At 37.0% G+C, this 144179-nt stretch overlaps 1 protein-coding gene across 1 annotated transcript; it reads right to left on the bottom strand.

Annotated features, from left to right (window-relative positions):
• Positions 1–76603: 76603 nt before the first annotated feature.
• On the bottom strand, positions 76604–142816 carry INSC (INSC spindle orientation adaptor protein). The gene is given in 16 exon segments (XM_030451538.1): positions 76604–76732; positions 77971–78047; positions 78717–78872; positions 79748–79814; positions 85645–85823; positions 86166–86337; positions 104702–104827; positions 107379–107492; positions 109068–109191; positions 110818–110870; positions 111353–111698; positions 125261–125326; positions 125328–125346; positions 131281–131410; positions 133537–133641; positions 142811–142816. Coding segments are annotated over 16 exon segments (1869 nt in total).
• Between the last annotated feature and the right edge of the window lie 1363 nt (positions 142817–144179).

Genomic DNA, 144179 nt, shown 5'->3' with positions numbered 1-144179 from the left:
TGGAGACTGGCAAGTGCTCTTTAACTCTTCATAAAGGAGAAAAACAGCTGTGAATATCAAGCAGAACTCACTCATTGAAAATGCACCATAATTTACAGTTTACAGTAAAAAGTGCTGGGGGAGAGGTATAAGGTGGGGATGGGGAAATTACTCAAACACTGACCAAATCAAAAACCTGCTTTAGCATACTGCCATATCTTTGAACTCTGTCCACAGCACCGTTTAAAAAAAAAATGCTTTGTTTGAAGTATATAACACATATGAAGGGATTTAATCAGTGATCATGTGTTTTAATGTGTAAATAACATGTCCATGCATCATACACCCTTGCAATGTACCCACACTGAAGACACACAGGATTTGTGTTCTTAACCCTGTGATTTGAGAACAATAACTGTTCATGTAACTCACTTAACTGTATTGCTTTTAATTGAAGATAATCTTGATTACAGCCAAAGGCCACGATTAATACTCTGAAGAAATGACTAAGACTTTAGCATTTGAATGTTGTAGAAAAAATAGAGCTAATTAGCACTAATTTAATTCTAAGATTAAAGAAAATTCATTTTTTTAAATTTTTAATTTAAGATAAACTATTTTACTCCGAACAAAGAAAGAATAATAAGTACTTTTTCCTACTGAAAGGCAATTTTTTTACTTTTGCATTATTTCATTAATATGGGAATATGGGAATCATGACCCCATTAAAGATCAAATAATAAGCATTTAATTATTGACAGCAAATAAATTTTTAATAAAGATACAAGGGGTTTGCTATATAAAAGAAGGAAAACAAAGTACCTCTGACCCAGAAATTCATAGAGGATCTCACATCACTATATAATCTATAACCTAATTTTAAGAGGATAGGTTCACAAAGGGACATGTCATTTTTCTTTCTTCTGTACTACAGAATGAGTGAGGTACTGTAAGTATAACATTTGTGAAAATGCTCCCCAGAAGTACCCTGGTTCTATCTTAATCATGCACTTAAACTAAATAATACATTGAATATGTCATAACCAGGAGGACATTCATGATAAAAAGTGATTTAACCCCTTTTTACTCTACAAAATAATACTTTATTTTCTTTACCTTGGGACTAGTTGTCATTTATAATTTCTGACCAAGGGAAACATAATGGATTTACAATGAAACCCTGATGCTTTTCCAAGGAACACGAAGATGCAGAAAATAAGCACCCATTACATTAGCAGACAAAAAGATGTTTTCACAGGAACTCTAAGTCTCATTCTGATGCTGGCAAATAAATGGACTACTTGCAGGTTCTGAAAGCAAAGTTTCTGGCTAATCATGCTCGTTCAATGTAAAAATAAAATGGACTTTTTCTGAAGCTTTTGATGCAACACACAGGAAAAGATTCAACATGACTTTTCCAGCTCTGTGTTCATACTCAGAAGGGGCCCGAATCCACGAGGGTCAGAGCAGCCAGTCACTGCCAAATACTCACATTAACTTCCTAAAATAACAAGAATTATCTATATGATATAAAAAAAAAAACCAACAAAAAACTTCAAATAAAAAAGGTTTTGGGAACTTATTACTGTAAGAAGCTCCTCTCTTAACTCTTCCCAGATTACTTCTTTTGCCACCTCTAAGTCTCATCAGAATATGACATCAAGGAGGAAAAAAATTTCAAGGCTTAAAGCAGAAGAAAGAAGAGCTGACAGAAACCAAAATATTTACTAAATTATGAAATCTATTTAGTCTTTTCATAGTTTAAATGGAATAACATATTTCTGACAGATGAGCAAATTTCAAAAGATTCTATGTTGAGATTTGATTTGAATAACCTACGGACTAGCTGAGTTTCACCAATTTGCAGAAGTGGGTTGCAGTTCTCCCATGCACCACTTTTCTTCAAATTCTCCAGACTTTCCAAAGAGTTACAGACAGGGAGAAGTCACATGAACTGAGGCCTGGTTATTGAATAATCTGCTTCCATATGAAGTTTTTGCCAATAGGTAGATGAACTCTGATGGAAGGTGGGAACTTTGGAGGTGACATAGCCAAAATATTTTGAATATTCCTTAACATTAGCACACTGTTGGGTTTTTTTTTTTTTTTAAATATTTCTAAATTCTATAATTGAGCAGCACCTTTTAGCAAGGAATTCTACCATGGAACCAAGTAGAAGTACTTCTTCCTATAGGCTTTGAGTTTGCCTCCTTTTCATTCTTTTGCATATTGTCTATCTGTGTGAACAGCAATCCTGACCTACCTTCTCTATACCAGTCATTACTTCTCCTCTCTTTATCATATTTATTCTACTCTGAAATAAAAAGACTTAGTGTTTCAATATCTCTTCATATTGTTCTATCAGCTCTATTATTGTTTTCCCTCTCAACACCCTGTTGATTTTTTCTGTATCCTTTTGAAGCTACTGTGCAAGTAGAACCGAATATTTATTCTAGAAAAAAATAACAGATTTTACTTGAAGATATTAGACTAGTTTTCATATTCATCTCTAACCTATTCTTTACACAAGCTAATATATTCTGCTCCCTGGTGAACAGCATCCTTCAACAAGTGCTCTGCCTTCCAATACTGCCCTTCAAGAAACCATATAAGCCAACTTTTTACTGCACTCCAAGCCTTTATTTCTTGAAATGTTCAAATAATGACAAATTAAGAAGTTAATGACAGCAAGTAAAAATCTTGACCAGCACCTGTGGCAAACAACCAAGTTCCATTTGTTTTCACAGGCTAGAGTCTAAAGTATCAATGCCCAACTTTCATCGTAGTCCTCTGACTAACTTCACTTTTTTAAAATCGGTATTTAAGGGATTCTGCCTCAGACATGAATGGACCTTGCTCTTTCAAGTCAGCTGATGTCTACTTGATTTGAGGCAGGGGAGAGGACTCAAACTTTTATTTAGAAAGCAAAAGAATGATTATTAAAAATGTTAGTCTAATAACATGCTGCACCCCCTACTTCCGCCGATGGTTGAATCGTTAGTAACTCAGTGCAGTTCATTAGGGACCTAATGTGCTGCTGTTGGCAAAACAGAAATGTCACTGCATATTAAATAATTAAAAACAGTAAAACAAACATTTTCTTTTGAGTCCTGGATTTATAAATTGCTGTTAAGCATGTATACCTTTAATCAATAACTACTTATCTATTTTTTTTGTGAATAATGAGCTATGCCACTCTAATTATGATTTGATGTTGTCTCAATTCTTCCTACAGTAACTACAGATATTTTTTTTAACCTTTACAGCAGAGTAGAAAAGTGAGCAAAAGCTTAGGCACCCAACAAGTTCCCCAGCTGTAGTTGCCTATGTTTCCCCAACTTAATAAATACAATTTTTCCCTTTTCCAGAGAGTCAAGTGTTTCTGGGGCACGAGGCACCAAATCCTGCACTCCCAACTGAGGCAGAAGACCTGTCTGTGCCTTGGTCCTGCAGCATAGGAACTGGTTCAGACCTGGTCCTGAGGAAATTATAATGTTGTAAAAAGTTGAGGAAGAAACAGCAGCGAAAGGTTTTGTCAAGAAGTCTTGTCAGCCTCAGTCAGAAGCAGACAGAGTGCATAATGCAAACTAAAAAGCAGAGTACATGTAACTTTTAAAAATCTTTACCGCTGACATGAAAGAAATGTCAAGTGGAGAATAATGCCTCAGCTTCTGACTTTGTCACAATTTAGGAGAAACTTTCAGGACTATTAAGAGAGTCATTTCCGCATCACAATTTCAAAAAAGTTGGGCACCTGTGGTCTGGATTTTGAGAGGAAACCAAACCATTAAATCATCATCTACATTGATATTGCCATAATGGCAACACTCACATTTTAAAGCCAGACCTAAAGCACCACCTACCCTTTTCCTTCCCAACTGACTTTTCACTAATTAACCAAAGCAAGCAGAGTGTCACCATCCAACAGGTAATGCCAGTACAGAATAACTCTTCAAAGCCTTGGAAACAAGATTCTTTAATTAGCCTGAGGAGCATCTGCCTTACCTGTTGTGTCTTGTTATAGCAGTGTACAGAAAGCCCTTAAAATTCAGGTCCCTTTCAGCAGAGGGCAGGTTAACAGGGGTAAGAAAAGGCAGGTGTGATCACAGGGACACGGTAGGATAAACATGGGAAGAGAAAAAAAGCATTTCAGATGTAAATTTAAGAGCTAAGCAGTGCCTAATCTGACTTGCAAAGCACTTTCCAGAAGGGTTTAGAGGCAGAATGCAAGATCTGCAGAGGAAAGTGCAAACTGCCTGCACTTACTACTTTAGGGACAAAGTAATTTAATATATTGGAGTGACAAAAATATTTCTTTAAATAATCCACTGTAAACTAGCCATCACAGCTACTTCCACACTTCATGTTTCTTTGCTTTCTTCTACTAGACTTACAACTGTGACCTCTGGATTTCTGTTTTCTTTTTAGCAGACCCAAAGAGCCTTCCCTTCAGCCCAAAACAGAGTTGCCTGTGGGGTTTTTTGCTACGTAGATCCACAGGTCTACAGCACTTCAGATGACACCGAAGCCTCCAAACACTACCAGAAATCAAACAATAAATTTCAAAAAACAAACAGTAAATTGGAAAGCATGAAGATCACAGGGAGGACAGAATAAGTGGGATCACTCTTTCAGGACTCCAGATAAGAGTCAGAGATGAACAGTGGTTTATAGAGGTGGAGATGGGCAAAGAGAGGGAAAAAAAAGTCAGATTGAAAGTGTGTGTCAGCTCCAGAAACCTTACCAAGCAGTACTTAAAACTTTAGCAGAGAGTGAATTATATTAAAAGAAAATCATGTGCATAGGGACTTCATAATTTCTTCAGCATATTGGAGGCGTATGTTCTTCAGGGCTGGTGCAATCTGTGTGTATTTGCAATCTGAATGAACTATTTTTAGAAGACCAACAGGATTGCTATCTGCAGAGTAAACATTAGTTGGGGTCCAAGATCTAAACCAAAGCAATTCACACACTGTTTTCATGACAGAACACCACAGTACCAACACAATAATCTTCTCCTCCTATTCTTCATGTGGGAGCTATTGATTTTTCCTTTTTTAGCCAATCTTCTCTTTCAGAGGCACCAGCTGACAGTTCATTTCCTCCTCATCCCTTCCACTCCCTAGACCCAAACACGCTGTCTCCCTAGGTGCACATTATTCCCCACAAACTCCTCTGTTTGTCTTTGCAGAACCTTGAGCAAATTGGTTCTTTGCTTTCAGATATTTGCATTTTCAACATGTTTGGTTTGGTGCTGAAATAAGAAAAGAGCAACAGAGAGAAGAGAATCTGCAAAGAGACTGAAATAAACTTCTTAACAAGAAAACCAAGTACAGATCCTTGTGTGTTTTCAGACAAAAGCAGTTTCAAAGCAAAGTTAAGGGAGATGAAGTATTTGGAGAACTTTATCTATATATGTGTCTATGTGCATATTTATACATGTATTACTAAGCTAGAAAATTCAAATAATATATGAAATTCTCTCAAGTTTAAGAACCAAACAATATACTGCTCAGGTACCTAGGACACCTTAATTTACCCTAATGCCTTACCAAAAGTTTGATACATTCAAACATAAAACACACAATCAAAGACTAAATTAGACTGATCATTAAGATGATCACTATTTCCCTGATATTGACAATTACATACCACTAGAATTCCAAATTAACCAGGAAAACATATTCTACAATAAAAAAGACACAGAATATATCTACTGCTTAGTCGGTTGGGACATTAGTTACTTGAGATACATTTATTTCTTCCTTTCTGTTTTGTAGGATAGAAGCAGGATAGAAGGTCAGCTCTGCTAGATCAGTTCAGGAGATCTGGACAAGAAGGAGTTCTCATTTAATTAAGAAGTTATGCTTAAGATAAAACACAATTACATCTCCTTAAGAATTTTACAGAAAAACACCAGCAGGTTTCTCTGGAGCTTCATTAAGGGTTAACTAATATTGTAGTTAACAGATAGATACAATAAAGCAAAAAACTTATGATCAGAGCACAGATCAGTGGATATCTCTCCATAAGTGGATACTCCAAGCTAGTAATATATTTAAGCAGTGAAGAACAGAGCAAATGGATGAAAGTAAAGGAGCCCGTGCACAAAAAAATGCCTGTAAGGTTGTGCTAGACATAAGGCTATGTGAAAACTACTGGCACTATGTTATAACTTCTGGCACTAGTCTGTACCTTCAAATGGTATGTTCCTACTCTATTTTAAACAGCTAGGCATAAATATTCAACCCTCTGAGAGGCAAAGTAGAATATGCAACTCAAATTAACACTAATAGGAGCTGTATGTTTATTCAACTACACATGCTGCTAAAAATGTACTTCTTGGCCCATAGCTTTAAAGTAAGAAAACAATCCACATTCTAAATGTAAAGGGAAAGAGGTTCATGTTTCAGATACTTTTCGGAGTGAAATAAAAAAAATTATAGTGCAGTTGTTATAGGCAGCATAAACTGCTACATAAAGGCAAATCAGGCCTGCAGTAAAAGATCTGAACACCAAATAATCATTGATGTATTAAGCCTCTTACACTGATATATAAAGTAAATTGAGACACTTGCATGGATAGAATATAGTGGACATAACTCACAGCTAAACCTCAAACCTTGCACCCAGCAATTATTTTGAAAAGTTTCCAACTGCTCCATATTATCTGAAGGAACAGTATCACTCTGAAGAATCTGAAACCATCTGTGTTTGTTAATATGGCCTTAAGTGTTACATTTGCTGTTACTGTCTTGAGCTATGTCAAGGCTGTTTAAATAAAAACTGTGACTTGCTAAATCCTGTCCCTAGCTCATTAGAACCATGAGTTTGAAGTATGTTGCTTTACTCACTGTTCACTGTTGATACATTTACTAAAGAATTGCACAATACAGGACACATTCAGGGCTGCAAATGCAACAGAAAAAGAAATGAAAATGTGAATTTGAGAGAATTCTCAGAGTCAAAAAAAAAAAAAATCAAATGTACTGCTGTGATTAAAGCAAGGAGGGGCTTCATAAAAATGCAGAAAAATCCTTGTAAAGAAATATATATTTTTAAGCAGATAACACTTATAAATCAGACAAATGAGAGATATCAGCTGAGACAGATGCTTTATAAGAAATTGTTTTCAGTGTCAGAAGATAGACAAAATACGATTAAGAAAGAAATTCTATATTCTATTCCAGAAGGAATTCAAAGCACTATTTAAGCAAGGCACATAGCAGCTTCTTTGTAAAACAGATCTTTTCTCTTAATTAGGATTTGAGATAATCAAGAAACAGCTTTATGGCTGTGTATTTGCCTCCATTTTAGGCAGACACATTGTCACATCATTTTAGTTTTGGGCTGGTTGCACCGAGAAATTTTTTTGTACACCCAGTAAAACATTTTCCTTAAGTCAAATACATTCAAAAGGACCTGTTATTAGTGCAACCAGTGCTAGACACTGTCAATAGAGGGGATTTGCACAGAAAGCTCACGTACTAGAAACTTCTGTGCACTGATTAAAAGTTTTGGCACTGGAGCCAAACTTCATCAGTCTGGTTCTTCTCTGAGCATCAGTCAGGTTTTGTTGGTTTTTTTACGCAGCTGTAGCAAACTGCAGCTGCAAAAGCATTATCTGTCAGGTATTGAAGAAGGCCTAATGATTGTGCATCAGAGGAAAGCTCTGTAAGCCAAAAGTCATAAAACACATATTCTGGCTGGTGCTGGAGTACACAGCTCTTTGACAGTAGCTGCATAGATATATAACATGCAGATATATTGTGCAGAAGGGAAAGAAATATACTGGGTTACACCTATGTGAGCCAGGAACTTCTTAATGTGAAAATTTTTTACCTGCCCAGAGGCGATGAATTCTTGGCTTATACAAAATATCCAAGAAAATTATCAGTCACAATCCATGTCCCTGAAGCTTTTTCTTTAGCAAGCAGCAGCTTGTGCAACCAAGCAGCATTCTACTTTTGTAACAACTATAGTAATAAAAGAAATAGTTCTTACTGAACTTCATGCAACTTTATCCCCCATTTCCCTCAGGAGCTGCAGATGGATCTCATTGATTTGTGTGCTATCAGGTTCTTTAGATGGTCTTGAAGCTGCTCTTCTACTAGAAGGCTGCACCTTCCTTCTCCCAGTCCCTGCCTTTGCCATTTGCAACTTTGATGGTGTGGCTACAGCCCTTGCCTGTGACAACTGAGGCAAAAAAAGTAATTGGGTAGCTCAGCCTTCTCCATTTCTCCAAATCAGTACTCTTCAATCTGTGACCTGAAGAGACTATTCATTCATCCCACACAGGACATTAGGGAGCTCACCATTTCCACTGGACAGACACAAGGATTGCAGGGACACAGACTTCACTGCCGGTCATCCTTAAAAAACCCCACACTGTAAATGCAGATCAGCCACCCAGCAGTACACTGACACAAAGACCACTCTGTCCCCTTCACCAGAAGTACATACAGGCATGAAGAAAGTCTGTCTGAACATCTATAAGAAGAGGAAAAGTAGCGACACAGGAGAAGATACAAATGTCCCAGCCTAATTTTCATTTGAGACCTGGGAGATCTCAGGACATTTCCTGTTTGCAGTTTTTCCTACAGTCTCAGCAAACACCCAGGAAAAGCAGACAAGAATTCAGATATTCCAGGAGAGGTAAAAAAGAAAAAAAAACCCAAACAAAGAACAACAGCAAAGAAAAAAAAAAAAAAAAGAAAGACTTCATAAACTTAGAAAAATTATTTTTTACATAAGATCTCAATTCACTGTAAGTCTACTGGAATTACTTCAGCTTCACAGCTGTGAGATCAAGAGTAAGATATGAAGTGATGAAGTGTAGTTCAGTCTAACTGTATTTCTGAGCTTACTCTCAGTTTGAAATCCTCATACATTGGTGTGATACACAAAAACTTTCATGCAAAGCCTGCCCTTATTTTTTTCAGGACAGTTCCATGTCTATAATAGTCAACAACTTCATTAGCATGAATACATTTAATAAATATTTCAGCAAAGAATTAGAGCCAATTATGCTGCTTATTTATGACCTCTTAAGGAACTCAGTGCTGTACCTCAGCCTCACACAGCTTTAGGAAGGGGCATCTGAAGTAATTATTTGCAAACCAGATCATCAAATGTAACTTTAGTGAGACAATTCATGGAATCATAGAATAGACTCATAAAGGTTGGAAAAGACCTAAGATCATCAAGTCCAATCATCAAATTTCTGAAATAGTAAGACATTAAAGACTCAAAGAACAATCATTGCAACTTTTATATCATTGCAACTTTTATATGTACAGTGTTTCCTGGGACAAATTCAGCAGCAGTGTGCCTGCTTATCCATCCGCTAACACAAGTGGAATTACATCTCCTTGCAAAAGGGTTAAATTGGAACTCATGTACCATGATAAGTTAAGCATTGCTAGAGACTGGTTGTTCACAGGGGAAAGAACACAGCCCTTTACTAAGGCATAGATCTTCTGTAGTTTAATTATCATTAACAGGAAGTGCTTTATAGCACTGCACAGAGGTTGCCATAAAACAACATTTTAAGGCTCTCTCAACCATATTTCAGCCATAAATGTCCTATAGACATAGGAAGGAAAACTACCAAGGTTCAATATTATAATCTTTATTACAGATGACCTCACTATTGTGTTCTCTATAAAGAAAAAATATTAAACCATTAACATAATCTGAGTCTTAAATTAGTACAGGTTTACTACTCATACATAGATCTAAATAGCCTTACTTTCAATGTAATTATTTTTCCACAAAATTTTTGTTGACAGCACCATTAACTGTGATCACACCAGAATAAATGTTACCTCTTCTACTAAAAATGCAACTCCTGTGGCAGAGTGTGCCCTATATTAGTATATATCTATCAGCAAGTCAGTTTTCAATGAAGTTTTATAACGAATATTAAAAAACAAGGCACAGAGTAAGGAAAATTCAGTCATTTCATTTCATGTCACAAAGCTTAAACAGCTGAAACAACTATATGCTTTAATCCAGATATTTCTGTTCTCCTTATACACTACTTCTCGCTAGTCCTGGTTGTCAGGATGGTTCCATAATGCAAAGATATTATTACAAGCTGTATTATTTCAGCTCACAAAGATTCTTATAAAAATCCAAAGGAGACAGTAGAAAAAATAACATTACTTACATTTTCATTTAAAAAAAAAAAAAAAGATGCATATGGTTGGTGCCAAAATGTGTTTCTGGTTAACTTGCTGCTCTGTACATCCTAAATCTAAAAAAACCCAAAGCATGGCAACAGCAACAGTTCTCACTTTTGATCCTATTCTATTGCACTATTATACTGGAACTTCACAGATTTTGTCAGATATACTGAAACATTCTCAGATAACACATGAAGATGGTCAGTTTTACATGAACACAGCATATTTAAATCATTAAATTGCCTTTCTTACATCGGAAACAATTCTGTCTGCAAAAATCTTATTGCAGTACAAAGCAGTGTTGCTCTGAAAATGTCTTCCCATCATTCAGTGCTTTAGAAAGGACTTAATCAGATTTGCTGTGAAAAGCACATTTTGTCCTGTATAAATAATAATGATGGGAGCAGATTACAAAAAACCCACACCTGTCTGAAAATACCTCCTTATTCTTGTAATTCTTTTAATTATTATTTTTTTTAATTGATTCTTGGTACTCTGGAAGGTATACACAAAATTTCTTCTTCTAGTTTTATCTACAAAGTACTGCTGGAGCAAGACAGGACTTACAGTCACTGTGTGGTTGTACCACAGCAGAACTGTGCACTGCAACACCACCACATTGCTGTTAATCTTGGCAATAAGCTTTCAGCAATTTGCCTGAAAATCCAAACGTTTCTAGGTCTTACTGCTGTAATAGACACCAGATTATTCTTTTCTTTTTGTTTCTCAAAAGAATAACACAAAAATCAATTACAGAATGGTACATTCTTGGGTTTTTAGGCATGAAAGAGGGCCCAGAGAGACAGGCAATCTATGGTGACAGTATATTCTTATTATTCACCTTGATACAGCTTTTGTACATTGTGCTCATCATAGTTCAATAGTATCTGACAAAACTAATGCTGTTTTCATCTAACACTAGCTTGTGATGTTAAATAAGAAGCTGTGTGTGTGAACGTGCTTTTAAGCACTACAGCGCACCAAAGAATGAGCTGTTTTCAGCTAACATTGAGCCACTAATGATTTTAATGAGAGTGCCTTCTGGATTCATATTTTTTTCATAAAATACATCACACTAAAACAAAATCAATGAGAAACATTAATTAGGGCCTTTTTAGACGCCTTCTGTGGTGTTGTTTTTCTTTTGAGAAGCACCAGATGAAGAATGCTCTGCTTTATTTAAGCTAAGTTGTTTGACATTTAGATGAGAGAAAAAAGAGAAAAATACTAACAAACACAGGAACAATTTTTGACAGCTCTTTGTCATGCAAGAGAGAAAAAAGGGGACCGACTGTGAGATACTACTTTGAAGCCCTGGAAATTTGTAATGAAAAATTTAAGATACAAGAGAGGAAGAAAGATGAGCTATTCATTTGGTTCTGCATATATTAACACTTGTAATTCAAACTAAAGGTTTGCTATGTGTTTTCATAATTTTGACTCTAATAAATATCTTGGAGAATTGCTTTGATATTCTAAGATCATGCATGTAGCTTGCATCCATTAAGAAAAATGGGGAACAATCATCATCAGCCCTCTTGGCGCTAATGAGAAGGTCATTGCTCTTTAATTATCACAGACATGAAACTGAAATATTTCAAAGGGTTTGTGGAATACAGTGGCTATGGGCAAAGCTGTGTATCTGTTTATAAGTGTGTCTGTCACAGAGCAAATCAAGTAGGATGTGCACCTTCCATTCTGTAGCCTCTCTGCTTTTGTGTATATTTAATTTTCAGGTTTGTATCACTATTTCTTGCACATTGGATTAATCTGGGAAATTTAGACCAGCTATTAGCAGGGGCTGAGTAGGAGGGAGGAGGCCAGGGAGAGGACGAGAAACAGGGGTAGAGATGTGAGAATAGTAAAATGTTCCTCATCAGGAGGTATTGCAATATAAGTAGTAGTGTGTTGGGTGACCTTATTTCCCACAGTAGGGGTGTTATGAAGAAATAGAAATGATGAGGTGTTGCAGGAAAATATTAGCAAATTAAAATTTTGTGTTTGGCATTGGTTGTGATCTCACTCATATTTCCACCCTAGCAAAGGAAGTGAGTATGAGAGGAACAGATAAAAGTTGAAGAAACATATAAAGTGAAGCAAAGTACGGGGCTGAATCAAAAGTAAAAGTGAGCTTTTTCCTTTTGGTCCTGAATTCCCCAAAACAATTTCCTTCTACACTGGTATAGAACCGAAATAAATCATTACTCTCACACCTAATACGTTTACAGTAAATGCATTCAGTTTGAATTACTACTGCTGAACAGCTAACTCCTCTCTTTTTCTGTTTTTACCTTTGAGAGTAGTCACATTCCCAAAGGCAGGGTGTAAAAAACAAAAACAAAAGAAAGCATTAAAAATGCCAGCAATGAATCCTGATTTTCCCTCAGATACTTTGTTGTAATGGAAAGTTATGGCAAATATGAAAAATTAGCTTCTAAATCTAAAATTCAGAAAAATTTCTCACAATTAAGCCTCTTTATTTACCAGCTCTGGAAAACCAATACTGAATTTTATATATAGCACTGGACAGTGATAGATCCACTGAAACAAGGTAAAGTAGAATAAAGTCTCCAACTAAGTCACTCTGATAAAAAAGAAATTAAAAAACACTGCCCTATTAAAAACTAATGTAAACATTGTCAGTTTTCCCTTGAGATCTACATATATAATACTGTACAGGAAGATCAGACTGCCTTTTTTTCAAAGAAAAGCTCAAGTAATTATTTCCAGGGTGATTAAAGTGAGTAACTTGACATGGTCACAGCAGCACAGCTGATGGCTGAAACAAGATACACATCTGAACACCCAGATCCAGAAACATGTTCTGACCTTCCCACTCTCCCAAGAATCTGCTTTCCACAGTAAAGAAATTTGTTGCAAGAACTAGATGGGTAACACTGTACAGAAGTAATGCAGATGCAATAAATTACCTTCTGATCAGACTGCAAGGTGCTATTTTTTCACTGTATCTTAAAAATGGAGTTAAAGGGAAGCCATGCTAACTGTGTCAACTCACTCCCACAGCTGGACACCAGCTAATCCAGTGATTATGCTGGAGCCCTGTCAGTGCTATCTCACTTCCTTGCTACCATAAAACACTGAGTTTAAAGTGAGAGGAGCACAGAATCTCTGGTATTGCCTCAAAGTGTGTAACAATAGCTGGTATTCCTGTAACTGGTATTCATGACTGTTCATGCTCACCTGCACTTTTTACTGGAGCTTCTTTAAAGAACTTTTGGTAAGAGGAAAAACCCAACATTATTCAGTGTGTAAAATCCTGGAATGATCCATATATGTAGGAATATTGCCTGCGAGAGGGACGCAGAGGAGATTGCTTTCCAATGACAATCTTGCTTGGGAGGAAAGAGGGAAACTGGTTAGATTTCAAAAGTTGATATTCCTCAGTAGTGAGTGTCCAGAATTTCTCATAAGAAAATATCTACTGTCCATTTCAGGTAGACAGAAAAACTGTGTGAAAAGGCCCTAGTTTTTCCTCTTTCCTTCTGTAGAGAGAATGGCAGATTTTGCAAGCACAGCCAGGCAGAAGAATAGACTTTTTTTCTTCTAAACACATTAAAAATAGAAAAAGTTATTTTCTAAAGCTATGAAGAAATACAAAAGCAACCATTTCACCCTTTTTCTCTCTCTTCCACAAGCTTAAGGAGAAAAACACAGTGCAGTCACAAAACAAGTCAATGGGAAATGAAAGTGACTGCTTACACCTGAAGAGAATCAGGTTTCATCTGTTAATTACGCAGCACAGAGAGCAGCAGGGAGGAAGTTTCCTGTTTCAGAGTATTGTCCTGCTGAAAAAACTTAGCATGTTCCCAAATACTTCTTATTTACAGTACTTACTATCCTAAAGACACAAAACCAAGGTACAACTTCTGAGTACTGCATTTCTTTTATATATTTGTGCCTAGCTGTATAGAGCTCAATATCCAGAAATAAGTGACTTTCTATTTATGCAGCTAATTTATCCAAATCTTTCTTAAATATAATGCTCTCTTTATCTATTTTGACAAATCTTTGCTCTGTATCTTTGGCATCTTAAATCCTTTTGTTATGTTTTTTCCTCTTGAACATTAAGATACAAAGTAAATTGAATTAGTCCTAAAACAGATCCTTGTGGCATTTAATTTTTCTTCACAGCCTCATACCCCCAACTGACTGAACTCACAATTAACTTTCTGCCTTTGATGTCAAAGCACTTTAAAAAAAAGTTATTGTAGTACACCCTTACACAATACTTACAAAACTTCCACATAATTAGAGAAGCTCTTTGTGCAGAAAGGAAATGAAAACAGAAGAATGCTCACAACAATACAGGAGAAAAGATTATAAAGCAATTTTTTCCCAAGTTGCATGAACTTTTGAGCAACAATGAGCCATTTTTGCTATTATTTTAGTATCTCAGAAATAGAAATGCCACACCATGGTCAAACAACGTAGCTTGCTACTGAATTTTTATATTGCCTCAAAACACCTCCTTCTACCAGTTGTTACCACCTCTTCTTTCTTCTCCACCCTGGCATCGTGTACAACCTGAAAGCATAATCCACAATTGAAAAACAGTACTCTACCTTCTAAGCATTTTTTTTCTTTGTGGACTCCCCATTTCACTACAATTAATAGCACAGAGGATAAAAAAATTACCAGTGAAGGAATGGAAAGGTGACTGCTCAGTTCATCTCCATTACTTCCTTAAGAACCAAGTGTCTTGGCAGACATTCATGGAAGCACAGCATGCTTCCAGAACTGAGCTAGTAGATGAATACAGCTGGATAAAAATTAAATACAGAGAAACCAAAGCTACCTGGAAGTTCACAGAACTGTACAGAAAATGTACATTTAAAGGGCTCTGCTTAAGTGTGTCTGACAAGCCAAGCAATGAGATCTAACCTACCCTCTGGGAATAACTTGACAGTCTGAAGGTTGTTCTACAGTTACAGGGTTAACTAGTGTCTGAAGTAGACAACCATACTGGTTAAAGAAATTAATCTCTTACTCCATAGGTATCATTAAAAAAAAACTACACACACTTATTTAGAAATAGAAACACTGTGAAAGCTCATGAAAGTAAGACTGCTAGAGCTGTAAGGCAATGGAAAACCTGAGCATGAGGCAATGAATTCCTAGACGAACAGGGGCCTAAGGGGCCCAACCCTGCACCTATTAATTTCATGCCACTGGCTTCAGTAGGGCCATACCCAATAATGACGAGTGATACTCCTGGTGCGGTTGTTTTTATGTTGTGTTAATACAGTGTTAAGCCAGTTGTTTAAAACTGCTTTTCAGTAATTAAGTAATGGCAGTTACTGTTACATGTGTTTATTAGTAAAAAATAGTAAAAGAACTGTTGCTGTTCTGTTCTTTATACGTGGCCTTGGGGACTGTGGCTTTTGTACTCCCCAAAGTGCCCTCTCATTACTGAAGTAAACTTGCCAATAAAATACCACAGGGGATAAAGGAGTTTATTTTCCTTCAGTGGGGACAGCAGTTCAGCTGAACCTGAACATCACCAGAATGACAGCTGCTGATTTTTTGGAATGGGAAGTAAGCCACGCAGGGAGGGCTTTTTGTGCTACTCTCCTCCCTCCTTAATATTGCAGCAGCATCATGACACAAGAGGCATATAGGTGGATGCTGCAGTTTTATTATTTTATCTTCAAAAATAGTAAACAGGGCTTAAGCCAGTGTTAATAATTCGAATGAAATGTCAGAAATGTGTAACACAGAAAGCATAGAGCTTTTTTAAAAACACTCATAAGTATTATGAAACCGATCACAAATCCAAATCCGCTTTTCTGTATTTCTTAGAAAAGATAAAATCAGTCTGATTTTCCATTACCACATACCATATATACTCCTCAACAGGAGTATGAGACTGGCAACATGTAAAAGCTTTACTTTCATCATTTTGACATCTGTTCACTACACAAGGAAAATATGGAGAAACTGCATGAAACCCAAGGTTCAATGGAATAAACTGTTCACGGCATAACTTACGAGGACTGCGTCATAAAACCACCCCAGCAACTTATGACCCACAACAGATAACTGCATAGATTGCCATAAAATATTCAAGGATCTAGAGATCAAGTAACTCCACTTTTCCATTCAGAAAGGAAGCTCAGTCCTTTTATTTAATGACTTCTTCCAACTACTACGCAATAAAAGGTGAACTACCCCGTGTTTGTAGCCTACAGCTAAGACAATATGACATATATGGCCATCCCACGTCACAGGAATATTCCTTAAATTTACATTTATATTCCACATAATCTTTTAGTTTTCATATAAATGTTTTACATGCACCCCAGTTTTGACATATCTTGCCATGTAGAGAACTTCAGTAAGTTCTGAATAGAAGTCTTGCAAAGATGAGGTATTCCTGAAGGTAACATTTTCAACTAGCTGAGTAATATGTTAACAGTTGTAACACAGTGCAATGATTTCTCTGGTCAAAACCACATTTCAGCAAATAATTGTCCCACAGTACCACAGCCTCAGTACTTTAAAGGAAACTTTGTCATAATTTTTTGTTCAACTGCTGCCAATAAGTACACCCTATGCATGTCAGACTTTTAAAAATTCAGGACCCAGTAGTCTTGAAGATTCTTGTAAAACTGTTTTCTTTCTCCCTGACTCCTCATTTGAAGTATATTTTTAATTATGCATCATTGCCCACACATAAATTAATTTATGTGTATTAATTTTTGCTCCACTTAGCAGAATGGTCACTTAATTAAATGTCTTCAGTTGTTTTAATGAAAAGAAGAAAAAAAAAAAGAAAGAAACAGCAACAGCTTAGCAGAATGTTGTAACACTATATGTTTAAACATACAATTTGTTGCCTTTATTTCAGTCCATTTGTAACACAGGACATTTGTGGAACTGATATTAAAAAGTAATATACTTTTCTAAAGCCCCTGGACTGTTTAGCAGAGTTTTAAATTGAAATCAAAATTATACAGATTTTTCATTCTGATAATTTTACCAATTCACTAATTCTTTAATCTTTACAGGTCATTGAGCAGCTTCACATTAATGAGATGTAGTTAAGAACAAATTTTACAGTTTTTCTTTTTTCTCTCTTTTTTTTTTTTTTTTTGAAAAATGTTGCATATCATTTGCAAATTAGAAAGAACTTGTTTCATTTATGGTACATTTATTTAAAATAATCGAATGCATGAGAGCCAGCTGAACACTATGTGCAATGACGCTTTAAAACAAATTACCATTTATTTATAAGGAAGAAATAGAGTTTTAAAAAGCACACAGACTGCATTTCATTATTAATGGTGTTCTCCATGCAAAACCGATTTCTTTCAAGAAGATACAGAAACAAGAGAAAACTCAAAGAAAAACCTGGAAGAAAGCCTGTCCTGGGGACATGCATATTTTGCATATTAGAAATTCAGAAAACATAAACAAAACCTGATGGCACCTGAAACGCATGTATAAGGAATTTCAGTGGCAATTTCTCTGCAGCTGCTTGACAGTAGCTGAAACTCAACCTATACAGCAGATACTACATTTTAAAAGAAGCCAAATTACTCACCATAGGCATGTAAAAACTTCAGTTTCTTCCAGTATGCACAATGTATTCAAGAAACACTTCTAACATCAGTTGTCTGAAAGAAACAATATTTCAAAATTATTGTAGACTGTAATTTCATGCTGTGGAAACAGTGAAAGGTAATTACTTTGGCTCAAGTACATTAAATTACCATTATTCTTTTCTACATTGAATAGACTGTTTATCTTTCTAAATGGTAAGTTAACCACCTAGGGTTTCTTGGGCCAGGTTTGCTACATGGACGCATAGACACACCACCCATGAATGTCAGCACTGCTCTTCAGCCCAGAGGTTCATTGTTATACACTCAAGAAAAATTAACTTGCTGAAGATTAGTTACATGTTTTAGCTCAATATTTTGACTGCTGCTCAGCAATTCTCTAGGCTCATTTCTAAAGACCTTCAAACTGTGCATTTAACTTTCTCTAGAAGTTGAATAAAAAGCATTTTATACTGTTTATAAACAGCTACTTCATTACTGAAGAGCTGCAGTCAGGAACAAAGATATTTTAAAGCATTTTGAGTAGTGAACAGGTTTTTTGTTTGGTTGGGGGTTTTATTCCCTTTTTTTTTAATAATAATTATAACCTGTAATTCCACGAGTGTCTATTACAATTTCAGCATGCTCATTCCTTTGGTTTTTCCCCAGAGACTTGGGTGGCTGTCTAACTATAATGGGTTTATAACATACACCAGACCACCTCAGGTGACATCAGCCAGAAGGGTAAGACAGGAAAGCTTCTGCATTTCTAGCAATCAAGAGAAAGTACTTCAGTTTTATGTGCTTTAAGTGAAGTAGCCAAGAAAACTTGCTCCTCAAATTCTGCCAGAAAGTACTGCAGATTACATGGAGATTGTGGAATGCCTACCCCCTTTCCTGCCTGCTAATGAGCTGACCCATGCTGTTACACTGATGTTCTGCTGAGTCACAAATATCTTCATAGCACTCACTTTTGAAGGGTTAATCAGTGAGCAGAAGCAGGCAGCTGCTGTAGCAGAACCAATCAAAAGCTAAGGCTCAGCCTGTCCATTCAACCAATTTTGCCTACAAGAGAAATACATGCAGAACATTTTTCCTACAAGAGCAACACACAAAGCAGCCAGCTACAAGGTAAGCAGATGGATGAGAAAAGAGGATTATTTTTTTTAAGTTTTATATGGCAAAAAATGAAGGGATATATAAGCAATTTAACACCAGAAAAGAGGATTGAACATATTTTTTCAGAAGAGGATTAGGGACTGGTCATTGGACAAGACCAATGAAGACCAGAGAATTCAGGCAATGAACAGAACTCAAGTAAAAACTAGAATTCACTGACAAGCACTCAAGATGAGGATACTGTAGCGACCATAGCATATACTAAACAGGTACTTACAACAGAAAAAACGGTGTGAGAAAAGCATTTTCTTGCAACAGGAAAGCTGAAAAAATAGTTCAGTCTTCTCAAAACAAATAACCTATAGTAAAAAATAATCCAGCAGGGGCCTTTTATGCTGTGTCTTTCATTAATGTGCAAAATGCATTAATTTTTAAATCAGATTCCCATATTAAAGTTTACAGCTTACTGTAACTTTCTCCGTTTGTAGAAACTTCTACTAGTAGGCATTTGTAAAGGGATGTGAAAATGGATATGCAAGAGAAGCACACAGTAATTTAAGTTGGAAGAGAACTCTGGAAGTCATTCAGTCCAAAGATCCCGCTAACCACAGGGCCAGAGAGGTTAGAACTTGTTTCAAAAGCTCTACAAGGTTTCTCAAGGCCTTGTTCAGTTGCCCTCTGATAAACTCCAGATAGAAATTTCAGAGCCTCACTTGGTTTCTATACCAGTGTTTGAGAACATCCAGTGTGAAATTTACCCAATATCAAAACAGGATTTCACATGTTGTAACCTGTGTCCATTGCCCTTTTTCTTTTGCTGGGCAGATCTAAGGAACAGTCTGATTCCATCTTCCTCAGGACTTAAGACAGCAGAAGGCAGCTGAAATGCAGCCCTTCTAGGGCCATGCACCAGAGATGAGGGGCAGCAGGGACAATTTGCTACCTATGCAACTGCTTCTTGCACTGTCACTCCAGTCAGCACAGACACTTCTTGGTTGAACTTTCTGGCCAAACATTTCATAGCTATCACATGGAAAGTATATACATGTGAAACAAGTTCTTAAAAATTGCCAGCAAAGGTAAACATTAAAACTGTATTGTGTATAAATGTTTGTGGTTTTCTTTAAGCATGTTTAAATATAAATACATTCATATTTAGTTTATTTTTCAGATAAAAATAACAACAGTAGCTTCTTGTGACTTAACCACTTCAGTGAATGCTTAAATAACCAAAGCACTTGCATGTATTGACCCTCCCTTTATTCCCTACAGCTATAAGTGACTGCAGTGTTTTGGGACAACTGAAAATATGCTTCCAGATATTTTCCATTGAAAGCTTATGCTGCACTTCTTAAGACCCACACTAGTGCCTTTTTTCCTGTAAGAAAAAAAGCATTAGAGATCTTCAGTGTCCCCTTTGTGAAGTCTGTGTGTTTCTGCTTCACTTCTCACTTCTCTCTTCTTCACTTAACATGTACATTTGCCCTGTTCCAGCAGCTGGTAGCTTTACGAAACAAACACTAAGAGTGAAAAAGGGTACTTGGTTTTAAACTAACTTTAAGACATGAAAAAAATCCCTTCACTTCAGGGCTCAAAAGAGACTTTTTCATAACCACTCTTGACAGACTACAGGGGATGGTATCTAGAAATCTTTTAAAGAAGAGGTTGCAGAAGCCAACTTTATTTCTCAGGTGGCTCAACCAGATGTATTAACTCAAATAGAACAAGTAAGAAAGATGCCTTCCCCATCCCAAAAAACCTATTGCCATGAGAGTTGTGGATATTATGTGTTCAATGCTCTATGTGAAAGAATGAACAGTAAAAGCTTTCAAAATTAAATCAGCTGTGAACACATGCTTACTGTATTTTGAACTCAAGATGCAGATGTAGGCAAGAAGAATGAAGGCCATTTCCTGGGCTAGCAACAGCTTGCATGCCAAAGATGTCTGCTGTTAGAACAACTTGTCTGTTAAAGAACCTACTTTAGTTCTACAAGAACCTACTTTAGTTCTACAGTAATTCAAGCTGGTGACAGCAGTGCTAACTGTCCCTAGCAGGGGTATGAGGGTGGGTTAGAATACGTGTTCCTCCTCACTGGAGCAAGAACATTTGCTGCCCTCACCCTTCTCCTAGCAGAGCAGTGAGTCCAATATTGCAGTGCCCTTGGCCTCTTTCCCAGTCCCTCTCCTTCTGACAAGAGAACTGACTCTGGCCCCTGACCTGCACAGTGTCTAAATTTAAATTTTGGTTCATATTCTTGAGAAGCTATGAGCTGAAGCTAAGCACTATTCCCCATGTGTAAGTGGTTGCAGCTGACTATTCTGGGAAGTTATTGGGGAGCTGTGTAAGGAAAAACCAGGGAAACCTTTACATCAGGACTCTAGAACTAGTTCTGTCTTAGTGAGCATAACGTGTGAATTACTGCACTTTCCTCACTGAGGATAAATAATGCAGTTCTTCCTGAAGCAAAACATACCCCAGGTCAAGTTTTCCCTCCTCAGTTAAACTGGCAGCCTGGAGTACATGGAAATATGCCAGAGTCAAAGTGGACTGTAATAAAGTCAATGGCATTTTATCAGATAGCATAGCTAGGGGCAAAACATGATCCAATGTATACATTTTGAGCAGAATTCTTTTAGAAAGCACTTCAGAGAAATAAAACAAAACCAGTTTATTTTCCTTGATAATATTCAATCCATGCTGTACAACTCACAAGAGACCAGTAAATGATTGTTACTGGAAACTTTGAAAAAATCATTGCAAAAGAAAACATTTATGCAAGGTTATAAAGGCTTCTGAAGTATGGTTGATATGTCTGAGTCCAAAAGGACTGTAAAGTATCAGGATATTACATAAAGTAATACTGATGGTTCTTACTCTATTTTCATTGAGTACACTAGTTTGCTTTTTGCATATGGGAAAAGTTAATTCTATACTGAACAATGTTTTTATTCTACTCTAGTGAATTTCTTATAGAAACACAAAAGATTACTTGGATTAATAGCCAGAGTAATAAAAATAGCCCCCACTTTATAATGCAAAGATAAACATATGTCTTTTTAATGGAAAAATGTGTTTTGTTACAAAGATAAAAAAATCTGGTCTTGGCAAACAGGTTTGGAGAAAGTAAAAGTATGCTCATCCTACACTGGTTTTAGCCCCTATATTTGTTTAAAACAGAAGTACTTTTCTTGGTAATTTTTGGTTTAAGCTTGCTCCTGAAGATAAACAGATAAACTTAACAATTACAGTACGATTACAGCAAGATTTTAATCAAAACATGATGCATCTCAGGGCAGCATTTCATCAGTATTTGAGCCAAGATTGCTAGGTTCATGAACCTTTCAGTAAAGCTGAAAGGTCAAGAAAGAACTTGAATTAATTTCTGGCATTGTATTTAAAATAGAAGTATCTTGTTATCTTTAGGAAGTTGAAAAACTAAACACTAGCCTCAATATTATAAATTAATAGGATACCCATCATTTTATGTGTTCTGTCTATCCTACCTTGAAAAGAACATAAAGAAAGAAACAGGCAGCTGACAGGGTTCAAAACCAGGCAACAGTCATCATTGCAGTCACAGAAATACATCCAGAGAAGGAAAGCTGGAAACACTTGCAATTTTTTATTGCAGAGGAAACAAAGGGAGAAGAGGGAAGGAACATGCTTGAGTTACTGCATCGAACACATGATACGAGGGAATTCAGATGCTCCCATGTCCCCTACATGAGAATAAGGGAATTTTCAGTAAGACTGCAAAAACTAACTTGTGCTAAGTAATAAAGAAGTTGCTCGGTTTTATTTAAACCACAAATAGGTAGTCTGTAGAATTCATTGCTAAAATTAAAAAGCTTAGGTGGGTAGGGAAAATGCAGCAACTGCATAAAAAATCCAAGAACAGAAAACACTACACTTAGCATAAAACTGGTTTAAGAAGTTAACCTGATTCAAGACAAACTCCTTCTTGGACATGCTGCCATTTATATCAAATACTGACACTAGTGGTGATATTAAATATACCCATTATTAATCCAGTATTTATTATTTCCTGCTATTAATGCTATTAAATCTATTGTTTTTTTCCATTTAAGAGTGGTGTTAGTCTTTATTGCCAAATGATTGCTCTGAAATCAGTCATCTACAAAGATTGTGTCTTCCTCAATACAGAGGCTTCTGAGAGAGAAGCCAGCAAAACAGCAGAAGGCACTTCATTCAGGATTACTACTCGTATCTCCTTGCTTTTGATCTATCAATCTCCATAAAAACAAAGATACTATAGCCAGATAATTTACATCATTCTAGCAATAACAGATGTTTATCACTGCATTCCAGCAGAGCAGTCTGGATACCATCTAGGTGCTTCACTAAAATATTTGCATAAATCATCACCCTGGAGCCCCTCTAGGCATTTGTTGGGTCTGAAGTCATGAAGATGCAACAAATGCTCCTTGGCTAACAGTGAAACAACAGCAACTGATACCAACTGATGTTTGTAACCTGGAATCAGCCACCGAGGAGTGGCATAGAGAACATGAAAGAAAACTAAGGATATGTTGGCTGGTGATATTAGAAGTGGGTGTAAAATAAATGCAAGAATGCTGAAATAGTATGGATTAATCCCAGGAAGCCCATGGAAACCAGAATTCAGATTCTATGCTCTCAGAAAACACAGAATACTTTTTTTCCTAAACACACAGCTCAAGGTAGGAGAAGCAGTAAATTAAATGCTTCTGCTATTCAAGGAGTCACATTAAATCAAACCATTTCTCTTCTTAGATTCAAGATGTTAAATTACACGTTTTAGCCACTTCTATCTGCCTCATTCTCTCTGGGTCTGACATATCATCTGTTGGGTATGGAGAATGGGAGCACTCAGAGCTACAAGACATATTAAGGATTTGAATTTCCCCTTGCATGCATGTCCTTCCATTGGGAAGGACACTTGGCTTGAGTACTGTTGCAGTGTAAAAGCTCATATGGCTTAGGCTTAAGTATGAAGGTGAGAGCATTCACACTTACTAAGAACATACTTGAAGTAGGTACCCTGCATGATACTGGTTCCCTGCCAAATGGCTTAATGTTTATGGCAATCTTTCACAAATTAGATTGTGGCTGTTTCTCTAAAAGACATTGTCTCCAGATCATATAGTCTGTGAAACATTTTTTCACTCCTTCAAAGAAAACAGGTCTACTATAATCTGAGCTGTAAAAGGACTGGGGAAGTATTTTTGAGACCTTTTTCCTGAGCGCCCCATAAACAATTCCATTATAAGGACAGACATCACATTGGTAGATACAGTCAGTGTAGATGCTGACATGTTGTAGGATCATCCCTTCACACCGAAGGGATACTTAGCTCACAGCTTACTACCAAGATGTCTCTGGGGAAAGCAAAAGGACCTATCCCCTCTGCCTACTCACCATATTTCAAAGTGCCAGTACAGTCCACAGCATTTGCAAACATGACAAAACCAGTTCACATCCACTGAAGCAGAGATATTAAAAGAGTTGACTGAAGCCACTGACTACAAGTGCTGTGCTTTGACTTTGAAGTCTCTTCCTTTCCATCTGGCCTATGGTAGTATGTACTGCCAGAGGGAGAAGCCACTCCTTGAGAGCAGTTTCTGGTCTGCTCAAAGGAGCCACTGCAGTTCCTATGTGGCAGAGAAGCCAACTCAACTGGAACAACTGGGAACTGAAACATACCCAACAACTGAGCTCCACATCTCTGATGTGCAAGAACTCAGTAACCTGCTGAGCCTGACATGTCTTGTGGTTAACAGGGGGAAAGTACTTAATTTGCAAGCTTTTGCAGGAGGGAGTAAACATTTAAAAATTAAATAAAAACACAAACCACAGTACTTGTATAATCAGCTTCAGCTGACAAAGCTATTGTCACAACAAGAAAAGCTAGGAACTTACTTCCCTTCAAACTATTAAATTTATATGAACCTTGATGTTTCTAGGTGAGACACCAAAGTCTAGCTTGAGGTAACAGTATACGTGCTATGTATGTCACTTAGGAAATACACACAAAAACTAAGACATATTAGTTAAGAGAGGCCCATTAGTCATTTGTGTGTTTACAACACATTTCCTGCTGCTTGAACATAGCTTCCCTGCCTTGATCAAGTACATACAGAATACCATTGTGATTTTTCAATAGAACAGTAGCTGGTATCAAGAAAATGCAAATACTGCACTGTGCTATGAGATCCAGATTCAGAGTACAGTTGTTGCTGAATTGTTTGAAAAGACATATGGCATCCCAAGTGTAACAGATAGCTGAATCTCAAGGGGGAACCATTGTTCATTCATCTGGACCAAGTGACATTCTTTATGCAAGAATAATTCCTGATTAAAGGGTGAGTTTTAATGGAAACTAATTAGGCAACCTCTTTAGCCTGGGCATAACGATCAAATGAGCTGTCACACAGTACCTGATACAATGATCTCACTTGGTACAAGATTTTATTCCTTAGCAATTACACTCCCACGTTGCACTGCATGTGTTTATTGCCTGGAGCACACATGTCAAATTAAAGAGCAGCTTATGCACCTGATATTTAATTATTGCCTAGCACTACAGACAACCGGGAAATGTCAAAGCGAGCAGTCCTGCATTGGAGCAACTAAAACTGATATCTTCTTTGGCAAAGAAAAAAATAGAGATAAAATATGTATGGACAATTCAGTTGTCTTACAATTCGCAGTTACAAAAAATGGCCTCCCAAACCTTAAATAATTTACTATCACACTCAATGCAGAGAATTCTGTCAAAGCAGAATTGTATGTGAAATGGGTTCACCAGCTCACATAGTCATTTGTATTAGATGCATCTTTGCATGATTAAAAGTTTTTATAAGAAAATGGTGGGATTTTGGACTGGTTTATACCAACTTCAAATACCAAAGTAATCTTTTATTTATTCAGGTATGGACTAATTCACAGGTGTTAAAAGAAGTATTCATTTCTACAGCTCTGCTATCCTGCAGTTAACTTAATATCATCCTTAGCTTACTGGAAAATTTCCTAAATTCTTTCATAGTCAAATCACATCCTTAATCCTACTTGTAATAAGGTTGAAATGAAAAGCCAGCAATACTAAGAGAGATGTAACTAAAGTGTTTCCAGCAAATTGAGACATGCTAATCAAAAAAGGAAGTTTTATGGCTTAAACAGAGGTGCTGACAGTGAGGTGAGGAAAAATCTATATAGCCTCAAGTTTTGAGTGAGATTTTTAATAAAGAGAAAATGTGCACAATACAGAAGGGTTTCTCCCAGTCATTGATCTGTAATGGAACACCCAAATAGGAATCTGATGGTATCCTGTGGCTAGGAAAGTTGTGTGTGTGTGTCTTAGACCACTCTACTCCAAATAAAGGAATCTAATTACCCGTAATCTTAATTGCACAGTCTAATACTAAAAAGGCTTAATAAGAGTGCTTTTGTATTTACAAAACTGCACAGCTTGTGAAAGAACCCTCAAAACATTTGGCAGGAATCCCAGCCGAGGTATGACTGACTGGAACCTCTAATGACTACAACATGTAAACAAGTGTTTTGTTTCGACTGATAATCATTAACTTCCAGTGTCAGACTTATCCCACAAGGTTTTGTTCACTGCTTCACCAGCCTGCTTTACAAAGGCATCTGGTGCTAAGGGAAAGGGGGGGAGGGCGGGGGTGGAAAGTGCAGAGTGCTATACAGTGTTGTCACTCTTAAACTAAAGTGGCAGTAGGCAAATGAAAGGGTCATGAGGTAAATGCTTCTAACAAGGAGCAAGCTGCTGTGATAATTCCCACCATTCTTTGATGGTCCCTCTGACTGTGTGACTTAGTGACATAATGTGCTAGACCTCCTGGTTATTTTATTTTTTAATGAAGAAAGGTAATTTGAAACGCAGCCTCTCTCAATATTGTTTCATGCCTTGGTAGCTTTCAAAATTAAACACGTTCAAAAAAAAAAATAAAGAAAGGAAATTTGGTTTTCTTAACTGTGGTAGTAGAAAAAAGTGCATCTAAGAAGTGCATTAAAATGAAAGACAGAGGAGCAGTTGAATACACTCCTATGAGGACAAATCTGATATCTTCACAAAAGGGCAGCGTGTCAGAAATCATAAAATCTGCACTGGTTAGCTCAGTTTTGAAAGGGACCTGACCAACAGTCATTTTAAAAGTGAATTTCAAGGGGTCAGATTCTCAGCTAGAATAACTGCTAAAATTAGTTATTCTCACCATGGAGAAGCCTAATCAGATTTCTCATGATTCATTTACTTTAATAATAAAGGAGCTATTGTTTAAACAATTTATGTAGAAACAATGAAATTACAAACCATTATGTCTGTTATATAAAGTGTTTGTTAAAACCTTGAAGTTTATAAGCAAAAAATTGAATACCTCCTATTTACATTCTCAACCCTTTCTTAGCTTGAGAAGTGCAATTACTTCAGTAAATTTTTCATCTTGCAATTCTAGTAGCCAGAGTTTTCAGTTTTAGTAAAACAGCAGGAGTAGCTTAGAGATGGCAGATCTGCTACTTCTGTGGCTAATGGTAAATAAAAGGTCATTTGTAAACTCCATTTCACTATCTATACCAAGGAAGCTAGTTTCAAAGACTTACACATGTTTCATGCCCTGCTAGGATCTTGCTTGTGTAACAAGCATTTCCTGACCAGTCTTAGCAGAGGACTGAAAAGCATCCTGTGCACAGCTCTCAGGGCTACACGAAGGAATTTATGCATGCAACTCTCCAATAGCTTTGATATATAACCCTGCAGAATCAGGTAGGAGCTGTGAATCAGCCTGGTTAAATTTATTTAAAAAACACTTGGCAAAGCAAGTTTGCAATTGTTTAATTTTCATTATAACTGCTGCCTCACAAGATAATGAGCCCTCATAACAGTGTTTTATATAAAAGCACATTATGCCTTTACACAGCACACACAAATGGCCAGTGATTATTAACAATGTTAAAATGTCAGTAGAACCAAGCCAGCATAACGGCATACATTTAGATGCCATAAAAGCTGCAAATGACTGTTACATTGTTTTAAAGGAAGCTTCTGTAAAAGGCACTTACAAATAGAGGAAAAGAAATATTTGTTAGAAGGAATAGAAATTTATGATGAAATGTCAATCAAATTTTACTTCATGAAAGGCATTAGCCACAAGAATCAGCTAAGCTCATCATTGCTGCTACTAGTACTCTCAGTTTTAGTATTAGAGACAAAATGCTCCATAAATAATTCTTGCTTTTACCTTTGACTGGATTTTTTTTTCTTTGCCATTGCAGGATTTCAGTGTTTTGGAATGCTTTAAGAAAACATTCTCAAAGTAAGACTTCAGAGAGTCCAAATGTGCACATTTGCCACTGATTTATGGACTAAAAAAGTCCAACATTTAAATGAAAGTCTAGCAAAGAGTAAAAGGTCTAGACAGGTAATCACTATCTAAATCATTACAAATATTTTAGAAGCTTTTAGCCTCAAAATGTCACTTAGGGCGTCATCTTAGAAACAAGTGGGTCTTATTCCTGTTCACTGAGAGGAAAATTAATTCGGTAAGAAGTTTGAATCACAAAGGACTCGTATTTAGGCTGCTGCTGTTATTTACCCAATCCTCTAAAGATATTATTTTGAATTTTAATTTATTAAAATAATTTATTAGCCTATGTTTAGGTTAATTTTATTTTTAAATTACAAAGAAACAAGGACGGTGGGGTTAGTTGCTGGGCTTTTTTTTATTGTTGTTTTTCTTCAAGTTACCACTATCTGGTAAACAAAACAGTATCACCTAAAATTTGTCAGAAGAATAACTGGTTTGTTCCGTGTAATTCACAAGCTCTACAAACCCATACAAGTTAAATAATTTTTAATTTTAGCTCATTCAGTTGTGAGGCCACATTCTACATTTAATTTCATACATTAATAAAAGGTGTTCAAGAGCAAATGAGTTGTGAATGTTAATTTCCTCCCCCCCCCACAAGATATGTTTTTATAAAGCTAAAACTTCAACCTCTTTATTAAACATGAATATAAACAGAAATGCAAAATCAAGAATTTTAGTCTTAATCCACATAATCCACTGCCAAAAAGATATTCTTTTTTCATTTCCAACTATTAGTATTTTATTTTACACAGACAGTAGCTTATTCAAACACAATACTCAATAAACATTTGTGTATCACTCTCATTAATCACAGCTCTAATATTTCCCCTCAGTATTATAAGCCAAATACTTTGGAAACCAAGTTAGCTCAACAAATAAATTAGTACATCTATAACATTAACACAATACAGATTTCGAAGCAGGTAGGCAGGAAATATTTAGAACACAATTTTAAGATACTAATATTTCATTGCTCTCATTGAGAACTCAATTGTCAGCCACTTAAAGGCAGTAAATTAGTCTTCCTTAAACATGTATTCAATAGATATTGTTCCTCTAAAGCTGGCAAACTATAATTTCTCTACAGTCAGCTTTAACACTAACCAGGTTTGTAAAAACATACACATGCAAGCAACCAAAGCCTGAATATTAGTAGAGATGTTAAGAGGGCAATTAAGTAAGCCACATTAGTGTAACATGATCAAAACCAAGGCATTGGTATCCTTAGGGCACAAACCCATTTCAGGTCAAACTTTACACACATGTACACGTATACATTCATGCATATACTTATATACACACACAAACAGGCACACAAAGAAGCATTAGCAGACCCTTCCTTTATGATAAGTATATATATATATATAAAAGGTAACTATTTGCACTGGCTGCTTCGTTTATTTGCACTGTAAATTATTTGAGACCAGATTTTAGAGCTGGCTTGATTTTTGATATGCAGAAAAAGAAACCATTGTCTCGTACTGCATATACCGATTGCCTGGCACCACCCAATGGCAACCATCAGAAATGCAGATGGCTGTTCCAGATCAGAATGGGGGAGTTAAACACTTACACACATTAAAGAAAACAAGCAGTGGGTGTTTCTCAAGAAGAATAAACAAGTATTGCTTCAGAAACTAGGTAGCTTTTCTTAATCATATTTTAAATTGGCTCAAAAAGTGATTTTTGCAAGAAGTTTAGTGCTGCCCAAAATCCATAGCAAAGCAAACTGGTTCATCAGTGGATGCTTAAAAACAAACCATCCACACAAAACAATCAAGAACAAATAACAAGCAGACCAACAAAAAACCCCACAACATTAAATTCTCATTTCTTTTGACATCAATGCTCACTTACAGTGGGTAACTACACAGTAAAGGGTAAAAGTTAAACCAATTTCAGCAACCAGGAAAAGAGAAATAGATGGAGCCGAAGCAGAGAGTAAAAAAAGGCTTTAGTGATTTCTTATCCATTGCAGGTGTTATTTAAGCCTTACTTGGTCCATGATACATACTATAGATAATTTAGAAAAAGTAAATAAAATGCATGCACAAACATACATTCCACAATCAAATGTAGGAGAATAAAAAATTCCTGTGGTTCCTCCAGTCCTCAATAAGAATAAAAATAATTCTACAGGATCAGGAAAGCTGGCCACTCCCAAAGAGGCAAAGTCACAACTTAATCCTCAGATTATTTTTTTCACGCAGAGCTTTGGTGCAACTCCAAATTAGATTTCCAGCATACAACAAAATGTACAGGCAATAAAAGGAGCCTGAAACACTTGTTCGGAAATCTTTGGAAATAACTCAGCTTCTCTTTCTCAGAGAAAGTGCTAAAAGTGACTTGGTACTGCAACATGTTTGCATCACTCTTCTACTCTAAGCTGCCTTATGCTTCAGTGCAGAGTTTGCTCTTCACTGCCTTCCTTATGAAGTCTGAGCTTATCAAGTGTGATCATTTCCTGCTACTTGCAGAAAACAACAACAGACAGCATTTACATTTGTCCTTTTTTTGTTTAAACATACACATATGGTGAGGCATATTCTTTAATTGACAGATGGCTTACTATAGGCTTTGCATGGATCTGAACGTACTGAACATCTCAAAATTTAAGATCCTCCTAGATCTCAAGAGGTACAAACATATAGCACCTGCAGAATTCCACTGAAATGAGCAATGCTTTCACAGGAGAAATTACATTTAAAATGGAATGATGGACAAAAAACCCTGTGGCAGTTTTATTTAGTTTCAGATAAACTAGATCTTTCCACTGTAAAATGAACTGAGTAGAATTATAAACAATGTTTATTTGCTCCTGTTATCCAGTTCCATTTGAAGCTGAGATGTCTTGCATGTATACTTTCATTATTTACACATACTGCTATGGAGAATAATCTAAATATCCACAGCTACTAACACTTGATATTGCTAAGGACAGGAAGGAAGTGAGGACCAATGTATGTGTACATTGCAGATATTCCTGTGTTAATTATAAGTTTAAGTATGGCAAAACCCATGACCCCTTCATGTCAGGCTCAACGTTGCCAGCCAAATGGAGGCAAACCAGCCTATGTTTAAAGAGATTGTTCTAAACACTTGAGTGCTAGGAAAGTAAATATTTACACTTTCTTTTCTTCTTCAATCCAATATTGACAACTAAATCTGATTCTGGATCACAGCTCCTTTTAAAGACTATGATTCTGCAGCAGATATCACAACCAGAGAGCCACAAAACACCTAGAGTCATGAGGAGCACTTTCACTTCTATAAATGCTGCTCTAGGAGAGATTCAAAATCCTTCAACAAAATAAGCCACACACAACACTCCAGAGGTGAGCAGATATTACAGCATGTGCTTTATAGACAGGATGGAGATACACAGACATTTCATGTTTTTCTCTGCATCAGATCAAAAGTCTGAAGCAGTCTGAAGCTTACTCACTGAAACATCCTTCCTCTCTTCCTTATTCTCTAGGCAATAACCATCTAATGACAGAGGTTCATAGAATTCACCGAGAGAGTGGAAAAGGCCCAGACTATGTTATGGTGGAGGATTTTAACTCAGAAGGCATTATTTGTCAGATAAGCCAAGGCTTCAAAAAGAAAAGAAAACTAACAGCAAAGCTTGCAGCACTAAATATAATAGTATAATTTATGTTATTTTCACAAGGATAAGCTGTTTTCTAAGGACAAGACAAAATAATCAACCCTATAGAAGCAGCTTGCGTAGTCTAAATATGTCCCAGTTAAAATTGTTAATGAAGCTGCAGAGTGAATGCAAATCTACAAGTCCCAGAGCTGGTGTAGCACCACGTAATTTCTCAGTAACAGTGCCCAAGAAGTCCCCCAGCAGCTCACTGCAATCCCTACTAAAGCACACAATACCCTTGTAGCACATTAGTGGTCTACACAGCAGCATTCAATCAGTTCCTTTAATCCAAGGAGTGCCTTTTTACTTTGTGAGGAATCCCACCCTACTGGGGGGAGTTGAACAGGAGGCTCTTGGATCCAAAACAAGCAACATTACTAATGCAAGAGAAGGCAAATCTCCAGTGCCTTTTAGCTGGAGTCTCAAGGCCTGTAAAAACAGTGGGAGTCTCTCCCTTGCAGGGGTATGAGTTGGAAAGGTTAAACCATTCAGCCAGGTATAACAGAAACAAGTGGGGGTGAAGAAAAAGAAAAAAAAAAAACCAACAACACAAAGGAAAAAGGGATCCTAAATTATAGAGGAACAGTAGCATTTATGTTGTAGTCATTCCAGGTCAGAGTTCACAAAGAATTCAGTCCCAGTGGAATCCAAGTGATTTCAGCTACCATCAGACCAAATGCCCCATCCTTAATGTTTCCATATGAAGTAGCAAAACTGCCAGTGACCTCCCAGATTATTTTTCCCCACTTTGACCTGAAGTACTAAAACGAGGATACACAACAGCATTATTCTGGCTTACAGACAGAGGTTGCTCAGAACACCTAGCCATTAAAGAAGCCAAAAAATCAGATGCATCAGAGAACAAGAATTCATCATGAAAACTAGAGGCAAAAGATGACTGGTTTTCCAGCTCAGTAGTGGGACAGCTTCCCCCACTCCTGGAAGACTTGGAGAATTTGTAGGCTCCTTCCCCTGGATGCAGATGCCCTCCCAGCCCCCATCTCCTGCTGCTGCCCCATTCCAGGTGAGATCACCAGCTCTGAACTCCAGCACACCAGGGCTGACGGGAAAGCCAAAAGCCTTTCCTGGGGTTCTTGGCTCACAACCTCAAACTTCTTGGGATGATGCCAAAATACAACTCTTTCTGTGTTGTTGGCTCAGCAGCCCTAACAGACTGAACTAAAGTACAGGCCTCTAAAGGACAATTATCCATTTATGCACAATGAGCATGCAACCCCATAACAACCAGGACAAATACAGCACTTCAGGGTCAGACACTGCTTTTGCATGAAGTGAACATGGAGTGTACGTCATTTAAACACTTTTGAGCAGGTCAACAAGAAGCACATGGTTACACAAAAAGAAACTTTAGTCCCACTGCCATAACACAGCAACTACTGCTCAGTTGTGTTCAATTTCTGCATTGCATTTGTTATAACAAAAGGGAGAAATCTTCATTACCTTGTACAGCTCTCCAAGAGACAACTGGTTCAGAAAACTGAGTTCATACTCTGACAGACAGTGGGATGACTTCTCAAAACCCCTCCAAAAACGTTGCAGGATATATGGGCAGCACTTGGATCTACAAGTTATTTAAATCCATATTTATATAGTAATATAAAGTATTATAATTAATATAAGTCATTAACTCCAGCCCAGGTGCACAGCCTTTACCAAGCTTGATTGGTGTCAGGTTATTTCGGCAAAAATTTCAGTGGAAACTTGGGCAATTGAAAATAAAGTGTAAAAAACAATTACATAGACTATCATCTACCTGTAAGCCCTTGTGCAGCAGGAGAGTTTGATCAGGTAACTGCTATTCTAAAGGCAAGGAGGTATATTTAAAATTAGTATTAAAACTTTATAAAAAGTAAATACTGACTTAGAAGATATGAAAACTCACCTGGAAAAACATCTTACTCTAAAAAAACAACAGCAAAGAAGTGAAAAAAACCAATGAGCATGGGAAACCAAGGAAAAAAACCAAGCATAGGTGGTTGTTATTTCAGCTAATTTCTGTGTTAATTTGTTAAGTCTTTTGTCTACATCTACTGATAAAAGGCTTTAATCTCTACACTGCAAAGCCAAGTATCTATGAATGACAATTTAAGACATGTTATTTACCCCATATTTTTTAAAATGTGGTAATTAAAATAATCTGTTTTACACTTATTAAAAATAAATTATTGCATATTTTAATGTTTTTCCTCCTTGCAACTTTTTCTTAATTAGTTATTTAAACTGCATTGAAAATCCCAAGCCAATACATTTCAATATTCATTTTTCTTTTTCAATTTTTCAAACAAGAAGAAAAGTTCCCCTCTTTAAGCTCAAAAATTCAATTAAAAAAGCAGATTAAATACTCATTGGTGTTATTTTATATCGTTCACAGACAGCTTTTTTTCTTTTTCCTTCAATATTTATTAATGATGACAATCTTGCATGTACCCATTATCTTACATCTATTAGCATCTTTTCATATGAAAGATCTTTAAGAGCTCTAACAAATGGATGCTTTTGTAACTAAGATAAGGGATTGATCCACCACTCAAACCTCTCTGGAACAGAAATCCTTCAACTGTTTAAAGGTCCATAGCAATGCTATGAAAAGCACCCCAGACTGCCTTAGCAAACATCAGCAGAATGTAGCTCAACTGGTAGTTCCATTCCTTTTTGCTCCAACAGAACAACCAACAAACCAAACAAAATGTTGTTTTAGTCCTACATAGATGGCAAGGTGTCCAGGTAATTTGCCAGAAGTACACACTGCACAAAACTGAGATGACAGAGAAAATAAGAGAATTAAAAGTTTACTATATTGCCAAATAACCAGTAGTTTTCTCAGACTTCAGTCATTTTTCCTTTAAAAAGGCATCATTCACCTTCATTCCTGGAGGCTTTTTTCTTTTGTAGTTCATGTCTGATGGTCAGCACATAATGTAGATGTCAGAGCACAGGATAGCCACACAAAATACTCAAGCCCAACAGCATGCCCAAGCATGCCCAGTGGCTCTTATTTTATATGATCAAGATGTTATTCCTACTTTTAACTAAAAATGAAGTCCCAATAATTATGCAAATTTCTGTCTCAAATATAGTACACTAAAAAAAAGAATATGGTAGCTTAAAGAACTGCTGTGCATGAGGATTAGAACTTGACCCAATGTTTCAGCATAATGCAGGTTAGTACAGCTGAAGATCTGAATTTTCAGATTTTAATATCTGCACTGTGAGCAACTGTAGATGTTATTAATTCTGTAAATTGACAACAATGAATGGGAGCAGAGATCTGCAGATCTCAATGCCAAATCAAAGCCAAATATAGACTGTCATCATAATGTCTTTATTCAGGAAGAGTACACATGTACACATATTCTGTAACTCTATGCAAATTCTCATTCTATAGGAATTAGACTGTTGCAAAGCAGAGCTAGGAAAGCACTACACTAAGGCTACATCCCTGTGGAAATAGTGCAGGAAAAGGCTTTTTATTTTTAAAGATAAATTACACTTCTTGTATAATTGAGTCACACTTTTCATGTAGCACTCAGCCTAGGGATGTCTGCAGAAGAAAAGAACAATATCTTACTAAATCCCTTTTAGGATCATTAAATTTAGATCACAACATTCTCGCAGGCATGCAATTCCAAACATGTCACAGAAACAAAAGGAACCACAACAAAAAAATGACAAGCTTCCCTTACATTATTTTCCTTCTTTACAATCATGTTTAAGGTAGCAAAGCGTTAATGAATTCAGTACAATGCATCATGCATTGTGTTAGAACTTTTATATTGTTGAAAAATTGTCATATTTGGCTAGGCAGCTGCATGGAGAAAAAAGCTCTGACAATATCTAATTGAGTCTATTTTTACTGTCTTTCAGATAACATTGTTAGAATTATGTACTGTACATATTTCTTATTTTTAGTTTCACACTCCCTCCCCCCTCTTCAAAGCCCTTCACTGCAACAGTATTTTACTACTGCTGATATAAATCCAGGTCATTTTCACAAAAGAAGAGTGAGTCCTATTCTACAATATTGAAATGGGGCTACAAGCTGTTATGTAAATCACTATTAATAACAGAGCATTCAGGACATGTGCCTCCTAAAAGCTGGTAGTCCTTTAAAACACTGATTGGGCCTCAAGTTTTGTTCCTTACTTTATCATATGTTTCCTATACATTCTAGAGCTCAACATTTCACCTCTTTTGCTCCTTTCTATAAAACTGGAAGAGCAGAAATGTTTTCTTCTGCCTTTTGAAGCCATGGGTGCTTCAATGCAAAGACTTCTTTTTCTGTACAAATATCATGTCCATCATAACTGCTCCACCTTAAACACCCTCAACTCAGGTGTTGGCATGGGACACTTTTTAGGCTTTCACCACAACAACTTTATATTCTTCATCCTTACCCAATCAGTCTATTCATTCATGATTGTTTTGCAAGTTTACCAAGACTTAATTGTCTTGTAGGACATTCATGTAAGTCAATTGGTCAGACAGAACCATTACCTAGGAGGCTGGAGAAAGCACATCTTGTGCCTCATCCTTTACAGCAGTCTGGTTCCTTTCCTGATCTGGCCAGGTGAGTTGCATGACACTAGGTGAGACTGTCAGGGGCACAAAGTCCAGACTGACAGAAAGCCTTTTAAAAAGGAACCAGATTGCCTGGGGATGCACACACCAAGCAACACCTCCATTGCAAAAGCACCGGTGGAGAAAGTGACTCTTCTGCACAGCCAGCCAAGAGGACTGGACATTCACTTTGTACAAATGTAGGTGCCGGGGCCTTGCTTCCATGTAGCACACAAAACTAGATAAAGCAAAGCAGTCAGGTCAAATAATCTCTAGTCACCACACAGAAACACATCTAAAATTACTACTTCTCAAGATGAATATCTCAAATATCCTGAAATTAAAAAAAAAAATACAGACCACAACAAAATACAACACAAATAATGTAACACACCAACACAGATGTTTAAATACACTTTTTGTGCCCAAGGCTCATGGCATGGACTTTTGGAAGCATGATTCTCAGTGAAAATTTTAACCAGTCGTGACCTAAATAAGCATTTATATTTACAATACTAAGGACATTATCAATAACTGGGCTTCACAACACTTTGGAGGAAAACTTGGATTGAGAGGCACAGAAGTATTTCAGAGTCAAGATGCAGGAGAAGACAGTAAGTAAAGTGGAGTTTCAAGATGGAAAAACAAACCACCTCACAAAAATTGGAATTATCTCAGCTTGCTTACTTTGAGTTTGTGACTTCTCTGGTTAGCTCCTATTAGCAGGACCAAGACTATTTTTTTCCCCAGAAAGTACAGAAAAAAAATCTCCTCTTGCACTTTGATAAATATATATTCATGTGGGTAAATTGAAACACCAAGCAAGAAGTCAAAACTCCAGAAACTGAAACTAGTTTATTTAATGGGAAAAAAAAAGTTTTACCTTTTTTCCTCCCAACAAAAGAAGCATTGAGTTTAGAATGAAAAGCAAGATACCATTTAGGAGAAGACTAACAAAGTAAAATACAAATTCCCTTTACCTCCTCCTTGTCCCTTAACCTCCAATTCAGTCTTCTCCAAAAATGTATTTTATTGTTTTCTGCATGACACCCACATTCTCATCATAGAAAACTAATACTGAAACATTGCTCTGAGTGGCTCAAAATTGTGTAAGCTTTTAGGTGCCCATGGGGACACATTATTAGAGGAACAGGAGTGAAAAAAAGGAATGAAAATAGAACTTGGAAAGCATGGCAGTCTCAGGGAAGAATAGCTGGGATCTAATGAGGAGCTGTACCTGTGAAACCTAATAGCCAGAACAAAATTACCCATCCAGGGCGACTTGCTTAAAATAGTCCTTGCAGCAGTTTTCAACAGAACTAGTGCTCAAAATCATTATAAAGTGCAGCTGTAGATACAAGTAACAAATGCAGGAGTTAGTAGACCTCAGTTACAGATGCCCAGAGGCTATGGTCAGACATCCAGGATACAAAAATGGATACACCATATTATCAAGATCATAATGCCCATGGCATTCACTTCCATTTAGCCTGCAGGCTTCTGAAAGTACAGGGAAAAGTCTAGTCAATTGAGGGAACTAGCATTATGTATGTACTGCCAAAGAGAGCAGAATTCTTTAATATGGTAACACCCCTTTTCATTTTTCATGAGTTTCTCGATTTACAGTGCATAATATACTGGTCTGAACAGAAGGCTTTAGGAATCGATTGGCTCCTGTGCAAACTCTCTTCTGTTATTAAAAAAAAAAAAGTATGATTTTCATGTGTGGATCAACACAAAGACTAAAAATGGAATGTCACCAGTTTTGTAGACTGAACTGTAATAAGCTTAACATGGATTCTGCCCACACCTCTCTGCCTGTTCTCTTTATAAGCAAAGACTGGATGTCCCATGAAAAATTTCTTAAAAAATAAATTAAATCTGCTTCACTACTACCTCTTGGTATTATCTCACCACATATAAAAGAGTGACTGCTAATAAAAAAACAGAAATGCTTGGTAAAGGAGACGTCTACTTTCTGAACACAAGATGAGCTGTAGCTTCATAATGACTACTGTGACATTTATTATTAATAGTATATTTTTGGAAATAAAATTATATGTCAAGGTTTTCTTGTACAACATAGTCTGACCCTTAACTGTCAAGGGTCAGACACAACTCAAGATAATGGTTTAACATGGGATAATAAAGCACTGTACTATGGTGACTTTCTGTTCACTTCCAGACTACACACAGTATAAGTGTATCCACAAGCCTCCTGCAGAAATACCAAACATGACAGCACCACTTGGACTATCAGCTCCTGGCCCCAGAGATGCACAATTCATCTAAAACCTTTCATAAGAAGTTAAACATCCATCTTTGTCATTTTCCTCCATAGGGCTCATGGAAGACAGTTCCAGTCTCTTGCTGCTCTGATAGGTTTGCTCCTGATTTTCAGCCTCTATCTGTTCATGGTCAGCTCATGCCATTTGTTCCTGAGCATTAACTGGGTTTACATGTTTATTTCCTCTAGACAGGGAGAAAAACTGAACAAAGGAAGCAGACTGTCTCACCCTTCCTTCCTATCTCCCATGCTGTCCTTAAGCATTTCTTGGGTAAATTACTGTTTGCAAGGACCTATTTGGCAGCAAATTATTTATTTCCATTTTGCAGAATTATGGAAGCAATTCTTTAAGCATCCATATGTGTATAATGTGTGTAAATATAACACACACAATTGTTACTAGTAACTGAGTTATCAAACAGCTCAATGTGACACAAGCAAAACCAGAGATTTCATATTTGTGTCAGTAAGAAACCCTAAATGCTCGCTAAGGCAGAAATACATTTTTTGGCTCTTAGTTCTGTTTATAACCAAGCAAGTTTTCAGAGTGGTTCAGCAGGACATTTCCTACCACAGCAGAGTTGCAGAAGCAAGATTGTTTTCTCTGAAATGTCTCTGCTTCTGGCAAATGTCAGAGAAAACACTGGATATAGCACACCCTTCATTTCCTCCAGCATGTGTCACACCAGCAGCTCTTACAACCAAGTTGCTGTACTGGACCAATGCTCAGGGTTGTGAGCAAATTCCTGCCTTGAGTGTCAGTCTCACACCATCCTTCATTTGGAGAACTACCCTTAGTAAGATTAGCCAAGTGTGATTATACATTCTCTTAAGTAAACACTGAAAAATATTGCAATGAAAAAGGACATCCATAAAGGGTCAAAGCTTCGAAGCATAAGCAGGAGAATGTAACTCTCTCTCTATTGTGTCCCCTGCCTATAATCCAGGAAACTAAAAGGTAGGTAATCAAAGATGTCCTTGAAAGTAAACAGTTTTAAAACATCAGAAACAAAAGTTGAACTTGCAATAAGCAATGTACAATTCATCTTCAAAATATGGAAAAATTAAGCCTTGTGCATGGTTTGAGGCTTTATCAAATTTACACCCTTAATATTTAAAATTATGCAACTGCTGCAAGGCCTCCCTCTAACTCTTTTGAAAAGTCTAACACAAAACTTTCATTAAAAGGAGACTGTAATCTTGTCTGTGGAGCCAAAGCATTTCTTTGTTTCCCATTTAAGAAAGCTCTTATTTTATAGGTCAGCTTTGCTTGCAATACATGTCCATATTGTAAAGGGCTAGAACTCATGCCAGCTGGACTAGCAGATGAGCCACAGTAAAATACAGAGATTATCCTGGTGACTTGGGGAAAAGATTCCATCTGATTAATAAAACGTATTTTGCATTTTGAGACCAACTTCATGTCTTATCCCCTTTACATTACACAGCCCATTACAGTCAGATGCCCCATCTCTAGAAGTGTTCAAGGTCATGCTGGACAGGACTTTGAGTGTACTGGTCTAGTGGGAGGTGTCCCTGTCTATGCAGAGGGCTTGGTACAGCATCATCTTTGAAGTCCCTTCCAACCCAAACCATTCTATGATACCATAACATTGAACCACTGATGTCCAAAATCTGCACCCACTGAAGTCTAAATAGCCCTTAGGCTCAGGTCATCTGGTCTGAAGTCCTCAAAGGTCATTGACCAAATTCATATTGTGACTGTCTTATAATTCAATAATTCCTCCTCTGATATCCCCTCTTCTCAGCAGGAGACACCCTCTTTACTAGAGCCCCCAAAAATAAAACCCTTCTATGTTCTCTCTGTGTGCCTATAACCAGACTTTTGCATTGGTTTTGCATAGCAAAGGAGGACAGAGAATTTTCCCCATATATTGGTGTCAGAACCCTAGTAGTTTTCAATAATGTCTTTGCCTCTCAAACCAGAAAGGCTGGAGGAAACATTTTCAAAAGCATTCTGTCAGCAGTTCGCAACTGATCTGCAGGTTGTCTTCCATTTTTGTTTGCTTTTCACAGCCATTAAAGAAAGAAAGCTCTCTTCACATTCAAGTTCTGCCAGAGGGGTGGGAGACAGGGGCCTTGTAAACTGTACACACCCCAGCCTAGGCTGCTACCACACAGAAATAAGCAAAGGCCTGGCCAGAGGCTGGGCTAGAGACCTACCCTGCTTAAAGAAAAAAAAAAAAAAAAAAAAAAAGAGGTCATGTCCCTACCTCCCCTCTTTCAGACTTCAGAGAATTAGTTGCTCAGAGATCACTGCACACTGTGTTATGGAGAGTGGTGATCTTTTGCTAAACCTCTGCCCACCACTCAGTTACTCAGCAGCCAGAAACTACAGGGTAGCTTCCAAGCAATAACACTGCGAAGCAGTACAAGTTGTCACTGAGTCTGATCAGATATTGGGGAATTCCTGTAGGTCACAACCAGTTTTTCAGATAAGAAAAAAAGAGGGGAAGGCAGCTGACTCTTCCCTTACAACACCTATTGGTGTGTACTCGGTAATTCAAATATAAAAACACAAAAAAGCTCATCTGCCCCGAGGCAAGTAGGGGGATAACCATCTGTTTGACCTTTAATCAACACCAGCTCAAATTGCTTCATCGTGTCTGCAGCAAGGCACTGAACCACTTGCAGAAAGGAAGTTATTTATTCCAATAATCTCCTGTAAATTTCCCATTTTTTGTGTAATCTGAAAAGACTGCCAAAACACTATTTATTTCCTAACATTAAGACTGGTTTAATGCAAGTAAGTCTTCAAGTAAGACAAAATCCAAGCAAGAAACCCTCTGTCACAGAGTAGAGAGTTCCTTGCTGTTGACCTCAAACTTCTTTGGCTTATCTCTTGTACACTGACACAAAACAGGACAGGAAGGAATAGCTCTCTGACCTCTCCTTCTACTGACAATAAGCACAACAAACATATGGGATGTATCTCTGCAGCAAGAAGAGCAGACCAGTTCTTAATTTATTTAATGTTATTAGAGGCTGGTAGTATTCTATAACTTAGAAGGTCCCTTACAAAAGCAGGCTTTTGTGAACAGATTATTTTATCACTGTGGAAAAAACTTATTTAGAGATCTGTTGACCTAAGACATTAGAAGTACTGGGCTGCAAACATCTTCAGAAAGTTAGACTTGAAACAAAAGGAACTTGTGGTTTTAGAAGAGACTGAAAAGTCCAGTTTTTCAGAGTAAATTTCACTACTTTAAAGTTTTTTGAAGAAAAAACCCCAGCTTTTAATTTTTAAAAAATAAACATTTCTCTAAGAACTAGTCCAAGGCTCCATGGTAAGAATATTTCAGAGCACACTATAATCTTTGCTCTGACATGATTTTTATACCATCCCTATTGCACAGAGACCTTCACCCTAACAGCCACAATTCTGTTTCAGTAATCAGTACTGACCAGTTATCAGCCAATATGGGAAATTCTTTCCTGATCTCTAAGAGGTATAATGATGAGAGGCTACATCACTTTGTCTTTCAGTTCTACACATTCTGCTACATAATTTGTCCTCTAGTCTCTTGTAGTGTTTCTGAATGTGCTGCACAGACTTTATTCACCCCATTCACTACTTGGTATTTTTCTTTAATGTATGAAAAAAAAAAAAAAAGATCAAATTCTAGTTTTGCCATCTACTCACAAAGCTGCTCATTTTAATGAAAAACAAGTTGTCATTAAAATTCATTGCAACAACCTCAGAAACCATATCTTCCACAGAGCTTCAGGAGGTGCCATTTTACAGCAGAGCCAGACTTAGACCTAGCCTGTGTTAAGAGCTCTAGAAAAACAAAACCCAAACCACTTAAACACTCCAAGTCTAAGCTTTCTTCCTGACAAGTTCTGACTGTGCAGAAATTCTTTTTAATGCTTTAGTGCTACTGCCATAATTAAATATCACAGATACTCACAAAGAACTACAGCAAAACAAAATGTCATTTTCATCACAACAAAAATACAATTAAGACTGTACTTTCTACTCATCTCCTGGCTACAGCATGACCAAAAAAGGAAGAAAAAAAAATGTAGGAACTGCCACCTTGAGAAAAGGCTGGAATTTCAAGCTTTGGCACTATTTATGCATGCTGTGATTTCTTATGCACAGTCTCTATAGCATGAAAAAGTCTACATCAAATATGACCATCTTCTGAAGATTCTGTGTGGGTTTTGAAAAAATCACTTTGCACATTCCAGTGCTAGTAGGTACCCACACTGAGTTATGAATAACTCCTAACATGTCTCAAAGCCTGTAAGCCTCTGGCACTACTTCAGGTTATGCCTGGCAAGAGAAAGTTTTCCTACAACTGTCACATTAGGCTCAGGTAGCATTTTGGAAAAGGATATTATACTTACTGAGCAGTCTTTTTTTAAGAAGGGGTCACCCAGAGCTCTTAATACATAGATATTCCCTCAGAAAACAAAGCTGCTGAAATCTCACTTATCTTTTCTTCCCCAAAGCTTCCCATAAAAGCCACACTTGCAAGTAGAACTAATATAAAAGATTTTATATAGAGTGACAACAGGACATCAATAAAAGGAAAAGCTGCAAGCTGGCCTTGTACACTTACTGCTCCCTAGAGAAGTTTGCACTGGGGACACCAAAATAGTTTTCTGCTTTTGAAAACCCAGGATGATAATGTTAGGGTAAAAACAGGAGATTCTTCCAAGCCATGGCAAAATACCAGATTTCACTGCTAAGCATTATATGCAGTTCCACAAAAAACCAGTCCACAGCAGCTCCTGGAATTACTTGCTTTTACCTTTCATTTTGCTCTGAGTACTCATGTAGGTCAGCAACATTAGAACTCAGAGTTATTCTGTTCTGGTTTCATTTGTGCATGTCTGTTCACTATCAAAGTTTCTTCACTGCTTTTTTCATTCCCGTTTGGAAAGGAAACCTGCACCAGATTCAACAAAAAGCCAGCTGGACAGTCAGGTCCCATACATCACCCATTCACTACAGCCCTCTTGGAAAGAGACTGCATCTTCTACTACCTTTATACATACCATTTCTGAAGACATTTATACACACACATATATATATATATAAACATAATTCAGTGACACTAAGAGCATGAACCCTTCTAAGTTTTTGTTCTCCAAGTCTTAAAATCAGTATGATTTGACCCACAGAAGCAAGGCCCAACCCCAAATTTTTCATACCACAAAGAATCCAGAGCTTTATTTCCCTCTTAAATCTAGTTCAGAGCTCTGAACGAATCCCTATATTTGCACTGTGTTCTCATTTGGCAAATAAGTGATAAAATCACTCAGTTTTCTTGAGTGCTTTCAGCTGATGGTAGGCAGATTTACATAGTTTTCTTTATCTGATTTTTACATTAAAAAAAATATATATATCTAGGAATGAATGACAGCATTAGCCTCAACACATTCTATACTTTATGCTATTTACTACTGGATAGCCCTGAAATATTTGCAGCTGGCTGCACTGTGTTTTATACAATGTAGCTCTTTATCATGTTTTTTTATCAAAGAACTGTGGTTTAGCACAGAATAAGGCAGTGCTGTATTGAGGCTGTAATGTGACTCAGGTTACCAGATTGCATTTTTGATGATTTAGTATTAAAGTGCTCAACACAAAATAAAAAATCAACATTGAAAAAATACAAGTGAGAAAAGCTCTAAATAGATACTGAATAAACTGTAATATTATGGAGATTTTGCTTACTTACGATATTAAAACAAGTAGCTTTGAATAAATGTGAGTGAACCTCCCTATTATTTTCTTTCTGAGGCAAATCTTATACTAAACTTTCACTAGCAGAAAGTCAGGGGTGTGAGGACACAGAATTTGCAACCAACACAGCTGTGCTGGCAAAAGGCCCTAGTGTAGATGTGGTTTTACCAGCAAAATTGATCTTTTGCCAGCATAGCTAATTTCTCTCTTGGGAGTTAGTTTTTCCAGTACAGCTGCATCCAGACTAGGGATCATTGGTGTTACAGACTTTTACATCTCTACTGTCACTGATAGGGAAGTGTGGGCACACTCTTGGTCTCAGCCTAACAGCAGTCTGCCAACATGTGCACAAGTGTGTGTCCATGGGTTCCTACAAGAATACAAATACAACCAGCAAACAAAAAGAACAAATAAGTAAACAAAAAAATTACCTGGCTCTTCCAATACTTGAAGTGTCCAGAAGTTAGTTGTAGGGATCTTCCTCACACCTTTCTTTGCATGCCTCACTTGATAGCATTTACTGCCACAGCTTGGTTTATCAGAACAGAGGCAGAGATATGAGTGCATCATAGCAAAGCTTCTTCCCAGAAGATTAAAGATATCATAGCTGCTTCCTCTCCTTCTGCTTTATTGTCTTCTTTACTGTTTCCAGCGACCTCATGTTTCTATCCTTTCTCCAGAAGAGAGTTCTTTTTCTTGACTGCCTTTCTTTCTTGTCCAAACTGCTAAGTGCAGGGGTACACAGGACACCAGTCTAAATGTAGGAGAGAAGTTGAACTGTCCCACTGCCACCCTTGAGATTCCAGGTATGTCACCTTCTCTCTTCTCTCCAAGAACCCCTTCTGCTTCTGGGCTCAGCTCTGGTTTGCAGCTGATAATTATGCTCACAATTGCCAACAGCTGCAGTTCTATCAATGGTTTGCAGCTGATACCTATACTAACAATTGCTCTCAGCTGTAGTTCCATCACCTTGTTAAAGTCTTTGCCCAGCTGCTCCTGATTCATCCTAAATGACTTCTGCAGCCTGCCACTTCTGATACACTGAAGTTGTGCTTTAAAATGTTGATCTACTATTACCTACATCTCCTTATCATTTTTTTTCTCTTTCTCATTATTGCCTCCTGCCTGTAATTCTCTTCCAAACTGGGCTCTCTTCTGTTTCTGTGGGAAGCAATTCTTTCTGATGCACCAGTTATCAGAGAGGCCTCCTTCCCTAGCACATTTAAGCTATTTCCCTCTGGTCTGAGTGCAACTCTGGAATACATTGCCTCCTTTGTGCCTCTTCATCAGTAAAATTCTGAAGATGAAGTTCCATGTCAGTGTCTCTTTGCCCTTAATCTCGATTGAAAAAATCTAAAAAGGTTAAAAAAAAAAAGCATGGTACTATTCCTACTATCAAGGGAAAAAAGACCAGCCATAAAGTAAGGAATTAATTTACAAAAAGGAGTGTTCTATTTTCTACTACTGCTGAGAGTACACTCCAGTGCAAAAGGGAAACTGTCTTAAATAGCTAAGTTTTCAGCACCTCAAGTATTTGGCAGGGGGGAAATGAAAACTCTGTTAAAATGTTGAATATTTTATCTTGAAATATTATTATAAAAGCTCCTTTTTATAGCTGATTTAAACAACTATAAAATACACTACCTTTTGAAAGTGCTGTGTTCTTCCTTGGGATTTAAACTGAACCATTTACCTCTGTGGTTGAACTTCTAATGATCAAAGTACTGACAAATTATAATCCCCAGCATCCTGTGAGGATGCCTACCTTTCAGCTTGACAATAAATTCCAACAGGCCACTTTGTTTTGTGTCAGACACCATCAAGAATGGTACAGCCAGCATCTCCAAAGAGGCTCCATACTCTGCAGCATCAGAGGTAGACTGCAAATATGGAAAAGGGGTTGCCTTGTTAATAGTCTTTCAGCACAGAAAACTAGTGCCTTGATTACCAAAGTCTTCAAACAAACAAATGTAATAAGTTGCCACCAGATTTATTGACAAAGAATAAGCCTTGAGTGAGGTTTCTTTAAGAAATAAATCATGTCTAGCAACTAACAACAGGCAATTCATAAAAAGATTTCCTCCTACCCCAAATACATTATTGCACGTAAAATAAAAAAGCATTCCTTAAGAGATAAAATGAGACCTCAGACATCTCCCATCAAGAGACAGAGAATTCAGCTCTGATGCAAAGCATCTTGCCTCATTGTTTGGCACCAGGACATATAGATAAAAGGACAGGACTTACCCTGACCATGCAATTTTTATCATCATGACTAGGATAATATCCCAGGAGAGGAGCAATGTGTGTACATTGGGAGTGAACTGGGTAACAAGCAAGCCCTTCAACAAGGGCTCACCCTGAAAGGATGTATCATTCTGCAGTGGGAATCTACACATCCCCTTCCCTTCAACTTAGAGTGGGAAAGCTGCAAGATGTTAGAAAACGCCCTTTGTTAGACTTCCTTACCATCCAGGGTTTAGTAGCTCCCTGTGCAGATGACAATTTTGAAAACTTTTTGAGGAGACAAGCTTTCCTCAGTCACTATGCAGAGAAGACAGAGTTGTAATTTCGGGTTATAGATTCTACTTTGAAGATAAGGTGCCAACAAATCACTTGCTGCAATAAAATTTAAAGTGTCAAAATCTTGAGTGGATCTTTCCAGTGTTTGCATTATTTGATTTGGAAGCAGTTACTGAATGTGTAAAATACCTCCAATTAGGCATTAACAAAACAATTCAAGATGGGAGGAATGACAGAGATGTTGATGGTTTGGGGTGGGGTTTTTTGTGGTTTGTTTTGTTTTGTTTTTTCAAAGGGAACTGGTTGCATTTCTATTAAGTGCATAGAAAAGAAGGGATTCAAGTGTTCATTCTCAGATACTTATTCCTAACTTAAAAAATGCTGTATGTCCAGAGAGGTTGTTCCATCTTCTGTGGGAGAATATTTTGTATGAAATAAAAAGTTTCATTCTTGCCACAAGTGCAAAACAAAACTTCAGTGTAATCAGAGGGGTGCAATAAGTATGTGACTTTGCATCTGGTGGCATATGAAAATGCTTGATTACAGACAATGTATCACACTGACCAGGTAATGACAAGACTGTGGTTCAATCTGACAAATTTTCCTAAAGTTGACTTCTTACAAGCATTTGGGAGGAATTCTCCCACACACAGCACCATACATTTCCTACGTATCCGAACAATATAGACTGCAGATTCAACTTCTCCTGAGCTTTGCATTTCTCAGCTATTGTCAATTTGCATCACAAGCATAAAGTTATTTAATATACAAAAGCTGTAATGCTTCTTCGACATCATATAACTACACATGTTTATCTGAGTGCTAAATAAAAGCTTTCAGAACTTTAAAGTGACTTTATGAATTGTATGTACCATAAAATAAACATTAGAGTATAATAATATTCTGTAATTTGGGAAACAGCAACAGAAAACAGTAAAACACAAAAGAACAAATGCTTGAATAATCTGCTGCATGTCAGAAACATTAACTTAATTTATGCAATAATGTAAGCACAGTGATGTTAAGGTAATATGAAGGACATAAATTATACATTATTATTGTCAGTTCTAGCACTTATCTTAGTGGTATGTCAAAATAAATCCTGATACGTTAATATTTATAGAAATGAACAACAAGTGTTACAGCTCAGGGATTCATCTGTGATATTTCTATACATAATTTGCATTTGCACATATGGTTGTCATTGTCTTTTCTGTAATTTGAGAGGTAAGCATCATGCAATTCATTTCTAATGCATTTTACATTACCATGAAAGCACATTATGCTTCCTCCACTAATGCTTTTCAAATAGATGGCCTGCAATGATTTAGAGGTTGCACAAAACCATTCAGCAAATGGGTGACAATCTACCTGCAGAGTCTGCAGTAACAATAGGTTACTGGTGAGCAAAGTGTGGTTTGCTGGTGACAGATTGTCTCCATAAAGTAAATATATTCCAAAGTTCTTGCAGTGACCCATTTCTTACGGATTAATATCCCCCCCCCAAAATCTTTTAATTCTTTACATTTTCACACAACATGGGGGAATATTTTATCCTTCTTCCCCTAAAATCTGAGAATCTGTAGCTTGCCTCCTTTTATCATCTTCATTTTCATCCAATAGATAGTTTCTAGCTGAAAGCAGATGAATACAGCTTGACTTAGCTCTTTAAGCTTATAGAAGTTTCCAGAAAAACAATGCAAGTGAATGTCCCCCTCCAAGGATTAAATACCATCATAGTTGTAGCTACCTCAGAAGTAAAAGGCCTTCCTGCAGCAAGAGACCATAATTCCTCCCCTGTGCAAGGGGGAGGGCTAGGGATCTTGGTCTTGGGCCATGTCTTCTGGGATCTGGGAACCAGGCTTCAGATAAAAAGGTAGCCATAGAGTTCACAGATTGCTGAGTCTACAAGTAAGGCTACTGTTTCTAATTACCCAAGATTGTTTTGCTGTGTTCCAGAAAAGAAGTGTGAAAATACTTATATTCCCTGATTCAGCAGTAAAAGACAGAGCTTCAGCCTTACATTTGTCCTTGGCATATGGTAGGGCTGCCATGTCAAAATGATTTGGCTAAGTCTGATGATCCTGTCTTTTCCAAACTGTCTCACACACAGCTGAAGTTTGTTGCCCCAAAGTTCATCTGTCAGGATTTCCAATGCAGAAGAATCTAAGTTCAGTTTTTTTTAAAAACTAGACAACTCTCCCTGGTACCACCCCTTATTCTTCATCTTATTTTCTAAAAGAATTAATTTGAAAAATAAATTCTTTTTTTTTTTTTTTTAGTTTCCATTCCAAAGTATTTCTGGGTCTAATAAAAATCTATGGAAATCAACCCAAGCATTCATTCTGATATTACCATAGGCACTGAATCCTGAAGACAAATAATAAAGAAAATTAAAGGATTAGCCATGAAAACCATAAACTATTGTATGTTGTGGCCTATCACACAGCCAAGCTCCATTTGGCATTGCATGAGGACACAAGGACTTAGAAAACAGAGCAGTTTCAGAGAGCAATTTCTGATCAGAGTACTCCAAAATCAGCCTAACACTTGAAAGAAGAGAAAGAGCTCCACAAACAAAACCTAAGAGTACAAATTGTCCTGTAAGCCATTCATCAGATGTGACAACATGAATGAAAAATCCTACTTGACTTCATCTTTCAATACGAAAAAACCTGAACTCAATGACTACATTTTCATAGAATCCATGCATGAGTCAGGAGAGTGAAAAAGGACACAAGGGAGTACAACTTTGCAGAGCAAAACCATGCTGAAAGAATTCCTAACCTGTACAAGCAGCAAACTATATACATTTAAATAATATATAAGCAAACCATAGTATGTGGGTCTGATTTATCACTTGCCTTTTGTTTATAACATTTATACTCCACAGAAGTGTAGGACTCTCTTCCATCATTAAAACAAAACTCCCGTCATCGCTGCAGTGAAATGAAATACTATAAAAGGCTGCTTGAAAGTTCTGGGAACAGAGAGGAAATAGACTTGGTGTAAGTGTGGAAAAAGCTTCTAAGAATGCAACTTTACAATGGCATTTAGTCCCTTTGGGATAGGTCTTCAGCTACCATAAATGTTATCACTTCACTGAAATCTGTGGAGGAATAGCAATCGATATCAACTGGGGATTCGTCCCACTGACTTCAAAAGACCTACTTAGAGTGCACACATTTAAAGTAAATACATAAACCTTTTCAGCACTGGGGATATTAATGGAAGCACACCAAATCCTGAAGTCCTTACTTAATATTTTACACTACTTCTATTCAGAAATCTCTCATTGGAATCAATCAGGATAAATAATGAACAAAGTACTAAAAGTAGTTCTCAGACCAAGATGCTATGTGTGAGTTTACATGTTGGGAAATGCTCTTTAGCAAAATAAGGTACTCAGTTTTATGTAAATTTCTATCCTGGAACTGAAATCTTATTTCTTGGGATTAGGAAAGGAGGGGGTCATTTATTATTTATTTTTATTGTAAATTTCTCTATATATCTATATATATAAAGCATAGGAGAGTGAAAACAGAAGAAAAGTTGAAAGTAAGCATAGCTAGACATTATGCATTTTAACTGATTCACTACCAAGAGGGAAAGATGAGAGGCAAGGAAAAACTTCATTTCTAAAATGGTGAATATGCTTTGGAAAAATAGCTCAAATTTATAAAGCAGAAAAGATACTGAATATTTGAAAGTGTGATATAAACTGTTTCCTGCTTTTCAGCCAGTTCTTAGACACATAACCTCTTTATATATTTTTGAGTAAAGTATAAAAACAATATAACTGTTCGTCTGTTCATCTTTCCTGAGCACTCATAAATCCTGATTAGGGGAATAGGAGTTTAAAGTATAAAAGGATATTGTATGTTCCCTCCAATTTCTTCCACATTTTGTTTCATCTAAACTTCTCTTTCATATATTTGTAAGAATTGTGAAAAGTCACTGGAAAGTTCCAACAATGGGAAAGCAGATTAACTGACATTTGCCAACTAAAAGGCAGGAAAACCTTTATAAAATGCTGATGGGGCTAAAGCTGCCTCTCTCTCCTAAATTTAAAAGACACTTTCACAAAATGGTTGCTACAAAAAAGACATCTTTAAGAGTTATTTGATCTTCACTGCATAGTGGGCTTAAGGGGTAACCTGATGATTGTCATGAGTTTCTTTGGCATCATTTGAGCTTGCTATCACTGCACACTAATGTATTTTTCAGGTCTCTGCTTTTTCTCCCTTCTGTAATGTCTCTAGTTTCGTTTACTTATCAGGGCTGCTTTAACAAGTGGCTTCCCTGTTGCCTTTGGATCTTCCCTACTTCACTTATCTTCCTGATCCCTGTTTTTACCACTTTCTCTCATGTGCTCTTTCTTCCTATCAAATTTAGCATTGTGCCTCTTCACCTAACCCAGTGTCCAGTAGCTCTCTCACCAAAAAAGTAACAGGAAACATCCTCAGTATTTAGCCAGGAAAGCAGCAGGCTCCCAGAAAATCCTCCCGAACTGGCACTAAACCACCAAATCACAGATATGCCATAGGCGTTTTTGGAGTGTAAGTAGCCTGATGGGACAGTCCCCATGCTATCACCTTCTGGAACAACCCTGCAGGCAGTCAACCAGCCATGAGATAGCACAGTCCTGGCAGTTAATGTAAATCATACTGGCCACCAGGAAATGGCTATGGGATTTGGAATGGGTAAGCATGCATAAACCTGCTGCTGCTTCACTAATTTCAGTTTTGAAAAGCATTTCCTTCTGTCTCCCTAGATGCAGCCATCACCGAGGTATTCTTTGGTCAGATACATTGCTCTGCTCCATATAAAAATTCTATTCCTCTTTCTCTCCATGGAACAAACTGCCATGAATTTCTGTTATCAAGCGTAACTTCCATGAAATCACCCATAAGGCCTCTTCAAGGTCAAGCTTAGTGCCAGCTAGCTTGTCTAGACAAAAGACATTGATACTACAATATCCTGGCACAGAATAGAAGCCCATGCTGGCTAGAGAGAAAGAAAAGAAGTCAGAGACAGAAGAGGTCTAATATTCAGCCACAGAATTAGGTCTCCTGTACACAGACAGGACCTACTGTAGTGTCAGATCTGCATTGAGTCCTAAAGCGACATATCCCTTTGTGAAGTAGAGCAACAACACGTTTCTCAAACTTCAGAATCTATTTAGACTTTTCTACAGCACTCACCACTCTCACCTGGGACCACGCCGAGTCAAATCAGCTTGCTATGTTGCTTCAGTCCCATAGTTACTTTTCTTCTTTTTTTTTGATCTCTCAGGCATAAATATGGAGCATGTCTAACACTACTGGTAAAAAAAAAAAAATCTAAAAATAAAACAGAAACACAAGTTCACACTGAGATAATTTTATTCCAGCTAAAGAATCAGAACTCTTGTTCTGCACCTGTAGCTCTCTCCTTCCTGGCTTTCACAGGTATTAAACTTTGGCAGTAAACACACATCCCACACTTTCTCATAGTATGGGGGTGACAAGGCCTGTGGCTACTGAAAGCAGACAGGCAAGGGTTGTGTATGTCAGCACCAGCTGTTCTCTGCAAAGAATGCACGTTATCATGCTAAACAGGATGCATCTTTTCTGCATGAGGCTGGTAAAGCTTTGCAACTTTGTCAACCTTTTTGGCATTCAACGAATTCTTTTAAACATAGGACTTTCAGTAAGTTAATCTATCCATTGTCTGGAACTGTGCAAAGTGACATAAAAGCACAATGAAGCCTAATTAAACTTGTTCTGTGAAAGCTAATTTGTCAAACCCAGAAGCATAGTTCATAGATAAATGCTAATATTTGAAAGTCAAATTAAAGTTGAAAAGGTTTGTAATAACAGTTAATTAACTCTTGTTTTGTTTTCCTCTCACAAACTTGAACCAGATGAAATATCGCTCAGTTCATCTTTAACATTTTGGACCACAAAGATAAAATTCAAAGCTTTGAGATAAGCCTTTGATGTTGGTATTCTCTACAGATTATATATTATTTTAAGATCTCTTTGTTTAAAAATTCATTTTTATTATCCCTGCATGAAATGCATGGCAATTCCCCAAATAACTAACCATCAGGGCAATTAACATCTTCGATCGACACCATATTCCTGATAATTAATACAGACTTTGTACCTCCCCTGTGATAGCTGCAAGGGTTTGATTTTTCAGAGCAACTGTTCATTTACAGAATCAGTTTCATCCTAATGAAAATGGATTGTGAAACTTTAATGAACAAGACTTTGCTGTCATAATAATAAAGCAACACGAAGACCTACATAACAAGCATCTCACTATACTCGTGCTGCTGTATCAAACCAATTAAGCCTTACAATGAATATTAACACCACTGTTTTTCTAAACTATATGACATCAGAGAAACTCACAAAAGTAAGCATAATTCTGGTTTGACAACTTCTAGCATTACAGCTTAATAAACTAGCATCCGTAGAGCAAGGTGGCTTCATCTGCCTTCCTCCCTTTGGTTTAACAATGTAGCAGTCTGGAAATTGAATTTACATACAGTGCTATGAAAGGCACTGGATCGCCTTTCCGCTGTGCTTCCACCATGTTCGGAAGGATATATAAAAGCAAACAAGCATGAAAGAGCTGCCAGAGTATGCATGTACACCCTGCAAGATAAATAATTGATCTGTAAACAGGGAGGCTATCCTGAGGAAGGGTTTGCTGTTTCAACATTAATCTTGGGTGGCCTTGCCAAGAACTCCCTGTCAGCAAACGGTTAAGGAGTTTTTAACTACGTAACTAAAACAAAATAAAAACAGAGCCGGGATGACAGACTGTGACAGGGGAGCCAGACAGCACCTGGCAGCAGCACAGGACCAGGGCACACACGGACATTTTGCTCCCTCCTGCCATCCTGAACAGAACCGGGAAAGGGCAGAAGGCCCTGCGGCCCTGCTCCCCCTCACCCCCCGCTTCAGGGCTGTGGCCCTCAGCCGACCCTCCGGTGACTCTGCTGGGCCAGGAGCTACGAGCAGGCCCGAGCTGCCGAGCCCGTCCCGGGAGCTGCCTCTAGGCCGGGGCCGCCCTCGCTGAGGCGCCTTCCCGCCTCCGTCTCCCTGACTGACCCCCAGGCACCGCGGGCTCTCGGCCAGCCCCGGGCCCTGGTTTGCCCTCTCTGTTAGGGCTGTGGGACGGCCCTTGACTCGCAGGCTGCCGGTGGCCTCCTAGCTCAGCCCCAGGAAGGGGGGAGAGCATTCTCCCCTTCGGCCCTGGCATAGAAAGGGCCCGTCAGGCTTTTGCTTAGCTTCAAAACCAGCCAACCGATTAACCAACCAACAACCTGCTGAAACAATAAAATATTTGGGGAGAGGGAGGGTAAAAGTTTTCATCTGGTAAACCAATACGTCAGTGTTTTTATGCACCTCAGCTCTGTGCAGGGCTCTCTGGAAAGCTCAGAAAGGAATTTTGCTCTACCTCTAATGCCCTGATGAAAGGCCCTTCAAAGTTATAACCTAAACTATAATATGCTCTTAGTTTTCATTTGGCTAAATCCCCTCAAATGTGGAAGTGGCCGATCATTCCCATTTTAAAAAATGGTGTACGGGAGGGAAGGGATAGAATCATTAGTAAATAAATGAATGAGATGATTCTAAAAAAGAGTAATTTGCTCAATCAAGAATAATTTGAACAGCATCTAAGTAGTCATGGAAAATCATAAACTATTACTCTATATGGTGCTCTGTTGACTATTAAATGTCTCCTTTTTCACACCACTGGCCTGAATGAATAACTTGGCAGCACAAAATTAGCCAGGTGGCAAAATGTGCTTGTGTCAGCTATTGGCCAAACAAAACAGCAAATAGCAAAGCTCATTTTGCAATGTCACATTAACTCCTTCAACACTGAAGCTACGTATTTTTATATCTGCTGTGTAGAAGTACCTGGGAGCAGGCCAAGAGAGAACTGCTCACTTTCTACTGCACAGGTGGCCCTGCTCTTGCACCACTGGTCACATATTCAGGTTAAGGTGATGCTTGTGGTTGTTTCCAACAGTATTATACAGATATTATATGGAGCTGCTCTGTAACATCTGTGTCAGCTTAACATCCCGGTGTGGAAAAACTGTATTCTCAGATTCTCTTTACCAGAGGGGATGTTATGCACAATTCCCTTAACCTTTATTGGAGCCATCTCTTGCCACTAGCATAGTATTTACCAATTTTTCTGTTTTCATACTGTCATTATCTTATTTTTATCTCCAGCTTCCAGGAGAGCTTCAGGGAGTGGGTATAAAGAGTGTGAAGCAATAAGCGAGTTAGAGCACTAAACTTAAAGGTATTATATTCCTAATAGCTTAAATGGAATCACCTCAGTGATTAATTTGGATTTTTACTTACATAGTATTACTAAAATATATGACAGAAGGATGCTTATTTTCTTGATGTCCATGGGATTCACTAGACAGATTTGGCAGAACTTATCAAGAGCAACCAATAGACTTTTTCATTCTAGAGGTTCATATAGGGGAACAAAATACATTTTTTTAGTATTAGCAGTCTTTCTCAGCTATGGAAACTCACCTTGCCATTGCACAGCTAACAGCAGATCCCTAAAATTAAGACTAGGCCTGTTTTTTGTTAGTAGAGAATTTATTTAACCTTAGTATGTAATATTTCCCTGAAGTGCTGTGGAATTTCATTAAGAAAATAAAGGCAGTATTTAATAATTGAGTTGCCAGTTTAATATTTTTTTTTTTACATGAGACATGCTTTACTGATAAAACTGACTGTGTCATTCCCTGTAAACCCAAACCAGAAAAGGGTGGGGTATTGGCAGCTGTATTTTATACAAAAGACATCTATAGTTTTTTTGGTCCATAACATATGTATCTCATATTTCAGATTCAGCTTACTTCCAAAAATGATAAATGCATTGTGCCTAGCCAAGGACTTTGCCCTGTTCTTCTCCAGGCAGTCTCTGAGTTGTTTCACATGCCCTAGGCAAAAGACATGGGTGAATATTTTCCATTAAAACCAGCAGTGGTGGGAGGAGGGAATCGCCAGTACTGTAAGTTAATGAGATGGGGGCCTTTAAATACACTTAATAAACAGTCACTTAGACCAAGCATAATAAGTCATGGAAATTTATAAACTATTACCCACTATAGTACTTCATTGACTATTAAACATCTATTTTTCACACCACAAGCCTGAATGAATAGCTTGGCAGGAAAAAAAATTGGCCAGGTGGCAAAACGTGCTCAGTACAACCATGTCAGATATTGGCCAAACAAAATAGTCCAACAGAAGCTGATTTTGAAATGCGTTTTTAACCCCTGATAGCCTATGGTGATCTTTTCTAGGACCAAACATACTTACGTATCCTTGAAAGGGGTAATATGCATTAGCACTACACCTGCATGTTTTACAGAGCACAGTGACTTTGTCTATCCCTTATCCCTGACCTTTCTGTACTGCATGTCTCTGATCCCCAGTACTGCCAGTGATCAAACCCTGGGGCAGAGGCACTCTGTCTGTCACCTGAGAGAGTGCACTGGATATAAAGTTTTCATTGCAGGCTTTTAAGCCTGAATTTTGGACCATGCTCTAATTTGGAAGCCTTCGTCATCCTTATTTAAAAGTAATTTCCAAGAACCACTGGAGGAATTTCTGGTCTAGTTAGACACATAGTGATCCCTAATCACTCTCTTTCATGAGTGAAAGGTCTTGTTTTATCCTTTCTCTTATGTAAAGGTAAGGGTTTACCTGTGGATTTACTCCTGTATGGACAGGACAGGGTCTCTGAGCTTGGTTGCTTGGGCCCCTGTTAACTCTGCTGATCTCTGTTGAGAAACAAACAAAAATACCAGATTTCTAGTACTTCATCAAACCTCAGCTACCCCCCAGGCTGTTTAAGTATCCTAGGGTGTCTCATGCCTAGGATGAGATTCCAGATTGCCTGGCTCAAGATCCTCTATCATATAATACTGAAAACTACTGAAAGTCTAGATGAAAAATCAGAAGTTTCCAGTGTGTGTGTGATATCATCATCCCTTGTGACTTTAGTTAGGCACAGCAGCAGAAAGACAGCAGCCTTGTTTCCCCTTATGTCCTCTATCTGTCAGACTAAAGGATGTATAATTTTGATTCAGTTTCCCACCCCCTCATGTGTTTCTTCCTTTCTCCCATCTAATATTTTACTTCTGTCTTCAGCAAATTCATTCTCTCTCTGACAAACTTTAGGAGCATTTTACCAGGTTACTCGGAGGGACAGAGTTATCTTTATCTCTGGCCAATACCATCCGTTACTACAAATCCAACTGTGCAGCACATAGCAGGTTACACCTCCTGCCACAAGCTGACTTGACAATTTTCCTGTGTGCCACTACAGAGCTGAAAGTCATTGTGTTAGAGGAATGACTCAGTTTCTAATGTACAATCTCTATCTAAACAGCTGATCCATTCAATTTTTGGGTCCTTGATGAGTACTACCATCTAGAAATGCCCCCCTGCTATCCACTGCCAAAGAGGTAGGTACAGATGCACCACTGCAAACACACCTTGTGAAGCTGTGTCAAGAGTTTCACAAATGAGACAAAAGGCTTTATGGGAGGTAAATGAGAGCTTACAGTTGTCTTAGTGTCTGTTTGCATCAGTCTAGATGAGACAAGAGGGGTCAACGCGGCAGCACTGAATTGGGCCCAACATACATAGCTAAATAAAACTCCTAAAGGAATGTCTATATGTTAAAAAAAAAAAAAAAAAAATCCAATTACCAGGGCTGGAATTAGGCCAGAACACCTTCACTAACACCTCTATTCATGAAAAAAAGAAAAAAAAAGTGATCCTTAATGACCACAAATGATCACAGACTCTGTTTTACATCTTTTACAAAAGCCAGCATATTCAGCAGTGTTACATTCCCCAGAGCTAGACGAATAAAGGGGGAAATATGTCATAGATTTTTTTTCCCCCCAAGAAATTCATTATAATGTTTGCACTAATTTCAACAGTACAGAGATTTTCAAAAAGAGAATCAGTCCTGTTTAACCTGGAAGCTAACAGTATTAAAAACCCAAGGTGTCTCACTGCTTTCTTTTGCAGAGGTAATCAGGATCTGCTTCTTTTCAACTAGTACATGTAAAAAAGCCTCTAAACCATTAGACTGTAGCTCTATTACCTGCAGCAGAATGGAAACAGGCAGCCTCTCTGAAGGTACCTTGTAACATCATTCAAATGGGGCAATTACTGCTCTTGTCCCAAAGCCCACTGAAATAGAGGGAAGGGCTTCTGTGGGTCTCACTCTGCATTACAGCCCTGTATGGATGCACATTGAAAAGTCTTGGAGCTTTTCATTTACACTAATGAAGAACTAACAAACTATATGAATACTAACTGCTTTTAAGAATCACATCTCCAGATGCAATTTCTGATCCATATCATTCTGCCACAAAAATGTCCTGTTTTATACTCAAACCATGTAATGTATTGATCTGCTGGTTATTCAGTTGAAAAGCTTTGTTCTCTGTTCCTGGCTTATACCTCTTAGTCAGCCTTCCCCTTTGCTGAACAAGGGAGATGCTCAGTCAGGTTATGCTCAGACTAATTGGACTTAAACTACAAAAAAACTTATTCACATACAAACACAGTATGTGCTAGTTATTTCCTTGCCACCTGAAGTTTGGATATACAGGAGTAAGCAGGAATAACTTGCCTTTACTTACCCATTGTCTCCTCAGCTGTAAAAGGAAGAGGAATTAATTTGATCATCTTTTCCTCTCACGCAGTTCCTAGTCATCAATTACAACTGGAATTCAATGTCTTGCTGGACAATTCTTGGCACAATGGATTCTTTTTTGCCAATAACTCAAATATGCTATTGCCTACCAAAATCTTGCCTTTACTTCTCCTGAAAACAACTGAATCAAAACTAAAAGAACAGCTCCCACAGATCTGCATATATTCCTCAGATTATTTGTTCAAAGAGGCTGATATATTTCTGCTGTCAAACTTACAGTTTGCTTAACACAACTTGAAGCCTATAGTGTTGCTCCAACATGTGCTACTGGTAAAGTTTGCTCTTTCCAGAATGTTGTTATTTTTGACTGCCAAAGCACACATCAATCCTGTGTTCAGCTATGGAAGCTTAGTTAATGAAAGGGGGCCATTTCTGAACTCTGCAGAATGTATTTGATTTCAGATTCTTCTTTACACAGGCTACTACTCTGAAACACTTCTGGCACTTCAATGGGCGAGAAGAATGGCCAAAATCATTGCTGTCCTTTGACCCTATGCTGGTTAAATAAAGCAAAGAACTATTCCAGATTGCATATTTAGAGGGAACACAGAGCCTCACTTCACTTCCAAAGCAGTCAAGCATTTCTGCTTATATGTTTTCACAGAAGGGATGTTGTCATACAATCATTGTACAGTTTGGCATGAGGATTATACTAGGGCCCTTGTGATGGGTCTGAGCAAAATATTGGTGAATTTTTAAAGTGAAGCCCCACTCAGTCTCTTTTAGGCAAGAAAAGGTGCTTTCAAATGGAGGATTTGCATCACATTTATCTACTTTTATTTCATCTTTTGTTAAAGGAAGCAATTATTAGCACTGACAAGATATTCTTGGCTCTGGTAACATAGTCTCTTCCTTACCCTTTATTTACTGTCATTTCTCAAACCTCTGAAATCAGAATTTCATCTAGCAATAAGTTGGAGTATTTATGGTTCTGTAAGATGCTTGTGGTATTGCTTTTTTGTCTTATTATATGCCATTGGTGGCATCTATGCAAACTTGCTGTTTCAGCTATGGAACAGATCCATAAGACACTGCTCTAGAGGCAAACCATGTACCCAAATGAGTTGATTTTGGCACCCATATTACTGATGAAATTCATGCTTCATTAACAGATGCCTAATGTATATAATACACATATTTCAGAATTGACCTCAATATGGCCAGGAAGGCTGGCTGACCCCATGAAAATACAATTTCTTAATTAGAGATTAGAGAGCTTTGCTTATTGTATTCACTGTTTCTAGGAAATTACCTTGTGTCTCTGTAGCTGCGTCAGACTTCTTGCTTAAAGTATGTTTTAATGTTATTAGAGCTTGCAAGCTAAACTAGTGGAAAGACAGGGAAAGGCAGCACAATTTCCTTTTAGATCAGACCCAATGTTTCTCCAAAACCTTAGCAGGCTGGGTTTGCTGTAAGATCAATGCAGCTGAACACTCCACCTGCAGAATGAGCTCACTGTCTGTGCATTACACCAGCCCTTTGCCAGCCCAAGTAGTAAGACTCCTGGGGTTGGTCTTGAACCTGCTACTCCCCACACCGGAGTGCTAAGCTCTGCTGCCAAGACACCAGGGCAGGTTTTAAATGCATTCTTGTTTCTGTTACTTTCCAGAACTCAGAGGACCATATTAGAAGGCCCAGAAAATTTAATTGGAAAGCAAGGAGAATGCTTAAAGACCTTTTACAGACAGGAATATATGTTCTCAAAACAAAACCCAAAACAAACCCAAAAATAACACAAAAGCCCCAAAGCCATGGGTATAAATATCCAGCTCACATTTCCTTACAGAGGCATCAAAATTATTGATTCTATTTGAAACAAACAAAAAAACTAGGACTGACTAAACTCATCACTATATTAAATTATGTGTCCTGCTCATTTCATCACTGTAAGGCTTCTGTCTTTAGAAGAAGGGTATTTTATGGATGCTGTAGCTCAGCCCCCCCAAATGTAGGAGCCCTGTAGTATGAAACAACCAGGGACCTCCAATTCAGTCTCATTGAAGACTGTGGATGGGACATGTGCCCCCCATGAATATCTTGGAAACCACAGCAAAAGGCAGGACTGTTGCTTTTAATTTGTAGGAGCAAAACTAGTGAACAGGAAAGTGAGGATTTTGTAAAAGGGATTTGGCAGAAGGCTTACCTTATGTTTTATGGCTCTTGCAAGGGAAAAATGAAAACTCCATTTGTGGTTTTCTAGTGATTATCTGAGCTAGAAGCTCAAGTACTTCAGGTTTATCATTGTATAGGTTCTGTGCATGCACAGCCACTATCTTAAGTCAAGCTCCTCACAAGATTTCCTAAAATCAAGATAACAACAAGGAGCAATTCAAAGATTGAGATGCAGTAAGGCAAAAGCACATAGGCACTAGGATTAATTTTTTTTCCAATATAGACGATTTAAAAAAACAACAAACACATTATTAATTTACTACTTTCTGAATCAGAGCTAAATTTTAGCCTTTCATTGTTTCATTTACTGCTACTGCTACTGCTACTTTTAACTATTTGTTCTACTACAAGGATCTTCCCTATTAACTATGTTTCTTATGGTGTACATTTTGCTTGCCAAGCCCCACAAAGAAGAAAAGAAACACCTTCCATTTTTAGTTATATATCTTAAGTGAAATATTTCTATGCTATTTTAAGCTACTCTAACTATGACACTACCTTCAAGCTAGTCATGTTTGGATGAATAAAGAGAACACAGTCATATAAATTTTTACAGCTTCACTATTTGTAGTGGAAATGCATTGCTTTATCTCTTCTGTGTTGTTGGATATGGAGGCAAAAGCTTTCAATAAAAAATATTTAGCATGCAAATAATAAACATTTGAGAAATCTAAATCTACAAAGCCTCATCAAAACACATGTACTGCTGTAAGCAGCAGTTCCAGGTTTTCTGTGCCTTGATTGGAAGCATTCTCCATCTTGACCAAGAAATGATTAATGAACATTAATTAATCTGATAGTTTTGACAGCTGCTATTTGTGTTGAACTTTGATATACAGCCCAGCCACAGCTTTCCTGCTGGTGACTTCACAATAAGGTAATTGATCTGGATCCAAAGTGAAAGGCAACTGTATCTCATCACAGCCCTACACAGGCTGTATCAGTCCTCAGTGCAGAGGGGAGCAGTAACTTAGAAAGGCAGATAGTATTTTTTAAGTAACTTGAAAAGAAAATGCAACTTGATCACGTTTTGCTGTTATCCCTAATATATACATATGTTAGAATAACAAATCTGCTTCCTCTCTGATTTGGCTAGGAACAATGCCAAAGCTAGGAGTGTTACACAGTAGTGCAAGCAGACATACAGGGTAGTAACAGAGTCACTAAACACATTTGAAGGAACTGTGTCACTTAAAGGAATAGCTTTCTACAGGACTCCTTAAGTAAGGAGAAAAATAACAACCAAAAGCACTAGAATGGATTTGTTCCTGTGTCATTAGTGAGGTCTTTAGATCTAAACAAACAAACAAAAACCCAAAGTGAAAAAAGTGAAGATATTGAAACGGTCTGAAAGTTACAAAAATGTGAGGTCAAAAGTAACAGCTATACAATAAGTATCAAAAGCTCTACCTGTGTAATTCAAACATCTCTATTACATCCTGGTTCATATTTAAGTAGGGGAAGGAAAGTTCTTTTTTAATTCAAGGTTCTTTGACATAGCAGGACAAAATGCCATAGCTGGATATTAAGTGCAGCTTTCACCTGAAAGAAAGTCACATTAGAAAGACACTGATTTGCCTTTTTTTTTCTTCTTTTTTTTTTTTTTTTTTTTTTAACATAGCTCATCATTAATCACTAGAGAAATTGAAGAAAGCAATCAATTTACTCTTAACTCTACAGTAGGTCTAGGAGAATCTCTCTAAAAACATGTACTCACTCAGCTATATGATAGATGCAAGGTCACTTGTTGCCTTCAAATGCAAACCAGACTAAAACATCTCAAGGAATCCCTCTAAAATCCATAACACAAACCAAGAAAAATCCAGTTTAAATCAGTGAAAAAAAATGAGTCACTGGTTTCATGTATTTGTGAAAAGAGACACTGATAAGTACTCACAGGGCTATATGCTAGGCAAGGGACCTCCCATCTCATTCTGAGTATTATAGTGTTTTGATGCTGGCAAATAAATTACATTAATTGCATTAATTCTAACAACCACTTAAACACCATTAGGGCTTATGCATACAATAACTGTGCCATTAGTCAAATCTGGATACCTCGCTGCTGGTAATCAACATTCTAGCTTCTTCTAGTGTAACTATCTTAATTTCTTTCTGTTGGACTAGTTCAGCACCATTCAGCTTTTGAACATGAAATTTAGGACATTATAATTTTAACTAATAACATTACATGGTGTTCTCTCAGAGTTATAGTCCTCTGGGCTACTTGCAATTACTCGCTGAGAAAAGCAGAGAAGGTTGGCAGCCTATGCTACTATTTTTTGGCATGCTGAAACCACCTGCTGCAATACCATCCTCATATTACTGTAATAATCATTGCTTAGCTTCTTTCTTAAGTCAGAGGGGAAGTAAAACTCATTTTCTTTCCCATCTTTCTCCCAGGAGACTGACAACCTAGGCTAGGAGAGACATAAAACATGAGATACAGAGGACTAAAAACTGGGAAATTTTTCCCTTGTAATCACTTTAAAATAAGAGAGTGGAGGGTGGAGTGAGTGGCTTCTTGAAATCTGTTCGCATTCCTTGCCTTCCAGCTGGCTGTGGGAACTGCCATCAAGCCCACAGAGTCCAAGGGTTAGGAAGCCAATTTCTTACTAAAGCAGCTTGTGCATGCTCTCTCAAGAGCTGATCCAGCTGTAGTGGCATCTGCTCCAAGCAATCCCAGAGTTCCATCTCTAGGAGTCCTCAGCTTTGTCATAAGTGTTTCTTCTGCACATGAGAAGCAGGGGATTCTCAGCCCCCTTTAAAAAGTAGCTTGAAAGCACTCATGGAATTTCATCAGTCCTGTGTCAATCCAGAGTCACAATAGTGAGGAAATTTAGTTTTCATGTTGACACCAAAAACTCACCTATGCACCAGGGAGAAATTCCCTGATTATTTGAGTTGGAGCTCTTCATATAATTGGGGGAGAAAACTAAAAGGCAGAGCAGAGGGTTTAAAACTGATTATTCAGGTCACAGAGATCTCTATTTTTATCCTTTCATTAGCATTTGTTTCTGTTTGATCAAGGCAGATAAGAAAGGGATAAATATACCCAGCATGGTGTGGTTTGTCCACAGCCTTCAGTAAAACTCAGTAATAAATCAGCAGACTTGGAAAGATGAATCTTTGGAGGAGCATTTTACCATTAGTTCAAACTCTTCATTCCACAGGCAACACCTGGCCAAGATTCTTAAATTCAGCATTGATACAGCATTGTCTGTTACAGTTGTTCATTAAAATCATGCTCTTTCATTTATGTTCATTCTTCCCCCTCTTGTGGTTCATTATAAAATCACAATTGTTGCTTTCAGAAATGTTCCATAGTGCTGAAAAGATGGAAAAGGATCCACAAATTCTAGCCAGGCAGTGCTACAAGTAAGCTCAACAAGATGTAAATATAGCAAATAATGAGCTTGTTATTCAGAGTAATTCTCATTGCTAATTTAAATGTTCTCTGTAATCTCTTATTGAAAGCAAATCTTACCACAAATGATATAGAATATATTTGAGACAGATTTACCATAACTATTAATTGGATATCATGTGCTATTGTCTGGGGAAGATTTTAGTGCTTGCATCCTCAATTATTTATTGTCTTACTAGCTTGACATAAAGTATTGTAGCTATAATTTTTTCAGTCAGATCTTCAGCTTGTAAAAGTTGATATAGTAGTATAATACTAGAAACTTGTGCCAGATGGCATTCCAGCTGCCTTGGACAGGCCACTTTTTGAATCTTATGCATAAGTATGTTTCCCCACAAGACTGAGCACCCTAACCTGATCCAGCAAAGCATAATTATGAAGAGAGCTAACTGAAAATATAGAGAATTTGTTTACAAATCTTGGATATTCAAAGGTCTGCAGTAAGTAGGTTTTAAGCCATTAAAGAGTAGGCTTCAGCCATTAAAATGGTTAGAAATTGATGTGGCTCTTCATACAGACTATGGGCATCTTTGGTAAATTAAAAACACATTATTTATGCTAAGTTAAGGGAAACTTTTGGGCAGCAGGCCACCTAAATCCAATAGATGGTTTGATAGAAACTTTTCAGTCAAGCAAATCAGAGACACAATGAAGGAAAGCCAATATTTACTAACAAAATTTGTTTGGAGGATTCAAACTTAGTAATTAAGTCAAAAAACTCATGTCAGCATTTCTCACCATAATGCTAACTGACAGCCAAGCAGTTTCAATTTTGTAGTAGGTAAGTTAGACTGTCACACTTATAATCTTTTTAGCCAAGCAGTCTCATAATCAGAGCACACTGCTGAAGTGAAATAACTGGCATTACTAGAAAAGCTGTTGTGACACAAGACTCAAGTGAAAGCTGCAGGAATAGGATATTAAAAAAGGCTGCATATGCACAGGAGAAATTCCTTGAGGACAGCTTGGTGGAAAACCTTACAGAAAGTTTCTCACAGATTAGACAATTTTTAACAAAAAAAAAGATATAATGGGTAAAAAAAAATAGGCACAATAATGTGAAAGAGCTACATGTAATATATGAAACAGTTCTTAGTAAAAATGAAAAAAGGTGGTGGGACTTCAAGAAGCATTTCCTCATGGGTAAGTTTAGTGTCTACACATTATATACATATTGTAGAAAAATCTAAGTGCTGCAAGATCAACCTTTTCCACTAGGAAGATGCGTTTGACTCCACTACATAATTTTGAATTGGATCCCAGAGAGTCATTTAACATTACCCACCAACAGTTTATTTAATCCAGTGTATGCAAAGGCTGAAAAAGTGAAGTGCCAGGTAAAAGAATTGCTGAGATCCTGTGATGCTACTTCAGAAGCCAATAATTTGGCTTTTAGTTTAAAGTGAGCAGGAAAAGTACTACTCTTCACTTTCTATTATTTTTAACTTTATGAAGTAATTACATCATACAATCAAGTAATAAGCTTTGTAAATTCATAAACTTTTTGGATTTTCATAATTAAAGATTAGACATAGATTGAAGGGGATTTAATAGGTAAATTGCAATAGCACACAAACAACATTGGAAAGCACATTTCAGCAGTACATTTCAAAGGCAAATTTATTGCCTACCTCTTCATATCCCAGAGGGAAATACTTATCACTGGTTCATAGCAGTAAAATTTTGGGAAGCCTTGACCACCAGCCAATTCCAGAAAGCAGTCAGAGGGTTTTTTGTACCAAGAAGGATTGCTTCATCTTCTGCAATCCATCCCACTTTCCTTTCTCCTCCACTCACTTCCCCTCCTGTGAGGGGGAGAGGAAGCAGATGTATAACCCTGCTGCTCCTGCAGGCCCACACCCAAGGTCTTGCATCAAGACACAAGAAAAGCTCTCACACTCACTGGCCATACAGTAAAGAGTGCAACCTAGCCCCAAGAGAGCAGGAGATTAAAGTTGGAACATACTTAAATGGATCAGGGTGAATAATTTTTAATGAATGCATTCAAGGGTAGACAAGTTTTTTTCCTTCTTTCCATGAAATGTGGGGAGTGGGCTGTCATTTGCTGCACATATTCCTTCCTCAGTGAATTTTTAAAAATTACTTTTAAAGTAAGAGTTTGCTACTTCAAACACAAACTCACTGTTCAATTGCAGTTGGTCCCATCAATCACTTAATATTGTTTCCATCCTCTCCTCTAATGAACAGAACTCATGGAATCATCTTTGTGTTACACAGGCCTACAAAAAGCACATTAGAAATTCACTTTTCATAGTATTCCTGTGTGAGCTTAACATTTATTTTCTGCTAACAGTTATAAAATTAAACTTTAATAACTCTATGAGTGTGTGCAGGAAATGACACCAAAATCAACCCCAAGATGGCTGAAGATTTGCTTCAAAGTTTGCACAAATAAAAGTAGAAACTGTTTCTGCATTATTCATCCAACTTAAGACCTAAACCAAGTATGTCTTGCTAGGACTCTTGGAAACATGAAGTGTTTTAAAATTCCAGTAGATGTCACCACTTCTCCCCAGGCAAGTCCTTAAGTACATTTAAAAGAGGCTTTTGAAAATGCAGTTTGCACTACATCATGAATTGAGAAAGCAGAGGGATTCGTTTTGCTTTGTGTTCCATCTATGTGTTTTGACAAAAAAAAAAGAATATATCCATATTTCTAGTCTGTTTCAATGAATTAATGAATTTATAGAACTTGTACCACAATTGTAAGCCAAACCATGCACAGATTAGCTGTCAATTGTGAAGCCACGTCATTGCTAACACCAAACAGTATCTAGAGTTATATTAATTCTTCCCATATCATTTGATACGTCATAAATATCGAGGTCTTCAATGATACTGCAATTATAACTATAGCCCTGATCATGACTACAGTTGGTTATCCAGTTACAGTGTTCATACCCAGTTCCTGCAATATTTATTTGCCTTAGTTTCCCAAGTTTAAACAAGCCTCAGTAGCATCTCATTCCTAAACTCAGTTCAGTTCTTCTTAACTTGCACATGCTGTTATCTGACTCTCTTCATGGAAAATGTGGCCTCATGCTTCAGTTCACCTGGTTTTCATTACCACATTTTTCTCCACTCTCACTGGAAACAAGAGACCCACGAAACCTGGAGTTCCCACATTATGGAAGAGGGTTTATACTGCTGGCCAGCCACAGCCAGGCAGAGATTCCTGGTACTTTCCCTTCCCATTTGCACACCAACTCTCACTGGGAGCATATATTTTTAAAGAAATATCAGACTGAACCCAAGGGCAGCTAAAAACTGTATCTCAGATTGAAACAAACATCAGTGGATATTAATTTTCTTTTCCTGACGTTGACTCCTTGTATCTGACATCTGTAGCATCTTTCATTGTTCTTTGATAAATTAATAACTTCTCATCACTTTATCTTTATCTGTATCATGGAATAAAACAAAGAAAAAAACCCCACTTTGCTCTCTTAAAAGGCACTAAAATCAAAAGAACATAATAATATGTAAAAATCTAGGAAAAAACTTATCCTGCTACAGAAGAATTCTGTAGTCTAAGCTTGTCTGAAGAATTTAATAATATTTTCCTTTAGAGACAAATATAGCAAGTTTTTTATGAACACTGGATGACAAAATTAATCTTCAGTAATTCAGAGGGAAAAAAAAATGTAGTATGTGTTATGTGTGACCAGGTGGCCCCAAGAATAGCTGTCTTCCTGGATACAATAATCCCTTAAGACTTGGAAGAGAACGGGATGCATAGCATTGCATAGTGATCATATATTTCTGATGAGTTCAAGAGTGACTTCAAGATTTCAGAAAGGTTCATTTGCAGGTCTGTAAATGACAATCTTATTCCAATTTCACCCAGATTAAAACAGCCCAACTGACTGGAAACATTACACATGTGAGGTAAATTGGCTCATAAATATTTTAGGAAGTGAGATAGGATTAAAAGGCATCACCATTTTTAAAATGTCCTGGTTCATGTGACTGGATCATTTGAATAAGTTAAAAATTGTCAAGCCTTTTAAAAGAATATTTAAAATGTTTCAATGCCTTTCCTACTCAGCTGTAAAGGGGCCTCTAGATTACTGTACTGTCAATGGGATTTGTAGAATTGCAGCCAGAACTAACATTAAACTGAACAATAGCCACATTGTACTCCTCAAGAAAAGAGAAAAATGCAGCCTGTAGTAAAACCTGGGGCTGCTGCTTGAGGACTGACTCCTTTTACAAGATTCTTCTGATTGCTTTCTATTTTTTAAGAACAAAACCTTCATGTTAAGCTTTAAAAAAAATTCTTCCTTGTCTAATAATAAGTTGAAAAAGACTTTTTACTTAAACTGTTAAAAAACAGTTTATTGATTTGCAAAAAGTATAGCACTGGAAAAGAAAAAGATGAGAAATTGTCTCTGACAAAATTGGCTAATATTTAAGTATTCTAGAAAATGCTTCAGTATTACTAAAATAATGCTGTCTGTATGCAATAGAAATAAAATAGTGGTGAGTTATGTGTCGACTGTAATTGCAGTTTTCTAGACTTCAGAAAAGCCCATCATGAGCAAACAAATAGTAAGGAAAAGGCTCCTTCAGCAGGCAAGAGTTCCAAATAAAGTGGAAAAAAACAACTATGCAGAGAAAATTATAATTATCCACAGGACTGCAGCTCTCAGCTGTCCTGATGTTAACAGAGGGAAGTTACTGCTCGAGAGATTTTTTTTACAAAGTAAACAACTCCACAGCACACTGACTGAAGGCAGCAGACATCTGAACTGTTGCTGTGGGGCATTCTCCAGATTAATGAGATTTGGTTGAATCTTCAACAGGAGAAAGCACTTTCATCAGCACCCTCACCCTTGCTTGTATTTCATTCATTTTGCAGGGTAGGACAAAACTGCTACAAGTAAAACTACATGATGTTTGTTCACTTGCCTGTGACTGGAAAAGTAGCCTCTGGCTGAAAATAGATTTTCTTTTGTCCATTGACCCAAGAGTGTCTGGACTCAAGGTAAAAAGGGACATATAACCTCTGTGAAATATTCTGAAAGAAAACAAAATATCAGACCCTCTTTGCTAAAAGCTTATGCAAAGGCAGAGTACTTAGAACTGCTCAGAAGGGTTGTTTCAGGTCCCTAGGGCAGCATGTAAATCTTTATTTCACTATTGCAGTTACTGGGACTTAGAAGAACTGCTAAAATGAAATTTCTTTAAATTATTATCACTTGTAAAGTTTTTACTTACCAGCAGCCATATTTTGTTCTTATCTAAAGACCTCTAAATAATTTTAGATTAGAAAAAGGAGCCTGAGCATTTTAATAAAAGATACAGTTTCTCTGTTGACACTCACCAGAAAATGACCTGGTGTATTCACATGCAGCTAGACCCTAGAAAGCAAAGTAATAGTTAAAGAATTTTTAACATATTTGTCTTGGGGCTCATTCCTAAACTAATTACTCTATCTTTGTAAAATAGCAGCAATAGTCCAATTGTGTTTATTTTAATAAAAACATTATTAATTAAAAGAATAACCTATTTAAAAAAGAATATTTTAAATAAAATATCCATACTACTTTAATGAAAGATGCTCTTCCTTGGAAGAAATCTGAGAACTAATTCAAAGTACTTGAAGTCTGAGATATTGATTGTCAGTAACACCTCTGTACCAAAACTGCATTTTAATGATTTTATTTTCAGCAACCTTTTCCATTATTGCCCCCACTCCTCCCAACTTGCAACTTTTAAATCAGAATTAAAAAAGCCACAACATGTAGTTCAAACAGCTAAGTGAAAAACTCCCAAATATCATTTATCTTGAGTCTTTTAAGAGATGGAAATATCAGATTTGTCTATAACCATAACACAATTTTTCATTACTTCAAAGAGGAGCATCATCACACAATTTTTCAGTTATCTACTTCATTAAGAATCTGTTTAATCAGACCCATAAATTAATGGTTTTATGCAGGAATGCATTTCTAAAGAGAAATCTCTACGTTTTTCAAGTCTTGGCTTTGCATCTCTTCAGCATCCATTTTTCATTTTTTTTCATTTCTTATTTATCTCATACCATATTTAGAGCTAAATATTTTGAGTTCAAGAAAGTAAATGTATTCATGTAATAGTAATTATCATGAGATCTTTAATAAAAATTAATCCAAAGAAGACAACTTGACAGGTAAAGACCCAATAATAACAGTACAAGACCATCCTAAGACAAAGTTGGAAATGTAAGAGGAATTTTTTTCACCTTGGATCTCAGGTAATTACTTTTTGGAAATGAAGGGATACTGGGTTTGAGGGGGGAAGGGAGGGTGGGGTTTTTTTTCTGGTAGACAGTAGCTTTCCTGATATGTGTAGTGCTATTTATTAGCTCAGTGGTATTCCTCATGTTGTCTGGGATAGCTCCCTTTGGAGACCATTTTCTTTACTGTCCTGCGACCTGTTTTCTTTTCCTTCTCTTTAAATGCAAGAGATTTTTCTCTAATAAAGAATGTATGATCTGGTACAATATTCCAAGCTTGGTGAGCTGGTCCAGCTATTCCTTGTTTTACAACACTAGCAAATAGGAGTCATATAGTGCATTCCAAACACAAAAATAATGTCTCAGTAATCTCAAATGCAGAGTCCGAGGTCGCAAAAATTTTCTGGTTTGATGGGAACTGTATTTGATAACATAAAAGAAAGAGCACATGAAACTGCAGTTAAAAATGTGCCTTCCTTTTGTCTCCAGACTGGGTCTGGAATTCATCTCACACAATCTGAACTAATAGCTAGATGTTGAGGTTTAGATATCTCCTCCAAACAAATAGTGAGCCCTTTTTTCCACAGCTGCTGGAAAAAAAAGGCAGCTCCTTAGCATTATGTCTTCTCTGTCTGGGGCTTTCATGCTTACACAGAAAGAATTGCCCCCTTCTTTCTGTGGTCTACAGAAAGTACCTAAATTATTGGTCTGGACTATACTTACAGAACTGAATTTCAAAACACATGAGAATTTTCCCTCGGTGAAAGCACCTGGTAGATTTATTCTACTCCAGATATTCTAAACCCATAACTAGGCTCTCATTCCACAAAGTTTTTGGCCTTTTAAGGATGAGACATTCAGGTAAATGACTGACTGAACTTCATGGCATTAAGTCACTTCCCTCTTTATCTATCCCTTAAGATGGACTAAACTTTTGAAATCACTAATATGTCATAATTGCTACTCTGGAAAAAAAAAATTCCTTATTAATAATAAAGGTTCAACAGCAAAGAGTCATGACAAAAGTCATTGCCTTTCACTTTGGAAGTGAAAACAAGCATCTGCAAACAAACAAGTATGTTGCTTCATGTGTAAAGTTTACTCCTTAAATGTTCATGCTCATCACAAAATTTTACAGGTCATTTATCCTTAGCTTCATATTGTGAGGTTTTATTTATGTTTATTTTATTTTACGTGTTATATCTCTACATTTCTAATTCTAGCAAGAATCATAAACCCTGGGGGCTTAGCTCTGGCTCTGACTGCAGTGCAGGCACACTGACTTACCACTGTTTCCAAGAAGGCTCCCCCAGATGATCTGAGCACATTACACAATTATTCTTTGGATGCAAGTGAAAAGACACATGGTTGGCTTTGGATCTCTTTAGAAGTATCTTCTTGACTTATCATAAATTTTGCCTTAACCTGATGAGCAAACATAGTAGATATATATAGCTATATATCCTTCCAGAAATACTCAAAAAGAAGAATTTTACATTATGTGATATATATACTTATATATATATATATAAAAGACTAAATCTTTTATACACCAAAAGCTGTAAATTAATTTGAAGACATGTGTGCATTGTTAGGTCACATTCTGAAGTTTGTAAAAGACATGGACTAGTTAAAGATAGTTAAAAGACAGTCATAATATTCAGAAAGCTTGAAGAAAAGGGCAAAAGCAGTGTACTTTTCAGACATTTGTGACACAAGTCATCACAACAGTGACAGAAAAGGCACCATGTTCAACAGACCACCTTCACACCATTTATGCCTCTTAATCCCTTTTAATTTCTTTATAAAGCAAATTAGCAGTATTATCTGACACACTTTTTTCCTCCCCATTTTTTCCCCAGAGTTTCCATATTGTTCTAGGCACATGAATTATTAAAACAAAAAGTCACTGATTGGCTCTTCAAAAGGAGAAAAATCTTCCATTTCCGAGTGTTTTGTCTGTAGGTTTAGTGGTTTTCCTTTATTACTTTGATTCAGTAATCATTTGGCAGGGGACTGGTCCATTCATAATCTCTTAGCAAAGTCTGCTTGTAAAAGTACCAATACCTGGAAGGAGACTATAATGTTTTCTATCAAGTTTTCTGGTGAATGTGCTGGTTCTTCCCCCTGTTGTGGAACAATAAACATTTCATTCTAGGTGATTTAGAGTACAGTTATTTAACAAACTAAATTTCTTAGTTAGTTTCTCAAAAATATTTGTCAGTACAATAATTAGCATCTCCAGACCTTGGAATTTAACTCTCTTCTATTCAGATCTCTAGCACTTATACAAATAACACTGCTAAAAGGCAAAAATCTGTCACAGCTAGAGAAAGAGAAAATCAGACCCAAAAGCAGACTAGAAAGTTGAGATAAGAATTTCTGCAAATCATATAAGTATCTGAAATAGATGGCCTTGTGCTTTCCTGGTTCTTACGTCTGCTGGGAACTGAAACTATTTCCCCACCTTCCCACCAGCTCAGCACTTCCAACAAATTCACTCTAAACCTATGAGAACAGTATAACCCACATACCCTGTGAATTTACAGTGTCTACAGTGTCACTTAAAATATATTAAATTTAATATAAAATTAAACTGAAAATTAAAGCATATTTCTCAAAAGAGAAAAGCCAGTGTTATTTTGAATGCTCACTGCTGTTATTTAAAAGAGAGCCAGTATATGTGTATGGAAGAAGTCATATGAGATACCAGAATTAGTCTTGTACTAAGGCAACACGAAACCCTACAGACCAAGTCCTGTCTTTTGGATACTAACAGTCAACCATAAATAATAAGTAAGACACCAGATTTCCTAAGACATTATCTTGTCCTTTGTAGATACAAACATTATTTTTAACAGAATAGGTCAGACATAAATGATTAATGTGTCAAACACAGAATAATCAAAGAAAAAAATTTATTCTATGAAACATCTGGCCTCCAAATATCTGTGAGCTGTTCGAAGTAAAGCTGAAATCTGAATACATTGTTCAAAGTCACTGGAATATAAATCAAAGATATAAAGAATCCTGCAGTTCACTGCGCGTTTGTCTGAAATTTCTAATCTCATACAAAATCTAAAATGTTCTGAAAAATTTGAATTAAACTACAAATTTCTGACAAGTGTAGAGTTCAGTATCCAGAAGGATTAAGCTAATACCTATGCAGACTCTATAGGTCAATATGTCCATATATATGAATTGATACTGATACCCTCTTCCTCACTCTACTAAATCTATGTCTACATACAGGGACTTCAAAGACTGATCCACCAAAATGTAGTTTTTAGAGAAAATCTTTTGATATTACTTATTTTGTTTCATACTGCATTGAAATTAAACATGTTTATTCTGGCTAAAACTGGCTTTGTTTTGGTTTTAAAATGGATAAGTCACTTTCAAAGCAAACATTCGTAATCCATAATTCACCCAGACATAAATAATATCACAGCATTTTTAATGACTTTTTATTTTCAAGTTAATTAAGAGGAAAGGAAGAGGTATGTTTATTTCCTCATAAGCTTAAGCCTATACAAAAATCAAATGTACCACTTTAAGTGAAAAATTCAGAAGCAGCAAAAATGGCTTTGATGACACTTAGGTGATAACAGGTCTGAACTGGCTCTTTCAAGATACATTTTTCTACTACAAAAATGAGATTCACCTAAATGCATTTTATTTCTGTAAGGTAAACAGCCACATTTATAATCTGAACATTTATAAATGGACGACATGGACCTAGAATTATGGCCACAGAGTTCCAGACTGAAAATATCTGATGTAAAATCAGTTGATGTGGATTCAAATTATTACATCTGTGAGCAAGTTACACTCATTGACTCATTCATTCCTGCTGTCCTGCTCACTGCATATTTGATTATCTGAGAGAAATGGCTTTAAAATCTTATGGGTCATAATGGCATTTTCCTAATAGCTACTTCCATTCACTTTACATGGTGTGGTTTGTTTTTTTGGTTTGATTTGGTTTTGGCTTGGGGTTTTTTTGTTGGGGGTTTTGGTTTTTTTAATACAATTTTAACTTTACCTATTATGGGATAAATCTACCCCATCTACAAACTATCTCTGGTATTAGTTGCAGCTGAAAGAATGGGGTTCTGTAAAGCACATTCACAACAGAATTTGACCTGTTGGATTGTTTTGGGGATTATCATGCAATCAGCCTGATAGCAACAGGACCTGAGTTCATTTTTTATGAAATTTATGAGTTCATTGTTAATACCATAAATGTTGATTTTGCCATTTAAAGCATTCAAAGTTGTTACATGTATTTCTGCTCAGTGAGGAAAGTGTTAAAGCCCACCACTTGTATAATATTTTTTAAAGCTGTACAGTACCATGGATCTTTACAATCTTGGAAGTTTAAGGAGCTGTCTCAGAGTAAGCAAACAAAGTAGAAATCATCTCTACTCTTAGTAGAAAATTACATCTGTGAAACATCTGATTTGATGCTTATCTTTGAGTAGTTATGAGACAAGTCATTGTATGTTTTCTAATGTTTTAAAACATTAAATAGAGTTCATAGTTAAATAAAGAGATCACAGGGAGGAAATATTAAGGCAGAGACTTCTTAACCCACATACCCAAAGGGAGAAAAAAGAAGGCCCCATTTTTCACTGCTTGAAGCAGGACAGATTTTGCAGACAGAAAATGCGGGAGGCAATCACAGTTCAGCAATTTCCTGGTGCCTTTCATCTAAACACCACATAATAATAAATAAACATTTAGGAATTAAGCTGCTTAATGTACAGTAAAGAAGAAATGTACTTACTTTTTTGGCAGATATCCTATTACCCTAAAGCTGATAATAAAAAGATCCAGAGCAAGAAAATGATCCAGGGCAATAGTTGCAAAGCCATCAGGAAACAAAAATAAATATACTTCTATAATGTACATAGTGCTTTTTGAGAAGTTGGGGGAAAATGCACTAAAATATTGGTGGTTAAGTACATTTAAATTAATATGGTTTCTTATTAAGAAGAAAAAGGCAAATTAAAAAAAAACAACATGAAAGTTCATGGAAAAATAAATCTATTTTAAAATCTCTATTCCTTATCCTGTTACCCACTTTTACTCTTTTTTTAACACCAGGAGCTCCTGAAAGTCCCATTACAGTTTTAGAAAGACATGACTAGTTAGAAAAACAGAAAAATGGAAATTCAGGTTACAATTAATTTATCTGTTCTGATTATTTGGTGTATGCATGCACAACTGTTCACAAAAGTAGTAGCTTGAATATTAAAAACAAGCCTGAACATGGTCACTTCCAGTTCTTGTCAGGTATAGAAAAGAGGGAAAATGATCACTGTGTAATGGTTTAAATCTTATTTGGTTACCTTCCATGTGATGATAAATAAAAATTTTTCAAAAATTCCCAGTTTCTTTAAGTTTCAATATATGTAAATGAAAGAGCTGTTAGCAGATGTGTATCTAATGGAGCACATCTTCATACATCATCAGTATGTCTTTTAACATCATTCCAAGACAGTATTTGAAATTTTCTTAAAATTTTTCTTAGCCAATCACAGTTATATACACGCAGCTTTAAGGATTATTTTTCTCCTAAAAGCAGCAAATGAGACTAAAGCTGTTAGTTTTGTTTTTTTTTAATAGCAGAATGTTCTAATTGTAGAAAAATGACAGCAATAAAGCCTTATTAGAAGCATTTGACATAAGAGCCCCAACTTCTTGATGTTGTTACCTTGATTCAGCTATATTGAATAAGACAAAATCTTGTCCAATATCAATTGTGGTGAAAAGTTCTGTTGAAGTGTCTTGGCAGGAAAATAAAATAAAATTTAAAAAATCACCTTTTCAGACCACTTAAATAAGTTTGCTCATTCTTTTTCTTTATACAAATCTATATAAATAAGTCATAAATAACAGTAGGGCAAAAAGAAAATAAAATTAAATATATTATCTTATTGTATACCTATCATTGTGATTATTTTTTGAAGGTTTTTGGCTCACGTTTATACAAAGCTCTCTTCCATATTTGTGCATAGCAGAAAGGAATCCACAAGCCTGGGCTTTACAAGCTGCTGAAAATCTGATTCTTCAAGTGCATCAGGACTCATAACTGCCAATCTCCGTAAGGCTGCCTAGAAAACCAAAACAACACAATTGTAATACTTTTACAGACTGACAAAATCATCATTGCAGGAATCCATTAAAACTACTTTCAAATAACAGCCAGGATTCAAAACTGAACTGTGCAGGTCTATGGACTCTTCTGCTTGGCTAACTTCTCATCACTGTCTTCATCTGTCAGATGAATCTCCCCTGAAATGCAGCTATTAAATGGCAATCCTTTGGGGCACAGTACTCAAACAGCAGAGACAGAGTGTTGGTAAAGAACACAGAGGTGAGAGTCAGAGCAGTAGGCATGCAATAGGCATGAATTCAAGGAATATGCAACAACTTAAATAAAAAAAATTAGTCTGGTTTTCTGCTATCGCTCTGTCCCCTGCTCTAGCCATACAAAATTAACAATCCTTCTTGTCATGCATTAATTATAACCACAGAATTTCTTATGCTCAAATTGATGCTCTCCTCATCCTGAATGAGTCCTGCTTAGATTAAAACTTTTCATGTGCTGGTACAAAACTAGCTGTTAATTAAAGCTGCAATAAATAAGTTTTACTTTCACATTTAAATGAATGTTTGTACTGAAAAGCACTGCCAATCACTATTCTTTAGTCTTCAAAAACCTATATCCTAACCATAGCTCACCCATTTTTCCAGAGTAGCTTTCTCTCATACAATGCTAGGTGAAATTACTCAACTCTGACAGCTGGCTGGGGCTCAGAGTCCACACATCTCATGGCAAGCAGCTGGGGTCTTCCTCCTATGCAGAGGAAGTGTTAACAATCTGCTGGCCAATCCTTGGCTAAACACTATTATCTTGGAGACTCTAATAGAAAAAACTGGACTTTAGTGAAAGCAAGAAATCTCCTTTCCTCTGTTTGGCCACTTTACATAAATATTTTCATACATATGTGTGTGTGCAGATAAAGGGCTGCTGTCCTGTGATTCCAGGCTCATTTCAGCAAAAAATGTATCATCAAACAATGGAATTTAAGTCTTAAAGCCTTAAATTCTGAAGTGTTAAGGTGAAATTTTTTAGTGCTCAATAATGTGAAGATGCATTCTTTTTTCCTTATGTGCTTAAATCTTCAATCAGAGGATAAATAACTGACACTGTATTGTGCTTACGGGGAGAAGCAGGAGACCCTGGCATGAATTTAAAGCATTTCTACAATACTTATGCATTTTGAAACCTAAAATGCTGGTTTCCCTCCATTTTTCAGGATAAGCATGAAGATTAAAATTTACCTACCAGACATGCCACTAAAACAGAATCACTGTTATTTCTTTCAGTTGGTGATCTGCAAAGTTTAATTAGCCGAGGAATACCTGAGTGCACAAAAGAGTATCAGGAAAAATAATTCAGAACAACAAATGCCCTGTTTTGTTGTGAGATCTTTTTCAGATGATTCGTATTTATCTTCCTTAGTAGGCATTATCTCTAAAGCAAATATGATATGCAAATACTTAGGGGACTGTTCATGGACCTATGGATTTCAGAGTGGTTATAATTAATAATTGTAAAGCATAAACAAACAAATGCAATGGTTTTTACCCACTATTGCTGTTTCAGAGTGGAAAGTGAGACTTCTATTCCTTCCCCACCAACCTATCATACACCCTTGAAAAACTACAGACAAAAGAGCAAGTTGCTTCCCATTAGCATCACCTCACATCTGAATCTGTAGAAGTCCAAGTTTTCTGTCCACTGGCAAATCCTGCACAAGGGTTTAAGTAAGGGAATGGAGGAGGCAGAACTGTCTGTGCACAGTCTGTCACAGCTATATGTTGAGTGGATACTGCAGCTCAAGTTCCTCTAGGAAATAAGGCAAAGGTTCATTTAGCTTAAGCTCCTCAGTCACCCTCTGGCTTCACTACATAGGGAACCTATTCCATAAAAGTGTATCAAGTGAGGCTAAAAATTAAAAAGAGCTTGTCTGTGTCTGGCAGTCCCTCCCTCTTCTTCAGCCTGACATTAAGCTAGTGATACATCCTTACAGCTGAGTTTTATGGCTTCATCTGCCACTTCAGGATCTCGGCTGAGTCGTGCCAGTGTAACTGCAGATTTCTGTTGGACTCGCTCACAAGCAGCAACTTCTGCTGAATTGCCTGAGGATGATCTTTCAAAGAGCATTTCCAATAGAAGTTGAACACCTAGAAGGATGTCAGAGCCACTGTTATTCAGCAATAAAGACATCAGTCCAAAAAAAGTAAAGGGAAAAACAAGCCAGGTAAATACAGACCAATCACTGCTAAAAAAACCCAAAAAAAACCCAAAACCCCCCAAAAAACCAAACCAAAAACACCCAAAAAAATCAAACAAAAAAAAAAACCAAAAAACCCCAATAGACTCCAAACCCCCCCCAAAAAAACCTGTCAGCTGTCTCTATATATTATTTGGCCATTCATTTTCTGGCAGGTGTGTATTAATAGGACAGTTACATCTTCCTGTATCCTTATTCACAGAATTATTAACCTCACTTCTCAGACTTCTGGTGGACCTTTGACACCTGCGGTTTTTTTCATTGTAACAAATGTCTTATGATATTTACAGAAATGTGGAAAAAAACTGGCAACTGTTGCATAGTAATAAAAGTATAATGCTTCAAAATTTATAATACTTCAGCAGACCTGTGAAAAAATGGGCACAAAATGTGTGTATACATAGCTCAGTGTCAGATTATATCTTTCAGTGTGTAAGAATTCCCACCTTATAGAATGTAATTACCAGAATAGAAGTTAATAAAATACTTTGTTCTACATTTCTTTTTGTCTGTAAGTCACACAAACACAGAACATCAGCAACATTGCCACACAAAGTTTTCTAAAGCAGTGGCAATTTATTTCAGCTACAAAGAACCATCCTAAGGACTCCTTTTGCACCCTGCAGCAATGTGTAATATCCAGCAGAGATGGGCTGTGAAACGTTCTTAGTGGAGACTTTCTCCTTTACCTTATAACCACTCCTTTCCCTTTGACCCATGTTCTCCACAAACAAATACAGACCATAATTCAGTTAAAATACATACCATTTCCTCGAATGATTTCTGAGGCAGACTGGTCCAAGACAGACATGTTTGCCAATATTGTGACTACCTGTTAATAAAGAGAAGGAAATATTACATAAGTGTAGGGCTTTACTTCATATTAAATAGTACTGTGGTTTACAAAATTAGTATGGCAGAAATATGGCATAGAGCAATAAAGTATTATCTATTAGATTGTTAGAATACTAAATAGAATATTCTTTCTTAAGAGATTTTTATTTTCTCTGCTCTAGTCAAGAAAAATTGATCAACCTCAAAAACAGTTATCAATTTGAGAAATCATTATTAGCTCTTTAATGATACAATGTCAGTTCCCAAAGTAGCAAACTTCTTAGATGTAAGTAGGAATGAGATCAAATCACCATTCTGATCTCACTTTGCCATTTTGATAACAAGGATGACTCATTTTTAATGCTGTGACATAAAGGTCTTCCACTTTTGAAGGCAGTGTTACAGTGTCATCTCTCTGAATAAATATACTTACTTAGGATGCAAATGAATTGCTCAAGCTCTAAAAAGTGACAGGTAGAAATATGGAAACTCAGTATATGTCTATGTATTTATTTCATATTAATTATTAACCGTGTTTCAGACAGTGTATGTGTTTTCTGGTTCTAAATTATATCCTGTTAATGAAAATTGCTTCCTCTACACAGAATCTGTACCCCATGTGGCTCTCTAAGCCACAGATGAAGAATTCAATTAACCACGATTTGAATACATGCCAATTATTCCACTGCTTTGAATTATTTTTTCTAATAAGTATTCTCATACATTAAAATATTTTCTGTGTGTCTTCTGACTCCAGAAACTATTTGATATTGTATCTATACTTCCTTGGCATTGATTATGTGCCCCCCATATTTTGCAATGCAGTTATGAACTCTCTTAATGGGTTTTGATGTAACCTGATTCAGAGAGGTTTATAAAAGACTCTTAAAATCAGCAGCCATCAAGTTCTACCTGCATTATATTTTAAAATTTTAGGAGGGATTGAAAGGCAGTTAAATTATAGATTAGTTCACTCCATATGGGTAGATTTTTCTTTCACAAAAAAAGCCATATTTTACTGTGAGGTAAAGAATGTAACATGAAATAGAATAATGTAAACACATAATAGGCTAGCTGAATAAAGAACAGACTTTAAATGCTACATTGCCCCTATACTTCCCTATTTTAAAATTTAGTATACATGCAGCTTTCACAAAAACTTCCTCTAATACATAGGAAAATTCTTGGAACTTTAATACTAGAGATGAACTCTCTAGAGGAAAACACAAACTTTAATATGGAGTCAATTTGCTTTGAAAAGCAACACTTCCATGAACACTGGTATTCGTGAAGCCTCATTTCTTTTGGACTTAGAGTTGATCACAAACTATAAACTTTTCTGCTGGCATCTCTCCTACTGCAGATTTTTCTTGTCAAATGATGCACAGTCCTATGCTGAAGTCTTTACCTGAGACTCTTTCCCCATTATCTGGCTCCAAATTTCATAAAGCCTGAGGCAGTCTCAAAATAACTGTGAAGTTCTGTTGAATCAGCAAACTAGTTCAGATGTTATTGTGAGACATGGAGCATACAAACAGATCTAGATAAAAGTGACTGCCTAAGATTCATTTCCACAAGGAAAATAAAATTTCTGGAAAAAAATAAACCAGATCTTCTTCAGAACTGAAATAATTTTGAAAGAATTGAAAGACTTGAAAACATTTAACGTGGAATCTCTACTGTATATGCACTATTTAGCACCAATTTCATTAATTGTTCAAGACATTTCTTGTAAAATATTACATTCCAAGATTATAAAGGACTGGCACCTGAGACAATTTATGAGTCTTGCAATTTTTGTGAACTTCTAGCCTTGAGGAGGCAGAGTGCAGAGAACTGGTTTAAGTGCCACTAAAGCAGAGTGGTCAGGAATTAATTTCTGGTGATTATGCCAGAATGTGATAGTTTTCTACTTGAGGAGGAAAAGGAAACAAGAAAGTGTCATCTCTAGATACACTGTTTATAAGCTGAGTTGCTCAGAACCCAAGACTGAAATCACAGCCGCCACCTGGGCAGTCATTCTGGTTTTGGAAAACAAAGTTCAGTGGCAAAACTCGGGCTGTTTGAAATTTACCTCATTTCCTGAAAATATGAAGACAAAAATACAAGAGATGCAGCAAAATGCATACATAACCATCTCTAACTTAGAGCCTTAGAGCCTCGGTACAACCTGCAGCAAAGTTTGTTGTTTATAATTTCTGTGGTAAACAGCACAGCATGGCCTGATTGTCCTGTCAAACTGGCAGGCAAAGGCAGAAAATAAAAACTGCAATCAATTGTGCTGACACAGCATGTTTCCTCTTGAGAGACTTTACACCGAGTAAGTGCAATGTCTGCCCAACTTTTCACAGATGATTAAACAAAATGCAGAGAAGTTAAATTGATTCTTCAAAATCGGAGCAGCAGCAATATGAGGAATTGATCCCATGAATGAAAACCTCACCACACCAAGCTAGCAAACAGCAGAGTTTTTCAGGTAAGAGAAGATTTTACTCTTTCTTTGCAAGCTGAAGCTTCTTGTCTTATCCTGCATCAAATCCAAATATAAAATGGTTTTTAAACAACGGTTATATAATTTATCACCTATCTTTCTAGCTTTATTAGCTGCAAACATGTGTTTTCTGTGTGATCTAGCCAGTACTGGAAAGCACCTCATAATTTCAGTGTATAGTTTACCAGCCACCATTCCCAGCCAGAACACTGAGAGGAAGGCAATTCTAACCATACATACAGTCATGGTTATTCTGATGTCAAGAGCTGGATATTAATGGGAATCTCTGCAAAAATAACCTGTGCAGATACCCTTTTATCATAAGAGTTGTCCTTACAAAAGCTTTGCTTTTTTACCCACAGTATGCAAACCTACAGAAGTGCACTGAGCTGCAGAAAGAAGGTGTAAGCATTTAGTCAGACCATTTGGGACTGTTGAAAACTACATGCAGCTGATCTGGAAAATAATCATAGAATCATAGAATTGGCTGGCTTGGAAGGGACCTCAGAGATCATCGAGTCCAACCCTTGAACCACCGTTGCGGTTGCTAGACCATGGCACTGAGTGCCACATCCAGTCCCTTTTTAAATATCTCCAGACACGGAGAATCCACTACTTCCCTGGGCAGCCCATTCCAATGCCGGATCACTCTTTCCGTAAAGAAATTCTAATATCTAACCTCAACTTCCCCTGGCACAACTTAAGACCCTGCCCTCTTGTCTTGTTGAAAGTCGTCTGGCAAAAGAGACCAACCCCCCCCTGGCTCCAACCTCCTTTCAGGGAGTTGTAGAGAGCGATGAGGTCTCCCCTGAGCCACCTCTTCTTTAGGCTGAACAGCCCCAGCTCCTTCAGCCACTACTCATAGGGTCTGTGCTCGAGTCCCTTCACCAGCCTGGTTGCCTTCCTTTGGACCTGCTCTAGGACCTCGATATCCTTCCTGAACTGAGGGGCCCAGAACTGGACACAGTACTCGAGGTGTGCCCTCACCAGGGCTAAGTACAGGGGCAGGACCTGCTGGTGACAGGACCAGACCTGGAGCTTGAGTCTACTGAAGTCAGACCTGAGAGAGGAGAACCACTGAGTTTTGCACCCAAGCCTGTCACTGGCTGCTTGTGTACCTTGCCATAGGTGATAGACTTCCAGGTAACTCCATGAGTTTTCTCATGGGAGAGATCTGCTCACAGCTCAGACTGGAAGGGATATTCCTCTTCTGATCTGACTGTGAGATGGGGCTCCCTTTTCCATACTTTTTTTGCTCTGAGAGCTTTAAAAAGCATAGACAGAGACTATTCATCAGCTGCCTTCCTCCACACCATCAATGATTTTGTCTAATACTTCTTGCCAGATATAAGGAAGACAGGCACCTAGCATGGGCTGTACTGCTCAAACTCTGCTTAAAGCTCCCTATTCTTTTTAGCCCACACTGGCTTCCATACCTCAGGGAAAAATAGCACAGCAATTTAACAAAATGGAGTCAGGTATCTCACAGGCTTCATGACAAGCAGAAATGAAAAGCAGTTGTCAATGAGCAATAAATTCCCCAGTATTCAAGAAATGCTGACTGAGAAGTACTGCAAGTTCCTTTCATCAAGGTGGGGATTTTGAAAAGAAATATAAAAGATGTTAATATTCTTCTTATTAAAAACATTGGTCTCAAAGTTTTTCTAGAGTGTTAGGCAATATTTAAAAATCAAATTTCACTTCAACTTTTTAATGTTGAAGTAATATATGTCTTTGCTATCCTTTTGACCCTACAAAGCCTCAGGATCCTAGAGGAAGGCTGGTGTTAAGGGTTTCAAATCTTAAACAAGATAGAAGGTCCCAGTTAAGACCCTGCAGCATCTCCCAAACCCCAAGAAAACAGGAAAGAATGTAATAGAAAAAAGCAGCAATGGTTTCCAGTTTCACCTTCCAACTTAAAAGCCTTTCTCAACCTGAAACCTTTTTGAAACATAATTCGTTGATTTTAGACCTAGGAATAACCACTTTAAAGTTGATATGTTCACTGGACATTAATTCTTTGTCTGACTTAAAACCAGAAGCTGTTAGACTGTACCTCCACAAATTCACAGGTAAGGTGAGAATACTTGCAGCTCTGAGCAGACAAGTGGGAATGCAGAGAGAAACATTTTATTATACATAAACATACTGTGCACAAACATACATATTTCATATTTTCCTATGCAAAATCTAAGATGAAGGTTCAAGTCAAGAATGCAAACAGTTTGGGCTAAACCCTTCTGACAGTGCTTAAATTCCATGAAGACACCTGACTGTATACATTATCCTGCTGAATTTAAGCATGAACCCTTCCAAAAAGGTATTTTGATGCTCATTTAAAGTAAAAAAGCTGCTATCCAAGAAAATATGTATCTGCAGCAAGGAAAAGAACATAGCACATTCATATCCACTTTGACCCAGAACTGGAGGATAAGGTATCGGGAAGTATTTCCTTTTTCTTTAACTTTAAGATGAGATAAGGTGGCACAAATGAAAACAAAACTCACTGTTCCTTTCCAGCATTTCAGCCAGCTTTCTCCCATTTTTGGCCTACAGCGAGTATACTTTGGTCTATTTTAACAAATTATTTTTCTTAAATCAGCAGTAATGCTAAAATAATAATGTATTTTAAAATACTGGATAGTTTTCTACAAGATAGCTGTGTTACTTAAATTAAAGCTCTATATGAAAAAGAGGGAGTTTAAGTCTGAGGGGCACTTTTATAAAATTTTACTATAATTACACTGTATTTTGTTGTATTAGCAATGAATCTTATTCCTTGTTTAATTTTTTCAACATTTAGTTGAACTTAATTCTAATAAATCTTCTGGCTACTTGAAAGGTGGGTAAGGAATGGGCTTGTGAGACCTGAGTTATGGACTTCTTGGGAATTGGTCTAGGTGTTCTCTAAGAGGTCCAGTCCAACCCAACATATTTTATGACTTAGCTGTATTCACAATAGCTCAGTAACAGAAGCAGGTTAACAGAGCTGACTAGCAACCCTCATCCCTTAGTTACAGCTCATGAAACCCTTAAGCCTCATAATTGTTACTCTGCTGTTACTCTACATCATCTCTGAGATGCCCAATAAGCAGCTGCCTCCTCAGCACCCCATTGCATGGCAGTACTTGGGAGGAACAACAGAATCCTGACTTCACCTGTGTATTAGCATAGGCCTTAAATTTTCTGTGTCTCTTTACTAAAAAACTGGTGAAAAAGAAAGGGAAAGGCAAATGTTCATTGGCAGTACTTGCCAGTAAAACTTGCAAACCTTCTACCACACAGCTAAGACTTGATCCAAGGCACAGCAGCATCAATGGGCTGAGGAACTGCTCACCTGGTCTCGGGAATATGGAGTGTCCACTACGTGTCTGTCAGAACATGCTGATAAAAGAATCTTTGTTGCATTTAACTGGAGCAGTATTTCACAAGCCATGGTATCAAAGAAAGTAATATTGGCAAGAGCTGCTGAAGCCAGCAGGAAAACTTCACCAGATGAGGCATCTTGGCACAGTTCTAGGAATGCAGAAAATAAGTTGAATTAAAGTCATTCCTTCACTGCAAAAAAACAAGTTTAAGTGTTACAAAGAAATATTTAATCATCTACAACATGCATTAGTAATCTGAATATCAAAGTTCAGACTCATCAAGATAAAAAAAAAATCATCTTAATTTTGTCAATTCTGGAGTTTAAAAATATTATCTAATTGCAGAATGTTCTGATTCAGAATTAAAATTATTTTATCTTTTATGGAAAGAATGGAAAAAATTATTTAGGAAATATTTCTAATGAAAGAGAGTCCTACCCCATCCTGTTACTTGAGCTAGAAAGACTCAGAAGTTCCATAAAGGACTTACTGACAAGTGCTGTCACGATTTCTTCCATATTTTCCAGAAAGCTGCTGAGGTGCTGAGTGAACGTGAGATGTGGAGATGTGATCTGGGCAATTACAGCTGCTGCTTCTGCATGAGTAGCTTCAGAATGAGTGTTATCAGTAAGAATGTCAGCCAGGCACAGTATCCCATCAACCTATGGAAGAAAAAACAACATAGGTATAGGTTGGAAATACTCCAGAAAATGCTTTTGCAACCTGAGATGGGTTTACAGTTCTCTTTTCTTGGCTGTGGCTAAACACCCCAAAGTCTATTTTCAAAAATTACTTAAGCTTGGAGGCATTTATGACAAAGCAAGTTTTTATTTAGCAAATACAAATGAGTCCATCATAGAAAGTTCAGTCATCAGCAAGAGGTCTTGTATTTCGTTAATATTTGATAAATACTTAATATTTCTGCTGAACTTTTGGTCAAATAAACAAGTCTTTTCTGACAGATGTCTCAAATTAAAAATTAATCAAAAAAATAAGTTCTGATAAGCAAATGGGAACTGGTACTATGCCATAGTCTAATTTAAGTTCTTTTCTGAGTGTGCTCCATTGTGGCACTCTAGTGTGAGTGTAAAGGAACTTCTTGTACAGGCATTTTTTGCCACTTCTTTTTTGCACTGAATTCGTCACAAAGCAAATGCAGGATCAAAAAATACTGTTAAGGGGAGACCTTTGCCAAAATGCACGTGATGAACTTGGACAGCTCTCAGTCAAAACTAGGTCTGTATATCCCTTACCTACTTGGGGAAAAAAAGAAAAAAAAAAGTAAAATGCACACTTGTTTATGCTTTTAGAGTATCTTAAGTGTTCTAAACCCATTTCCTGCACAGCTTAGGCAGATACATCATATATGCACATCATGCTCTGGATGACACTGATGCAAGGGAAGACTGCAAGAGCATAGCCAAGGGGAGAGCCTGAACTGCAGAAGTGCATCCTCTGTTAACAAGCAATGCCAGCAAAGGAGGGTTCTCTGTAGACAAGGACATAATCTGTGAACTTTCAAATTAATGGGACTATGTTTCTCCCCGTTTAAAATATCCCTGAAAAATTCATCACATTGTCAAGCTGGTAGGTGTAGGGGACAAAGCATGAAGATTTATAGAATTATGGAGATGTTTATCCCATATCTACATATATTCATTAATTAAATATTTATAGAAATGAAACTAATCTATCCATAGGGAAAGTTTACAAGTGACCAGAACTTTTGCAGACTTCACAGAGTAACTGTTTTAAAAATGGGCCTTATTTTTTTATTTGAAGTTATGAAAAAATGTGGAGTCAAGATGTATAAACAAAACCAAGCCCAAGCAGTGTTGTACACTCACCAGGACTCTTTCCTCAGGTCTGTTATTCAGATTGCATTCTGTGCCTATTCAAAGCTCCCTCAGATCATGCACATTAAATCCTGTCCATTATCTCCAATACTGGTATTTAGCAAACCTCTCATATGCAGGATTTTCTTTATTACTTATTAATACAAAATGTTGAGCTGTCTTAAATGGGTAAGAATTAAATTATTTGATAAGCACTGACAGTTACTGTATTTTTACAAGAAAAGCTCTCAGATTGATGGGTGCAAAAATTACCCTCTGGAAGATCATTCATTGGGATGCACTTTTTAATAGGTAATAGACTACATCACTAGAACTCTAATAACATAGATAAATACATAAGAAATTATCTCTCTATTTTTTCCTCAGATTACAAATGGGATTTAGTATAGAAGCTCAAGTACTGGCAAGAACAGGAAGAATAAATTTTCAGCATTAAACTTTTTCTTGACAAGCTTTCAACATTAATCTACCTAGAGCAAAATATTTCCTCCTAGTTATGGCAGAATTCTACAGCTTGAAACAGCAGGTTCACATAATTCACTTGGCTTCAAGTTATATTAATAGATCCCAGTGTCAAGAATATGAATATGTCTTCACAAAATGATTTAGTAGCTAAAGTGTGCTAGACAATATCATACACAAAAAAGCCCAACTTTGTCACCTTGAAACCTTCCCAGATCACACCTTGTCTGGGGTCTGAAGGAAGCTAATAACAACAGTCAGTATAACAACGTTAAATATATTTCAAGGACTTGAAAAAAATATTTCACAAGAAACTCCTAAGACCTGGTAACTGGATACAGCACTCCAGCTTTAAACTTACCTGTTAAAATTCCCTTGGCCAATTTTTATTCAATACCCTTGATAAAATTACTTTAGAGTAGTTTTATGCTATTTCAAAACAAGTAATGGCTTATGAAAGGTACAAGAACAAAGTTAGATTTTTCCATCACCATAGATTGTTTATATATACAATAAAATGTAATCCTCTAACAATACAAGGGCAGTACTCAAGCATTAAATAGCATATTTGATTTTTTTATTTAAGTGATTCTTTTTATAAATTGGAAGTGTCTGACTTGTAAATAGAAGAGCACGTATATTTTTATTTAGTGTAAAGATAAAATATATATTTTTGGTCCATGAAAGCCAGCACCAGTTAGTTTTTCTTTCTATTCAGAGTCCTGTAAAATGCTACAAATTCAGCCTAATATTTACACTTTTGCCTCCCATCCTAAATATATAAAATAAAATAAAATCATTCTACTATAGCAGGCAACCCCATTTATATGTGTCTAGCAATAAATTTTAAAATGACAGGGGAACAATCTAATAAAAGCACTTTAACATCCAAAAAGAAATTGCTGTTCAAAGCATTTTTATAATTAGCTTTCACACTGAAAGGAACTTTGGATGGCTGCCCTGTTTTCTGTTTAATTTTGGTTAAGTAATCAGCTAAATGTCAAATCTGTTCACCACCTTGGCAATACAAAAGAACCAGTTAGCCAGATGATGCAAACAAATGAATTCCATGAATGCAACAAGATGCTGTGGAGCCCCTGCATTTGAGGAATGGCATTCAGTAAACGCTTGATCACTAATATTCTAATATTGATAACTGGAAAAAGGCCAGGAACTGACATCCTTAGGAGCATAGCCTTGTTATAGAAACTTAATCCAAGTGACGAAATAAATGTGACCACTCTAGTGCATAAATCAAGACTTTTGGAAGGAAATAATTTCTTTTCTCTGAAACAGGAATGAACGAGTTCTGGGGCAGCCCTTTTTGTTTTTTGTTTTGTTTCTTCACTATGTTTCTTCTTCTCCCTAAAAATGTTAAGTAAATCTAAGCATCTACTCAAAGTAGCAATACAGGAATTGGTATGAATTGCATTAATGACTTCATGATTTGAAATACTGGACACAACAGTCTTAAACCTCTGCTTTCCACAGAGAGGCACAAGGCAGGCTTTCCAAGAGACCCAGAGTCTTCTTGATAATGCCTGTCTTCACCTGTATAAATGATGATATTATGCTTTCTCTCATACCATGACTTTCTCTAATGTTTCTGGTTGCCCACTCTTAACACTCAGATGATCTCTAGATACTGATCAGCTTTCCCATGAAGTTTTTTTGGTTTTTTTTTTTCCATTCTCTAAATTGATTTCCCAAGTCATCTGGCTGAGATTGGAAAGCCTTACTGGCTTTTGCCACCATCAAACCCATAGAGAACACTATCAACCCACAACTGTGTGTTTCTCATAAGCAGCATTAGCAGGTTCCAAAGGCATTTTAAAGGAAGAATGGAAGAGAGATGGTGAGATCCAGATAGAAGGCAGCAAATGTGAAAACAAACAAACAAACAAAACACATAGGGAATCATATGTTAAACATGTCTCAACCTGTCTCAGCCTTCCCAGGAGGGTAGAAGAGAATTTCAGAAGCAAAGGCTGCATCAAACTGTCACGAACTGACAGATCAGAGCTTATTTTATCTTTTCACACATGCTGTGTGTTAGCACCTCCAGATTGAAGCCAGGACAGGTTAACTGTATAGGTGAAGACATGAACATTAGCAGAGTAAACAGATATAAAAAGGACAAACCCACAAACATGAAAATTTATGGGATGAAGAAGAGTAAGACATAGAAGGAAAGAAAGAAAAATTATCATATTCAGAAAACATTTTAATCCCCCTGCTAAACATTCTTTGAATATAATCTACTTCACTCCCCAGACCATCACACAAACCATGAAGTCACTTCACTAGTCTCGATTTTATTGAAAGCTTTATCCAGCAGAATCCATATACTGCTTTTTGATGACTCATGGAATGAACTCCTGTGTCAGATTCCATAACTTACTCTGCACCTTCAGAAGGCCTACAACTCTTCTTTAATTTCTGCATTGAAAAAAAGGAAGGGAAAAGGACAAGATACTCCACCTTGTACAGAAAGATCTTTTATATATGAACATTTGGTCTTCCAAGTGCTCTTCTGTTAAGAAATGCCTTAGCTCTGGTAACTGAGAAGTGTGATTTATACTAGATTAAGAGTTTAAGTTGGGGGAATCTATTTGTATTTGTAGGATTTTCTTGATATCTACATTAGGAATTCCAGAAAAGATATGGTTTTTAAATAATGGATAAGGCATTATATATTACACTTTGGAGCCTGAATTCCATTAAAACAAAGCCACACAGACAGAAAAGGACTCAGCAACAAGATGAGAGGAACTGTCATGTTTCATATACGAATGCTGAACAAAATACTTGGACCTGAAGTCTGAATTAGGGAAAGATCATACATTAGAAGTTTCCACACAGCCCTCATTTTTATTTACCCTGGGGGATCATAGTTTGAGAAAAATAAAAAATCATCTCAACTATTCCTATAAACAAACAGGGGCTCCAGGGTTATGTATAGAAGAGCTCTCCAGAAAATGAGCTGTTCTCACTGAAAAAAACATGCTCTGACCATCTAGTTTTAAATAAATAATGTCACAGATACTTGATTGCATGAGGGCATATTCCCATCCACCTGGTGTCTGGCATTTAAAAACAAGAACACTCAACGTGTTTGATTACTTTGTATCATTTAGGTTTTGCGTGACACAATGGATTTTATTTTCAAGAGACTGTTGGTGTACCCCTCCATGAGAAAAAAAAATAAATCAATCCCTTGCATGCTACATTTTTAGAGGACCCTCTTCATCTATTACAGTCATGTGAAAGTGCCTCTAAAAAAAGAGCAGCATGGAGGTCACAGGCAGAGAATCAGCTATTACCAGCTAATCTAACCCTTCACAGTGCCTTTCTTCTGTCAGGAAAAGTATCTGATAAGCTTCCTGATAGAATTCTGGGTGTGTTTAAATTAAAATTTTCGAAGCTTAACATGCTTATGCAAAAGAGTTAATAAAAGGTATTATTATTATTACAGTAATGTCACATAAAACTTCTCTCAGATTAAAATTCATGAACAGGTCATTATAGCATGAAGTTAGAAATAACCAGTCCTACTCTGTGCTCAGAGTATGACAGTGAAAACTTGACAGCAGAAAGGAGAGCAATATTACAAAGATAGAAAGAGTGACTGAGCAGCGGAGAGGGCACAGGATGTTGCCTCTTTTAATTGTTACTTTAAATATGAGATTCTGCAAATGTATTCAGAAACAGATCCTTAAGCAAAAAGTCTTCCTGCAAAAATTTCTAATTTTAACAGTGCCAATTGGTTTAGCCTAAATAATATCCAGATTCTGAAATACAAGGCCTGTGCAGTATTTGAATCACATGTACACTAATGAAACACATTTAATATATATACAGCAACTTGCTCAGAAAAATGCTTTTTTGTCTAAATTCATACAATTGCCAAAACTGCAATCACCATTCTGTTCTTTCTAAAACTTTTAAGAAAAGCACTGAGGCACCAAGTGTTAATGTAATTGTTTGCTACATTCATTACTGTAAAATGGTTGTTCGATTATTTTCATAAATTAATTTAAATAAATTAGCTCCAGAACCAACCCTGTATGTGCCAGATTTTTATTGGCAGAGAATTTTTACAAGCAAGTTATAGAGCTTTATGGCAGCCATTTATAATGAAAACACTCATAGCACTTTAGCTATAAAACTTTTAGTGAGCAACTCAATAAGAGTCCATTCGTGTTGTAATAACAACAGAGGAAATTGCTACCCTTATTCAAACAAGAATTTCAGAAAAGTAAAAAAGTAGCAGTTTTCATCAACTGATGGAACTTTACTGGCTGCATCATACTCAGGCTATTTGGTTCTAAGATTCCTCTCCATACAGTTAGGAAAATCTCCTTGCATCTCCTACAAACATTGATTTATTTCTATGACTGCAGTGGCAATAAAATAATTTCAGAATTGCTTTAAGCATAAGAAATTCAAGTTTAAGATCAGCTCTTTGCATTGAATCTTTATGAGCAGTCAGATGCCTACTATGAGCCATCAGGTAGAATGACCTAATCTTTCTTTATTCAATTGTAAATCTTAATCCATTTTACTGAAAAAAATCTTTGATTGTTATACCCTTTGCTTGCTATCTCTGTGTTTTCTCTATCCTACAGCTCTGAAATACCATTTGTTGGTATAAGATTACTCTGGCCATACCTTCACCATGCTACATATTGTGGCAAGTCCTGTGCTACAAAACAAAGATTAAAATCTACTGACCTACCACCACGTTTTCATTTCATGGCTTGACTTTGCAAACAAAGATTTAAGAAGGGCTCTTAGCAGTGACCTAAACCACAGATGTTCCTCGTGACTTCATGGGATCACTTGCAAAATAAAGGACAGCATTTCATAAGCAGCCTCTTCTGCAGAATGACTTTTGCAACTATTAAAACAATTCTGAAGTGTGTGAATAAAATGCTGCAAGCTGACATTCTCCCTTTCTTAAACTCTTTATTGACTGCAAAAAAAGTTACTTGAACATACGGTCCTGTATCCAAACTCTTCTTTCAGATCTAAATAATTCCAGCATAGCCAGAATGCTAAAGCACCCAATGCTTTCAAGGAAATGTTAAAATAAACTAATAATAACAACAAAAATAATAATTTTTAAAAGGCAATGGTTGCTAAACCAGTTAAAGATAAACATTTTCTAGGAAGTCAGATCATCCTTATTGGTCACATTTTTCTGATAGGATCAGATGTTGAGTACGCATGCAACCTGGAACTGAAATCTGAGCTCAGTAGCATTAGGTAGCAGGGACATTATGCTAATTTATTCAATTCTCTTTGGCATTACAAGTCAGTTACTTTCAAATCCCTGTTCACCACAACTATTTTAAAAATGTGACTCCTGAAAATACAATAAACAGATATAGAGCCTCATTCCCTGTGGAGCACAGTGCTGACCAGCCTCATAGTAAATAATGTATTCTTTAGAGAATTTTGAAATTCCATGCACATTGTAACTATTGAAGACTCCTGGGCGCAGGGAGTTTAATCTGTTTACAGCTTATTATTAATGTCCATTTATTTTTGGCAGTGTTACTGTTAGCATTGCCTGAATTTAAAACATTAAAATACGGTCCCTAGAGACTTTCTGGGGACATTTTATAAGGGCAAGTAGCAATAGAACAGAGGGTTATGGTTTTAAACTGGAAGAGAAAAATAGATTTAGTTTAAACATTAGGAAGAAATTCTTCACTATGAGGTTGGTGAGACACTGGCACAGGTTACCCTGGGAAGTTGTGGAAACCCGATTCCTGGAAGTGGGCAAGGCCAGGTTGGATGAGGCTTTTACCAACAAGGTCTGCTGGGAGCTGTTCCTGCCCATGCAGGGGAGTTGGATGTAGATGATCTCTAAGGTCCCTTCCAACCCAAACCACTCTAATTTTATTATTCCTTCCCATAGCAGGTTTGGTATGCTTCCTTTTCTTAATCCTCCATGTGACAGCATTGCATCTGAGCCCAGACTATGACTGAATTGGGAGCCATGCTTTCTTTCTGTTCCCCCTTGCTCCCCATGCACACACACTTTTCTTCTTCTCCCAGTTTTTGAGGCAGATACTGTCACTATTCAAGCAGTGCTTTCAGGGCTGTAGGAGTGGGGAGGGGGGGGTTTTCCTCCACTCCCCAGGAGTGCTTGTGCATTAGATGTTTGTGAACTAATGCAGCTAAAGCAGAGGATCTATTCCGTAGGAAAAGGACCCCCAGAGTTTGCTGTGAATAGATAAACACACAGCCTAAAGTTTTCAAACTAAAAGCTTAATTGACAGGTAACATTTCTTGATTTAGGGGAATACTTAAGCTGTGCAGCCTTGGTCCTCATACACCTGCCTTGCTTTACATCTGCTCCTGGGGTAGTTTTAAACCCGGGGGAGGTTTGGGCAAGCCTTTGCCGTAATTCCAGCTTCCACTGGGTGCCACTATTGCATAACACAATGTGTGGATTACGCTGCATGAGTCAACAAATTGGCAAAAAACCGACTCTCACTTTGCACATCACTCTCATGAAGTTTTCAAAACATATTCAGACCATTAGCACTCATTTTTTCTCTCCTCAAAAATGCCATGTGAGAATCCTTTTAGAGAGAGAAACACAAGGAGAAACACAAAGGCTCAAAAGCAGAAGTGCTCAGATTCTTTCCTGATTTTCTATTTCAGTGTTTGTGAGGCTATGGGTGGATCTGTTCATGCTGACTAATAGTCAGTTCAGCACCCTATTATTTACATGAGTAAAACCTTACCACAAACCCACAGGTGATCTTAACACTCACTGAGTGTTCTTAAACTGTGTGCACATTAGAAGGATGGCAGTGATGCTGAAAATACACTACCAGCCTACCTTTGAATTTAATAACAATTAAGTACTAAGTTTATGGTGTGGATGTAATTTCTAGTGGATATTCATAATTTGCTAGATAACAAATTTTATTCACATTACTTAAGACAGAATCCAAAATTACTTAATTTTATTATTAAATTTTTTCAAAAAGTGTGGCCAGACAAAGTAGTCACCTCCAGTCTGCCTGTTTCACTTTACCCCTTTCTCTTGAATTTTGGTTTATTTCCTTTTCCCAAGCCACTAATAAATAACTAAATAAATAATATCAAAAATTAACTTCAGTCTTAATTAATGGAATATTTTGAGAGCTTAAACAAAACCATCTATGCACAAGACTTCAGAGAAAATCTTCAGGACTCCAGAATACTTCCAAATTAAAATTAACATAAACACTTAGCTCAAGTTTCTAGCTCAGGTTCATGTCAGCACTGATTAATCTGTGAACTTTACCTACCTATTAAACCACAAGCTAGAGGGGAAAGCCTTCCAGTGTATGACAGATGGCAAAATATCTCTGGAAAATGATTTTGCATATCAGTATGCCCTGATACATACAAAGCTTGCTTATCCTTACCCAGGGGCAGAAAAAAAATAAATTAAAGGAAAAGCTCTAGACAAGGAAAAGAATAGTCAGTAAAAGAACTATTGTCTGGAAACTTAATGGTAGACAAGTAGGATACTGTAAATATATGAGCAATGCTGTTAGGTGTTTAGTTTTTCAAGAACAGGATTATCATTTCAAATGAATTAGATTGTTTTTCCAACAGCTCTTTGAGTGCTTTTGAAGAGGTTTATGAAACACGAAAGTTTCAGTATAAGTCAGGCAGGGTGCCAAATCTAAGTGGTTTTGAAGAAGAACCAAGGACTAATCTGAACATAAACTGAGATTTATGCATTTTGCTAGTTTGAACTACTACTGAAAAACAAACCCAAGGAAGTGATCAAACTGAGAAGCTTGAATACAGATGCTTATATGAGGAAAAACAATTTTCTGCAGAGCTCTCAAATCCTCACTCTCACCCCAATAGATGACCAGCATTGACTGACAGACCACAGTAAGCCACTTTGTCCAGAAGACTCCATCATATTATTACCCACAGGTAAGATCAGCTCATATAAATGAATGAGTTAAAACCTCCAGCAGATGAATCATACAGAGCTGTGTCCAGCAGCTTGTATGCCCCAAAGAAATGTAAATCACCTAGAATCAGGTTTGATCAGTCACTATTTTTAGTACTCACACCAGTGAGGAATTCCAGAGCTGCAGTTAGATGTGTGAAGAAAGGATTTTCTCCTTTTGCATTTTAGTCACATGAATCCGAGACAGTTAAGTCCTTCAAAATTAAATGTGTACAAATTTTGAAAGTCCATGTTATGCAATCAAGGACATAAGGACAAAAATCACAGAGCACTAGAAAACTCCAAGAGTCATACTTAATTCAGGCAGGAAAATAAACATGGTCAATACCTTAGAAAGGAAAATCATAGTAGTACTGGATTGTCAGGTTCTGAAGGCATTTAAATCCCCGTTGTAGAACCAAATCCATGAAGGTGCCACTTTTCTTCTTGCAGACATCTCTGAAACCAGGGTGGCTTTAGGCAAGCTTAAAGGTCAGCCAGACAAGAAATGGAAGTTCTGAGCAGTTCTCTGGACTTTTCTAATGAGTTGCAAAAATCATTTGTAAAAAAATCATCAACAAAAATGAGTTATGAACTCCTCAGCAGAATGGGTTAAGTTAGACTTGTATATGTGAGTATATCTCAGTTCAGCAAAAATTTTGAGAAGAGGGAACTATCTAATGTGTCTCATTTAAATCCTGTGTCTCCTTACGCTTTATTGTGGCTATAACTCAGCTATTTAATGCATCCATTCAGTATGTGTGTTTGCATATGGCTACAAATGCAAATATACCATGCAACTGTTTCCTGCTGAGTAAGAAGAAAGGAATTATCAAAACTACTCATCTGATAGATCTTTCTAAAAGGCCAAGTCTTTCCAGTTTCTTTTCTGCCTCTGTCAGGGACAGGAGCAATATTTGAGGTCCAAAATAGCTCTCTCGGCAGTCTTTTAAATGCTTCAATTGATTCTCATTAATCTCTGCCTTCAGTTTAGGAGCTGAGTAAGCTGCTTCTTTCATCTTAAAATTAAATTTGCCTGATAGATCATTGTTATGATGTTTATTATTATTTGGTAGGGAAAACCCACCTGTTGTTTGATGTGTTGGCTTCTGTTCCTTCAGAAATCATTCATGGATCATTTGCTGCCCACATCATTGTCATTACTTTAAGCAATATTTGAAATCATCACAGAAAAATCATCCGGTGATTTACAAATTATTTCTCCTTCATAAAATTCTCTTAATATCTTAACTTTTGAAATATAAATCTAGATCTACTTGGAGTGCTTTGAATAAAATACTTAGTGAAATATAAAATCAATAGATAGCATAAAATATCAGCATAACTGACTGTAAGAACCATGTGTAAATTACATGTGACCCAAACAAGTGCAGAGTGGTAAGCTGGCATCAGCTCAAATTTTCCAAATGAAGTTGGAGTGAATGACAATCTACAGGCACTGCTCCAATGTGATCTTGCAGTAACCTGGCATAGTCTGAGGAAATTCCTTTTTAGCTTTCAAAATCTGTTTCAATGAAAATTTGGCTTAGGTGCAGAAGACAGAGGTTTATAAAAAGTCAGAGCCAAAGTGGTATATGAAAAGAGAGGTTGTTCTTCCTACAGTGACTGCATCCTACAAGAGAACCAAATAACAAAATACACCTAAATCTATCAGCTATCCCTCTGCATCAATATTGCTCTGGAGCTACAAAAAAAACACAGAAGAGCAGTGACAAGATTTACTCCCAACACATCACTGACAATACCTGAATGCCACTGCAATGCTTCTCCTGACCAGGTCTTACTGAAATATGACACAACCTGCACAAAACAGTTATGACTGTTATGATTTTTTTTCCATGTGGAAACTTCTGTGCTTAATCAATATGATACTTTAAGTACAGGACAAAAGGAAGCAAAGCCTAACTCAGTGAGTGACACAGGAGGAGTCACACTAAAGGCAAAAGACTTTAGAAGACACCTCATGCTTTTTTAATTAATTTATAGAGATTTAGGTATCAATTCATAGACTGCCTGCTGGGCCTGTTATCAAAAAGACAGACAAGGTTTGTCAAAAAAATTTTGTACCTATTTGGTGCTGAAAGTTCAGCTCTGTTCCACAGCACTGTGTTCAGTGGTCATCAAATGCATGTTTGCTTTGTGAAATTTATTGCAGGCTGAAACCTCAATCATAAACTTATCAACAAACATCCATCTCTGATGACATTTTTAACACTTAGTGGTTATTTGGTTTTTAAGTGAAATTATTCACATGCTTAAGGCTAAGTGCATGTGTATATGTTTGCAGAGTTTGGGCCATGCCTAAATGAGGACCTACTGATAAACAACAGAATCTGTGTCCTCTGAATGGCAGCTACTCATGAATTCCTTAGCTAAGTCTCACATTGTCCTACTTTACCAGTATTACCAAAATGTTTATCTTTATCTTTATTGACATGATTGCTGGCTCCTTTCTCTCTCCTCTGAAATCTATACTATGATTAAAGTGAAGCAAGGTTTGTAAGGAGAGGTAATATCCTTATACCATCAGGGTTACAACCAAACAACCTCTATAACTTAATTAGTTATTTTAACAGAATTCAAATAATGGCATTGACTTCAGGCAAGGCATTCTGTGTGTACTTTTTTTCCTACAGAGATCTGGCAATGCACCACAATCATGCACTAACGTGTCTGTCCTTATTCAAGTCCATGCCTCTTGAATAACAAATCCATCAATAAACCCTTGCTTTTTTTCTTTGCATAATAGAGTGAGTACTACCACAAAGGAAACAAATTTTAATCTGCCATGTAACTGGCAGAAGGTTTTCAACCAACAAATGATACTGCAGAGATAAAGTGCCAGTTGGTTTGGAGATTTTTTTGTCGGTTTTTTGGGGGGGAGGGGTGAGGAATGGGGACTTAATGGTATTTTAAATCATGCTTTTACAGTGGTTTCAGCATCCAGAAACAACTTCCCAAGCATTGTGCCCTAAAATTGTAGCCTGTAGCATTTCAGGATGGTCAGATTCTGCAACAGCCTAAGAAGTCTTATTATACTTACCTGGGATCCTGAAGAAAGAAGCTTCATATATATATATATATATATATGTGTGTGTGTGTGTGTGTGTGTAATCAGGGAGTAAAACTTGAAACATCACCTGATAGATACAAAGCCAGCAGTTGAGGAAGGGCAGTTCCTGCACTCTCAGATATGATTTAATGAATTTTGCAGGGGCTTTGACAGAAATGTAATTTGCCAAACCCAGCACATTTTTCACTGCCAATTAATTAAACAGCCTTACTGAGAAGAAGCGTCCAGTAAATTAAAGAGCTGCAAGTCTAGAACTTTACATTATCTAATTGTACTACAAACTCAGCTACTGAAGTAGATTTGCCTGGTTATCAAAAAGGCCATAGCCTTTTTTTTGGAAATGTTGTTCCCCACACCATTCCTTAAAATTGGCTTCTATTTCTGTCTCATGCCAACTCTTCATTCCCCTGTGACCTACACAATTATGCAGTGACAAGTGAGAGGCAGCTCCCAGCTCCAGTTAACAATGACATTAAGCTTCAGTGTGTTCTGCACTGCATGTCAAAAGTTGTCTGAATTAGTCTTTAAAAGGTTAACTTCCTCTTTCAAAATTCAGAACAACAAAAACCTCTTTATCCATTCCTGCTTACTGTAACTTGGCAAGCATGATTTTAAAGCCTGGCTACAAACAGCCATAAAAGATGAGACAAAATGTTATGAGATGAAAAAAGTGCATTGTGCAAACCAGAAGAGTTGACTCTTCAGTCAAAAGGTTGTTAAAGGAATAAGTTACCTAAACTCTCCATCTAAGCCATCTTACATGGTTTTAGCACACAAGCCAGTATTCTGTGGTTTTAAGAATGCAGGAAAAGTTTCCAATCTCTTCCCATCCATGAAGCTTCTTGAGCACTATTTTCAGGAATATGAAGCAGGGTTGAGAATGTATTTGTCAATGTGACCCATGAAAACTCAGCAAGGAGTATAACTTTGCATGTTGCCTGCTTTTGTGGGAAAAAGACAAGAGAAGGGCCCTGCAACAACTTAGCCCCTCCTAATAACTTGCAAAACTCCCTTGTAAGTAATTTGATATAATGTGCTTTAAATGAAGGGTTGAAAGTAATGTATAATCTATACCTGGGCAGTTTTGCTTGAAGTAATAAAAGCTGTAATAAAACTTTTGTTTTAACAAAAGGAACACTTTTATCACCAGTGTCTCTGGAGTATCTTCTCTTAATGAACTGATTCCAGGTGTCTTCCTTTCTGGAGTAGTTTAAATAGTGTAAGTAAACATGCACTGCACAATGTTAATATTTAGGCAGCTGCTCAAATGACTATTTGTATAAATCATTATGTTTTTGTGGGAGCTGAGCTTTGATCAAGGTTCCATCCGAGCTGTAGCTTTTTCATATAATAATGTTTCACAAATACAGTAAAAATTGCAGTTGATTGCACTGTTTGCTATTTATTCCTGAAATAACTCTGTAGTTCTTCTATTGCAGCAGGAAGTTTGCCTTAGTGAAAAATCACTCAGCTGAGTTTCTGCCTAGGGTGAAAATTAGAAAGCTATGCCTTTTCTTACCAGTCAAAACCAAGCATTGTATGGACAGACCTGAAGCAGAGAAATTTCCAGTCTTTGTAGCCTTTAACATGGTTACAAGTCAGCAGGAGGTACTTTGAATAAAGTGCAAAGCAATGACCTGTAAATCTAGGACCTAATGCAGTCTCAGGATGAGAAAAGGTAAAAACTGTTTTAGGCAAATAATATGCTAAAGAGGTATGATTTTAATCAAATATAAACATTCTCCCTGGCAAGTTTGCTTCATGTTGAACTCAATGTCTGTTAGATTTTATGTGTCTCGTCAATGAAAATGGTATTTGAAGTACAGTTATTCCTAATGCCATTTTGGAGGATGTGTGTTAGCAGACAAACAAGATCACCATTTATCACGACATGCACTTGTTAATCTACCCCAGCTCCATGCCTTCAGCAATCCTTCATGCATGGGAACCCTTGAGGTGAATTAAGTTGAGGTTAAAGTTGAATGTTGAGGTATTCTTTGGTCTAGAATGCTCAACCAATGACCATGTTGAGAACCAATCTCACACAACATCCCACGAGGACATTTCTGTCCTAAATTCCAGGGCTAGAGATACAAACAAGTCTGCATGCTCAGTACTAACATTGTTCTTCAGTTTCCAGTCATGCTCACCTCCCCAAAATTCTATTCAGTCCTTCTGGTTTTAGTGATTTTAGCTATTTTCTGTACTATTACCTATTTTTATATCATTTCTGCACAAACTCTGAAGTGCCTGAACCAAGAATAACAATTCTTTCTAATGCAATTCTTTCTCCTAAAAACTTTGCATGCTGAAGTGCCACGAGACACAGATGAAAGCTCTCGTGTGTGCAGGGACAGGCAGCTACAGAAATAATGCAAAGGAGGAAAATTCTGATTGCTTTTCCAGTGCCTCTCAACTCCTCTCTGAAGAGGGACTGTTCAGGCAGCTGGGACCAAAGAATGATCTCAAACTTGCTGGTCTAACAGTGGATTATGAAGCTAAAATTGTACCAAATAATTGGATATCCATAAGCATCTTGAAGCACTAAAATTACCACTTGTGGAGCACAGTTTACGTAGTACAACATTTATTTACACACAGTCCTCAGTCACAAAATGACACTTTCTTGACTACATTTCTGCTGTAATTGCCTCTCTAATTTGTTACCGTTGAGTTCCTGGAGTGCTGCAGTTCAAAAAAGTAACAGCACCCTATCAAAAGTCAGTAAAGTGCTTGCAAATGGAACAAGTAATCTAAACTGCTATTTTAACCAATCGATTATGCATTGTTGTACAACCAGCTGGATTTACCTAAAACAGTAAAAACTTGTCATTGTAACAACTAACAAACATCATTGTAACAACTAACATCATTGGAATTATAGCAAAGATTTCTTTCTCAGGACGATGAAAAAGTAATTGTGGCTTTTTCAACTGTACTGCTAAGAGAGTAGTGCATATGAATGTTTAAAGATGTGTGTCTGGGAACCACAAGATTTTTTAAAAACTGAGGAAAATATTTTAATTTAAAATAGGTCTTTTTCTACATCTTCAGAAATGAGCACTCAATTTTTGCTTTCCTTCATTAGCAAATGAGAACAGTATTTCCACATTGCAATCCAAAAACTTGCTGAAGATATGGTAAACCCAGTATAGCATCCTTCACATTAAATTTGCACTAACTATAAGGAAAGCCTAATACTCAGGTATCTTAAAAGCCACAAAAAATATTAAAATACTCTCTAACTTGGATTGCTTTCTGTGAACTACTGACTTCCTTGCTTGCCTTCTAAATAACCATCTACATAAACACATGTTGCTGTTACCTCCTTGTGTTGCTAGTGAATTGACAAGATCAAAAAGCATTAGATAAACAATATTCTCAATGTATTTAGTAATTAAGCACTACAATTAGTGCAGAAATGACACTGCCTCCTTTTAATACACCTTCCAGACAAGTGTTCCATTAGAAATGATAGCTGTTGCTGCTTTCTTTTAAATGGTCTTTTAAAACACTTTAATGACTGTGAAATCTCATTGAAAAACAGAGGAAGTGGGGCGAGTTGGGAGGTTTTTTTTTTGGTTGGTTGGGTTTTGTTTAGTTGTTTGTTTGTTTGTCAGAATTGCTTGGAGGCTGAGATTTTTTTGTTTGAGTGAAGTTTCTGTCATTAGAAAACAAGTTCAAATTGCACTGATGTTTTAATGCACTAGGTGGCATAATGATATTCGCATTAGAGTACATTAAGTTCTGCACCAGAGGAACCTGGTTCCTAGCTGAATAACATTCTGCCAGATAAGCTTTAATGGAAGGAATGATAATATTGCTAACTCTCTAGTTCCTTGCAAGAGAACTTCAAATTTTAAAAGAAGAGAATATAAAAGACTGGGGTGTTATTCACAATAAATTGCTAGTCCTCTGATTCATGCACTTCCCATTGATTCTCTCTGGTTAGAATTCTTGTACCTCCTAAACATGTACAAGAAGAATGAAGAGAGAGCACAAAGAGTAGTGAAACTTTGTTTACTATCCTTTCTCAGGTCTATAAACTAGAAAATCTGGACAGTCACCAGCTGATAGATTACTTACTGATAGTATAGCATTGAATTGACATGTGTTATTTAATCTCCAGTAACACTTCAAGGGACATTAACCTTGCAGAGAAAGTGACATTGGTTCTTTTGCTATATGAAATATCCCAACCTCCCCCAACAGACACCCAGATATACACTGGAACAACATAATTCATGAATCCTCAGTAACAATTTGAGGCAAAGTAATTGACAAATTGATAACTGAGTACTCAAATCTTAAACTTGCCTTTTCATTTAGGTCAGCAGGATTAATGTCCAGCCCCCTTGTGCTGCAGACTTTTTACCATGATATGATATCAGAATTGAAGGGCTGGGTAGAAACTGAACAACTGAAAGCAGTTGTAAGGATTTAATTTTAAAAGCCTTTACACCCTACTACAACCCTGACTGGGACAAAGCTTACCCTGATTGTGATAAAGTTATCCTGAGAAATTTTACTTGTGACCAACATTAAAGCAGATCAAAACCATATGGGCTTGAGTTGTCACTTTTTTTAGGTCTCTTATTTTGTCAGCTTTCATATGGGCCATATTAAATGCATGTTGACTCTACCAGGAACTGGACCAGGTGAGTTGCATCAATCTTTTCCAGTTCTAACTATTAATTTCACTGTTAAGGTGGACATAATGAAAGATCCTTTTAGACTGATTCTGTTGTCAGTCTGAACCAGCATTATGTCAAAAAAAAAAAAAATTAAGTCATCTTCATTTACTGTAAGCTCAGAGACTTGCTTTTGCTGCAGATGTTCTGTCACAGTTTGCTTGAATTCTGGGCAGTAAGTTATAAGATACGTCAATGTAAAGGGGCAGTGAAATCATTTGTCATTAACTTGAAGAGGCCATTATTCAGCTGTGGAAGATGACTGCTTTATGAAATACAAAGGATGAGATCATGATTTAGTGAAGAATTGTTCATTTTCCAAAACACAGCAGTACATAGCGAGAATGAGGAAAGAATGAAGTCTAAGCAGTTGATATAATTTTATGTGGATAATATTTTGATATTTGCCATCACAGTTAAAATTGGCTTTTATGAGACTGGTAGCTGATCAGCAGACACTTTGCTCTTGGCTAACTGCCATATCTGACCCAAGTTTTTCCCTGTAGTTACAACTCTCTCAAGTTCTGTAGTATCACAAGCAAGTGTCCTACCTAAGCATCTAGGAAGGATTTAAAGATGTATAAAGCTTTCTGCATTTTAAGGGTTATTTGAAATTCTGGAGTTCCTAAACAAACACATCAGAGCATCCAAGAATAACAATTTCCTTAGTTTTTTTATGTAGTCACTAACATATTTACCTGCTTTGTGAAAATTATCAATTATCCTCACTTAGAAAACTTATTTGTGCAAGCAACTGAATAGAATAATCGAATTATTCTATTCAGAGTATGATTTATAAAGACTGAAGACATGTTCAGCACAGAAAAAGTGAGCATTGTGTGGAGCACAGTATCAAACACCACCAAGCCATCAATTCCTAGAAGAGATTAAAGAGAACCTTCTCTGTTATGTGATGTAGTTGGTAAAGAACACTGAAGTGCCTACCTTCTCCAGCTGATGCATCCCTTCCTCTACACAGCAAATGGATGCCAAAGTTCTCAAGGTCTGGGGATAAAGGCACCTGAAACAATCCTGGCGACATATCTTAAAAAGAGCAACTACACCTCCTTCCTGCAGGGGAAAAACAAAAATCAGAAAAGTAGCACTGAATGTTTTCCTAGTATTTAACCAAGATTGGGACGGAGGGCAGGTTCCTTTAGTAATTTACCTAAATTACACCACAACACCAACAAAGAGGATGTTAAGCTCACACAGAGAACTCAAGTTGATTAATGCTTATACACTGAGTGATGAAAAAGTAACATAGCCTCAGTGGGAGGCATGCTTTTACCAATTACAAGCACAACTTAAATTAAACTTGACATTCATGGGAAAATTACAAAGAATTATCAATAGACAGCAATTAAAGTGAGATTTAATTGGCAGATCAAACATATGCTATTAATTTTAAACAGGTTTTTGTTAGCATATATTTCACATTCCTCTAAATTTCTGAGCTCCATACAATATTTACTTAATGGTAAAATGTGAAAGAGAAAGTCATGTGCTTGAAGAGCTACTGAAAATAACATGGAAACAGGTATCAAGTTCTATATGGGTACAATCACTACCTTCATCCTCTCGGAGGGAGAACTTTTGCATTTCTAAACTTTTTTCTTTAAATATGGCACTAGTGACAAAGATTCAGACATAGAGATGCCTTTGCAGTTACTATCCTTAAGTATTTCCAACACAGCTAATAAACATAATGAATGTAAAGATATAAATACATACAACATATGCACTTCCTGTGGTGGGGTTGGTTTTTTATATTGCCCTACATTTCAGAAATTTTTGTCATCAGGTGTACTACAGGTTCCTTACTTATGAAAGACCAGATGGATAATGAAGAAGAAAGTTTTAAAATATGGAACTCGAACTGAAGTATTCCAATTACTGTTGTAGATTCACAGAATTGTAGAGGTTGGAAGGGACCTCTGGAGATCATAGAGTGCAATTCTCCTGCCAAAGCAGGATCACTTATATCAGGTCACACAGAAACACATCCAAATGGGTCTTTAAAGTCTCTAGAGAAGGAGCCTTCACAACCTCTCTGGGCAGCCTGTTCCAATGTTCCATCACCCTTATAAGAAAAAAGTTTTTCTTCCTATTGAGTTTGAATTTCTTGTATTCCAGTTTATGTTTGTTGCCCCTCATGCTATCATATTGCATCACTGAAAAGAGACTTGCTACCACTCATTTGTGTTACAAATCTTAGTTTTTATATTTCTGACAGAGAGTGAGAACAACTAGAAAAGTGCCAGGATGAGTCAGGCAATAGGATTCTTTCACAGCAGATTACAAGCTACATGCTAAAAAAAAAAGGTTGATGAATGCCTCCAGGTAGAATAACATGATGACATGATGGGTGACACTTCATCATGGGGTGGTTAGCATATCAAAGACTTCATAAATTTTGCTAAAATATTGGTGACAGGATGACAGGGAGGGAGAGAGAGAACAGAAACCCTTACACCAAAACGTAAAGGGAAAAACACACTTTGTCATTGAGAGTAGGACTTGAAGGTTACAGGAACAATTCACAGAGGAAATAGACATACAGGACAGGTGATGTAGTCACCACTGCAATTCAGCATGCCACTTAGAATTCTTTGCATAAAGGGGTGCATTTTATTGCTTTTAAATTTGTGGGACATGCAGGTTTTGGCAATAAATTTAGAGATTTATGGAAGGCCAAACTTCACTTCTATCAATCACAGAATGGTAAAAAGCACCAGACCAGTTTTCCTCAATTTGTTAGTTCTGCACTTCCTTGATGCTCATCATTTTAATGTTGTTTTTGGAAACCACTGAGTGGAGCTCAAATACCAGTTTAGAAAAAACTAAAAATCTCAGGCTGTTGCCAGGATCCACTACATGTTTTCAAGTCTACTTCGTTCACAGCCTTCAAAACAGAGCAGTGACTTTTATGAGGCAAACATATCTAGAGGCCTCTCAGAAGTAAAATGAATTAAACACTGTTGTTTGACCTCATCTCTGAGCAGAACAACAGAAGTAACTGTAATGCTATTCCTCTTTAAATAGAAAATATTAGATGCAAATTCTCTAAAATTGCATCTTTAATAATACTAACCTCCTCTGCACAGACAGTTAAAGAGATCTTGCTGTTTCTTTGTGTAGTCAGTCACAGGCACAGCCATTTTAAAAGTTTCTCTCCACTCATGTAATGGCACTTAAAAAGTACTGTTCAGAGTGACAGTAAAATGATGCCCCAGATGCTAAAGGGAGTGGTAATACATCAGGTGGCACAAAAAACCTGTGGTTATATCAGTGCCCAGGAGGCTGTTGGAGCTTACAGTCATACTGCTGTGGCTTGCACAGGCATTGAGCTTTACTAATAGTTTGGGGTTTGTGGCCCTTGTTTTATTTTAAAATCTAATAGGATAATTGTGCAAACAAACTCTGCAAAGTAAAGCTTGAAAAGCAGCAAAACAAGAACAGTTTCTTGAGTAAATTCTGTGCTCTTTGCCATAAATTGTCTCCTGAAATACAGAATTTCATCTTTTACTGTATATTTCAAAACTCACAACTACTACTGTGTTAATTCAAATTACTCACCTGTATTCCTTGTTCACTTTGGATGAATCCATACACCCCTTACCTTAGCTATGATCCGGCACAGATGAGCACCTTCCTGGGTAAGGCTGAATAAACTGCTAATTGCTGGCTCAGTGATGTACACACTATCTGACAATTCTATTTGTCTCAGCAGGTTCTGTGTGACATAACATAATACAACAATTTACTCCCAATTAAAAACAGTAAAGTTATATTTAAAGATGAGAGGAAGCAGAAAGTCTAGCTCATTTAATCCATATCATCTTGCTTCTCATCCAGAGAAAGATAAAAATTAATATGGGCAGAAGTCAAACTGATAACACTGTAACCCATTTATAATTGCATTTTAAAAGATCTGTCCAGGAATAGTAATATTAAAAAATAAATAATTTTTTAAAAGAAGACATGTGCATGATAGTATGCAAGAAAGACCTCTTCATATATTTAGTTGATTATTATTGGGTTTGGCCTGGGATTGAACTGAAATTTTCAGAAGGCAGCTAATTTTTTCATGGTAGAAGCAATTTCACAAGATGATACAAGATTTCCACCTTACTTATACATAATATTGCTACACCCTTTCTAATGATTTTTGGATTCATCACTATTCTCAGTCTAAACAGAAAATGCCATTGATTAATACAGTCATTCAATCATCTTCCATTTAAGATACTCTGTTCTCCTGCTTTTAGCATTACAAAAGCATTAAATAAAAATAATTAAAAATTACATAAAAGAACTTTTCAGTTCAGATTTTGGTACAAACAGATCCTGAATAAAATCCTGACACCCTAATTAGACATTTAGGCTCCCAAGTACACAATTTAAGCTGAGGGTTCTGGCTTCTCACACAGACACTTAGTCTGTTCCAGAGCAGCAAGCCAGCCACAGACAATGTGGCTGTATGGCAGGAGTGGTCATGCAGCCTGATGTAATGGCTCAGAAAACTTCTCTTTAAAATGTTTTTATTAAGTACCTTCTAAATACAAACTTTCAGCCACACACAAACACATGAGATGATGCAGAGTAATTTTTCTGCTCCCCTAAAAGAACCAGGAACTAGGATTTCAGGTGTATCAGTAGATGTCAAAGTGTCCAAACGAAGAACTGCTCTTCAGTTGAAAAAGAATAAGCACCGAGACAGCCACAACCTACTCACTGAATCTGCCATATGCAAAACTGTTTACACAAAAACTCACGTGTGGCATTTCTTGTGGTTCTCATAAAGCCTAAACAAAATGTTTTTGCAAGGAGCTTGTTAACTTGACTGTAATTCTGCAAATGTACTCTACATAAAATACACAATACTGTATTTTACCACTACTTACTAGTGTTTAAGGCATGCACTGGTTAAGAGGTTTGCTGTAGTAATCTGTTTGCTATATGTACATTTTCTAAAAATTTAGCTTTTAATGAGAATCACTGAGAGCCACAGAGAGACTTTTATTCAAGGTTTCTTAAGAAGAGCAGTTTGTATGAAAGGAAGAGAAAACATGTCCAAAAGTCTTATTAACAAAACATTTTCCATAACTTAGATGCCTTGCAGTGAAGGAGGCCTATCAAGAAAAGTAAGTAACATGATAATTTTGTTCAGGATTTGATATTATTGGAGAATTTGAGCATGTGAATACCTAAATCTCTTTGCAAGATATTTGAACTATTGATCACAAGTTTGCTCTCCCTCAAGGTTCAAGAATTTTGAAAGATTATTTTTTTTAATCTATAAACTAACCTGTGCCTCATGTGTTAAAACCAGCTCTATCAACTGGCCAAAATACTGAGCAATGGTCGTGAGTGTTTCATTAATACAAGACTTCATGGACTTCAGTATATGTTCATCTTCAGTTTGTATGCACCTGAAAAGAGAGAGAAAGGAAAGGGATGATGGAAAAGTGTTGCAGACAGTTATTATTTATCCCACTGATCATCACAGGGGAGCTCAGTGTTAATGATGCAGATATGATGGGAATTTAAATGCTCATGAGGACACTGTCTCTGTGTCATTAGCATCATATCAGACTTAAGGCTTTGTCTATACATGGTAAATATAGTATCAAAGGACAACTGTGGACATTAATTTTGGGATCACAATTTATCTCACATACAGTAGGCCAAATTTCAGTGCAGATGCTCTATGTTTATGTCAGTGTAACTGCTATTTTCCACTTCTGTTAATAGTTACATTCACTTTTGGATGTCTGCATTTCAACTGCAGCTGTGAACATCCAGCCATCTTTCATGACCAAAGAGGTATTTTCAATAGTTTGTGTTTCTTTGCCTTCTTTGTTATCATTTAATGATTGCAGGATAAGGACCCAAAATGCTGGGTGTCCAGATGAGTACGGTTCATTCAAATTTAGAAAGTATGTTCTAAAGTAAAATTTGACCTTCTGTGCAGAAAGATTACATACAGCAGCTTTAAGACCTAGCATCACTACCCTGTAACCAGTGTCATTTGGCTGTAACTGAAAACAATTTAAATATGGAAAGTTTTATACAATTCTGATAAAGTAACTAATACTTCCTCAGAGAAATACATTCATGTGAATGGTCAAAACATACATAACCTCTCAGGCCACTCTAGTGGAAGATATAGAGTGATTGACTGGTGTCTCCACCTACACAGTTTGTCCCCTTTTCAGCTTTACTTGTCTCTCACCCATCTGTACCAACTTTTTTTTCAAGCAGTCAAGGAGGGAGAGAGCTAATTTGAAACAGACAGAGATGTGAGCTTTCATTAAATCCTCATGTCTCACAGCAGAATATAAAAGTAAATTCTGAGCTGTGTGGGCTTGGCAGAAAGCAACAGTACTCACAAAATGTTCTTTCCTGACAATAAGATGGTGTCTTTTTCCCTGATGATCCCTCAAGTAGAATAACTTGCACTGTGTTTAAACTAAATTGAGAAAGACTGATTGAAATGTGTTGGTGGAAATCAGGTAGTTTATGTTAGGTGAGGGAAACTATAATGATAAGAATTATAGATATTTTTATTTTCCAGTCTCAGCAATCTGAATGCACAGAGCTGAGTAAACCTACAACTGCAATTTAAGGGAATGTGTATTTATTTTGGTTTTATTTACTAATACATGGATATGTGTATAAAGAAACATGCAGTATGACAGTCTTCAGTGTTTGTTTTCACACCACACAAAATGTTGGCTCCACAGAACTTGAGAGGAACTTTGTCACTCATATCATTAGAGCTACAATTTCTTCCTTGATGTTTAAAAGCCCTGAAAAATCCTCTTGCATGCAGCCTTGTGACTGTGCCAAGCTCTTTGTGCAACAGCAGATCCCAGCTTTCATTAGGTTGTAGCTTAGCTAAAAGCAGCTCACTTCATTCAGAGCCTAACGTTTAAAAAGCCTTTTAGCCCAGTTCAAAAGTTTGAGGGTGTTAGTGGGTTTGTACCTCTCATTAGATATTATATAATACAGCAAAACAGCAAAAATTAATATTTCAAATAGAGAACTTTAATTACCTTTCTGTGAAAGCTGTAAATTCAGAACACTTGTCTATTAAAAGCTTTTCATACTGCATAGAGAGAAAAAGAAAGTGGTTTTAAAGCAATATCCATACACAATTGCCTTTTAAAAGTAAATAATGCTTGACTATGATAATTTGGTGAAAACACTCCAGAAATATAATATTTCATATTTACACTCTTTTCCTACTTTTCTGAATAGCACTAGCAGAAATAAAACTGAACAAAATCATAGTATTTTCTACATTGTAAATACAAAGGAACTTACAGATGGGATGTCTAATTACTGTAGTTCAGCAGTCCTCAAAACCAAAACTTATGTCAACAGTTTGTCAACATTATTAACATTCAAAATCAGGCTCCTAATAAAATAGGACCCAAAATGAGTCAGGAATGTTTTTATTGCTGAAAAGGGATTAGAAAATCTTAAACAAGGGACCAGTATTGGTATTTAAGGATTGCTTACAGATTAAGTTATATCTACAATTAAAAAATGAAATAGACAAAGATGACATCAGGTAAGGCATCCTACCTGGTGCATTTCTTCTGAAGAATTCCTGGTCAGTGAACTGTATTCATTTATCATTGAACGCACATGGCAGTTGACTCTCACTGTCATGCTGTGGACTCTCTGCCATCTGTTCTTCTCCAGCTTTTGGGCAATCCTGGTCAGCTCTGTGCTTATTATCCAAGCTCTTTTTAATAGCAGCTGCAAGTTATCACATGTGCTATATTGTGAGGTTAGATGAAGCTCATTTTCTTCATCCTTCTCAATGCTGATTGGCTTGGACTGGAGAATACACATGCATTCACAGTCTGTCATCAGCTTCAAATCTTCCATCCAACGCTGAACAGAGTCCATCTGAATTAAATGCATGCTAAAAGGCAGAGAAAGAAAAATAGGGTAAAGCAAAACAACCTTAGAACAACAACTAGAGAGGCTGAGAGGAACTCCTTGATGAGCATATCCTCATGAGTTCAATGGGCCTGCATTTTGTGCCCTTCAAGTCTCAGCTAGTAAAACGTGGCACCCAACACAGCAGCTGTACTGAGCTGTTCTGAGAGATCCCAACATTTTTAATATCAGCAGTAAATATATAACTTGTATAAATATTTCTAAGGGACAGTTACACAGACCTAAAGGAAAAAGAGTAGAGTTGTTAAAAAGAAAGCCATCATGTATTTTCGAATTACTTAAATTTTCCTTGTGTTTATGCAAAGCTTGAAAGATGCTCAATAATCATTGCTGAAATTAACCCTGGCTGCAATGGTAAGGACTGGCTTTATCAATATCTGTCCCCCACCAGGCCCATTATATCCTCACTCAGTGCAACATCCTCCATCTCCATTGTCAATAAAGCAAAGCAGGAGGCCAAAAATGTAATGAAACACTTCACGTCTCCATGGCAAAAGAGATTTTGATATGTCTATAACAGCTTATTTTTATAAAAATAAGCACTGCTAATGAATATAATAGTCAGACACACAGAACGTACTTCCAAAAGGGGCAGTGTACTCAGCAAGAATTCCAGATTTCTGATCTACAGAGAATAATTTTCTTTTTTTTTTTAATGGCATTTTTACCAGCTGAGGACAGCCTTAATTTTTTCGCAAGTCTTCTTAACATGAAATAGTTCAAAATTTCAGCATTCTCCTCTAGAGAAGATAGTGATTGATACTAAAGAATTGTGAAGAACTGAAGGTGAAAGGTAAAGATTAAATAAAATTAAGTGAAAGCAAAAGAAGCTGGGGTTACTTATTTTTTCCAAACTTCTATTATTTAACAGCTAGTCTGACAGCATAGCAGATTGTTGTCTACTTTCTGGATACACTTTGCAATTTTACAAGATGCTTTATCAGAAAAGACAAAAAGAAAGTTTGTATTATAGCCCGTATTCTTTTAATCCAGATAGAGTTCTTGCAGCTTGGCATTACAGCAATGGTGTTCCCTGTTACACAAATGCTGTAAGTATACGTTCCTGTTAGCAGCAAATCTGCAATTACAGTAGCCAAGCTGAGGATGACCAGGGCAAAGGACTTCTTAATTCTCACATTTCTGTTTATACACTGAGCACCAGCTGAACTCAAGGAATGTCCTTCCAGATCACTGAAGCAACATTCCACAAATGAGTAAAATTTTCTAACACACACAGGAAAAGGGGCTCACCTTAAGTATAGTTTCATATAAATCACCAGCAAATGACATACGAGAGGTGTTTAATTGATCCAGTCTCCCTTTTCACCATATACAATGAAACTACTTTTAATTTTAAACTTTACAGCCTACTGCTATTTAAAGGTCTTTAGTTCACTCAGTTTTGAATATTGTGTAATTGCATTTCATGATCGATTGTGGCTTGCTTTCTTCTTGCTATGGGTAGTCTCCTTATTGCCTTTTTGGATCTGAAGCAAGGTTTCCTAATAAACAAAAATAACAACTTCAGAAGTTTGAGACCATGATTTATAATGACATGCATAGTTTGCATTCAGTACAGGATAAACTCATTTGACACAGAGTAATGTATTTTTCATTTCTAAAGTGCACTATTATAATTGATGAAATCTCTGTTTAGAAAGTCAAAAAAACCCTACTAAATTATAATTTCACGCAGGGGGAAAAAAAAAAAAAAAGAGGTTTGTTGGGAAAAAAAAAGAACTCATATTTCCTTGAACCCCAAAAGCCAACCTTCACTCTGAGGAGAAAAAAGGATGACAGAGTTGTACAAAAAGATGTACCCATGTTAAAAAACCTCCTTGTTTCCCTCTGTTCCTATTTATTGTCAGAAGTACAACTGTAGAATTTAGGAGGTTCTGTTACTGAAACTTAGTATTCCTTAACTCACAGCAATGGCAAAAATAACACCACTCATCACCCGTCAGACAGAGCCACAGAAATCACTACCTGCTCACTCTGTCGGGATTTTTGACACATAACTCTTTAAAATACACATATATCATTAGTCAAATGAAATACATAAATTATTCACTTTCATCCACATACACCTGTAGTTAAAGTCTTCCTAAGCATTCAGTAAATTAATTTGTAGATTTTTTTAAATGTTAAGATAAGGAAAGCAAAAAGTGTGATCATCCCAACCAGTTATTAAGAATCATAATCCAGACAGCATTTACTAAACTCCAAGAACAAGTTGAAAATACCCATTTTGTCTCCCCACTACTGAAAAAGATAGAAAATAAAAAAATGTACACCTACAAAATAAAAACAGTCATAATGGATCCAACAACAACAAAATCTCTGTCTAGCCCATTATTCCACTCCCTACGTGGCCATTAGGAGATGCATGAGCAAAGATTATAAGAGACATGGGAAGAGCTGAGCAACCCCTCCTTCCCATCTGCAGGCAATTAGTGGTTTAGTAACTTTGTAAGCCAGAGGTTGTGTCTGAGCAGAATGTTTTTACAATTTCTGAAACAAAACTACCCATTAATCCCTTTTTGAGCTCAGTTAAACTTTTGGCCTTTACAACAACTAGAAGCAGTTTCTCATACACTGATTATTTTTTGTAAAATTGGCTCTTATTTTTGGTTTTAAACTTGCCAGGAGAAATTAACACAAGCTCTTCAGTTCTTGTATACTTAGAGATACTGAAATTACAGTTCCACATTCACCCCCTTTGTGTAATTCATTATATTATTTCCTCTGCACTACCTTCTCTTAGTTATTTGCAAGGCAGAGAAACTCTCATCTGTCACTGTACAGAGTGACTCCACTCCTTTAATCATCCACAGACTTTTCCAACCTTTTCCAAATGTTTTTTTCACTTTTCCTACAGCGTCAGGTGCAATGGTAAGAAGAGCACAAGATGTCTGAATTCAGGTAAATAATGAATCTATACACTTGAATTATGTTTTATATACATATTTCACAAGATTTTGCAAAGTTAAATTTCTCATAAGTGTTTTCCAGGGAGTTGTTTTATCTTTACCTTCCTGAAAATCTATACACTTTGATTTTCAGAATATTCTCCATGAAAAATACTACATAATTTGGAGTTTGCTATTCTATATGCGAGATGAAAGACATTTCTTCAGTTCCCTTCCCCTCCTCACACACACTACTTTATGTTCATGAACATATAATTGTTTCTGGCATTTTACATTTCAGTGACTCGGTGTTGTGAGACTTTTTGTGTTTGCTCATTATTTTAAATTAACCTGACCTGCTTTTTATCAGCAGGAAGTCTTGCTGTCCTGCTATTATAACTATTTTTCAGGTCATTAAATACATTAAGCAAGTTTGGGTATAGCATGGAGGACCTTACTGGTGTGGTTTTCCCCAGTTCTGTTTAATCAAGCAACAGTAGCTGGGTAACTGGCAGAGATCCAGAAGTTCCCCAACAGTTAGAATTTCTGAATTTAGTATGTCATGGCATATTGACAAAAAGCAATTTATCTACACTCTACACTATAAAAACAGTACTTCATGTAAAAATAGCAGTAAGGATAATTCAGTGAAAAAAAAAAAAGTCTCCAGCATTTCATCAAAGTCATTCTATTTTAATTGAGATTGTAAAATGTTTGATGAAGTTTTCAAGAGCACTCAACTGAACTTGAGTAACAGTCAATTTGAATACTCTGAATTCTAGTGTGCTTGCCAAAAAGCAGTCTTTGAAAAAAAATGTGTTATTTTGACAAAATCGTTTTGTATCACTGAGACCAACTTAGAGCAACAGCATGTTGAAAGTACATTGCTTCAAAAGATGGGCAGACTTTGTTTCATACAGAAATTTCTGCACTATATAACACATCACAGGCAAATTTAATCCTGGGAAAAGAGGTACACAAAAAATACCACTTAAAATTTCTAGAGAGGCAAATCATATTCAAAGTTCTGTTACCATCTTTTCTTTGTTATTTTCTATCATCCAATTAAGTAGTTTGTTAACTAATGAATTGCAAGATCTTTAGGATAGACAATGATGGATTTCCATATAAAGGATCACTCTGTCTCATGTTGGTGCCACATGAATACAAAAGTGAGGAATTAATAAGTAGATAATGTATTTAAAGCTTCCAGCTTTTAGTTTACACCATTATTTTACTGGTAGCACGTACACTACTTTAAATTGCAAATGTTCTAATGAAAAATAGTTATACCTCTATTTTAGCACTGAGTTTCACTAAGTGCATAAGTTTCATAGTTTTATAACTTTGTGTTGAATTCCAAGATGGTCAATTCAAGTGAATATTTCCAGTGGTCATACTTATAAAGAGAAAGATTTCTGCTCAGTTGAATTATGCTTTTGAGACTTCTTAGCCTTATTATCCATTTTTACATATTTTTGATAGATTTATTACGAGTCTTAATGATGGCATTTATTACAGCTTCTAGATAAGCCAAGTCTTACAACTGCACTCAAATTTACTATTCTAATTAGTGGTAGGTAATTAACTGGCAACAAACAACTTCTTGAGTTGATTTAGCACCCTCTTTGAACATAAATCATCTGTAATTTTTTTCTAATTTGTCTTTTCAAAATTATTCATAGGTACCCAGTCTACCCCAGGGCCAGCTTCTACATCAATACAATGGACAGAAGAATTCAGCTCTCCATGGAATAATTTAGTAAAGAGACACAGTTCTAATTAACCCTCAAGTTTTTGCACAACATTAATTGCACAAAAGAGCCTTGTAGATCCCTGGTACTGTATTTGCACCGATTATAGTAAAATTTTGTAGAGGTAGCTTACAGGATACCAAATAGCTCTTAGGCAGGTGAGAATCAGATTTCTGCTTTGTAAACCATCTTAAGTTACTGTGGTCTGTGAATATTTGGTATTAGTAAGGGATGTGACAAGCTAAAAGATTAGCCAGATGATCTGCACTACGTTTTCTTCTCCTTGATTTTATATTATTTTCCAGTAGAACATCAGCAATCCAACTTCACAAGGACAAAAGATGACTTTGCAGGTATCAGTGACTTTGGACTGTGTTTAACCCAATGGAAGTAGAACAGCATAGCCTGATGGAGCATTAAAAGGCAGATCAACTCTGAACATTTTCATAGCTTCTTCCAGAATTTAGGTCTGACTTGCTGAATGAGGCATGTTGATAAACTCTGAGGGCTTTTGCATACATTTAAATTGCTAATTACAGAGTAACACAAAATTCTCACTCCCATAAATAACTGGGCATGTTTCCTGACAGTAGAGTCAACAGGTCCATATTAACCAGAATTCATCCAGGTTCACTGCTTCCTGCTGTTCAGGCTACACATATAAATGCAGAGGACAATATTACTCATAGCATTTTAAGAACAATGTGCTGTAAGACAGAAGTCCTTGTAAAAACCTAGCAGAAAGGGAGAAATACAAATGGAAGACGAAAAAACACTGGAAATCATTTGTAGCCATAGACTATAGAAATGCTCAGACAGAATGACAACTAAGGACTAATTTGGAGACTAACGTGAGAGTCCATGAAAGTCAGTGACAGAGCCTCACTGAACTTTTCCTTCCTCCAAATCTGCCTTAATTTGCAATTTAATAACAAACAGTACAGCTCTCCATGCCTTTTTCAGATGAGTTATGACATGCATTATGAGCAGTGCCATTAGCCTTTCACCTTTTACTATTTACTCATTTGAGGTCCTAACCCTCCTTATTAAGTAAAGCCTGGATTACTTAATGAAGGAACCTACAAACATTTTACAGGGAGTTATGAGATCAGTATCAGTCAGGAGAATACGAAGATTTGGGGACCCTTAGTCACATCTATTGCACAGCAGATCTAGCTAAAACTGTCAAAAAGGGGTAAGAAAAGTGTAGATTGGTGGTGGCCCTGCTCTGGCAGGGGGGGTTGGACTAGATGATCTTTCGAGGTCCCTTCCAACCCCTAGGATTCCGTGATTCTGTGATTCTGTGAGATTCACATTAGAATATTAACATTTTAGATAAGTTAAAAAGATGAGAACTAGAAACACAGTGTCACAAATAATAGAACAAGTTCGTAGAAGTATCTTAAGTAGTCTCATTCAAATAAGAGAGTGTTTTCTAATAAAAAAAAAATCAATATTCAAGCACATGCTTAGATACTTCATTACCCTTTCATTTCATCTTTCCTTTTGAATAAGAATTTATCTTCTGCTGCATTTCTAGAAAGCAAAGAAGTGCTCTCAAGTCCATTTTTTTGCAAATAAAATTCTTTAGGTTCCTTTTATGTAACTACACTGTTTTTCACCCCCCGTCTTAAGCAGACTGGTAGATCTGTAGTTGTTGCAAAATTCATTTCTTACCAAAAGACTTGATGCTTGACAGCAAGTACCTTGTACAGTGACACAAGTACTACCTAATCTCCACCATATCTCACTTCAAATAGTCTAGAACTGATCACTTTGCCTTCACCACCACATCTTGCAGGCAAATACAGGCACAGTCATCTCGTTGTCAACCAGCATACATAAGCCCTTCTCATTTTTATTCCCATCAAATGAGGTACATGTTGAAGGCTTTGTTGTTCTCAGCCTCTCACTACATAACCTTTACACTTTAGCAACTCATTCATTTTCTTCAGTACTTGAAGTCACTTCTAATTTTCTGCTTTCAAAAATAACCCTTGGCATTACCCTTTACCACTTTACCTTTTGTCTAATAGATATTGTTTCCTATATTTACTAGTAAATTATGGCATGCATAATTTACACTGATTATCTCTTGTTAAAAGGAAAAATAGGGAAAACAAATTTTTTCCTTATCAGGCAACAATAGCAAATTATTCAGCATAATGCATCTTTGGCAGGTTCATGTTCTGGCACCCCACTTCCCATTTAATTCCAAATCTTTAAATGCTCTCTGTACTACATTTTTTCTTCTCTGCCTTTTCCTTTCCACTTATCTCTCAGTCCATCTTCTTTCACTCCTTAGATGTAAGCATTATTATTTTACTACTTTCCACTTTTGAGTCATTACAAAATTTTGCTAGTGAGTTCAGCAGCCTAAATAGAGTAATTTTCCTGCCTTTTGTTGGTTGTTTGCCTTTTGGTTCTATCTCATTTTTGTCATACACTTGACAGAGTCAAAACTAGATGGGTAATATTCCTGTTTGCATTGAAAATCAAGCCTTAGTTCAGTCAGAGCACTATAACTGGGTTTAACATCAACTCTTTACTAATTACATCAAGTATTTCCTACCTTCTTCTCTTGGTGATTAAATTCAGATACCATTCATACATATTAAATTGCTGTCTAGAACAAAAGTCTCATTGAAAAAAGCATAACTGACAGTATATACCAGAGTGTAAGATAGTTAAATCACCTCTTAAAAGGCTATTTAATAAATACCAATCTGCTGTGTCAGTCTCTCCAGCTGGACCCTTCCCTTGTGCTCCACTACCATAACACCATTTACACTGTGTATATCTGTACATGCACAGAAATGCACATGATATTTCCCTTCTCTACACACTACATCCCTCCCAAACAACAGATTATGCCTAAAGCTCTGATCTAGTTGGAAAAGGCTCCTATCTCTTGAGTGTACTCCTCTTCCCTTGTCCCTGTTCTGCTGATATTACTATTTTGTTCTTTCTGCTTATCTACCCATTTCTCTGTTGCCAGAGACCCCTGAGCCAAGCAGAAGCAGGAGTTATTTCCACTCTTTTTGCTGTCCAGAGCCAGACTTGTATTTTCTGAATTATTTAAAGCTTGTGTGGCCCTCCAGCCACAGCAACTTTACTGAGAGCAGCAAAGCAATCTAGTAAACACACACCTTGAATAGAAATTCAAAAAGCTGGACTCCACTCCTTGCTCTCCTACTAATATTCTGACAAGCTTTGCCACTTCCTGCTAGACTTTGTCTCTCTCATTTGTTTAACCTGTGAAGTGACTCTTGCTTTAACACTGAACATTGTGCAGAGAATTCTGATCCTGGCTGGAGCTTCCAGATGCAAAGGCAACAACCTGTTTTTCAAAGCAGTATTTAGAGGACTTCTAACAGGTAAATAGCAAAAGAAAAAAGGAAATGAGTGGTTCTTTTTACTACCATAAAGTTGCTTTAAAATGAGGGACAGCAGCTGAAGTATGAGGAATGCCTGAGCTAGAAAAACCACATTAAAATCAAACCATTGGATGCCAAAACCTGAAAAAGTTCAGGAAGATTCTTCAAAATGCTGAATGAGGTGAGGAAAAAACACTGTCCTGGTTTCCTGGTGAAATTGAAGATGAATGGGTCAGGAGTACTGCAGATTGCTTATTCCTTGGAAATCATTTATTAGTGAGGACTTTTCACTTCACTGCTGTTCAGAGCAGCTCTGGTAATCTCAGATGTGAATGAGGAGCAAGGGAGAGCAGAAACCATGCTGACAAAAATTCCACTGCACAAGCGTCAATATCCATTTCAGAAGGGAGCAGGTGAAACAAATGATAACATTCCCTGGAGCAAAGAACTAGGTGGCTTTTATGGGGATGGAAAGAATATTTCAAATTATGACAAGAAGACAGAAAAGATCCCTTCTTTTCCCTCCTTCTTAGTAAGTAGGATGAAACAGCATGTCTATATATTGCTCTTCATTTAGTGAAAGCAGGGTTTGGGTCACTGTCAGTGAATCTCTGGCACAATTGAGCTATCCATGATTCATAAGGGTACACAAGCTCCCCATTCTGCAGTGCATTAAAAAACAGAACAATGATGTTTCCAGAAAAAAATGCATCATTCTGCTATCATTGCACAAAATAAGTCAATTATCCCTTCTTAATTATTTATCTAACATTAATAAACTCTTACTGACCATGAAAGGAACCTGGGAAATAGCTAACAGAAGAAAAAAGTGTAGTGAAAACTGTTGTTCTGCAATAGTACAATCTAGGTTCAATGAATTAGTCTCTGGCACCAAATATCATTTATTTGAGTACAATATTTTGCATTTAAAAACAATTAAAGGATAAGTGGAACCAGTTTTTTGTCCTGCTCTAATGCTTTATGATAACTCTGATACCTTATGATTTCCTGAACACAAGAAAGGCTTTCAGCAGAGGGAGAAGAAGTACATTTAAGGTCTCAAATACATTTCTCAGCCAACTGTACTCAGAGCTCCTGCTAATTCACTGCACTATCTTAGCTTTGAGAAAAAAATGCATTCTCTATTAATAAACAGTACTACAACAACTTATTTCCCTTCACTTTATCTGCTGACACAAGCTGTTGTGAAATAATGACATTGCACCTGCATACAAAATTAATTTAACTTTCTATGTTCATATTTCAGGAGAACACTACTCAAAAGAGGTTCCCAAAGGAATTCTCTAGGCCATACTAGATAATCTCTGGATAACACCTACAATCAGCAAGGGGACCCTTTGACTGCCTCTTCACCAGTATGCAGCTCAGTGTACCACTTGCCTACCCTTTGAATAGCTGCCTGATAGCTGCAGCATTCTGAGATCCAGACCTTCACAGGCACCCAGAAAAACTTTGGAGAATAGTGTTAAGGCAAAAATCAGCAGTGTTTTGCTGTCTATTAGCAAAAAGTTGTATTATTTCTGACATAAAAACTTCTCTTATATAACCATAATAAATTAATCTGTACCACATTTATCTGCCTGAAGTAGGAAAAGTTGTCCTAACAAGCTGTACAGATGTCTACAGACCTCTGATGATAATGGGCTGTTTTCACTGTTAAAGCTCTTTGAGACATAAAACATAACTAAGCTCACTTCTTGTTATAGATGACTTGGGAATCTAATCTAGGAATCAATGCTGCTGTACTTCAGCACAAGAATGACTGAAGGTTATAAATAAGTTTGAATAAAGCTATGGTTAATATACCTGCAGAAGCTGTGTATGATTCTTATATGTGTGAAATATTATGCATGTTCTAGCTTATCAGTTTTATCTTTTCTGGTATAGAGTTAATGCCTACATGATAACTTGATGTCAAAGGCATTTCTGTGGAGTAGGAAACAGCCCATCAGTGGAGAAGCATATGGAAAGCATTAAAGGTGGTTTCACTGGTCCTCATGTAAGCATACTTTCAGAACATCAGGAATATGTGTCCATGAACAAAAACAAACATTGAAGGGGTCAGAATAAAATGCTGATTAGGAGGAGGAAGAGGTTGCCATGACACCAAGCATGTACAAAGCTAACAAAGAGTGATTATTTCCCTGCATAGTTTTGGCTTTCTTTGTAATTGCAGAATAGCAGAATTACAGAATTACCTTGGTTGGAGAAGACTTTTAATATCTAGTCCGACCATTAATCTAACATTGGCAAGACCTTAACTAAGCCATATCCCTAAGTCCTATGGCTACATAACTCAAATATCTTCCTGGAAGGTGAGATTCCACCATTGCCATTAGATTGAGAAAATTTCAGCTCAAATGTCACTGTCAAAATGATCATGCAGAACAAAGTGGAAAGAGCAGCAATGCAAAAACATACCTTGCAACATACTGGGAGGACAGCAGAGGAGATAATTATACTCCTATAGTAAAAGATAGACTATAACTCTAAAAGGATTATAATGGAACCACTCAAAAAGGAACCACAAAAGGCAGAAGTAGAGAGGTCATACAGAGAAACAAGATTCGTTTTTGAATTTTTTTATTGCTTCCTAACACAGTTTTAGACCACTTTCTGGATACATGAGATCCCACACAGATTTGCTGAATAAACTGAAATCAAGTTTTCTCTAATTTTGCAATACGAATTGAGTGTATCATATACATACCCACTTGTGTCACATTAAAAATAAAATAGCTAAATGCTGTCCTAAATTTTAACTGAATAAGAACATCAGACCTGTCTGAACACCTTTCCTATTTCTCACACAAGCACCCACATAGAGTGACATTTAATTTGTAGGCAGAGAGCAGTATAATTTTTCGATGCTTGAAAATCCACAAAAATAAGAGGAGAAACAGTTTAAACTCTTGTCTACCATTATAAAGTTTTATTACTCAAGTTTGAAGCTTCTGTCTGAAACAAGATTCATAACCATGTCATATCCTCTACTTTTCAATTTAATTAGTTTTAAATTATAGATAAGCCAAATTAATTTATCTTTTCTTGCATAATATAGAAAAAAACTTTCATTGCTGTGGCAAAGTAACTTATTTCCTGCATGATGCATTTCAAATTGAATCTACAAAGTTAATTTCAAAGTGCAATGTCCAAATTCAAACATATGCACAGCTAATACTGAAGAACACTTTTTTGCCCTGTAACACTTCCCAAAAGCTTGTTTTCAGCTATCTTGTCATCCACTGAACAACTTCCATCTACTCTGATACCATTTTCTGTTTCTCCCCTTTTGCTTTTTTTTTTTTTATTAAGCTTTCCTCTGTTTTGCTCTTGTCTGATCTCCACTCCAAGCCCAGTCCTGTTGCCATTTAAGATAGTGGAAAAATATTTCCATTAATTTGAGTTGGGCAGAATATTATGCTCTAGATGTAGATGTTGATGTTTTCTATATTTCCATTTTACCCCTGCAATAACTTCAGCAATAAAATTTAAACCAGAAAAGATACAGAATTCAAGTACCTGATCATAGTGTATACATGCAAAATAATTTTTTAAATTTAAAACTAATTAAATGCTACATATCTATAGTCCTTGAGGCATATTGCCCTGAACAGAATAACATATACACACACACACACACACACACTATATCACATTCTCCAATACACTATAAGGAGCAAAAAGAATCAACTAGCACCTCTAATAGTCACATTTCAGCTTAATATTAAACTCCTGTGTGCATTTCACTCCATCACTCCAAATCCCTCAGGGTGAACACAAGCTCAGAAGTCTGACCGCTTTCAGACGCTGGCAAATTTAATGAGAGTAGAAATGGGGTCAGAGCAGCACATTTCTTAAGATCACTGAACTATTTGTCAAACAAGGAAAAAAGCAAAAAACCATTTACGAAGTTTACATTGTTCTGCTTGCTTTCTTCAATGTGCTCATTACAGGTTACTGAACAACTGATTACAAGATCCTCCCACCATCCCCAGGCAGCAGTGAAACAGATTAAGATGAGGCAATTAAGGGAGAAATTCCCAGGTAATGTGAAATTAATTGATAAATGTTTTATTTAACACAATATGGTACTAGTATTTCTAGACAGACATCTGAGTAGTGGAGTATGTGCAAGGCTGATCAGTATCACTTCTAAAATACACTACAGGAAAACGGTATGATGAAGATTGGAATGCAAGTAAAAATGGCTGAGCACTAACGAGTGAATTCTTCAAAAAGATCTCACTGGTACCAGGGAAAATTTCCAGAGAAGCACAAAACATGGAGTCAAAGCCATAAAACAGTGGCTAGAAGAGCTAGCTACAGCATCTAAAGTTGACAGAATTATTAACTTGATATCACAGCAAACTTTTCATGCAATACTTGAAGATGCAGTCAGAAAGCAGTGCCTATATCTGGCAGATAAGGTAACCTATCATTCAGTCAAATTCTGACACTGTTATTTCGAAGACATGAGTATGAAGGCCCTTTCTGAAAAGAATACCAAGTCCCCAACACAAGATATTCATTGGGCAGATAGGAACTGCTATTTCTCTAATACACAAAAAGAGAAGAGGTTTTTCTATAGACTCTCACATTTCAAAAATACACATTCTGAAAATAATCACCCAAACTTTCTCTATAATAAAGCCTATGCCAGCACTAGCTTGACCTTTTTTTACTGTGCTTGTGTGCCTCATACTGTGAAACATGCTACCAACCCTGACAAGAGGGATTCAGATGAAACATGGTGCTTCATCATTTAATGAAGTTCCCAATTAACAGGAAGCCACAAACATGAAATACCAACTTTAATGAAAAAAGGTCTAGTGAGGCCAGTTGAACAGATTGTTTAAACTCAATTTGTTCACATTTTTAAATCACTATAAGTTCACAATTATTATAATGTAAAAGCTCAAATTTCCTTCAGGTTAAAAGCCAAATTCTTTTGTTGCTTCTACAGTTCAGTAGAAAATATTTTACAGCATAGCTCTGGGAAGTAATATAGTATGTTTCTGCAGCATGTTATACAGCTGAATGTAAAGATAGAGTAATAAAACTAATAGAATGAAAAGGGTAGGAAAAAAATCTTGCATTCTGGCAGACTTGCTCACCCCAAAAAAGCATAAAATATAAGTGAAATACAATTAATTTTACTGCCTGTGGGCTAAACTGCTGACCCACATTGTAATGTCCTTAATATAGGAACAGAGATATTTTATCCAAGGATTCAAAGAAAAAAATTAAAAGTCTGTTGAGTTCATATTCCTCCTGAAGGCCAAACGATGGCAAATCAATAGTCACTACTCTACTAATATCATCCTTTGGACTCGGTCATCTGGTGTGTATGGAACTCTTTCCCAGAATGACCATATGGATACACAAGTCTGTTTTAGTTACCAACATCAAACCTCACACAAACAACTCACTCAAGTCTGGATGACAGATCGCACCACTTACCGCTGAACAGGTAAAGGAAGGGAATCCAGGTGGTCCTCACCCTTCAAAGCCATATTTCTCCTATTCACTTCTCCATAGGCTGGAATCTAGAAAGAAAAAAATCAGTCATTTAGTAAACCTAAGGAAATTCAAGCCTCTTCAATCCAGGGTTGCAGGACATACTCTTTCTGTTCTCTGGAGCTAACTCATTAAAAGTAATTCCAAAGGGTTCCTTTTCCTCAGACTGTCACACAACTCCAGCAGATAACCAAGGCCATAAAGTACACTTCATGGCATAAGCAACATAGGTTTGCAAAATCAAGAAGGGTTTGCATGCTCCTGAACTTTCTGGACTACTTACACAGGTCAGAGCCAACTGGGTGGAATATTTCTGAGCCAATATCAAGTTACTATTTAGCCTCGTTTATTTTAAATTAATTTGAACTCTAAAGGAAATGGATTTAGTGTGATTGTAATTCTTCAGGTTATTGTGATAAAGATTGCAAGAGAAACTGCTTGCTCATATGATTTCAGGATCATTTGGTACTATATTTACAGAACGGGCCTTGATGTCTAAGTTAGTGAAGTATTGGATCCTACAGAAAATTTCCATTTTCTGTAAGTGTGAAATACTGTACACATCTTTTTTCCTTTATACCTGGTGACCAAGAGGCAAAACAGTGTTGTACTAGCAAGAAGCAAGAGAGAAGGAGATAGACTGACCATTTTCACAAAAAGGAGTGCTGTTTCCCTCTCTCTTAGTTAGCTTTATCCTTACCTTAAGGCAATAACTACTACAGATCACTGCATATTCTCAAAGCCAGAAAGGATTTATTATACATAAAACGATGCCATTCCCACCCACCCACATGGCCAGAGGAAAACTAATGCAAAGTATTTGAAGTAAAAGAATAATGTATGACTCAAGAAGAACAGGGAAGTGAATTTTGGGGAGAAGACAGGAACAGTGAGGATATGATGCTTTCATAGATGTGAAGAAAAACCTGGGATCAATGGATCTCACTTTTGGAGAAAATACTTTACACAGGAAATTAATGCTGCTTGTGTCACCAGCTGAGGCAGAATGTTTTTCATGTAACCACTTGTGAAATTCTCCCATTTTTTTATTGGCTACATTCTGCAAGCTGAGTCAGCCAGCATTTAAGATATTTGCCACTCTAAATTGCTCTTAATTGACACAGAGTGGTGCTCAGCATCTTTTCTAGCAAACTGATTTAATTGCTAATGCATGTCCTTTTTTTTCCCCAAGATCCCACAAACCTTGCCCTGAGTACACAAAAGTATTACAAGCAAACTAGTGCATTCACATGCTCTGGCCACTATTACCACCAAATTGCTTTAGTAATCATGTCATTCTCTGGTTCTCCCTAACCCCCAAATTTTCCTGAAATAACAAATTTAGCCTTCTTAGTTCACACACCTGATGGAGTATTTTGGAATATAGGAAAACCTCTTCAGAACATTTTAAAAAATTGAAAATTGGTAGTTCATGTGTTACCAAATTCTCCAATCTAAAATGAGTGCAGATATTTCGTAGATTATGCCTGAAAATTCATGTGCTGAAGTATGAAAACATTAGTATGTGTCCTCCTGCCCCTGTGATACACCAAGACTTGAAAAACAAGGTTAAGTCCTTTAAAATTTTAGTATATGATACATAGACTTCAACAGCAACTGGAATAATCAGTTATCTTCATTACTATTAAAAAATTTTTGTCTGTAAAAAGACATCAGATTTCCATATACTTTTGATCAGATTTACTGGAAATAGTCAATTATCACTATCTTCATTTGAAGATAACATTAATGAAAGATTAATGCATCTATATAAAGTCTTAATCTCCAAACTGAAGTTTCTTCTATATTCTATCATTTAAAGGACCAACAAAATAGTGTTTTAGCATGCAGAATTACAGACTTAAAGAGTACTGTCTCTTTCTGCTCAGCATCAAGCATAGGATCAACCAGCAGCTTCCCTCTAACAAGCTAAGGTTACTTCACCACTTTCTCAACTCACTAATAATTTCTAAACAGGGCAGCCCACAGATGCTCAGAAATACAGTATAGGTAAATTTATATAAAAAAAAATTACACTACTTGTAGTATACAGCACCGGTTATTTTGTTATCAGTCCAAGTGACATTAATGCTGCAATAATAAAATTGTCATTCTTGGACTTTTAGAAGGCCGTTTTTTTTTAATGCCTTACATAGGATTTTACATAAAATTTCTGCACTTAAACTTGCATCACTATTGTATTATATTCTGGTAGATTGCAATGTGTGCATATGGAATTAGATGTATCAAAGGCAGCAGTTTCCTTGTGCTCTTCATCTTTTTCAGTCATGTCAACACTGAATTAAATGTTAGGATGTTATTTCCTCATGTTTACTAGATAAAGGTAGGTAAGCTGACCACAAACCACATTCCATTGCCAGTGAAGACAGCAAAAAGCTTCTTTCACAGATCAACACAAGAAGAAAAACATTAACACCTAAAACAACACCTAAGCATTGCTCACAGAAGTGGTGACAACAAAGGATGTGACCTGTATGGCCAAAAACCCCACATCACCAGAAAGAGGCAACTTGCTTATATAAAAGCACCAGGTCCTGATGGTGGCAACTGACACATAGAACTAAAAACAGCTTTTAAAAAATGTCAAACTAGCCCACTCATAAAGGAGGATGAGACTCAGCCCATTTTTACAGCAGGCATGGCAATACTTATGAAATTTGTGCTAATGCCTCATGAGCACAGAGGTGCAGGCTGGGAACTGCTGTTCCACAAGATCAGACACCTCCTGCCTTCAAGGAACTCCCTCTTGCTCAAGTCTGCCTAGCACTGGAGACCAGCTTCCACAGTGCAACATGGCTCTTTAGCATCCTACAAAAAATTGTTATTTCTATTAGGAAAACAAATAGCAGCTTATAAAAGCTCCAAATTTAATGTTTTTCCATCATTCAATATCTTAGCTTATATTTAACAAGCTAAAAGTTAGGAGGAATTCAACAGTTAGGTATTTTGTTAGAAACACATCCATGAGCAAAAGTAGCATATTAATAACATGTTTAATGTGAAATAAATGTGACTCATTTACTCCCACTACTGATGGCCTTAAAGAAGTTTGCCAGCACAAAACGATGTCCCAAATAATTAAGCCCTTAATCTCAGAGTTGAATTCACATTTTTTAACTGCATTCATGTCCACCCTTCTGAAGACTTAAATCAAAGAGCAAATACATGAACTTTTACCACCATCTCAATGCGCTAACATCATAATTTCAACACTAAGAACATTGTTTCTCTTTCTGAAAGACATTAATTCATGCCTCTAGCCTTTGATTATCATCAGAATTAGAAGAGCATGTTAGCAATAAGTAATATGGTCTACCTAAGAAGAAGAAGTCATTAGCTGAAAGTCATTTCAGACTAGATATCATTTGATTAATATGAACAGTTCCTGTCTGTAGTTAAGCCAAACAGTGCCTGTCCTTATTTTACAATTCCGGGAGTCTGGAAATCATTAGTTATTATTCTCCTGATACACAGAATAACTGTTAATGGAATGCCACAAATCAAATTAAGAGCAAAATTCTGACAACATTTATATGATAGGTCAGGAAGTAAATACATACACACAGTCCTTAAGAAATACACTCGGTCCATTGGGAGCTGTCCACACTAACCATGTGAGGACTCAGGATCCTATTGTCATTTTGCATTGTAACAGGCTTATATAGGACATTATATAGGACGTTATGCAGGACGTTATATATAGGAAGAGCTAACTCATGATTAAGCTGGGTACCTAAAAATCTAAGAAGCTATAAAATAAGTGTCAAGAAAGAATGAAGAGCCCTTTAAATGATGAATTAAAATAGGTTGTATTCACATGAGATCCCATACACAGATGTGTGTAGCACACTCCTGGAATGCAAAATTAAAACTTATATTTAGTCTGAAATGACTTAGCTAATGACTTCTTATTCTTGGGTAAACCATATTACTTACTGGTAGCATGCAAAATTAAAACTGGAAGGACAGGGAGGAACAGGTGCTGGCTACAACATTCATTCATTCATAGGCTCTTGCAGAACCAATAATCAAAGAAGAAACACTGGAGAGTAGGTCACACCTTACACTTCATGTTCAACAATTATCTTTGACAATACCCCTTTTATATATATATACATATATATATACATGCAACATATATAAATTTATAATGTATTTTTATGTAATGTAATTAAATATATTACATTCCATTATATTGTTTTAAATTTCTATTTTATAATTTCATTATTTTAACTATATAATGTATATTTATAACATTATAATATGTGGATGTACACAAAAAGGAGTGTGTGTATCTATCTATGCCTAATGCAAACTAAAGTCTCTGCTGCTTATTTTTTGTTCTGTATATTTCTCTTCTTAATGTACTTTTCTCCATGACAAAGTATACATATAAAGACAGAGATTAGAAATGGAAGAGATCCCTCAATGTATGCACTACAGTCAGCCTTTTTACCAAGGCATTGATTTTCTTACAATGTTTCTTTAGCAAAATTGTCACTTATATACTTAATCCCTAGAAAGATGTAGCCCATGACGATATGAATTCAATTATGCAAACATTTAAAGATGGGGAAAGACATAAAAGATTAAGATTTCCTTCCCCATTCTTCTGAAAATTATTTGGGGCAAAAAGCCACAGGGCTAAACACTTAGTTGGCTTTTTTTTTTTAATCTTAACAGTGAAAGTCTAAAATCCTCCCTGCTGGAAAGGGCACACCTATTTATGTAGATGACAGATGTAGATGGGAACAAACTGATTAGTGATCACATTTCTAGCAATTAGCATTTTAGAATCAGTTTCTATGGAAAAGAATTTGAGGTTCAGGAACTGAATAATAGGTGGCAAGTCAGTGCAGTCCAGAGCTGTACTTTATCTTTTATGTGATGCAGAGTAATCACTGTATAAAAACTTTTATTGGTTCTCATAGCAATATTAATGCAACTTGCTAACATAAAATGGTGTGACATGCAGCTCCTCTGTATTTACCCTTCCCTTGCACCGGGACAGCCTGCAGACTCTTCCTCCCCCTTCTTAAGCCAAACAGCCCATTTGACATGGCCTACACCAACATCAGCATCAAACACTCACATTCCAGCACCTGGCCACAGCCTCTTGGTTCCAAAGGTATTTCTGAAAGGAAAGACACAGCCAGGCTTTAACCTGTTTGCAGACCTCCTCTTTACTGTGGATCTCCCTCATCCATGGCAGCACCCACAATCACCGACGCCAGCGTGAAGCGAGGGCTTTCTCCTCAGAGACGCCGCGCTGCCACCAGGCAGATGAGAAACTCCCACTCTCTACCACATTTCTTCTTCTCTCTTTTATTTTTCCCCATCCCTAGGACTGGATATAAAGCAGAAATTTGGGGGTACATAAAGCAGAAATTTACCAGCTGTAAATTCAGTACCTCACAGGTGTGAGCCTGAGGGCCCCCGCACCGCCTTGAGGGGAGGCTGAGCTGCCGCCTGCCGGTTGGAACCGGTTCCGGTTGGCTCTGAGGGAAGCAAAAGCCCAAACTGCTCTGCCAGGGCGGTGGTGGCCTTGTGGCTCAGCTGGGGAGGGGTCTGCAGCCACTATGAGGGTGACCATGAGGAAACCACTGCCAGCACCACCACAGACCTCCACGGCTCCTTGAAAATAAGGGCAGTTGAGGCCAGGCTGGGGGCTCCCCGACCCTTCCCTTGACATCACTATTAGAAGTCAGAGGTTTGTGTTGTTCGACAATAAATACATTCAACTGAAATTTCTCAGCTGGCTTATACCTCTGGTGGGTGTTGTTGTGGCCAAAGTGCAGGACCTGGCCTTTGGCTTTATCAAAACTCATTCAATTGACCTTGGCCAATCAATCAAGTCTGTCACTATCTCTCTGCAGAGCCTCCCAACCCTCAGGCAGATGATAAAACTCTTCCACCCAGCTTAGTGTTATCCGCAAATTTACTGAGGTTGCACTCTATCCCCCCATCCAGATCATTGACAAAGATGTTAAACAGGAGTGGGTCCAGTACTGAGCCAGCAACTGGTGACTGGCCCCCAACTGGTTTAGCTCCATTGACCACAGCTCTCTGTGCCTGGCACCCAAACAGTTTTTAACCCAACAAAGTCTGTTACAAGCTGTGAGCAGCCAGTTTCTATAGGAGAATGCTGTGGAATGTGCTCTAATATCCATTTCAGTTAGACAGGCAGTCTGAAAACATCTTTAGCTGCATCAGTACTACTCTAAACAACAAAAAATTTTTTTTAAATCTAACATTTTAACAGCGATGAGCAAAACAATATTAGTAATACAGGTTACAACCCACACTAGCCAAGTCTTTATTGAAATTATGACAAGCCATTACATGGTAAATAGTGGTGGTATTTTCACAATGTTTGCCATCAGTCAACAAATTTTTCATTTTACGGAGTTAATATCCAGTTGCTCTTTTTTGTCATAGCTCCAAAAACCTTAAGACCAGCTTTAGACTAATAGAGGTAAACATGCATTTACTTAGAAGTTACCCCAAATACAAAGGGCCAAGAATAGTTCTCTCCAGTCATTAAGCAACTTCTCTATTTGAATTACCCATAAACTTGTTACTTCTATTATTAAATTTTATCATAATTTTTCCTCTACATATTGGGGAAAAGAAAGAAAAGGACATCAAAGAGCTATTAAAAAGGTAAAATGGAAGAATATAACTAAAAGGTGTCTAATTATTGCCTGCAAATAAGGTATCTCAACAGAATACAAGATCTGATTTAGCAAGAAGCATGCTAGGTGAGCCAGCACACACCAAGGAACACAAGGCAAGTGATCCCAGCTCTCTGAACAGTGCTTCTCCTCCACTAGACTATCTTCATGCTATTTGCAATCTCAGCCTTTAAAAGTGTCTTTTCTAGATAAAGAAAGCAAATCACGTAGATGAACACAAGCTTTTTCCTACAAGCTCAAAAAACCCCCATATAATCAGTATGCTTATGAAGTTACCTTTACACAAAAAACCCATGAACACTTGCACTACAGCAACATCTGAGTGTTGTTTCTATTTCTTGCTTTTTTCATTTAATAACTCCAATTAACACCTCTAGACATCCTGTCAGCAGAACTGTATTGCCTGGTCATTATAATTCTGCATAAAGGTCAAGTAATAAAGGAGCAGTGGGCTCTCTCTCTTTAATGAGAAACTAGTGCATTTATATTTTTGAACCAGTGCCAAAGAGTATCCAATCATCAGCCATTTTCTTCTCCTTCTGTCCTTCACACAAAACAATGTGAAAGAGCCAAAAAGCTGTAATAAAGATGCAGATAAGGAATCCCCAGCAAGACTAGAGGCAGAGCTGCTGTTAGGATCATTCCCGTATTTGGTGCCTCAGGGGCAGGTATAATATGCCCAGAGCACATCTGGAAAGCCATAGAAAATCTAAAGGCTCAGGAGAACTTTGCAGTCTGTAAGTATTAGATTAGATTTAGACCAGAGATCACACTGCATCTTGAGAACAGCTTGGAACAGAAAGGACAAAGAGTACTTCAAGTCACTGTGCTACACTGGGTCTTTGTGTCAAGAGCACTCCTGAGCTTCTGGCTGTGGATCTCCAGGACTAGTGAAATAGGTTCAGATAGTATTATCTGATACAATGCCACAATTTTTGTCAGGTTTTGTAGTTAGGTTCAGAGTTTGTTTACTTTTGTTTGTTTGTTTTTATTTCCTCACCTGCCTCCCCAATTTACAGGCTGAAGTTTCAGTATGGAACGGCTGAGGAAGAGAGCACAGGCAGAAAAATAGAGACACAAGGGGAAGAGCATTGTTTGTTAACAAGAGAATTTTGAATATTGATGCATGTACTGATGTTCCACATGAGGACCTATGCTGCATCTGAGAGTTTATACCAGTACTGATTCTAACACAACAAAACTGGATGCCCTTTTCCAGAAATGCGTTCATCAGTCAAAAATTTGCATTGTGAAGGATGGAGTTAAAATGGGAAAGAAAAAGCTCAGGGCCTTGCCACTTATACTTAGGTACAAGGACAAAAACATATAGAACAAGAGGATTTGTGCTAGGCCTTTTATATTTTTTTTTCTTTTAAAACCTAGTTCTGCAACATACACCATCAGCTTATAGCAATATCAAGCAACACATAATGACTCTGTATTACACTTGACCATTCCAACAAATATCAGAGCTCATTAAGGGCCTGAATTTGGAAGACATACAAATTCTGACCTATTGTCTTCTTTTTCATTGACAGCTAGCAAGTCACTGGAGTCCAGCAACTTTGCATCCATCTGCTGAATGGTCCTCAGCTGACGTTCAGTAACCTATTATGCAAAGGAACTGGCAGGCAGGTTTTAAGTACACAATGAACTACTTCACAGTCTGTTCCAGGACTGCTGTATTGTTTGTTCTCATGATTTTCTAAAAAGTGATATTGAAAGAGTAAAATTATCATTTAAACAGTAGAAGTTTCACAGCAGAAGAGGGCAAATATTTTGATAAATATTTCTCATCATTGTCAAGAGCTTTTAATAGCTCGTGACTGCATAAGTAGAGACATATACATCAGAATTAGTTGGAAGTAAAGGTCCCAGAGCCAAGCCTTCCCATTAGCATCCAAATTCAACTAGTTCCTAATCACTAGGCTTAGGAGTGCTCACATTCCAGACTTCATTTTTCCTCCCCATAGAAGAACACAACTGTGACCTCAGATTTTCTAGCCACAGTTTTGATTTGAGCCTTGCAGTTTTTTATGTCTACACCAAAAAGCTTTCTCATTAATGCTTCACTCAAAGTCAGACAGATGCACACTAGATTGTACGTGGAAAGCAGTCTCCTCACTCCTTTCCACTGCTAGTCCATGCAATACTAAAGCTTCAGGCACATGAGACTAAGACCAATAAATTTTTAAGTGTGAAAGTTCCCCATAAACTTCCATTCCCAAAAATCAAGTGTTGACCATTTCGTGTGTAAACATACCAAACCTTAGAGTTCACAGAGTTGATCCATAGCCCTGCAACTTCAGTTTGCAGGCTTGTTTCAGCTGTTACCTGCAGTATATGAGCTTTCGAAGAGACCATCTCCCATTAGCAAAATGGGATAAACCCCAAACTTCTCCAGAAAGCACATTTCACTATTAAAATACCAGCATTTTTGCATCTAGCACCTCTACAGAGAGTTTTAAACATTTCCACTTTTCAAAATCACCCTCAGAAAACTTCGCTCATCTCCAAATTCCCATCATCTCCCAATGTTACCAACTCAAGTGAAATAAATAACTGGTCTCAGCAAGAAAACAGACATACCACCCACCCCTCATGGTGACAGAGGGCATATTCCACTTGAAAACATGGCTTTCATTATTTTCAAGGTTCCTAAGCTTAGAGATACCATGAACAACCTAATATTTACATTAGCTGGATCCAAAGAACTGCTTGTGCCATTTACACTAATATTATACCAGGAAATACTTGAAGGCCAGGAGTACCAAGTAACTTACTAGGTATTGCCAGTGCCTGTCTTCTGATATGCCAAGGATTTGCCATCCAAGAGGAGGAAGGATGCAAAGCAATCAGGGATACAGCCTACCCCACCAGCTCTAGAGACTGCACATATTATTTTCCTTTCCTTGTCCACATACATTATGTGGACAAGAATATGCACAGAGGTTTCAGGAGAATGACCTCAGTGCCCAGGTGAAAGAATAGGATTCCTGAAGCCTAATACTATCTACATTCATTACCATGACTTTAATGTCATGCAAGTAACTTGAAATGTGCTTAAATGGGTGGCAGCTTTGGTACCTACTGTCAATACAGACCTCAGTGAAAAACTGTCCCCAAAATATTTATACAGCCATCCCAAAAACTGAATTTTTTTTATTTAAAGATGGAGAGCTATGACCAGAAACATGTACACGCAAGGAAAAAAGGTGACTTTCATAAATTGAAAGAAAAAATTTAAATTACTGCAGTGGTAAATGTAAATCAATTCTGATACCCAGCCACCTAATTGTCCATTAAGATATCAAAAAACAGATTCTTCTTTTAATTTAATAGTCCTCTAAAAGAGAACCCAAGAAAATGCTAAGCATTACTCATGGTGGAACTACAGGACAGAGCTTTCGACTCATGACTCATCCAATAAAAGTGAAAGCAGTTCATAAGCAGATGCTGAAAAGTTTCAAAGCCCAAGATAAATTTACCTTTTTACAAAAAAACACATTTCAGGAAGAAGGGAAAAAAAAACCTCTACCTCAGTTACAGGAAACAGAGCAGCGGTTACAGCTAGGGAATGAAAATAAGAAAATTGCCCTGCTTTCCACAAGGTTTGGCTCCAACTTCTTCCCAGCTACACAGAAAGGTATTTAACATCTCCATATTCTGAACTAACACTGTATCAAATTATCCTACTCTTTTCAAGTAGGATACTTGCAAAGGATCTCTTTTTCAATAACAGAATACATTTGCAATAATGTTACTGGAGAACAGGATTTTTTTTTTACTTACAGTTTTGAACTTCAAGCTGATTTTAAAGTATTTGTCCAAATAAAATTCCAAGAATGGAAGAGTTCATAAATGTGACTGTGGAACACACAGTACATGAGAAAAGGTTGAGTGGTTGACCACTGACAAGAGATGATTAAGAGAGGAATTCAGTGGGGAATAAACATGGAAAAATAGGTCAGAACTTTAGCATCTAGAATCCCTAAAAGACTGGAATTAAAGAAAGAAAAGTCAAAACTCAGAAAGGCAATGATTTTTCATAAAACCTGTGCCCCTTGTTTCCAGTGCCAGTGTGACTCAGAAGATGGTATCACAATCACAGAATGGCTGAGGTTGAAAGGGGTCTCAGTAAACTTTAAATAGGTACCTTCTTATGAGTAATGCAAACTACCTGAGTTACAATCAATTTTAAAATTCCAGTCTCTGACATCAAGGCAGTTACTACCTGTATTGCATTCCCCTCTTAGGAAGTCATTGAAAGGTTTGCTTCTGATTTTAACTGAAGATCAACCTTTTCCAGATTAACAGGGAACTGAATAGAAGAACCAGATAGAGCCAGAAGGATTCAATGAGAACAGACTTGAAACACCCAACATCCCTGCCACTGGTGAAATAAGCCAAAAATATATTGTACATTTAAGAGTTAAGATTGTCTGGGACATTTCTAATATTACATTTACAAAATACCAACTTCTGAAAATAATTATCAGGTCATATCCCATAAAAGTCAAGAAAAGTTGTTTCACAACCTGCTCATCTTACTTGTTTACAGAACAGAGCCAGTATTCAGCACAAGTAACCACTTGCAAGCAAGAAGGCTGCAATCAGTAAGGAAGGGAGGTAATTAAAATGAGGGAAATCCAAAACGTGGTTATACCTACCAATCATGTCATCCAAATTGTACTATTTTATTCATTAAAAATAAAGCTTTGAAACAAAGAAGCCATATTTTATGCAAGTTCTTGATTACCTTTCTGCCGAGGGAGCATGTAATTTACAAGAAAGAGGACTTAAAGCTTTAAGTGCCTCTGACTTAATTCAGCATGCTGTATTGATGGTCCCATTTAGATGATTCCATTTTAGGCCCCTCCAGCGCATTAAAGGCATGACTTACTCACATCCATTTGGCTAATGATCCCCTACTGCTCTAAAGTAAATGACAGCTATTTACAGTAAATTATTCAATTAGATAGAGGGAAGTGCAGTATTCATTTTATATTGTTTGACAAGGGAAAACAGAAGTGTGCAAGAAGGCAGGTGGGGCATTTTAATCTTTCAGAATCAATTGTTTAATCCACGGCAAGAGAATAAATATATTCCACAATACTTGTCAGCATCAGATTTTTATTGTAAACATTCTAAGAGACTGAAGTGCTGCAACTCCAGATAATATAATTTTGCCCCTACGAAGTCATCATAACCATCATCTTATAGAACTGCTTTATTTTAAGCAATTTTAAGTAACACACAGACTTTATATTTTGACCTCATGCTAGCATGAGACCAAATTTCCATAAAGAGAAAAAACAAAACTAGGCATGAGCAATTCTGAATCCCAATTATGTGTAATGGGATTTATGCTAAGTGCCTATGTCACTTTCAGAAAGAGGGCAGAATCTCCTGAGATATTTGGATAGTGGGAGATTTTTAATTCATGAAATCCCAAGAAAGGAAAGCTCAGCTGCTCTGGCAAATTAAGAAAGGCACTGAGAAAAATAATCAAATAATGGACAAGCTAGAGAAAGTGCAGGCTGGAACTCAAACACAGCCTAGAGGGGACATTGAACATACTTCAAAAACAGTCTTAGATTTGTAGACCTTTCCATACATTCTCCTATTCTTTCCCAGCCCTGGAGGTTGTGCTTCCACGCACAAACACACGCATGTTGCAATGTCCACTGCATATATGCTGCTGGGGCAACAGCACCTGGGAAAAAGCTGAAAACAAAACTTTGATATCCCTTCAAACCCCTACAACCCATGAAAGAGCATCAGGTAGTGTGGGTATGAACACCAAGATGCAGATAAGGCTCCTAATGCATCCTGAGCCTGCCAGTGATCACACTTTCCAGTTTTCTGTATCCTCCCTTATTCTGGAGAATTTCTTTCTTCTGCAAGCCCAAAGTGCCTCAGAACAAGTATGGAGGACCCCAAACAGAAGAAGGATTTCCACTGGCTAACCTGCCAATGCATTTAATTTTCTGTGGGCAGAGGGCCAAGTTCAGGAAGCTCCCAGTAGGTTTAATGGGAGCTGCACTTTCCTATGCCAGCAAGTGAAGTTTGCCTAGGGAGGGAGGGGGAACTGCAAGCAACACACTACAGAAAATACAAATGTAGCCAGTGTCTGCATTCAAAGGATAAATAATGGACTGCTCATTTATTTTCTGTTTCAGTTCTTCTAAAGCTGCTGGCACAATGAAACCACTCCTACTCCTATGTATTCACTCCTATGAGCGAGGATTCCAGGCTGGCTGCTTCCTGTGATTAACTTAGTCAAAAGACCAGCTTACCACAACTGGACTATTATGAATTTAGCTGTCATTTGGTTATACATATATATATATATATTATACACACAAGCACAAAAATATAAATATACCCAAAAGTATGGGTAAGGGTGTTCAGAATACCTCCCACACACATGACTCCTTAATTCCTAAAGACAGGCTGCTTTTCAATGGCTCTGGAGCCTGTCTTCTGCAATTCAATATTTATTGCTTATTTTACTAGCTACCTTCCCCCTCTTACGAAAAAACCAAAACAACTTAATTTCTAGCTTTACCAGAACCAAACTTGTCAATCCGAGTTCAGAATCTTCATGGCTCTAAGCTATGGATGCTATGCCAATTCTCACTAGACAACTGTTAGTCCATTGTTATTTCCAAAAGCTCAAAAATGCCCTCCCTTTGAAATACCTCTTTGAGGCAGTAGCAATACAAATAATAGTAATAACAATTCTAGACCTTGGTAAGCAATGCTGTGGTCTTTCAGTCCCTAGTGCTATCTCTGCTTGAGCTATACCTCCTCATATAATGTTTTCCTTGTCTGCCCTCCTGCTATCAGAATAAACATAATTATATCTGCTGATATTCCCTCTGGTGCACAAGGAAGCAGCTTGACTCACATTCTTTAAACATGCAATGATCTTCTGAAACATTCCACAGCCAATACCCACTGAAAAACTACCTGCCTGAAAGGCAATGAGTTAAACCAGATTGCAAGTCAATCCTTCACCCAGTGAGATGAACAGTGAAAACACTTAGCATGGCACTTGAAATCATAGGGAGCCCAAACTATAGAAGAGCTGTCACAGAGGAAGAACAGGGAATGTGAATTTGGATCCACATTTTTAATAACTTAATTCATGAAAAAGGACTTCCCTACTCCAAACAATTAACACTTATGTTTTTCTAGTTCTGAAATCCTTGAGATAGCCCAACAGGAAATTTTAGAATAACTGAGACATTCAGTGTACATTGCCAGTAATGCTGCTACACATCATGGCTTCCTAGAACAGTATTAAAAATTAAATACTGAGGGTACAAAATATTATACTTATTTCTAAATGGTACATAGTATCAAAAAGACACTGAAGTGAAGCAGGCAGGAGGAGTCAATGTTGCACTTCAGTTTTCCCCTAAGCTCTTCACAAAGAAGTCCTCCCTTGGGCCACTCACACCAGCAGTGACACCACAGCCAGGTTGGCCCAAGAATATGGTTAATTCTGTTGCCAAGATAATGTAAGCAACTGTTGGAAGGAATGACTTGGCCTAGGATGAGTCACTTGACATCATCTCCTTCAGATGGCACAGGCACTCAACTCTATTTACTACCAATCACCCAGGAAAGAGCCCTGCTGCCATTGGGCACAAGTTTCTCCAAAACTACGGCATCAACCGTTCTAAATGGACTCAATTTACAAGTAGTGTTTACAAACCACCCAAACATCCCTCACTGACTGCAGACCCCTGTAAAATGATACTAAAATACAATACAATTTACCTCCATCTTATGCAGGTGCACTGTATTTTCATTCATATTAAAATTAACAGACAGTAATGGTCAGGTGTGCACACAAGCTAGAAAATTGTATGATGATTAGATAGCCCAGCCCAGATAGCATAAAATAAGCCTTTTTTCAGTGTTATTTTGAGCCTTTTTTTTTTTTGTGCCAAAACCCTTTAAATTTTTTTCAAGCTATGGTAATACTTAAATGAAGAGGCAGCATTTCCATATGAGATATGGAGTATAGAACATTATAATGTATAATGGCCCCTCTCTCTAAATTCAGAATTCATGCATGTTTAGATTTTTTTAAAAGTAAGCATAGAGTATTTTTAATAGAACCAAGCACAAGGTTGAATGATTCCCTGAGGTTTTCCAGGTCTCCCAGGTTCAGCAGCTGGTTTATATGTCTCTGTAGAAGAGGAAGTCCAACAATTTTTCTTTTTTTTTTTTTTTTTTTTTTACATTTTCTTTCTCAGCAGCTAGAGGCCATCTTCTCACAAGGCCTATGAACACTCTCCTAAGTGACGTGTTTAGGAGCTAGAAACAGTCAAAAAGGAGCAAGAGCACTCAAATGTACAAAGGATGCAAGAAAAATCTGCTTTAGGGAGGCATTTGCACTGAAGACTCTAACCTGGTCTGAAAAATAAGCAAAGACAATGAATGCACCATGAAGAAGTGTGATCACATCCTGTGCTTCTAGCTGAGCACATCAGTCTGTGTAGGAGACAGTAAGTCGCTGGCATGGGGCAGTGCTTCTGCAATGATGAGGACACATTTCAGGCACAGCATTCTGTGTTATATTTTACTCATGCACCCTTTGACCAGAAAATCCATGTTGGCTACGTTTTTCTTTTGTAAATCAGCATGATAATTTGGCTTTTTTTAAAATTCCTTTTGCTTTTCCTTCATTTAACGATTTTTACAGAAGTGCTTAAAATCAAGGACATTTTGAGAACTAAATTACAGTCTGGCACATGAAGACTCAAATTCCTATAAATATCCCATTTTCTGGAATTCTAATCAGCTTCTTCTTTTTAGATCATCCTTATTAGATGCCACTCTCCAGCACTTTTGTATCTTCTGAAGATTCATTTGTGCTTCTCCTTTAAAGGAAAGCTGATGATTGACTGACTTTGTAACTCACATCAGAATGCATGTCCCACAAGAGAAAAAAAAAGTGGATATAAAGGTACCAAAGTTTATACCTTATAAGGTAGAAGAATACCAGAATTTCAAAGGCAAATATTTCTCTACTTGGGAGTCTGACAGTGCTTCACAGCACACCCATGTTCTAAAGTTTCTAGAGAAATCCAGCTCCAACTTTTTATCTATCTGATGCTTATGAAGGATCCACATTTTCTCAGGATGAGAACTAACACCAAGTTTATATTAAATTGTTACTATAACTTAGGCCTAGCAGGAATGTCTCTTTCCTGGTTAGCTTGGGCACTTTGAGAAAGTAAGGATGGAGCCCTTTGTAATAACTCTTCAGTCTCCTGGTTTTTGTCTCTCACTTGGCTTCCAGCAGTTGCTCCTTTGACCTCTTCCAGCTGTCAGACCCCTCATGAGTGCTTCAATGGGTCCAGCAAGAGAAGCATCCAGCTGGTGTCTGCCCAGACACTACACAGCAGTGTCAGGGGGCTGAGCAGGTCACAGCTGAAGCCAGCACTGGGAGTTCTGTCCCATTCATGAAGCAGAATTGCCAAAGCATGGACCCACCTCTTCATTTATGAGCCCATGAAAATATGATATCAAAACAGACTCTTTTTTTCAGTGCCATGTTCCTACAAGCATCTTATATAAAAGGAAGAGGGGGGGAAAGCTGCTACACAACACAAAGTAATCTTACTTCAGCTGTGCTTTGGCAAAAAGCCTAGGCAGCAGCAAGATTTTTCCTTTTAGCTAGCATACAGATCCCATTTCCCAGGGCCCACAGCTGTATATTTAACTATAGTTTTGATGTCAGCATTTATAGTTTTCATATGGTTACAATTTCTAAGGAAACCACTTCCTCAGTTAGAGACACAATTAGTATATTTTCTTATTTTCGTGTATTCTGGATTTGGCAGAATACTTGCAAGGGATGTGAGAGGAAGAAGGAGAAACCACAAAGCGATAGAAATCAGACCTAGAAAATCAAAGGTGTGTTTCTTAAGACACAATAGATCAAATACACAAAAATTATAATCAATGTTTCAAGCTTACTTTTCACCTTTTTTAGTACAGCTATTGCAACTGTTCAGATCTTTTCTGGTGGGATTTCATGTAAATGAGGAAGCATTGTCCATGGACAGACTAAAGCAGCCAGATCACCATCTGGCTGTTTGCCCAGGTGCAAATAGCAGTAGTAGCAGTAATTTGCAGATCTTCTAGAAAATCTCTCCAATAATCAGATCAGATTCAAAGAATCAGAAAATTTTTCTAGATGTTCTAAATATTTTGAGTCAAATCAATGGCTTCCAAGATAACATAAAGCACATATCTGATACCTGAATTGTAAAATATTTTTCTGAAGCAAAATGTAATGCTGTAATAGAGATTCATTAGGAACACAGCCTACAGTGAATCAACAAGTTCTGTTTTACTGGAGGACAGCATGGATGCCAAAAAGAGATGGCAATCATGGAGCAGTGCCAGCTGAAAATATGGCTCAGTCCCTTTCCAGAGAGATAGAACCTAAAGATGACCATGCTGTGGCACATGGGATTTCCAGGTATTGCACTTCCTCTCAGATTTTTATACGTTGTCCTGAAGTGGTGAAATGCATCATCTCAAGGTTTCACTTCTCTACACAGAAAGCTCAGGTGTAAATGCCATGATTCCTTTCCTCTGCACATCAGTCAAAATTTGCAGCACAGGGCCAGTATGTGGAAACAAAAAAGATGCTCTTCTATAGAATTAGAGTATAGGTTGAAATTTTATAATTTTTATAATTTCTTCGGGATACACAATTGAAATTTTTTAAATATGAAAAACTTACCGGCATTGAGCCAGTTTAAAAATAATTTGTCTTGTCACTATTAACTAGGGTTTATAAAGAATAATTTTTAAATCAAAATAACTTCAGAGATGTCACATAAAGCAGACAAATATTTAACTGCTCTTTTGAAAGCTTTGCAACTTGACCCACAATTTTTAGAAACTATTTGCTGTAAGCTTTGTGCTCACACAAATCATCCAACTAATAAATCAGTTAGCATTTCATGATTAGTAAAACACCATATTAATTAATACTATAATTAAAACAGTCTAACTTGAAGAAAAGTAAGAACAAATATCCTTATCACTGTGAAGGAAGGAAATGTTCATTTCCAGGAAAAGACTGGTGTTCTGGTGTTCACCTCCTCTTTTAACAGTTACAGTGATGTTTAAATCCATGAAATTTAAAAGTAATCAGACTCAGAGTTAATAAAAAGAAATCCTTACATTTAAAAGGCTAACCGTGCCTTTGGATTATGCAATACTAAAATGCTCACATTAAGGCTTAGAAGTAGTTTTCAATACTATAAATCATGAACAACAAAGAATCTGTCATACTAATGGAATATAGATGTAAAGTTCAATTTGTTTTTCACAGATTCTTAGCACATCTTAGTACTTAGATGTGGCATTTACTTTTCTGTCTTTTAATCCATGCTAACAAACAAGCAGATATTTATCCTACAAACCAGTTCTCCAAACTTGCTCTAGGACTTTTGAGTACATTTCTGTCTGCTGCAGGTTTGCAGAGCAGAGAGGAGAGTAGTAAACATTTTATCCTTGCATAGACACATTGCATCCCTCCACTGCATTGAGCACAGACACAATTCTCTTCCCAGAAGAAAAAACATCTACATATTGCCCCAGAGCTGACTACATTTCCACATGGTCTCTCTTCAGTAAGCTGTACAAAGATGAATTAGCAGAGCCAAGGTCAAAAAATTGCTCCAAGAGGTGTTCACTATGATTCTGTTAATAAGCTTACCAGGAAGGAGATGGATGTTACGTGGATCTTATTTTACAGCTCCTGTGAACACTAGGCTACCTGCTAGTTTGGAGTCTACTAGGAGAGCAGATAATATTAAACCAAAGTCTTGGCCAATGTTTGACACAGCACTGAAAATAGATTCAGTTCCTTTCAATTGCAGCAAGGAATGAAAACTGAGATCATGCTTCATTACCAAAATGGAATTTTTAGAAGAGAAATGAAGGGGCTAATTCAGCCCTTTTGAAAAATCTATGCGGCCTCGAAATAATAGTCAGGTCTGTGATGTGATTAAGGCAACAAGTACCACATATTGGGATATGACCTATTTAGCATGCTTTTGGAATTACAAGTTTATATCCATTCAGCTGGAGTAGCAGCAGTA

The sequence above is a fragment of the Calypte anna genome, chromosome 5, assembly GCF_003957555.1.
Source record: "Calypte anna isolate BGI_N300 chromosome 5, bCalAnn1_v1.p, whole genome shotgun sequence".
Lineage (NCBI taxonomy): Eukaryota > Metazoa > Chordata > Aves > Apodiformes > Trochilidae > Calypte > Calypte anna.
This window is presented reverse-complemented; position numbering and strand designations above follow the sequence as displayed.